The sequence below is a fragment of the Fringilla coelebs genome, assembly GCF_963513975.1.
Source record: "Fringilla coelebs genome assembly, chromosome: 5".
Classification (NCBI taxonomy): domain Eukaryota; kingdom Metazoa; phylum Chordata; class Aves; order Passeriformes; family Fringillidae; genus Fringilla; species Fringilla coelebs.
Window position 1 is genome coordinate 37,319,797 of NC_140033.1, and position 144,179 is coordinate 37,463,975.

The following is a 144,179-nucleotide window of genomic DNA, read 5'->3' on the forward strand; positions in this document are numbered from 1 at the left end:
TTTTTCTCTTATTTTATCATTCAGCCCACTTCAACCTAAATTCCTGAGGATGCAGTACTTCCATAAAACCATTGTTGAATATTTATTGCCTCATTCTCAATGGTATCTTTTTAAAGTAGTGGAACTGCTATTAATTTTATTTTATTGGTTTATCGCTGGTTTTCATTTTGGCAGGGAGTTTCTGCCACAGCAACTGCCTGTGTTTCAAAAATTCATTCTTTGGATACATTCTGTACCTTCTCCAAAGGCAGCTAGAATAATCAGCCCAATGCAAAAGATATAACGAGAGGTCTAGGAGAGGACAAAGGATAATGAAAATGAAAACAGAAAAGGAAAAATGCAATCCAGTCTTCAGTTTAAGTCTGTTCATTTTCCTTTAAAAACATGGAGCATAATTCAGTGTCAGCTGTTGTACAGGGCTGCATCACAGCAGTCCTGGGTTTCCCCAAAAAATGAGCACAGGCAGATGTGTCAGCAGAACAAACTGGTGTGGCATGCTACTGAACGTGCCAAGAACAAGCTCTGGGGGAAAACTCACAGGAGACTAACAGACTCAGGTAAATGAAAAATTATTTTAGTGCACCTATTAGATCTACCTGGTCTAAGTAATGAGAACACAAAGTAATAGCCCCTTTGACTGTAATGAACAAAGAAAGGAGAGAAGGTCCTTTGACATAAAAGAGAGCAGCAAAGTCATCCATGAGTATGATATGGTATCAAGATCAGATATTTAAAACACAGTGAGTGGGAAACAGAAGCACGTCATCTTAAAGGGAAAAAAAAAAAGTGGGAATAAAAAGTCAAATTAGATAACCCCACTCATTTTCTGCACTTTCTTCAATGCAGAATTTGTCAGCAGTGGAATTGTATCAGCAAAGATAATCACCTAGGAAATAATATGATTGCTTTATGTCACTCAAGGGCTATACATAATTCATGCTAATAACATTATTTTGGCAGAAAAGAAATATACCATAAAATGCAAAACCACCAAAAATGGAGAGCAAGGGTGCTATGCTTAGCAGCAGCTTATGTTTAGTGCTTACCCCTCTGTGTTCAATTCTAAGTAATGATTCTGCAAAAAACTTACTTGAAACCAACAGAAAGTTGGTTTCAGTTTCAGTTGGTGACAGAAAGAATCTCTCCAGAAAGAGATATTGGATTCATAGGCTGATGTGCTTACTGTTTTGAAAGCACAAGATTAATTTAGACATTTAGGATACAACAAATACAATTTATTCAGTTTTTTTTTTTAAAGAGATGTCTAGCATCTTGCAAATTGTCCCTGTTTTATCTATGTGCTTATGTCATCAGTATTATATTTCAATAATTCTATGGGGAAATCTCCCTGAATATAATTTAATACAGGGATTTGGGGCCCAATTATACAATGGGAAACTACACGCAGAAAAGGCTCCCTTTAAATGAAAGGGTGACAATTTCACCACTTGAAGGGCATTTCCAGCTTCCAGTAGTCAAATGGAAAGTTTGTTCCCATAAGGAAAGTGAAGGGGAAATAATACAAATATATTATTTTGCTGATGTTTTATATCAAACATTGCCATTAGGCCTTTTTTAAGACTAGCAACCTCCTGGACTGTTTCCAAGTGAGCAAGAGGCTATGTAGCAAAAGAGAAGACTTCCTTAGGCAGAGTCATCCTGTTCCATAAAAGCACCTATCATTTGCAGACCAGCAGACAATATTATGGCTTCTTGTCCCATCAAAAGAAGCCTGCCCCCAACAGATACATTCAGGAGGAGTAGAGAAGAAGGTGACTTTCCCTTTTAGGACCCCTGTCCCATGCTGTGTATGCTACAGGCTACAGGGAGGACCCAGACTTTGGAATGATAGTTCAGCTGAGATTTTTCCAACATTTTCCCCCCTATTTTAGGAGGATTGCTTCATGATATCTAAAACTGCCTGGCATGACATACAGTGCTATTTGGCAAACAGTAAGGGATAGTACAAACACAGCATCTGACTTTCTTCTCTTCACAATGTAAATCAAGATGACCACCACTGGAATTCAGAAACACACTGATATAAACTGGTGTAAGAACATTGCCAGGCTCTCCATGGTGATGCTCAGGAACAAACTGCCCAATGCAGCAGCCACTGTAACTGATCCTCTGCACTGGCTGGGCAGAGAAGAACCTGACCTCGCTTGGCAGTGAGGGAAATCACAGGCAGTGAGGGAAATCACATTCCCCACTGCTGCCTTGTACTGCAGCACTGGCTGACATGTGGCAGCACATTACACGGCCACACGGCTGCTGTCCCCAGCCATCCCGGTGACAGATGCTGCCACCGCTGAGTAAGGACACTTGATCCCCTCATGAGTCCTCTCCTGAACTGCCATGGCTTTCAGCCCAGGATGCTGAAATCTCACATTAGCCTAGAAGACAGGGCTGAAGCCTGCAGCGGTTCAGGATTGGACCCACAGCGAGATCTGATGGGTCTGCCTTCCAGGACAGTCACCCCTCTCAAGAGGGTGGGCAGCCAGTTGGGACCAAAACAAGGTTTAGTCAGGCAGGTTTCATTCATATCCACACAGATACCGTAACAGAAGCAGTGCCTGCAGTTACAGGAGGCACTGTATTGAAGAATTTCTGCCTGATTTCTGTTTTCAGTCATGCATATTTAATATTCTCTTAATGCACTTACTTTGAGAGCACTTTCAGCCGGATTATATTTTTAAAGACAAATTCTGTGGAGCTGTCATGCAAACTCACAGGCTTTCAGTCACCCAAACTGGTCCAAACTGTGAGAAGTGGATGTTCTCCATGTAGGAGTGAATGCAGAGAGGAATCATAGACTTGGATAAACCCATGCAGAATGACACGTTTTATATATTCATTTTGGTATACACATTTAGATAGGTGGGTGTCATTTCCAATACATAAAGCACAAGGCTCAAACAGTAACAGGGTTAGAAAGTGAAGCATAGATAGAGAATAATAAAGATAATTACTCATAGCCCCTCTGCAAATATTCTCAGAGAACAGGACCGTGACATGGCTTCTCCAGATATTTTAGCCCTTGATAGTGAAGCTGCTTTTTTGGGTCACTATGCAAGGGACAATTATGCAAGAGAAAATTTCAGAAACACCTCAGTATGGTAGCAAATCCATCTGATGATTTATTAATTAGAATAGGATTAATCAAAACTATGTATGAAAGTGAAGGACGTGCATAACTTTTTAAACATACACATTTTTGTAGTGTTCAGGTAAGGTACTTTTGACTTACTACCTATTTTTGTACTAAGACATTCCAATATTTTTACTTTAAGTTTTGACCTGCCATGAGAATAAACATTTGGCTTTAATTGCAATATTTCGTTGCAAAGTTAAACATTGTTTATGCACATTTTTTGTAGTTTTAAGTGTTGATAACATAATACAAAGCTACTACTAAGGAATGCGTGTTAAGAGTCTTTAATTTCACTGTCACATTTCACAGTCTAGTAGAATACAGAAGCTAAAAAAGCTACACAGTCATGCCTAGTACTGAATCATATGTACAGATGTGTATTCCATAAATATGTTTTGTCTCTGCCAAAGGGTTTTCTTCCTGATAACTTGTTAAAGAAGATAAAATTCATGTCATAGAATAGAGACTCATGAGACTTTTTGCTACTTACTTCCCAGTTTGGCTGTTTTTTGGCTTACCGGAAAATTAAAAGGTCTCCAGACCTTATGCCCCTTTTCACAGTGATTAACATAAAGCAAAACAAAGGCAAGAAAATCTATGTGTCTGTAATACTGGTGAACTGTTTTCCTTTTGTGAGAATATGACCTAAAATAATTTTCTAGTGTGTGTGGTGTTTAACCAATATTGCAGACTTGTCCCTGTTGCATGCCTAGTTAAGTAGAGCTGGATAAAAACCTCTTGGGTCAATAGGAAGAGCACTTCACACATCAGCTATGGAGCATTCAATGCAATCTCATGGAAGAGCATTTCCTGCCATTGATCAACAACAATTCCTGGCATTTACAAGCCATCTTTAATCAGCGAGATAAAATTGCTCTGCAACGGTAATAAATTCCCAGAGTACCCCCCTGAATGATATGACAAAGTTCTTGATTTAGAAGTGAGCAAAGTAAATCACAGAGAAGTGAAATACTTGCTTAAGGTCAGATAGTAATTTTTTTTGGCAGAGTTCAGAAAAACATCTAACCTTACAGCCTTTTAGATTCATGGGAAATAGGAGTAAACTTTGTTACTGTAGCAGATAAGTGGGTTTGTATCTGCCATTTGCTTACTCTGCACAGACCATAACCTCTCTGTAATGACAATGCAAAACAATGAAGAATCACATTTCCATGTAATTATGTTATATTGTATGTAGATTAGGAAAGGACGGGGAATGCTTGAAGTGTGGAAAACTTTTCAAACTTCTGAATCACTGCTAGCTTTTGAACAAGGAGCTCCAATGCAGAGGCACAGTAGCACAATCCCATATTCTAGTTCTGCTGTTACTTGGCAGTAAAAAGGACACTCATTCTGAAGAAAGATATAATAGGCTGCACATGAACTATACTCACAGATCAGGCCCCAGTTCAAACAGCAAAAATTCTCTGTACAGAAATATCTGGGAACAGAATTGGTTTGCAAATGTATAGATCTATGAAGAACAGGCTATAAATACCTAGACAAGATGTCAGAGTATTTGTTTACAATCCAGTTCAGAGCTACGGGACAAAGCATAACTTCTTCAGAGTTCTAAGGAAAAATAATCTGAATAGTAAAAATACTATAAAGATTTTTAGTTATTTTATCACCCTTGCTTTTATTATAAATAGGAGTGATGAACTGTCATGATTAATAGGATTTCTATTTTTGGAGGTTGTAGGGGGTTGAAAACCCTCTTCCTCATGCAAATCAAATTGCAAATTATATCTAAGCCCTAGTACATTTAATAATATAGACAGTTAAAAAAAGATCCTCTCCTGTATACTCAGTGTCTTGTTCTGCTCTTTTAGCACTTCAGCCCTTATGGTTTCAAATATGTGCTTTGAGACCTGCTTCACACCCCCGCTTTCTAAATCTAATGTCATTCTTCTTCACAATTTTGAATTTAAATACATTTAAAAAAAAGACATTTATGGTTTAACATTTTAATAATGCTGCAGTCAGATTTTATTAGTGCTTCTCTGTTACATTTTGCATGAGATAGGAAAGAGTAATGAAGAGAATATCATTGTAGGGTTTGAGGCTTATGAGCTTAACATATTATACTACAACAAAATGTATTATCCAAAGGTCCCTTTCTCACAAAGGCAAATGAGAGCACCATAGATATAGCAATATAGAGCAGTAGTCAAACCAGCAATAGCATTTTGTAATTGCAAAGCCATTTTTGATTAAAACCTAATTTATTTAAAAAAAAATAAATAAAGTGTTTTAGGATTCCTGATCTTGGCTGTATGCACATTACTCAGCATGTGAGACTAGAAATGACCAGCTATACAGAGCTATTTTGCAACTTGTCCCCAAAACCACAGCCATATGGCCGGGATGTGAGGAACCACCGGCCCAGTAGGGCACAAATGGCTGGAAGCAATTCCTTCCTCAGGGAGTCCTCAGGACTGCTGGGGGGTTTCAAACATTCCTGCAGCTGTGAGCAAAAACCTAATTAAAACCTTCTTGCTTTCTTCCCATGCTCTCTCTGCTACTCCAGCAGGCATGAAGGTAACTCCCAACAAAAAATGGACAGACACTGCTTAGTATGGAACCAAATCTCCATTAAAGGCAGAAGGTGAAGGGCTCTCTTTTCGCTCATGTTCCAACTTGTGATGAACCCCACTCCTTATTAGGGGCACCTCCGCAAACCTGCGCTATGATGAATATCGATTCCACGAGAACTGGTACCAGTATCACCGCAGACACAGGGGTGCACGCACACACCCGCAGGTACCATACATGACACACGTTATGTGTGTGTGTATATGTATACCATACACAACACATTCTGTGTGTGTGTATCTGTACACCCCACAGGACACGTGTTGTCCGTGTATATATGTACACCCAACAGGACAAATGCTGTTCGTGTGTATCTGTACACCCCACACGACACATGCCGTCCGTGTATATATGTACACCCCACATGACACACACTGTCTGTGTGTATATATGTACACCCCACATGACACATGCTGTGTGTATATGTACACCCCACACGACACACGCTGTGTGTATCTGTACACCCTACAGGACACACGCTGTCTGTGTGTATATATGTACACCCCACACGACACACGCTGTGTGTATCTGTACACCCCACAGGACACACGCTGTCTGTGTACATATGTACACCCCACATGACACACGCTGTGTGTATCTGTACACCCTACAGGACACACGCTGTCTGTGTGTATATATGTACACCCCACATGACACACGCTGTGTGTATCTGTACACCCCACAGGATACACGCTGTCTGTGTGTATATATGTACACCCCACAGGACACACGCTGTGTACATATGTACACCCCACATGACACACGCTGTCTGTGTACATATGTACACCCCACATGACACACGCTCTCCGTGTATATATGTATAGCCCACACGACACATGCTGTGTGTATCTGTACACCCCACAGGATACACGCTGTCCGTGTGTACATATGTACACCCCACATGACACACGCTGTGTGTATCCGTACACCCCACATGACACACGCTGTCCGTGTGTATCTGTACACCCCACACGACACACGCTGTCCGTGTATATATCTGTACATTTGCACACCCATACCTACCCGTACCCTCAACCCGCCGCGCTCCGCTCCGTCCCTCCCGCCCGGGCCGCCGGAGGAAGCGGCGGCGCGCGGGGGCGCGGCGGGCACGCGCACTACCCGGCATGCAGCGGGCGCGGGGCTCGCAGGAAGATGGCGGCGCCGCTGGAGGAGTACGAGAAGGAGGCGGGCTGCGTCCCCATCCTGCACCCGGAGGTGCGAGCGGCCCGCCCGGAGGGAGCGGGGCGCGGGAGCGGGGCTCGGGGCGCGGCCGGGACGGCGTCCCGCCGTGGGGCGGGGGGGAGCGGGGCTTGGCGGGCGGGCGGGGTGCACGGAGGGCGGGAGGTGCGGCGCCGCCGCCCCCCGCCGCCGGCCTGGGTGTGCGCGGCGGCGGCGGGCCGGGGTGGGCAGGGCCGGGCCGTGCCGGGCCGGGGAGGCGGTGCGGGTGGCGGGGAGCGGTGCAAGGTCCGCCGCCGGTCCTCCGTGCGCCCGGAGTCCCGCCCGCCCCCGAGCCGGGGGGCGAAGCAGCGGCGGGGGCAGAGGCGCCCCGGGTGGTGCCGCCGCACCGGCCCCTGAGCGGCCGCGCTCGGAGCCCGGCCCGGCCCGGCCCGGCTGCCCGGGGGAAGCGGCTCGGAGGAATAAGTGTTTCCCCTTGGGTTTGATGGCCCTGGACTGCGGCTCACCCGCAGGTCGGGGCTGGCCCCATCCAGCCCAGCGCTCCCTGTGTGGCGTGGGCTTATCTAGAGAGCAAGCGGTCTGTTTTTTTCCAGTGTGTTGACGGTGGGAGGAATGTTTACAGGTAACATGCAGAGGTCGTTTCATGCCATTTTCTTTTACCTTCTTTTGTGCCGCCCACCTTTGTCAGCAGCATGTGTGTATTCTTGAGGACTAGTATGATTGTTTTGAAAGGTATTTTAAATAGTTTAGAAAAGCTTTTACATTTGGACTTGTCACCTGATACATTAAGGACTGTAAGAATTGATTTTTCAGCCTACAAAACAGATAAGTGCACATGTCAGGCTCCAGTTTTTGCTAAACAGATGGTATCTTTTCCTTAAACCGTATCTTAAATGACTGTTAGTTTATTTGATGACTGAAGGGGCTATATAGGCCTTTGTATGTGATCGTGTACCTTACCTGGTCTGCCTCTCTAAACTATGCTCATGACTTTAGACTAGACCACTCTGTTCTGAAAGGTGATTAGCTATCAATAAACCCCAAGTGCATGTCTCCATTTTTTTGTTCGTTGGGGGTTTTTTTGTGGTTTTGGTTTGTTTGTTTTTTGGGGATTTTATTTTAAGGGATGTGTGTAGACTGTTGCTACACGTTTTTGCCGCCTAACTGGAGTCAGATTAACTGCAGTACCCTCGGTAGCAGTGTCTGATGATTTTCAGAAGTGACACAACTTTTCAGTAGTGATCCAGACTGTAGGATGTTGATGTTCTTTGAAAGAAAGTGTTCTTAACTTGTGGAAACTTTAAATAGGCAGTCTAAGATTGGAAAGTGGAATAAAAAGCATGTACAGCTTGTCAGAAATTCATTGTGTTTTAAAGATTGAAGACTAGTGTTTGTTAACTTGGAGTACTTACTGTATAGCAAACGAAAATATCTCAATTTAAATTTGTAGTCTAGCTGGTTAATCTGGTAGAATTTTATATTGTTCCTTTGATGCATAAAGTTGAATGTCTGCACAAAAGATGAGAATGGAAGTTAATATGTGTTATGTGCTGTAACATCAACTGGAATCTTTTAATACACAGTAAACATCACTAGTTTGGAGGGAGTTTTATTCGATTTTTCCAGAAATGCTGAGTGTCTGACTAGATCTTACTCACAAGATAGTGTCTACATGGATTTCAGTGAGTGTTTCTGTATTCCCTGAAGTCTTTGTACAGATAAACTTTAAAAGAGAAGGATGTTTTTCATGTTGGTGATGAGACATCAGTGTCTGGCTGTTAACAGACACTCCAGAAACGCTCTTTTACAAACTTACTGATTGTGTGCCATAGCAGAGCTGGGCTGTCACAGACCTGCCCACTGAATAACAGAGTGCATGTGTTCAGTCGGTTTTGAAGGTCAGGGGCCCTGATACATGGTGATTTCCACTTTTTAAGAAAATAGCACCATGTCCTTATGTAAGTAGTGACGTTAGAGCATATAATCAGTTTCAACATTTGTGTACATTTAAAACTGATGCTTTTTATAGGACTGTCAAAATCTTAACTTTTTTTTCTTTTTTTTGCTTCATGGTGCTGTTGTTTATTTTTGGTATCTTTTTCAGGTATTTTTGTGTGCCTTTTCTAACGAGACTTTTGCTTCTTACTTCTTTTTGTATTGACTAATTTGGATTACTTTCAAATTGTTTGAAGTTTTTGCAGGTTTTTTGTTTGTTTGATTTTTTTTTTTTTTAAGGGATGTGTTTGTTTTTATCTGGGCTCTAAGGCTTTGCATTTTGCCATGAAATGCCATGAATACAATATCAGTGTTGTAGGAAAGAGCTTTGAAGGAATAGTGAAAATTACTTAAATACTATCATGCTGGGAGATCTGTTTATTTATTTATTTGTGAAAGATTCAGTAATTTCGGTAAGAAGAGGTAGAAATAAATGGAAATGTGAGTGCTTTAGGCAATTTATGGTGGGAGTGCTTTTGAGGGCTTTGTGTGGTACCGTGCTGAGCTCTTGGGCCTCCCTTGCTCCCTCCCTCATGAACGCAAGCTGGACTCAAGTAATAGACTCTTCTTTCCAATGATATTTATTCTGCCTTATAACAAGTTCAGTGTAGTGTGAGAGGGTCGATCCCATTTTTCTAGCTGTAAGATTGCCAGTGGAACAACAAAGCTTCTGAAGATAATTTTTGTGGTGAAGTACAACAAATAATATTAATTGCACATGTGATACTTGTAGGAGGATCCTATAGTATGTGATAAATGCTTGGAGAACTTCTGGCTAACTGATCCATCTTGGTAATAGTGTTAGGATTATTCCTGAATGTCATTGTTCCTAAAAGTCTTGCAGGAGTTAGTCTACTAGACTCAGATTTTTTTCTTTAATGATTTGGATGCAATATCAAAATTGTCAATAATAAAATTTGCAGACAAACAAGATGGATGGGTGCGAAGCAGGGAGGATAGAACTGTAGAAAACCATCTAGAATTCATGTGAAATTATGCTAAAATATTAGCAAGGCACACTTTAGAGCAGCTATATTCAAAGTAGTGCCCTGAAGATAAGAAGCATATGCATGGGATTGTATCCCAAAAGTTATTGACTGATAGGATACAAATATGAACAAGCAGTTCAGCAGAAGTTCTCAGTATAATGCTTTGTTTAAAAATGTATAAGAACAAGGAAATTATTTTTGGCTGAACATGTGGCAATGGTCATGATGAAGTTTTGTCTTTAAAAAATATTAAATAGTGAAGAGTATGGGAAAGAATTAAAAATTATTTTAATAATGCCTTATGGTAGGTAAAAGGCCTGCAAAAGCCCTGTTCACATTATCTGAAAAAGTGAGTGGTATCTTTTTTTCCCATATGTGAATATTTTCCTACTGAAATCAAGTGCTTTATTCAGTTTATGCTTAACAAGATCCAGTGACTGGAAAGTGAAGTTGAATGGGATCAAATTGAAAAGCACAAGTGGTAAACGTGGAGGGCGAGTAATCATTGTAGTGAAGGAAGGAGGGCAGTAGTGGATTATCCAGCTCTTGATGCTTTCAGCTGGAGTTCAAGGATCTCTCTATAGACCAAATGCAAGTTTTTTAATTCCACAAATGGATAACTGAGTGGTGTGTCAAATATGTGAATATAGAGGAGTGTAGACTGTGTTGGAGTGACTGTAATTCATATACATGAATTCTTAGGAATTCTCAGCAGGGTGGGGAATGCATGGTCAACCAAAGGGAGCCCCATGGGGGTAGGTCTCGGATAGACATGGTGGTGGTTGACCCACAGTGTGATATGGTAGCTTCATTAAGAGGAAAGCAGAGCACCCTGCAATGGCAGGCTAACACTGGACTAAATAGTCCCTCCCTCCTGGTTTGTTTCCTTCCTCCAGTGTTTAGGTTTCTGGTGACAGAATAGCAAGTTCTGCTTCCTTTTATACAGTGTAGCCCTGCTATGGGAATGCTGTTCATGCTGATTGGGTTTGTTGTCCTCTGATTAAATTATTTTAATAGGCCAACAGACATGACTTCAAATTCCTTGGCTCTTCTAAATAAGAGTGAATTCCTGACTCTTCTGTGGTAGGTGATGATAGGTTTGGATGTTTTATTCTGAAATTCAAGGGGTGGGGAGGGAGAAGAATCTTAGAAAATGGATTTTGCTTGTAACGCTCCTTTGCATTTGAAAAATATTCCAGATATGTGTCTAGTATGGCCCTAACTGCCAAAGATATTGCAGCTGTTGAGAGCTGCATCTCTTCCTAAATGGTAAGAGCTATTACTGGGAAGGAAGATCTGGTTTGCTACTTGAGTGTAGTGTATTTACTACTATCAGGTGGTGTGGGATATATTTGAGAAAGATAGAAGTTATTGTTTATTACAGATTCCTCTTGGCATTAAAAAAATCTTGTCCAAGAACAATCTTCCTGCAAAGTTGAAAAGCAATGTTAACAGTTATAGCCTCTGTTTGACAGGAATTTTTCCAGATGGAAGCCATCATTCTTATTTTGTTTCTCTCCTTGTGGCTCAATTTGTAACTACCAAGGAAGTTAGAAGCATATATACTTACATTCCTTCTTGGTGATTTGAAGAAAAGAAGTAAACCTACTGTGAGCTTTGCTCTAATTTTTTCTCTTCAAAATTTCTGTGAAAGGCCTGACTTTACCATCCAGCTCTATTCTCTATGGAGTTCTGTAGATATTGTTGGGGTTGTCCTGCAGTGCAGATTGTTTTTAATTGTCCTGTACAGATCCAGAACTTACTGTGTTGTTTAGTCAGGATCACTCCAGAGACTAGTCTTGCATTTGTGAGCTCATTCAATGATCAGGTATCACTTAATATACTGCTTAGAAAGGACAACAGAACTGTGAAGTCTCAGACAAATTAGCATGCTTGATATTGAAGGTTGAGCCTTACTTGGTGAATCTTGGTTAGCTTCAGAGGCTGAGTATGGAGGGGACTGCAGATCTAATCCAACCTTATATCACAGGCTGAAGGTTTTTTTAACTAATTATTTTTATTGCCAGAGTGCTAATTATAAAGTAAAAAAGAAAATAAAATCCTATGTTAATAGGTCATATTGCGTAACTGGGAAAGTTGCCCTCAAATTTAATTAGTCTGTTTAAGACTTAAACATGTTTCTAGCCTGAATTTAATTTATTTCTGTTCATTACATCTTGCAAGATACCTGTCCAAATATAGGTCTGTCTGTATCTATTTAATATGCTGATGATTATCAGATCCCTACACTACTCTTATGGTCTGCAGTCCTCCTGACCCTTTTGAGTCTCTTGTGTTCATTTGTTCTTTCAGTGTTTTGATGGCTTTGCTATCAGTGCAGTAACTATTGCAGGAACTTGAGAGCAGTGCAGTATTCTGGCTGTGGCAGTAAGCACCCTCTGGATGACCCATCCCTGGAAGTCTTCAAGGCCAGACTGGATGGGGCTCTGAGCTCTTGTGACAGGTGTCCTTGCCCTCTGTCCTTGCAGAGGGGTTGACCTAGATAGGCTTAAAGGTCCCTTCCAACTAAGGCCATCCTATGATTCCTGCTCATCATTCCCCATAGATAGATTTGTACTGGTCTTGTTGGGAGCTGAGTCACACTGGAAACTTGTACTCTGATAATGACCATCCCTTCAAGGTAGTTTCTAGGATAGCTCCTTATTTTAGATAGGACTTGGCTTTTGTCAGTATTTTAAAAACCCTAATTTTGTCCTGTCCCAACATTCCCTAAGTTGTATCAAAAAGAGAGTATTAGTTGTTCCCCTTTTTCTCTCTCCACACACTCCCCACCATCCCCTCCCAGTAAATTCCCAGTAAGAGTTATCTCTAACTGTTGTTTACTTCTGGGTTGCAGTGATGAAATAGGATGGGTCAAGGTACAGCCTCTGAAGGATGCTTAATGTTTTCATATTGACACTTCTCTGGGGGCTTAAAAATGGGAGCTACTGAAAAAAACAACACGAGGTTTTTTTGGAGCATATTCCTTAACTAGGAGAGTAGGTAAAAGTTACAAAATAAATCCTAAGAATAAAGCTTGCTCACCTGTAGCTTTTAATACATGTAAGACAGACCACATTAACTTTCATTGTATTCTAATTTCTTAATCAAAATATCAAACACTACTAACCCACACACTTTGGACATTAACTGTGTTTGACCATTGCTACTAATTTATCCAAAGAAAGTGACAGGTTTGATTTCCTGTGAAGCCGTGGTACTAGTCTTTGTAGTCTGCTGTATTAGTATTTCCTTTTTTTTTTCAGTTTTATATCAAAACCTAGAAAAGGCAGCAATAACTTAAAATGGTAACTGTTTATAACCCATGTCATTTTGTATCCAGACTGCAGGAGTTTCTTCTGCCATATTGAATAACAGTATTCACATCTTTTGGCCTATATGGTTGACCCAAACAACCTGTAATTTACAGAAGTTTAATACTTGTTGTTCTATAGAAAGCATTTCATTGGGGCAATTTAAATTTTCTTTTTGTTCTGCACTTACCAAACATTTTCATATTTTGTGGGTTTGTGTTTTTATTGACAGTTCTATCATTCTTACTTTGTAATCTTGACACTTTTGTTAATTTCTTTTATTGCTAGGATGGTGCTTGCCCTTCTAGGGATAGGGAGGTATTGTATCCTTTTGCTAGCATTTTTGTTTTTTCATATTTTTCTTATTGGTCATCATCATTGCCAATGCTTCACTTGCAATTCTTATAAGATTTTTTTTACAGTTGTTTTGTTACAGTGGCCTTTGTAAATGGTGCAGTTTTTCACCACTCTGGTCTTTTTCTCAGTGGTAAAATTGTGGCTTCTTGGGCATCCGGTAAAACACTTAAACTAGTTTTCAACTAGCTATTTTTTTTTTCTGATTTGGGCACTAAATGATTTGAAATTTAAAAATTTGTTTTGAGACAGGCCCTCTTAATGCATAAGAGATAAATGTCTGGTTTGATCCAAATTTGTGTTGATTCAATTTGCTTTTACTCATTAAGCACAGGCCTTATTTCTCTCAGATTTCACAGAAGACTAATCTTTTAACAGTACTTTTTTCACTGTGTTTGCCTGTTTGCTTAGAAAAGTAATAAGACTATGAATGTGGAAGAAAATTTACAGAATTAAGGAGGAAAATGTTTGTTTGCTGTTTGCTTGAAAACTGAAACATGTGGCCATTGGTACTGACATGTTTAGGTAGGAGCAGCCTCAGTAAGTGATATTTCAGCATGCACACTGTCCTCTGTGGCTTTTCAAAGACAGTATGAGATAAAGATTTGACATTCATGGTATCCTTGTAGTTGAGATACACACTGGGGTATATTACAAATGAGACTGTGGAGCGAAGTAGAGAACTTCTTCTGAAGTCAAAGGAAGTCTGGCTGAATTGAAGCCTTGGGCTTGCCACATCCAGTATGCGGTGTATCATTAGACTACAATTGTGCAATTTGGAGATCTAGCAATTTCTTCCTACACTTGCAGGATGCCCTGAGATATGTAGAAGTGTTTCCTTGATTCTCTCTGTAAGGGAGGAGGTGCCAAAAGTGGAGGGTAGTGGGAATGCTGTGGTCAGAGCTTGGAAAGCTGCTCAAGATCAGAAGATGACTCAAGAAGGAGGGAGCGCAGTAGCAAGAGAGGGAGGACATCAGAGCGTACTCTGAGAACACTTGCATTGCTGGCTCTGAAGGATGTGATTTTTATGATTGAGTTTAAGCTGGTCTCAAGCCATTGTGGAACCCAAACACAGCTCCTCACCCTTCTTGCGGTGAGCTCTTGGCCAGTAGGTAACTTGGGGTGGTACTTGCTTGGTGAGTCTGTGACCTGATCTGTCACCTTTGCTGTGCTGTTGTGAGAATGGGTAAGAGGTAATGGAGAAGGTGCAGCCACGGCCAGGAGTGTGATCACCTGCCTCATTGCAGATCACTTTTAGCTTGTCTTCATCTGATTGTGATTCAGGTGCTTCCAGCTGCACTCATATGCCAGTGGTGCTTCTTGGGTCCCAGGATGAGCCACTTCAGGGAAGTAAATCAGTAGAAAATGCATCCAGTAAAAAAACTGCTGTGAATAACTTTCTGCCAGTTCACTAAGCCTACTCATGGAAGGGTCAAGTGCAGTAAAACACTGACAGAAGGTAGATGGTGAGCTGGCAGTCCTGGTTTGGAAAGTGAGGAGTTGGAGAGAACAAGACCCTTCTGCAGTGTTAGACCATGGATTCACTGAGCTGTCTCATTTGCTGCAGAAGATTGTCTGTTAGCATGACTAGAAACACCTTTCATGCACTTCTTAGTTGTGGTGGGTTAACCAGCCTCTATTTATTATAAGTGGGAATGGGAGTTTGTTCCACTGGCTGTTTGATGAGAAGCTCCATGGGCTGCTAAAAAGTTGAGATGGGAATGGTGAACTGAAATTTTTTATAAGGGTTGAGCACAACTTGTGCTAACTTTTTTCTCTGTGTCTGCCCTGGAGAAAAGGGCATCTGTAACTAGGCTGACTGCTCGTTCTGTTGTGTGCACTTGCTGGTGATCTAATTCTTGATGGGAAAAAACATTTACCTTTGAAAAAGATTTTTAAGAATATCTTTTTCTGTTAATTTGAAAAAGAGGGCTGTTTTTTCTCCAAGTAACTGAGTATCCGTGTTGGGCTAGACACATACTTGGGTGCATTTTTGAAGTTTAGCACTTTAAAAGAGTGAAATATGTAAATGGTTTTACACTAATTTCATGACTGACTCTTAATGCTTGGTCTTTCAGAGATTTTTTTTTTGTGTATTGTGAGACCTAGACCTGTGTAAAACACTTGGAAAAAGCATGCTTTCATTTTTGCCAAAGTCCTGAGATTTTTGGCTAAGAACATAATGCAACACTGCTTGAAAAGAGAGCCAAAAAGATAAATGTACATGTTAATGTAAGTTGCTGACTAAACAAAAGCTTTTTAGTGAGCTTTACACCATAGCATTTTAAGTTTTTCAACCATTACAAATGCTAATAAATGTATCTCATTTAAATAGTGCTTGCTTTGTGTGCAAATACAAAGCCTCTTGAAAAGGTTACTCATGAAGCTATGGCTTCCTAAAGTATAACACTGTTGAATTTAGCAACATCTTCAAGGAAAATATTGGAAAACAGTTGATTGGTTATGGGTTCTTGTTTTGAAGAAACAAAACGTATTATTATAGCTGTGCTTTAAATCACATGGGCTCTGACCTCTGCATAGAGTGGTTGGATTAAGGGCTCTAGTTGAGCATCTCTAACTCATTATGTAAAAAATTAGATCTATGTTGGAGAGTATGCAGGATTATGGTCTCTCTGTGATGCCTGACTTGCATGTGGGTGGAAGTCTGTAGCAGTAAAAGGACTGCTTTATGGTGTTTGAGGTGAGGCTTTTCTCAATCTATTTCACCACTTTTTAAAGAAAGCATTGTCTACTTAAACTATATAGTGATTAAAAAAAGATTGAGTATTAGGCAAAGATTTATTTCCATTGTTTATGTATTCTAAAATTAGCTTCTCAAAGGCTTTTCATAAATGCATCTCTTCTTTTAGTCAAGAAATTGTGCAATTAGACCAAAATTATAGGAAGTAAGCTGAACAGACTTCACAAAATGCAGTAAACTGTAAAAAGTAATGGAAAAAAGGAACAGAAATACCATTGAATGGAAGCTTATTTTATCATGTCATACTCATTTTGTGTAATTCAGTGCTGTAATAGGGGCAGGGAGAATCCTTGTTAAAGATTAAGAATGGTTAAGGAACAAAGTAAGGCAAGTCTGCTGGTATATATTTGCAAGCCAAGCACTGAACTATTTTTTAAAATACATAATTTGATCAGTTAATAAAACAAGTGGTATTTTTTTTCCCATGGAGAACATAGTCTGGTTTAGGTGGAAATTTTCTAGTATGTGTTAAACTGAGGGTGTATATGTATCATCCCCATCCATGCTATCTAACAGCTCATAGCTGCTCAACATTCTGGCTCCTCAAAGTTATGAACCTACATAGCCCTAGAGAATACTTAACTTTCTGGGCTAGGTGTTTGTGTGAATATGAGAAGAATCAGGCTGTTCTCACTCGATGACAAACTGTTGCAGCAATAAATGTTCGGAGAAACTGGTTTCTAGAGAAGAAAAAGCTACTCTTCTTATGCCTGTGATGGTGATTCTTTGTGGTTCTCTCTAATACTAACAAATTTTAGCCTCTGTTTGTGGAACTTTGTGAGTTGCAGAGTTAGCTGAAGGGGTAGGGGAAGAAAGAGGATCTTTAGAAGAGGATCTTTCATTAAAAATACTAAAATACCAGCAGTATCTCTCTTTTGATCAATTTGCTTGTTTATTTTGGGAGCTTTTTTCTATTACTGTTCATGAGTGACTAGTCTTTGTGTATATAAATGAATGTGGGTGTTTAAAATATGCAAATAACTATATATAAATTTGTCTGCATAGATTCTTGCAGCTTTTTAAAAGCACGAGGAAAACTGGGAGAGAAAACTATAAACCACTATACTGTAGTAAATGAAGTACAGGGAAACTGAACACACAGATATGGGGGAAGGAATTCTTCAATACTAACCTCCAGTAGTCCCTGCTGGAGTCTGTAACACACATGCATGAGGATTATTATTTAGCTTCCCTGAAACAGTTGCAGTCACATCCAATTTGATTATGATTCTCTGACTATAGCCAGATATGAAAATAGTGTAGTCATCAATTAAAGAAGAAATTATTTTGTTTCTATTAAGAAACAGATGCAATAGTATGCAACATTTAATGGAAGGTAGTACTTCTATTTCTAGTTTATATTTTGAAACCTGTTAGTATTTTCTCTTTAAGTTTCAATGATCTTGATCACCATTCAGAATTTGAGTGTCTGATTTTGATCATGGTATCTCTTCCTTGCAGCAACATTGCATAATGTTAAAGGAAAAGCAGTCCTAGCCATCTGTTAGTGCCTCCCAGAGCCATGTGCGGCAGCTGTAAGCAGCAGTTCTTTCCTCCCTTCCTTATGTCCAAGCAGGCATATTGACCTATTCATATCCTCCTGCTATGTATAATTGTGAATTATGAAATTGCCATCTCAGAATAATTCAGTCTGGGTCATCTTATTCTTTCATGCATTACTACTTATTTTTTTCTGTAAATACTATTCTCAAAATCCTTCATAAGCTTGTTTCATTTAGACTTTTTTATTGGAAACTATTAAGAACTTGAGTATTGAGGGGAAATGAGTGTAACTTTACTTATGCATTTGGTTATGAGGAGGACTGATTGGGAATGCTGATATTAGCAGAGCTTCCAAGAATAAACACTTTCCCCCTTCCTCTCCCTAGTGCTTCATACTTTTTCCTTTGGAGTGATATTTCATATTTTGCATTATCTTCTCTTTCCCCATCTTACTGGTCCTGTTTTCCAGAGGAGATTTGCTTTTTTCTGTTGTTTCTTTTTTTACCAAAACATGTCTTCATTGTTGTTTTAAAAGCATTATTCTCTTTTGAGGTTTTTTTTCTACATTGTGTTACTAGTGCATCTGTGCAAGCAGTCTGCACATTTTGTGACTAATGAATAATGACAAAATTGTCACAGATGCACATGAGTGATTAGGGCCTTGTCAAAGGATAGTCACTCAAGTGGGAAGCTCATCTAGAAGAAGTGATCCTTGGTAGGAATGGGGCAACCAAATATCATTCTTACAGATGAGCAAAATTTGTCTTTCTTGCAACCTTCCATACCAGCCAACTCTAGCAATTTCTAAGCAGAATCATTTTTTCAACCGGTCAGCCCAACTTTTTGGTTATTTAAAAACTGAAGTGAGTTGTCCGTGATTACTTAGTCAAATTAACAATTAGCAGGTGCAGAAATGTTCCTGCTACCTTCTGTTGGCTTGCTTTCCCTCTGTCAGTGGCTCTGTGTTCTCGCAGGACAAACAGATTCAGCTTGCTGTCCTACTAAAAGATTGAGGTTTTTTTCTGTTTTGTGTTGATCCCCCCTGCCCCTTTCCTGCCATGAGAGGAGTGGGCGTGGTGTGACCACAGCTCCAGGTACCAAAGTTGGCTTTAGTTAGGCAGCAGGAACATGGAAGCAAGAGCAAAGAGTGGGCAGAGGAATGACCTTTCTCTTTTAGCAAAGGTAACAATTTTGGCTCGAGTCCTGCTTGAAAATGGCTCCTTGAAACAGATGGAACAACCAGAAATCTAGTGTTTGCAACTTGCCTGTTTTAAATCAGTGACATCAGGTCTCTGCTCTCCTACCTTCTTACTGGTTTTCATGACTCAGCTGGGAAGAACCATTGTCACAAAAGATCAGAATAGCAAAAAACAAGTGCACTTGGGTTTCAATTAGGTTTCCATCTTTTAACTGGCTGTTGATGTTTTTTTAACAGTGGATCACCATTGAAAAATTAAATTTCCTTGGAATAAATATTTTCATCAAACAAGGGAAAATATTTTAACACTTATGAAATGTTGTTGAAGCCATTTGTTAATGCAGTTTATACTCTAGGCTCAAAATGTTATGTTGCTACTTTATTATCAATCATATGTTTTAAAAAGTCAGAGTAGTTTCAAGAATTTAAAGTACATTCCTAAAATTTGTGTGCGGGTGTATGAATTTAGGGGAGGTTGATTCTTTTAAGTGGGAACTTAAAAGCCTGTACTCATCAGTTTTCAGTTTTTTATGCTTATTTCTGTTCCTCTTATAGTGGGAGGCATGTAATCTCGATCATTGTAGAATTTAAAAGTTGAGCTTTCTCTTCTGTCCAGCAAATTGGAGGAAGCAATCTCTATTTTGTGTGTAACTATTTTTTTGTTAACTTTGAAATGAGATACTGTGTAAATGCCTTAGGTGTAATTTCTTTCTAGTTTGGGTGCCAATGCAAAATGAATCACGCTGGGGTAATTCCCCTCTGTGTAGTACCACTGCAGTTGGTCTTGCTGGGGCTGAGCAGGCTGTGTGAGCCTGGGCACAGGGAGCTTTGTTCAGGCAGCCTGCTGTCCAGTTAGAGAAGTGCCTGAGTGTGTATCTGCTGAAACTATTGTCTGTGGTAGTGCATATTAAGAGATTGTGTGTAATATTGACTGGTTTTGAAATGACAGTCTTTTAAACCACTATGCTAAACATTTAGAAATGGGGAATGTGCCCCCTTGAGCAGATAGCTGGTTTACATTCACTCGCTGCAGGTCTTCTAAAGGTTTCCTACTTCAGGCTGTCAGTTGTTTTCCTGTTATTGGTAACTTGCCCAGTTAGTGACGTGAGCCTAGGTTGCATTCTCTTAGTCTTTGGTTTTTTCTTTAGAAATCATTCTTTCTAGAATAATTAGGAAAAACTACTCTTCTGCATTTATATTCAGGTATCCTAGTGCTGCACAGAAATTTCAGAACCCTGAAACAATTGTTTTCAGTTCCTACCTGCTACCTTGCTTCTTTCATTTTTGCCTTGTTAACCAAGCGTGGTGTGTGACAGCATTATTTGCACTGCCTTGGTCCAAATCACCTATCACCAGGTGAATCAAGGATTACTGTAATTCACAAAATCTAGGTTTTCTTTTCTCCTGATTCCTGATAGTTTTTTGACTTAGGAACCTAGAGGTTACTGTGCAGGTTACAGGCATAAAACTAGGCACTCATAGTGCCAGGTAAGAGTTACCCCCATAGAATGGCACTTGAAGTAGCCAGCATGCTACTGTGAGCCAGCCTGTGACTGTCAGGTTGCATAGATAATAATGAGTAATAAATTTCAAGTCTAAGATTGGGAATCTGTGTCCAGGCCGCAGAGAATTGACTATATTGGCGGAGTATTCACATTTTATGTGCTTTTCTGGGATTTACTTTTAAAAATTTACTTCCAAAGTGGTCAGTGTTTGCATAGTCTTATCTAAAATCATCCTTTTTTCCACAGTTTACACTATGATATAGAAAAATTATTTTGGAGGAAATGATGTTCATAAAACTTTGGGGATTTTAGGAATTGTTTCAACTATTCCTAAATGTAAAATATGAACTCAGCTCTCTCAGTGAATTATCTTGTCTCTGGCTTATCTAATAGCTGGGAGAAAAAAAAGGTTTGGTTAAGCTGTTGCCTTTTTCAGATACAAAGCAAAGCTATGTTTCTGAATTGTAAGAGGATTGGTTGTAAAGTAAGATTTGGATGACAGCAGATGCCCTGTTACATTTTTAGGTTGTCTCTCCTGTAGAGATGGCAACAAAGCAACCTTCCTGCTGAGCTGGCAATGTTTATTTGGTTCATATAGGTAATTTTTCACACTAGGAAAGAAAGATGAAATGCTGCAGAATAATATTGTGGTTAAAAAAAAATCATCTGCTGATCACTTAGGTACTGTGTGATATGGAAAAATTTGTTTCTTCGAAGGAAAGTCATACATAAGAATAAGTCTATTTTGAAAATGAAGACTTGCTGCACTAGTCATCAGTGTTAATTGTGTTCTGGTTTTAAAATTCCAAATGCTTCAAATTCTTGAAAGATTTTTTTTAGTGTATAAAATTTCATAATTTTTAAACTATAAATTACTGTATTAATTTAATGCAACAAAATTTACTCAATGCATTAGAAATTCTTACTTGGATTTGTTTTCCTCCTGTCTGGAATAGGCATAGTGTATGTAATGAATACAGACATGCTCAACTGAAGTTACTCAGTTTTTACATAAATATTGAGAGTTTTCATATTCGCAACTAGACTCATTTCTTGGTAGTTTACTCTGAAGTTATAACTGATATCCAAAGTTTTTAGACTTCTGCCTAAGTGGTACTTCTGCATGTAGAAATCTAGAAATACTTAAAATGTGGGTTTCAGACTTAATTTTTTTCTAGCCTTGTTAAACGAAATAATGTATGTAATAATTTTAGAGTAGAAATAGTTATTTTAAAATAGCAGCCAAGGTGACTAACATCTGAGGGTTAGAGGGCAGTTCACTTAAACTCCCATCCATTCAATGGAGAGCTGGGTAATTCCCCAGGAAGCAAGAAAACACTTTGGTTCACTAGCCACAACTGGGCACAGTGTGAAGTTATTTCTCATTGTGCCCAACATCTTCTTTTGCAGAAATTACTGCCCAGCTGAGAGAACATGAGACGTAGGAAGGCCTGTTCCTACTGGCAATTGGAACTCTCCCTAGCTGTAATACATCTCTTAGTCAGTTGAGCTAACCGGGCAACATACAGCTTTAGGGAGAGGTAGTAGTGGAGATTTGTGACCATGAATCCTTGTTAAGGTTAGGTGCACTACATGATCATTTTATATTGTATTATATTTTATTGTATTGTATATATTATCATGTATTATATTTTTTTTAAAAAAATTAAAATCTGTGTAGAATAATAATGAACAAGTTGATTGCTCATTTCAGTGACTAAGTGGAAGTTGGAACTGTTTTAATTAAAACACCTTTCATAAGGTGTTTAAAAGTTTTTTCAGGTATAGATAAAAGATAAAAATTCTTCTAATGGAAGTATATGTTGGGGAAAACTGAAAGTAAACAATACATTTTAATGAAATCAACTGAAATGCATTTTTAGAACTTGTAGAGGAGTTGCTCCTTTTCCTTTTTTGCTTTTTCACCCATGTTGCAGTTTTCATGCTTTTTTATGTAGCTATGCTGAATTGCATGGCTGATGCACAGAAGTGATAGGCTATAGCATCTGCAACACATAAAATTGTCCAGAAGATGTATAAAATTAATTGTTCAATTTCAGCTTGCTGAGCTTTCGTTTGTCTGAAAAAAAAACCTGTGTGTTTCTGTCCTAGTGATATGTTAATAGTGTTTGAATATAGATTCCACCAAGTGAAGCACTGAGCCTGGAAGTGTTGCCCTTTATCAACAGAATGAAGTCAGAAAGCTGTATCTGCCGAAGAACGTGCCATTTACTTTTGAGACCCACTGCTTAAACATCCACAGAAAACTTCTGCTGTTTGAAATGCAACATTTATTTGTAATAACAGAGTGAGACTTTGTCAGTTTGTGGCAAATAGCTTTTCTACGTATGTTATGTTGCCTTTCTAAAAGCAAAGTAAAGCAAACCAAAAAATAAAAACCCAAACCCCATACTACTTAAAGAAATTTGTTCATAGTTTTTGTTTGCCTTCTGTAAAAACACAAGTAGGAAAAAAGTGTAGGATTTCGCAGAACTCTGTGATTGCAAGTTGTGTTTTTTGTAAAGTTTTTGAAAAGTATACTGGGGGATATGGTGGCCTGCTTTCCAAAATGTAGAAATGTACCACTCTTATATTTAGGTGGCTTTGTAATACATTGTGTGCTGCTTTTAGTTTTGCTCATATATTTTTTTTTCTCCAAACTTGTGGATTTGGGTGTTCTAAAAGCAAGTTTGTCTTTTTTAGGAAATAAAACCTCAAAGCCATTACAACCATGGATACAGTGAATCTCTTGGAAGGAAAAGCCACATTGATGATTACAGCACTTGGGACATTGTCAAAGCCACACAGTAAGTTTATTTTTGACTGTTAGATTTGTCTGTCTGTATCAGAAACAGTAAAACAGGTTGTTTTATTTGTGTAAAGTAGAAGATAAACTGTATTTTTTAGTCCAATAGTGGAAGATTTCAGAAGTAAGCTCTACAAAATTACTGTTATGACCAATTTGGGGATCATTGTATAAAAAATATGGGAGGAATTGTGTAGGGGGATACAGTGTGGGTAAATGAAGGTGGTACAGAAGGTAATCTTATCCCCCAATGAGTTGCAGCTGGACCAATTACTAAAGATTAGAAGCAGGCCTGATCTTAACAGGCCACACCTATAACCAATAAGAACAAATGGTATAAAAGAGTGGATTGGGGGGGATCTGGAAGAAGAGGAGTCAAATGACTGCTGCAAGGACCAGGGACAGGCAGTGCATAGAGGAGCTGCATTGCCAGAAACTTCGAGGAGCTATGAAGCCCTGGCAGTTTGAAATCCTTGCACTATAATGATGTTTAGTACTGAAGGAGGACTGTAGGAGTAAACTGAGTGCATATTTAATTATTCTTTTTATGCAGACATATTATACAAATTTGTTTGTTCCACAGTCCATTAGCAGACACTAATTTACAAGACTTTCCAGAAAGTTGTTACAACACTGTTTTTAGTTTGCTGCTGTTTGCCATTCAGATGCCATCACCACCATCACTCTTCTTCAATGAGCTGAGATAGTTCTGTAAGATTTTTATTATTATGTTGTATGCTTAAATCATTATGTATCTTGCAGAGCCATTTGCCTTTTTCTACTTAAGAGAAGATTTTTCTTCCATTTTTTTTTTTCTTCAAAAACCCTGTCTGAACTGGAAGCAGCTTTGCAGCTCCTCATGTGACACAGGCCCAGTTTAGGCATAGGAAGTATGTACTTTCCTTCACTTTTTGTTTTGAGCTGTAAGGAGTTTAGGTTCCTGAAACAGATGTCTGACTCTGCTATTGTTGCTCTAAATACTTAATAGTAGCACTGCAACCTATAATACTCACATTAGGGTATTTTTAGAAGTTAAAGTATTGGCACAATATCAAACTAGCTGCTTCTTATAAAAGTATGGAAGCGTGTTTGACAGCAGAAGTGGTTTTACAAGTTACCTACTTTTATTCTTGTACACTCATTGCATGTTTGAAAACCTAAAATATCTTCGTCCCTCTTAACCCTCAGATTCAGGCTGATGTGTGTTTTCAGCTGAGTTGTTACACTTCTTTTCTGCTCTCTTCACACAGAAACCAGCAGCTCTGAGTTGACATCTCACCACAAGGACTGCAGTTTCATATTGTAGTCCTAATGGTTATTATTGCAGGGAAGGGGGATTGCCAACATGATCAGGTTGTGGTATCCAGGCAGCACTTCCCTGGCTAGAATTCACAGAATCACAGAATAAACTAGGTTGGAAAAGATCTTTGAAATCAAGTCCAACCTGTGACCCAACATTACATTATCAGCTAAACCATGGCACTGAGTGCTTCATCAAGTGTTTTTTAAATGCTTCCAGGTGACTCAACCACCTCCCTGTGCAGCCCATTCCAATGCTGAAGCACTCTTTCTGTGAAGAATTTATTTCCTATGTGTAGCCTAAACTTCCCCTGGTGCAGCTTGAGGCTGTGTCCTCAGGCACACCTTTATTTAAGCATTTACTAGGTTTTGAGGGCCACGTTATAGAAGATGTCTGTCATAAAAGGAAATACCTCTGAAATTTTCAGGTAGAAAAATAAGCCCACCAAGTATCATAAGATTTAGAGTAAAATAAATAATGCTGCTGCTATATTAATTCAGTGTTCTTTACACTTTTCCTACTAAAATGATGTAGCTATTTGCATTTGTAGAAGCATAGCCTATCACATCCATGTAGGAAAACAGGTGATCTTATTGTTTACCCTTTGGCCTCAATTACTAATATTCACTGAGATTAAAATATCTGTTGATTTTTCCTTACTTTTTAGTTCAGTGGTAATGTAAGAAAGATGCCACAACATTTTTTTTTAAAGGGGCCACTCATCAGTCTCCTAGAACTCTTCCTCCAAGCAGGTCTGTAAGTTCAAGCAAGATGTAGCAAAATATAATAAGAATTATTTCAGTCTCTCGGCTTGGATGGGTTTTTTTCTCCAAGTCCAATTTCTCCTGGAAAAAATAATTAGTTATGTTATTGTTCCAACATACATGAAAATTGAGAGCATTGTTCCTTAAATCTTAAAGATGATGGTGAGAAAATGGGATGAAAACATGTAAAACTCATCTCTATTTCATATATGCTCTTTGAGTTTAGAATTCTATTTTGACATGTTTTTATTGACACTACACAGAAATAAAACAATGCCAGTAAAATACTGTGCTCAATTTTGTTTCTCAGCAAGGAAAAATAACAGCTTGCAAACTCCTCACATTCTTCCATAAGTATTTGTATGTTTCTTCATATTTTACTGAACTGATTAATTTTTTTATCATCTTAATCTGCAGATTGGATGCAAATTAACACGCTCATATGGTAAGAGTTACTGATCGCATTAAGATTTCATACAGGAAGCAGTGGTTAGGCTCATTGAAAAGAGTCTGTTGGCATTTGTATTTTTTATCCATTATGCTCCTCGTAAGTTCTCACAAAGACCTGGGGCCCTAGGCATATTTTGTATCAAAAAGAGTCAGTCTCTGGTTTTCATTTTGCAGAAACTTTTGCTGGAGTAAAAATTGTAGTGTTTGGCTTTAGTACCTATTCATGCAAAGAATGCTTTTCACGGACTTTGTTGTAAACATGTCCAAGAGCATCTAGATACCTTTAAAAGTTCATGTTGCAGATGTTAGAATGTGTGTGTAATTTTTTGCCATTTTATATTTGGTTATAGCAAAATTGTTTGATTCATAGAAAATCTCCACTGCTTCTGAAAGCAGAAGCAGGCCACTCATCTCTATTTGAAAAACTATTTTCAGAAGAATAGTAAAAAAATCATCCATGCTTGCCTTTGGTTTTGTTCCACTGTTATATTCAGAGTTCTCACGGGACCTCCAGGGAGGGAATAGAATCTTGGTTAAAAAACCCAAGCGTTTTAAAAGTGAAATTTAATGGTGATACGTTGGGTACATTTATTTCTATGGTCTGGCAGCAGTAGCCATCTGTCATCCAAGGCAGCAGTCATAACTTTTAATATGATGTCTTGGGAAGTGTCCTATGTTAACTTGACAAAGTTGCTGCCTTTGTTTTGTTTTAAATCTTGTAAGCTGAGAAACTGAGAAGTAGCTCAGGTGCTCATGTAGAGAAGCATGTGGTGAGCTGTCACTAGGAGAACAAAATCTGAGAGACATTAATCCTTGCATTGTGTTCTTCTGTTCTCTTGAGAGCGAATAGACACTTTCGGCTTGTAGCGAGTTTGATCAAATTCCAGCTTTGTTGAAAGAAGTTAAATGACCATTATGAACATGGATATTAAACATTAATGGTATTAATAAGTGCTTTTGTGACATCTGGAAGATTGATTCCTTGAGCTCAAGTATTATAATTTCATTATCTCAAGATGAACTTTTCTGTTAAGTTTTATTCAATGAGATCATTCAAAATGAAGTTGTGTGCATTGTGAAATAGTGCAGCATAAAATATAAATTATGTTGAATCTTGTCAAGGAAAAAAATTGTCAGATACATGCTTTTTTCATTACTATTTCTCATCAGTCATAGGGTAACTGATTTAAAAAAAGGTATATATGGAATAATTAAAATTGGTAAGGGTTGGCTAAAGGAACAGTTACTCCTGGCTCTCTTCAGCTAGTTATAGGAGAGAGTGGACAGACTGTGACACAGGTGCACATCCATTATTCCTGGTTGTTTGTGCCCATGGGGTTGGTTATATTGCCGAAAGTGAAATGTACCTGACTTTGATGTGGAAGGGTGGGACTTTTTTAACCACATTAGTAATATGGCTGCAACTGTCTAGACAATTTAGGGCTTTGGAACAGTATTTAAGAGCTGAATTTCTTTTGTCTTTCAACACTATTGTTAATGCTCTGTTAAGTAGCTCTTGAGTTAAACCTTTTCTGTTGAAAACATAACTGTTTTACTGTTAACACAAAAACCTTGAGAATGTGTTAAAGGCTTTGTTAGTATTTACCACCATTATTCATGGGAATGAGATTTCCAAAGAAGAAAAAAGATCTGTTTTTCTGTTAATTGCGTTTCCAGTTCAAACAGCTTTGATTTGAGTTACAATGATGGCAAGATGAGGGAGTGAGCTCCTGGTTTACCTGCTCTTTGTTGGCATGGTGATGTGCTCACTGTTGAGATTCCTTGCTATTATTGTAGCCAAATCTAATGTTAGTCGTGTTGCAAAGCTGGCGGTGTCTATTTTCAAGAGTCTATGTATTTGTAGACAAAAGAATAGAAAATGGATTACGTATTTTAAATGCAAAAGGCAGTAGGGTACTGTTTTTCAGGGTATTAAGGTCAGAATATCTTTAACCTGTGATGACAAATACAATGTTACAGGTTAGTTACTGAAACGGCTTAGAGACTGTGGTAGCAAAAGGAGCTTGCACAATGGTATTTTTGTCCTGGTCTAATACCGTTTCTTTCAGAACAAGCCAAACTCAATAGTATGCTTTAATTATGCTCCATATTGATGTTTACAGCATCACCCTCTAGAATTCATTCAGATACTGAACATTTGTTAGATTAATATATCAGTCTCCTGTGAGGATTTCAATCTTACTCTCCATTACCCTTGAAGGGCATAGAGCCCTTGATAGCGACATTGCCAGCATGATTATGCTGAGTGTCTGAAATAGGTGACTTTGTCATTTTCTGACCTAACAGTGCATCATGAACCTTTGGAGAAGGCAAGGTGAAGTCAGCTGCAGCAAATTGATGGAACAAGACTGTAGATTGTATGTGAGAGAAGAATGCTGCACTTCTGGGACAGATCTGAAGAATCCATAACTGCAGCAGATTCAGTGCTTTGTTTAATTGTAGAGAGCCTGCTCTTCCCAGGAAGAGGAGCGAATTGTAAATTCCTAACGTTTTTTCCAGGCAGATTTTGTCTGTCAAGATCTTGAAGTCCTCTTTGACAATAAATTGAAGAGTCATACCTTGTGTACTGCATCTTTAGTAAACAGTTATGATTGTGTTCAAAATACTAAATGTAAATTGCTAGAAACAGACAAATTGAGGGTGACTTAAATTAAAAAATTTCTGTATACCTTATTCTCAGTGTCACTTTTGGAAAGAGCTTTTTTATTATCCTGTAAAGGCTGTTCTGGTGTATTGCAGAATTTCATGTTCTGTTTTGTGGTGGAATAGTGCCATGTACTGTGACTTGTAGATGCCTCCTAGTCGGAAGAATGGGAAGTCTGTACTGCTGACCCCAAAAGAGTGAATCCATTCCTACTATTCCTTCTTGTATCTGAGGCCATACCCGCAGTCTTTGCCCAGGGCCTCACCACAGTGTACAGGTGAATTCTAGAAGGAGGTACTTGTAAACATCAGTGGAGCATAATTGGAGCATTCTGTAGGAACTGGCAGCAGCATTCTGCATCAACAGGCTGCAGGGTCACTTGTGACAGCTTTCCTTGATTTTCATACATCTTAAGCCAAGTCCTTCAGAAGGTAGCATCACATTTTCTGTAAGACTGGAGTTTTGCTTTTAATTAAAAGCAAATTTAATTAAATATTTAATTAAATAGCCTGACAAATAACCAGTCCAACCTCCTCCCCACAAGTGTCTGGGTTCGGGCTGTTATTTGTCTCTGCCCAGACAAGGGTGAGATGGGCTCGCTTTTCGGGCTCCAAAAACAAGGCTGGACTCTCAGGTTCGGTCTTCAAGGTTGTTTATTATTTCTTATCTACAAAAATTTTCTTTCTGCCCAGCCGGGGTCTGACCAGCAAGGCAGCCAAAGGCACTCTGACCGCCCACAGGGCGGCCACCTCTTTTTATAACAAAGTTTACGTAAACTATATTTATCTTTTGTCTCCAATACTTATAATTTTTATTACTAAGTGCACCCAAAGAATAATCACCCCTTTCCCTAAGACTGTCGGGGGCTTCTTTGTTATTCCTATCTTGGCAGCATGGCCTAACAAAAACTTGGGTAGCAATCAAAGGTTACTTTGAAAGAGGTTCATGTTGTGTTGTCAATTTGATAGGACACTCATCTTTAAAGCGTATGTGCAATTTGCTATAGCTGGTCAATAGTGATGTAGTGGTTTAACTGCTGTGCAGCTGAGCCCTGCACAGCTGCTTTCTTGCTTCCCTCTGCTGGGATGGAGAAATTGACCAAAAGGGTAAAGATAAACAAAGTTTAATATATAAAGTAAAAGCTGCACTCAGAAGCAAAGCAAAGAAAGGAATTAATTTGTTGCTTCCCATGGGCAGGTGAGTGTACAGCCATATCCATCTAATGGTTACTTTGGTGGGTGGGCACCTTCACTCCAAATATCCCTCCTTTGTCCCTCAGCTTTTATTGCTGAGCACACTGCCACGCAGTATTGGATATCTCTTCGGTCAGTTGGCATTAGCTGTCTCTGTCGTGTCCCCATCCAACTTCTTGTGCACGCCCAACCTGCTCACTGGTGGGGCAGCATGAGGAACAGCAAAGGTCTTGACCCTGTGTCAGCACTGCTCCGCAGTAGCTTAAATATTGGTGTGTTAGTCAACACTGCTTTGATCACAAATACAAAACCTAGCCTCATAGGAACCACTCTGAAGAAGAGTAACTTAATCCCACCCAAAACAAATACATGTAAGGAAAAGCCTAAGCCATTTGCATGAAAACTTTACATGATTGCCTCTTGCATTTTATAGGAAGTTAAAATTATTGTATCCTTGTGTGCTTTGTATCTTTCCAATAACTTAGAATATTTTATTTGAAAATTCTGCTTGTTTTCTACTGCTTATTTAAGCAGGATGAGAGTCAGCTAAACTCAGCCTTAGGCTCTATACATTTTTTTAAGCTGGTGACTGTTAAAACTGATAGCAGGGCTTAGGTGAGTTATTTCTTACAAAATGGTTTCAGTTTGTAGTTTAAGTGAAGGCAGCAGGCATTCCAGCAGGAGAGAGTGTCATAAGAGCTGACTGGAGTAGAACAGCATGTCAACAAATGGTTGCATTGCCATTCTGTATGAATCACTTTCCAGGCTGCCTTCATTGTAAAATGGCAGTGTGATACTGTACTGTAGGAAGATCAGAATTTTGTCTGGTTTTGGAAGTCCTTCTTTCCCCCATCTCTCCTCCTTTCACTTGACTCCTTATTCTTGCCTGACCTGCCTTTTTTAGTCCTAACCTATTTCAGTGGCCCTTCCAGCTGATATGAGAAGTCAGGAATGGTATGTATGTGGTAAGCCGTTTGTAGAGGCACTCATCAGGCCACACTATTGATCTAAACTAGGGTTTGGTAGATGGTGTGCTTCAAGGCTGGATTGACTTAGAACCTTACCAGTTTTCCTAGCAGTTATGTTTGTCTGAGTTACGTGTATCTTGTCTAGCTGGTTGTGTATTTTTAAGTCATCATAACCCAAATATCTTCTTTCCACCTGCCTCAGTGTATTACAAAAAAACCTTTCTTGTCAAAATTTTTCATGGCTGCTGCTTTTTTACTTAGTCTGAAGGACCCCATTTTATCAGTGTGTTGCTAGTTGGTATATACTGCATGCAATATGTTTGAAAAGATAAGTATGACAAAAATTTCTAGCGTTTTTCATAGTTTCTCATGCAGATTTCATAAGAAATTGAAAGCAACACAAAATAAGTGGGCTGTTATGTCTAGTACTTTTTTAATAGTGTCCAACTAATTTCTATCCTTCAAATTATAGGCTTAGAAAGTGTTCCTGCGTTTTGTTGGTTTGAGTCATTTGATCATTCATTATGGGAGCACCATCCAGATTGAGGTTCCATTCAAATATATGAAAGCAAAAGTAAGAATGACAACTGCCCTAGGAAGAAGTTCTCTGCAAGAGTTATGCAAGCTGATCAAGTGGAACAGAAGAGCCTTTTCTAAGGCCATTTCTTCTGCAGAAAGTAGAACATAGAAGCAGCATATGAGAAACTTAAGTCCCAATGTTGAGAGGCTGTTAAAATTCTGTTTTAGCAGAAGTCAGATATCACAAGGCATTGACCTTGATTTCAAAGGCATTCTCACATTCTCTTCATTGAGACTTGAGCAATCGCTGTGGATGTACAGATTTTTGAAATGTAATCTTTACTTGCTTTTCTGCATTACATTTTTAACACTGAAAATAGGTGGTAAAACAGTGTAAACATCACAGCAAAAATTATTTAATGTTGGAGTTACTCCTATATTGAATGCTCAAGTGATGTTTATGCTTCCTGATTTGTTTCAACTTTCAAATATGTGCAGAATTTTTTTCAAAAGGCAGTACATCACATTTAATAGTTCTCTTTAATAGAAGAATAAATTTCGCATTAATGTACAGAATTTCAAAGTGCCCTAAAAAATAAAATTATGCTAACTTGTATCAGAAAGATGGCTATTTGTTGTCTTGAGAAGAAAAATGGGAAGTACTTGAGCTGTTTGTGTTTGTAATTGGCTTGATGATCTTCTGAATTTTAGGAAGATACTGTCAAATCAGCTCACTAAGTTTTGTTTGCTCTTCAAGAGCTGGAAAGGAAGGAGAACCAAGTGGGAGAAGCAAATGTAGTGGAGTCCCCATGAAGTGAACAGTTATTTAAGTTTAGTATACTACTGGTAGATATTTTGCCTTGCTCTACAGTACAGTTTTCTGTAGACAGAAGTTTTGTGTAATACCTTGATTTGATTAAAGTTTTTTTTGCCAGTGGAAGCTTCTTGTTGCAAGACGTTTGTAATCATTTAGAAAAAGAAAGTGAAGTTTCTTCTTCGTTTCTCTTCTGTTGAAGATTTTGTATTGTGACTGAAAGTATGGTGTTTGCTGAGTGCATTTTAATCTAAGGTCAGCATTTTGACAAGTCTTATTTTATTTTCAAGGTATGGAATATATGAACGATGCAGAGAGTTGGTGGAAGCTGGTTATGATGTTCGACAACCAGACAAAGAAAACGTAACACTTCTCCACTGGGCTGCAATCAACAACAGGATAGATCTGGTGAAGTATGTATTATACTTTAAGTTACACTTTGAGTTTAAAATTAATTATGTCCTTAAAAATGTTGATTTCTGTTTTTAAGACAATTGAATGACTTTAAATTTAATGTGTCTAATTTGTCCTTTTTTCCTTGACAGTATGTCAAAGCTCTTGTCCATTAATGCATCTCTACCACTGTTGACATATAGCATTGCATTTTCTTCCCACTGTTTACTAGCATACATGTAACTGCTGGTGTGTCTATCTACAGTTCCCTTCTCTTGATGCAGTTCTTGCACTTCAGATTCCTCTGTCTTTAGAGGATCTTGATTTATTTTTTTGTATCACTCACCTTATTTTATGCTCTCCCACTCTCTTTTTGCAAGGCACTAGTTTATTTTATTTCCTCAGAATTAAACTATTTAGTGGTTTTTCTATTTGTTCAAGCCTATTACATCTTTCCCCAAGTCTTCTCAGTTTCCCCATTATGTGCAGTGGATAATTTCATTAAATATGTTGGCTATTAAGCTTGGTACTGCAGAGATAAAGTTGTTTACTCCTGTGATACTAGATCTCAGTGTCTTGTTTAGTGAGTGTTGACTATGTAAGTTCTTTCCAATGAAGTAGCATAGCAGCTTGCCTTTCAGGAGTGCAGGCTTAGAATTAGACATCTCTTATTTTTAGTATTTCTTCATCCCATCAATTTTGAGACTTGAGATTCAGTGTACGTAACAGTGAAACTCATTGATAAGGAAAGCTATAGAACATTTTCATATTTCCATAAAATCAGGGATGAGTGTCTAGAACACCATTCTGTTTTCATACTTACACTGATCTATTGGTAGCTCTTCAACTTGGCTTTCTAAAAATGCAAAAAATGGCCTTATATCTCTATAGTTAGTTACTTCCTACAGTAGTTCCGCATCCCCTGTGTCGAGCTTTCTTCAGACAAGGATTTCTCTTCTACTTTTCCTTCTAATAACAGTGACTGCATGCACTTTTGATTCCTCAGTCACTGAATGCAAGCTGAGGGAGTTTTCAAATGCCTGCCAAAGACTTAGTGATCCTAATGTGGAGATCAGTGGAAGTATTTTCTTCTTAAGGCGACCTCTTATGAGATCTGCTTGCTTTGAGTGTAAGTAGTTTGCTTAAATAGAACTTGCATGCCTGGCATCTTCTATTGGAAGCTTAGATGACTCACTGAGAGTGGGATTGCCCAGTTCTTTCTTTCTTTGGGGACCTTCTCACCTAGCACAAATTTCCTTCTGCAAGATCTGCTTAGACAAATAGACTAAGTTCTCAGTCTGGTTTTGCAGAAAAATCTTACCATTTTTGTATACTGAAACCGAAATGCAGTGATAAATCTCAACCGAGTCTCAAAACACCCTTACAGAAACATAAAATGTTATTTCGATGCACCATCTGGCAGGAGATTGTCGCCTTGTCTTTTCCCAGTTGTCAAACTGCAAGTTCTTCCTTCTAAATAAAACCTACTAACCAGTAAGCAGTTCTGCTGTCAGTAGAATCTGAACGTATTCTGCATTTCTGCAAGGCCCAGTGTTTGAATGAAGACAATCTGTTTAGTGTTCACCTCCCCATGAGTGGCTGTCACATCAGAGAGATGAATCCAAGCTTTGACTGTGAATTTCTCTGTGCTGCCTTTTCATCTAGACAAGATTTCCTTTGGAGCTCCTTCCCAAGGGAGAATTAATAGCTCTTCAGGTAGTAGCTGATACTTTACTGTAATGAAATTTCTTTGTTTCTTTACCATATAATGTGCTTTGTGTTTTCACCTAGGTAGGATGAAGACTTTTACAAAATCTCTGATTTTTCTCATGGAGAAATAAAAAAAACCCTAACTTCCACAGAAAGATGTTGAAGTTTTGTTCTTTTAGTGTTGGAGGCCAGTGGAATGGACTGTCCTGCATCAATCAGAGCAGATCTTTTTTGTCTCTCACACTGTTTTTTTTTCACTTTGGCAAATCTGTTTAAGTACTTCATTGTGTCTGATGGCTCTAAAACAACTGTATAAAAGCTTTTTCTTTAGATGTGTTTAGTCTGACATGCATTTTCCAGTTTCTGTTCCTAAAGGTTCCTAAAAGGGCTATTTTTGAAATTTCATTCTCTGAATCAATAAGCACTCTAGAAAATGAAGGTAGTTACTTAAGAGTAATGTTTTTCAAGTTGTTCTGTTTGTTGCCCTTCTTCTTGCCATGTCTTGAAACACTTAGCAGAGTGTGAGATGGCAGAAATTCAATGATGAGGATTTGAAGGACAGCTCATGTGGGTGGGAGAGCAGTGTTCATATATACCTGACAGGTATTTTCAAAAGCAAAAAGTCTATAGGCACAGGCACTTGCAATGTGCAAACACCAATCTATAGCTAGGTATAGACAAAGGTTAGACAGTGGTGAATGAAAAACTAGAAGCCTTCTGGGAAGGCCTGTATTTGGAAACAGTATTATCTTTATAAAGCATGTGTTTCCTTTTGAGAAGGAAAAGTAATATTGCTAGTTTAGTGTTCCAGATAAAACAGCAATGACAACAGTTCACAGAAATATTGCAAATGACTATGAATGTGAATTGTTGCAGTTAAAAATAGGTAACTTCTTTTGTTCTTACAGATAGCTCATCTTTTTATAAATGTTATGAGGGGAAAATAATGTCTATCCCATCATTTAAAAATTCTTTTTAAAAACTCAGATGATTTTTGTCCTTTGATTAGTAATAATTGAAAAGTATGTAAAAATCTCAGTCCTTCACTAAATGTGTAACTTAAGTGTAATCTCTGGGATCTATGACTTCAGCAGGGTTATTCCAGTGATGATATAAGCTACAAGTCTAATGGCATGTAATTTTACTGTTTAGCCAAAATTCTCTAAAAATTACAGTCTTCTAGCACCATAAACTTTTACCAGTAATTCAGAATTCTATTTAATGTAACAGCCCCATAATATTTAAGAATAGTTTATTAAATACTTCCGTGGTAGCAGAGTTTGTACTACTGTACATACTGCAAGTTGTATATAGCAATTGTTTTGTTATACTTTAGAATAAAATTAAGAAATAGCATAATGTTTAAAACACTGTAGGAGGCATCTCTAGTTTCCCAACCCATGTCAGAAATGCAAGAAAATTGAAAGTATATGCACAAACTCTAAAAAGGAAGGTTATATGAAGGCAAGAAAAGGCTCTGGTCCTCTGATCTCTAGCTGCCTATTTTGCCTAACATCAGACATGCTCACCTGTGTCCTTTCAATTTAACCAAAACAATCAGTAATGTTTACTATTTCTGTTATTCCAGGTACTATATATCAAAAGGTGCTATTGTTGATCAGCTAGGAGGAGATTTAAATTCTACCCCACTACACTGGGCAACAAGGTATGAAAAAATCTTCTGAAATTTTCTTCTCTATTTTTTTGCTTAACATGGAGTACTGATGGTTTTATGGAATTGTTGTGTTTTATGGAAATACTTTGTACTAGAATTAATTCAGTCTTTGATAACTGGGCTCACTGTGAATGTGGTATGTTTGAACTGAAAGAGCTCTCAGCATATGGTTTTTTCTGATATAGAGGAAGATGATTGCTACAGTAGGAAAACAAATGAAGTATAGGCAATTTACCTTACTCTTACTTCTGAGATCTTATTTTTGTCAAGTCTTCTGAAGTTCAGTGGCACTTGTGCAGATGGGTCGTAGGATGGTTTGGTGTGACATTGTCCTAGCAGTGTTCTATTGCATATGTGGATTTTTTAAAAGATGTACTTAAAATCAGGGTTCTTATGTAGAACATGGTCATGATAAATGGCTGGAAAAATTAAAGACAGCCTTCAAGCAGTACCTACTCCTTCAGACAACCACCTAGAAATAGGTGGGAAAGAAACAGTGTCCATATTAATATTTTTAACTGTAGATGGCAAAAGGAGACTTGGAAAATTAGTTTTTAGAAGATTTAATATATCAAAATAATGTGTTTGCTAAAGGTGAGGACTTGCTTGTTAGCCTCTATTAAAGATTTTAGCTTCTATATTTCTTTTTGTTACAGAACGCAGTCTGTGATTCTGTGTTAATAGCACAAAATCTTGACTAAATTTCCTGGTGTTCATTCATACCTGTAATCAGTTCTGTGAAGCATTGTCCAAAGTGGCTTCTCCAAAATTGAGAAGGTCTTTTGCTCATGTCAGAACGGTGTACTTAGGCACTGTGACACTTTTAGAGACTAAGTGTTGAAAAGACACTTGGGCACTCTGTCTAAAAGAAGGATATGCCTATGCTCATTAAGCTAAAAAGATGCATAAGCTTTTAAGATAGTGTGGAGGAAACGTAGACCTTCAGTTTTCCTTTTTTCCCCTACTTTTGTTTTGCTACAGTTTTTAATTTCCACAAAAAGTGAGATTATCTAGCCAGTTTGACATCTCTTAAAATAGCATGTTTCATATGTGGTTTGTAACAAGTCATAGTAGACTAGATTTCTCAATCATAATTTGATTTTTTGGTTGACTGTCTTTTTTTGCTGTGCAGTACAGTTAAGCAAATTGCATGTGATGAGTGCACTATATGCATATAATTTCTCATATGAATGAGTTTGCTTACTCACTTGGAGAATCAGATCATGACAGTTGCTGTTTTTAAAGTATGACTTAAAGTGTGGGAATTCTGATAGTGTAATTAACTGCTAAACATACTTGTTGTATTTCATTATTCAAATTTTATAAGTTTTCCTGCATATAGTTATTCAGTTGTTTGTTTTTTGTGTTTTGTTGCATTTAGACAGGGTCACTTATCCATGGTTGTACAGCTGATGAAATATGGGGCAGATCCGTCGCTAATTGATGGAGAAGGATGTAGCTGTATTCATTTGGCTGCCCAGTTTGGACATACTTCGATTGTTGCTTACCTGATAGCAAAGGGACAGGTAAATTTTAAGTAATACCATATTTAAATAGATTCAACTAAATTTTAGAGTAGGAATGCAGTTGAAACTCATACCTCTCATTAAGGAGATGCAAAATATTTGCTTGAATAAATATAAAAATAATTCCATGTCCTTTTTTGTAGACTACAGTGTTGATGTGCCACCTATTAAACTAATTTCCTGCAACAGTGATCTGAGTACTTTGGCTTTAATTCACACCTCCCTAATGTATATGGAAATTCTGATTCTTTATTTCTAATGATTTTAATCTATAAATGTAGCTTTGACAATGGTAGCAAGTGTAGAATTCTTCAATGAGAATGAAACAACCTCAAACCTTCTTGCTAGCCCCTTATATTACTGCTAGATCTGTGAAGCGTGTATATAATGTGTATTCATTACTGTTCCTGTTATGTCTCATCTGTCCTTCTGTCTGCTCAAAAACTTGTGTTTTTGCTATGCACCCTGCACTGTAATTTAGATTTACTCACCCATAGGCATGTGCCTGAAGCACAGATTTGATTTACTGTGTAAACCATATAGAAAAGTCAAAGCCCTCCTCTTGTATGACAGTCCTACTAATGCTGTTCACACTTCTGTATTCTGCTTATTCTTTCAAATACCAAATGAGATATGATCCAGTGAGTCATGTAGAATATGAAATCAGTGAGTTTGGTCTGTGTAAAACAAATACTGAATTTGCTGCAGAAAATTACTTACACCTGTACATGTGAAAAACCCCAAGCTATAACTCCAGGCAGTATTCAGTTTGTATCTGTTTGGTAAAACAGTACTTAGTGTATGATAAAGAGTAAGCTAGGCAAAAGAAGAGTCTGATCCTATTCTGTATAAATGCTGTTTTGTAAGAAAGAATGATTGTAGAGGAGGGTGTTTTTAGAGGAGCAAGTTTTGTAATTTCTTCTCAAATTATGCATAGCTGTATGTGGGTTTTATGTTAACAGAAAAATCTTGTTGGCATTATATGAGTGTCAACTTGTTTAAAGCATCGTATTAATAAAGTACTAATAGCCTTTAAAGTATTCTGTTATGATTATGAAGTCTCCCTGTGTTTGTCTTCATGTTTGTATACAGATTTGTCCTGTCTATTTGAATATATATATCTTAAAAGCATATCTTCATATCTTCATAACATATCTTCAGTTGAAAAGAAGCTGTATGTCTTTACATGAGTACATACTTAAAGACACAAAAAGTGCCTTAAAATTTAAAACTGTTAGTTTGAAAATAGCTCTTATAAATAGTTTTTAAAACACCGATTTTTATTAAATCTCTCAAATATTTTCAAGTGTGATTTTGGTATTCTTTCCATGATGTAAATTTGAATTAATTTTAACAGTAATTTTTCACAGTGCTTCATAAAGTTCCACTTGAAAAATTATGTATTGATTTGTATGTTTAAAATCTAGTAATATCAATAGCATTATAATAACAATCCCTAAAATGATTGTTCTCTAGCTATATTACATACAACTACAGAACCTTTAGTTTATATAGAAGCCATAGGAGATACATGCTTCTATTTTAAAATTTTCCTTCAATTAGTACTGAGGTCATTAATTTCTTCTCTTTATTTCTTCCCCCACCTCCTGGTGGTGCTGAGATTTGGATTTGGAAACTTGAACTGCTTTCGCTTCTGCGGGCTTACCCTATATACTGCTACTTATTTTCCTTTTGTCTTTACAGAGACAAAAGAGTAGGCTAGCCCTGGTTCTGGACCTAATTCTAGCACCTGTGTGGCAAATGACAGCTAAATAAATGTCAAAATGAGGGTCGGTGTAGGCTGTTGTGCTGTGTTAGTTCAGATCCTGATGCCTTTGGGGATGAGTGGGGTCAAAGAGAAGCCAACTTTCATGATGGAATAGAGGACTGACAGGTGGATTAAGAAATTGTTCCTAATTGCTACCATGTCCATTTTTGAGACAGAGCTGGAACCCAACTTCAGTATTGCTGTTTCACTTTCTTCTTGGCTGTAGCAGCCAATGGTAAAATTTGCAATCTGAGGCTTGAGTGAAGGGGAAGAGCTCTTGGTCAGATGCATTCTGGCTTTGATTGGAAGTGAGCCCATTTCCATGCCAGAAAGTACTACTCATCCAAGAGGCAGCAGTGGCTGATAGATATTGCTTTTTGTTTGGTCATGCCTCTTACTGAAATCTGAAAGACTGATATCTGGCTGTCTCAGAATTTGAACATGTTGTTTGTATCAGTAGGTTGCCTGGGTCAAAATCATGCCTGGTACAAGTACATGATATAAATATAATGAGAAATCAAGTAACAGAACCTGTAGCACAGTTCAAGTTTAGGTAAGATCTTTATTAAAAAAATGTGAGAAAGAAAAACTGAAAAAGAGCTTGAAGGTACTTAATAATGTGCAATGTACAATTTGACTGCTTGATATTGTGCTTAGGCTGCTTAAAATGCCAGAGGTGTATTAGGATCTTGCATACACAAGCATTCACCTGGATTAAGATACAGAATGGTTGAATAATGTGTTCTCATCCTGTGCATGTGTGAGGTAACTTAATCATAGATAATGAGTGACTATAAAGTTGCTTGTAGGGTAAAATTATGTAAGAAATACTCTACTTCTAAAATTTTAGTTTAACTATTTCATACTTATAGTTCAACTATCACTTTCATAGTTTAATTACCACTTACTCATCAAGTACTGTTTTTTTTATTTTCAGAGTTACAGTTTTTTATGTTAACTAATGTCTCAAGCTATGTAGGGTCACCTGTGCTATGGCTTAGAAGTAGGTGGCATCTACGTTGAGAGATGCCAGTGTGGTACCAGCAGCTGTGGTTACTTTGGTGCTGTGGTCCATGGGCAGTGCTCCTAAGCATTGTCATCTCGCTTGCCACCCAGTCTCCTTCTCTCCACCAAGCTCAGGCCAGCATTAAGACGCTGAACCAAGTATTTTATTTCCTAGACCAACTCAGAGCACATTACTTAGAGAATTGTAAGTCCAGTTGTGTTCTTCCTTATGATTCAAGCCTGACTGTGTTTGATGGACTAGGGTATTCAGAAGAGGGATTTTGTTTGAAGGAATGGGGTAGGTTTGCTTCTATGTTGTCTTCTTTGTTGGTCTGTGCTCCGTTTTACGGGACTCTTACAAAATCTCTGCTTTAATGGGAATCTTACAAAATCTCTGCTTCTGGTCTGTAACTAGCACATCTTTTCTAAATTAAGAAATATTGTCAGACTTACATCAGCCTTACTGAGAAATCTTCTTTACTATATGTTTTTAAAGCCTTTTTTCCTTTCTCTGGGCAACAGTTCATGTGAAAGAGATCTTTTCCGTATGGAGAATAGGATTCTGAGCAAGGATGTGATGAGTCTTTTCTGTGAAGGTCTGTGTTTTGTGAAATAAGCAGTAATGGTTCTAAAGAGAATCAAACTCCTGGTTCCTTTCTGTGTGATTTAAAGTAGTTCTAAGTGGGATCTCTTGATGTTTTCTATGCTTATTTTATCACAGTACTGGTTTGACCATTGCTTGTTAAATCTCCTGGTGAGCCTAATGCTGCTCTGATCTCTAGCTGCTCTTCAGAATCCTTCCTTGTCAACTCTTGCTTTCAGAAAGTGGTATTAAGCAGCAGAAGAGTTGCTGCAACCCCTATTCATGCAGAAAGCTCTTTCTCTCCAGTATTTTTGCCTCACTAAAAGCTTTTTGTGCAATGTTGTATTAGTGCCCTGGGATTAAGTCTGGTTATCTATGAATGTGAAATGTTTTTTCTCCTTCAGAAGCAGAGTTGTTGTACTTTAGAAACAAGAGGAAATCTTGTTGTGGTCCACAGAATTCACCCTTGAACCACATGCAGAGGGCAGCAGTATGTGCAACTTTTGATCATTGCTTCACTTCTTGTTTGAATCTTTGGTTCTTGCAGTGCTTGTGCCATGTCCTAACAGCACAGGCACGCCCCTTCCTGAGCACTGATCTGTCACTGAGTTAAACAAGAAAGTAATGCTAAAGTGCCTGTTGGACACCACAGCATGGAAGAACAGTCTCTTAATATGAACCAGCTGCTGAAGGTTTTTTTTTTTTTTTTTGCTTCAGCCCTCTCTTTGGCAAAAAGCAGGAGCAGAGCTTCCTTTCTAAAATGTCTCACTCACTCTGTGGTTACAGTAGTGATCTGGAGAAATAACAAGGAATTTTTGCTGAGAGGTTTGTTAGAGCACATGTCTGCTATCCACAGGTATATCATCTTTGTTACATCTGTACAGCAGTGTGCAAGTGAGTCTTAGCTGCTTTGCCTCTCATTAAAGTTCCTTTGAAAAGGGATCTGCTTCAGCCAGCGTAGTAGCTTAATATGAGTAGTACCTGTAGCCTGCCTAGGTAACTTAAGTGTAGGGAATGTTCTGGAGTTGATGGGTTTGGGTTTTTTCTTTTAGCTGAGTGTCATCTAGCATGCAAAGTGTAGCTTGGATTTGTCAGGCGAAATCATTGAAGGACTTGTTCCACTACGTCTACACACATTCATACTGTCACAAAGAGGCACTTTTCGATATGAAATCTAAAGATGAAAGTGATTGTTCATGTTGCAGTAATTTGTACAATCCTCCAAGTATATTGTTCACACAGTGTGAGCTGTGAATCAGTCATGCTTCTCAAGGATGAATGAACTTGAGATTGGGCTGTGGTTCTAACTTCATGATTTCAACCACAGGGGGCTAAAGGCAATGCCAGCAGTTGCATAGTCCTAGTAGGCTCAAAAGGATCTAACCTATACAAGTACTGTGGGCAAACAGAGTTGGATCCTGATCTCAAACCATGTAACTCTTCTGAACAAACAGTACAAGCAAGTAAATCAAGTAACTGCTCTTCTTCTCCCCCATCAACTGGTTTTTAATTAACTTTTTTAAATTTAGCAACAGAGTAAAAACTCAGAAATATAAAGTGATCTGCAGACTAGAGGTGCTTTAAAAGCAATTGTTTGGAGAAGCTATGTTGGATTTTCTGGGGAACAGCTGCCTGGGTCAGGCAGCAGTGTGAGTAGGGATCCCAGGGTGCTGGGCATTTTGTGGACTGCTGGAGCAGAGGAGGTTCTGGGGATGGCAGAAAGCAACATCAGTCACTTTCTGGGTTTTTGTCAGGAATTTCTCTAGCAGAAGACTTCATTGAAATGCTTTCCAATCTAATTTTCCTAGTAAGAACTGAGAGAAGTGGTATAGGAAATGTTGTCATAGCTGTTGCCCCTAAGGAAAACTCTTCATGTCCTGCATTACATTAACTTGCAGTGATTTTGTTAGTGCTGGTCTGTGAAATCTGCCCAAATGTGCTTGAGAGTCTAATCTGCCTCAAAATATTTAGGAATTACCAATTTCTCTAGGCAGAAGGGGAAAGAAATTATAGATCAGTTTTATTTTTGAGGAAGTTGTTCTTATTAATTCCTTTTTTTCAATCTTAAAATTCTCTGGCATCCATTAACTGGATATCCAGATACATAAATACCATTGGAACTCGGTGAGCTAAGGGAAATTGCTTTGCAAGTGGAAAAATAGGTTCAGCTAGCATTTAATAGGATGTAGGATTCAGACAGTGGTATTTATAGTAATTTATCAAGTATCTTTTCAAATATTGGTGCATTATTTTAATTTTCTTCTGCTTTTTAATGCAATAATACACCACCTGTATATATCTTCAATCTTGAAGATCAATAGTAAGTTAAAAATTACTGGTCTTATGCAACGTGTTTCATAGTTTCCAAAATAGAATGGAACAGTTATTTTTTGGCAATGGTGGCATCAATGTTTGTTTTCATTTTTAAACTACTATTTGAGTGCTAAAAGCTTGCCAGTTTTTCTTCCAATTCAGATGATTAGTCTTAGAACACTGCTTCTCATTGCAAACATTGCATCTGCTGGATCTTGAGTATGCTTACTTACCTCACCAACTTTTTTTTCTTTTCTTTTTTTTAGGATGTAGATATGATGGATCAAAATGGAATGACACCTTTAATGTGGGCAGCTTACAGAACACATAGGTAATACATGCAGTTTTGACTTTATCTTAGTGTTAACCAAGTGAAATATAGTAATGACTGGTTTGGGAAGTTTTTTGGAAGTATTTTTTCTGTTCTTTCCACAGTTGCCATTTTATCTTTCTTCATTTGTGTTTATTGTGAATTCATCCCACTTGGTAGCTCAGCCCCACACAACCACTTCTTCACTCCTGCCAAGTAGGATGAGAAGGAGAATCAGGAGGGTAAAAAGGAGAAAACTGATGTGTTGCAATAAAGACAGTTGAATAGATAAAGCACAATAAGGAATTCATTTGTTACTTCCCATCAGTGAGCAGAAGTTCAGCCATTTCCAGGTCAGCAGGGTTCTGTCACCTGTAACAGTTACTTGGCAAGGCAGATGCTGTAACTCTGAAATGTCCTCTGCTTCCTACTTCTCTTCCCCAGCTTTTATTGCTGAGCACACTGCCATGCAGTATTGGATAGCTCTTTGGTCAGCTGGGGTCAGCTTCCCTGCTGTGTCCCCATCCAATTTCTTGTGCACCCCCAGCCTGCTCACTGGCAAGGCAGCATGAGGAACAGCAAAGGCCTTGACCCTGTGTCAGCACTGCTCAGCAGTAGCTAAAATGTCCCTGTGCTGTCAGTACTGCTTTGCTCACAAATCCAAAACACAGCACCGTAGGAGCTGCTGTGGAGAAGATTTACTTGATTTCAGCCAAACCCAGTACAATGACTTTTTCAGGAGAGAGGGTACTATGAAGAAGTGCTCACTAATCCTACCTGTGGCAATGGCTAGAAAAAATTGATAAAAAATAACTTGTCTCCAAAGAACAAATGTTTGAATTAGATTCTTGTTTGGGAGGGCCTATCTCTGTCTATTGTTGGGAGGAACTCAATCTAGCTCCTACCAATACTTGCCATTGCCAACATTCACATCCTATTTTAGTTTCATCTTCTGGATTGTGAAGTGGAAACATAAGATGTTTTGAGCTTTCATTGATTGAGTATATAATTGTGTGCATATTTTTACAAATCTGTTAGTAGTGTTGGATCCTGGTAAACAGAAAGCTAGAGTTGTAGAACAAATGTTTCTTGATATCCCAGAATAAGTCTTTGGGAGATCTTTTAAAGTCAACATAATAGTGTTTGGTTTTGGTGGGAAGAGATTTTGAGTCAAAATTGACAGCAAAAAATGTCACTTTGCTATTACATTGTGTATCTGATCAATGATCTTAATAGAAATTGAATGCATCAACAATAAGTTGGGACGTATTTAAGTTCATCTGTAGCTCTAACAAGAATTTTCTTTTCTAGTGTGGATCCAACACGATTACTACTTACATTTAACGTGTCGGTTAATCTGGGAGACAAGTACCACAAAAACACAGCATTGCACTGGGCTGTGCTAGCAGGAAATACTACAGTCATTAGTCTTCTGTTAGAAGCTGGAGCTAATGTTGATGCTCAAAATATTAAGGTAAACATTTGGTCTGGTTTAATTGTAAGTGGTTTGAGGCAGAAATAACAGAGACTATGATAAATCTCAAGAATAGGTTATTATTGTGGGTATAGTGGGATCATGAAGATGGAGTAAAAGCAATGTCACTAATGTGTCATTTGGCAATTTTTTTCCTAAGAGTGGTGCATAACCACTAGATTTGCACCATAAAAGATACTTAAGTAAATTATTTAACAATGATTATGTGTAAATATATGGGAGTGGGGTGTGCGGTTAGACTGCATGTGTGAAGGCTGGTGTGTTTGGATGTAAAATTGGAAACCTGACTGAATATCTTCCAGTGAAATTCTAGGGTGACTGTTGGAGTGAGATGTGAGACATCTCAGTTCTGTCCAGGGAGCTGACAAATGCTCTGGTCGGTCTCCCAGTGCCAGTAAGCAAATTGGAGGCCTGAAAATGCCAGTAGGAGTCAAATAAGTAAATGGGCTCTTTTTATGCATGTGAACGTAGCTTGCCTGATTACCAGAATTTCTTAACTGTGAATCTAGATTCTGTACTAACAGCGTCCATCTCCAACATATGTTAGACCAGCAAAACAGCTCTTAGAATTTCTGCCATAACTTGGAGCTTCTCCAGCCTTGGAAAGTGTTCCTTTGGAATGTGGTTTTGTCCATTACTTCCAGATACTCTGTATATCAAATTAGATGCATTTTGCTACCCAAGCTGTTTCATCTGTGGTGTCAGAGAAGAAATCACTTTTAGAAAAAGAATTCTCTACTTAGTTTCTCTTAAAATATTTGTATTTTCCACTTAATGAGTGTTACAGGCACAGTGGTTATTCTTGAAAATACAGCTGTAACTTAATTTAATTTATTTGTCCTTTCACCATTTTTCCTACTGATTAAGATGGCCGGGGCCTATTTTGCTTGGCCGTAAGTGATAGAAATATATATATTTTAAAAAAGTACACATCAATTATCTTGGAGAGCATGGAATAGCCTTTCTAAGGGAGCAGCCAAATTTTGCTGGCAGCTTTTTGGATCCTACATCTGCTTCAGCATATCAGAAATGTTCATAATCATGAATGAAAACTCATTACAAGGAATCACCTATATACATGTTTAAAACAGATAATTTAGCCTCTTGCATGGGCTGAGGTGAAGATACATTGTTTATTCCTGGTCTGTAAGGTCAGTTGTGTGAAGGAGTTATGATTCTACTCACACTTCTTGTGTTAAAAAGCTATTTTCCTATGCTGCCTATGGTAAAAAATTAAGGTATTTTTGTGGGAAAAAAATCAGTATGTCAACCTTACTTGTCTTGACAGACTGATAAGTGTGGCAGGAGTTCTTAAGTTGTCACTGTACCTACATTTCTGGACTCTTATGAAATCTGTAACAAAAATTTCTGTGCTTGCCTATATGAAAAAGTATATGCTAGCCTGAAGTAGTTCATGGTCTTGCCTTCTTTATTGACAGACAGCAGCAGTCAGTAGAAAAATGGGGTTTTGAACCTGCTGGATCATGACATCTTTCCAGTCATGCCAGAAGATAAGTGTCTGGTTTCACTGACCACTGCCTATCTTCTGCAGTGAAGTCTAGGTTTCTTGCATGGATCCCCAGGTTTTTAGGATCTTCAGAGGATTAAAATTATTTGAGCAATGGCAGTTTTGCCGTCCAGCCAGTGACTTTGTATGAGATGCTGATTTAGGTGGTAGTAAATATATATGAAATAGAAACATTTGGTTGATTCTTAAAGGGCAATTGAAACTCAGTTTGGTGCTCCTCCTTTGACTGTTCAGCAAAAGTTTTCTTTGAGCCAAACACTAATCAAGTGTTTGGCTCATGCTTCCTCAGAAATAAAAGGAATTGTGAAAGGCTGCTTTTTGATGCAGTCAGTTCCAGATTCCTGCAGCACTGTGTAGTGAATTACTTTTCTCAGATAGCCCATGGAATTGATGAAGAATGGTGGTAAGACAGCTGATATTACAGAAATGCATTGGCTGAAAGCTGTTCATCTTCTTCAAATGATGACGTGACTGAAATATTAGATGTGAGCTTTGGCTTTATTGTTATCAGCTCTAGTCAGTCTGTGTTAGAAAAGCACATACTGCTGGCTGCCTAGGCTTGGAACAAATTTGGATCAGTCATCTCAGTAAGGTGTTCTTCACTTTGCATGACAGTTTGTGAAGTGTTTGAGCAATAGCACTCCTATCCTAGAGCAAAGCTTGATACAAGCAGTGAGTTAGTCCTGTTTTGTTATTGACCCTCTTTTTATTATGCTGTTCAAGAAATTAATATTTACCGTTTGGTAGTAAGATACTTCTTTCATTTTTGAGAACCAGATTAATATTAGAGTTGGAAGCTGTATTTCAGTAATCAAAGAGTGTTTTTTTTGTTTGGTTGATTTTTTTCTTAAGGAAATTTTCTTGCCAGACCAGTAGACAGGTTGGGCAGACAAGAATAGGATTTCCCAGGGAGCCAGGTTGTCACTGGGGACTTGGGGAAAACTAGTAAATTTTATTTAAGTATGAGCAGAAACTCCTTTTTTAAGTAGAGAGATATAGACACCTAAAAAAATTCTTACGGTCCAAGAAAGATTTTCTTTTTTTTAAATCTATAAGTGAATCATTTATTGAACTTTAAATGTAGTTTCTTGATTATGCAGTGTATCTTAGGCTTGTCCATGGAAGTCTGCATGTACAGTTCCCTATCGTACTGACTCTTCAGATTATTTTTTTAATCTAAATACTCTAAATATGTATTGCTGAAGCCTTATTGCTTGCTGACAATTTTGTGTTACTAGATTAAGCTCCCCGATACTTTTTTTTTTTTTAAATTTTTAAGGAAGTCAGCCATCAACTACTCCTCTAAAGACAAGGAGAATATTAAAATGGCCAGATGTTGAGAGACATAGTCAAAGACTTCTTTAAAGCTCCCTCAATTTTTTTATCTAGGCAGTTCCTAGGTGTCTCATGGCCCTCTAGTGGAAGGGATGCTCAGCTGGACCCCAAGACAACTTCAGGATTTACTTGGGAGATCAACTCCCAGAGGGGATTGCTTGTCCACAGGTAATCTTTACAGTCTGGATATATAAGGTGATACTAAAATAGCAGCATCTCTGGAGTTTCCTAGATATTAGCAATTCAAGGTGCTATTAAACCTGTGATGAAACAGGCACCAATAGTTTGATTTCAGGCATTTCTGTTGAGAATTGAGTTAATTTAATCTGTTTTTTTAAACATCTGGCTAAATAACTTTGAAGCCAAGTCAGAAGGTTATTCTTTTTTAACTGATTTTTCTAGTTAACCTTCTCACACAGAAGGTTAAAAGGTCCTGTTAAGTAGCAAAAATCTTCACTTCATAATTTGTATTCTATGCTATTTACTTTCTTAAAGATTTGGAGCAAGATTTCAAAAGCAGTGATGACAGTTAAGTGCTCAGTTCCCATTGTCTTTCTATGGGACATAGGTAGCTAACTGCAGTTTTTAATCTTTGAAATCACTTCTGTCTATAGTAATTATTGCCCTTTCTGGGTAGTTTCAGTTTCTAGTACCTGTCTCACTTTTTTTTTAGGAGGGGGCCGAGCGATGGAGGATTCAGCCATTTTTCAAGCCTCCATGAATGATTTGTTTAGGAGGGGAGTTAACTCCAGTAGAAGAGAGGAAGAGTCAAATGCAAAACTGAAGCTGGAGGTACCTGCAATTGGTTGTCTCTTGCCTCCTCTATAATTTTAGACCAAGTCAATAACTTTTTCATTTATCTCTCTTCCTAAGTGTTTAAAAAGTAATAAAATCAAATCAGTTTGGTAGGTACCTTTGGTCCCTGGTATCTTTCACTCTGTGTTTCTCTTTTGCTTCATCTCTTAGTCCTTTCTGAAATTGCAGAAATAGAAACATGAGCCATTGCTGGCTTAGCACCCAATATACATGAAACACAAGCGCAGAGTAAAAGCTGAAAATTTTGAAATTAAGTTGGACATGAGCATTCAGTTTTTTATTTCATGTTTTCTTTCTAGGACTTCTGTAACTGAAGTGAACCTCAGAACATTAGGCTGGTGAAAAAAAAAAAAATCATAGAAGCATTCCATAATACTAGTAACTTCAGTCTGCCAAAAGGCAGAGAATTAACGAAGAAGTCCGGCTTTAGACTTGGGAGAGTTTCCATGATCCAGTGGGTCACGAGTTTTTATTCTTTGCTTGATTTCTGCTGCCTGTCAATAGCTGAGGGGGAAGCACAGTTCTTCATTTACAGACTAGTAGACTGTGTGTAGAATAGTGGAACATAGATTGGTTCTCTGCTAAAGGCAACAATTATTACTGTCAGGACATACATCTCGTCAGAATCATACATTTAATATGCTACTTGTGCACACTTGTATAGTTATGGGAGAGTGAAAAAGCAAAAGGAATGAATGATGTTTGGTGTCAAGTAAGCTGCAGTGCAAAAAGTATGCCAGAATGCAGCTAAACTGTTTTAAAATGTGTTAGTTTTAACAGCCAATCTTCTGTTTCAAAAGTGCTCCAAATGCATTTTATTTTAAATTGGATGTTTCCCACATTTATACTCTTGACAGGGAGAATCACCTCTTGATCTTGCAAAACAAAGGAAGAACGTTTGGATGATCAATCATCTACAAGAAGCAAGACAGGCAAAGGGGTATGATAGTCCATCCTTTCTGAGAAAACTAAAAGCAGATAAGGTAAGTAGTAGCATAACACTTGTGTAAATCATTCTTATGGCTGCTCTTGGTTTGGGGACTTGTGTGTTTGTTTAAAAGAAGTTCAAGATTGTGGTTTCCCCACATTTCAGCTTTAAGGAATGTCTTCTTATTATGACTAAAGTGATTGCAAAAGGAACAAAGTGCGTTTTTTAGGGCAGGAGGAAATAAAACCCTAAGCTTCTATACACTTACTTTTAGTTTTTGTGCTAGCTAAAAGAAAGTGTTAGGAAAGTATTATGTGGTCATGTATTGTTTGGGTTCCAAACCTGACTCTCAGGTAGCTGAGGAAAGAAGCATTTTAGGTATCCTGAACTCTGATCTCCTCTCTAGTTATGTATTGTTTACTGTTATTGTGTTGAATGAAAGAAGCAGTCAGTCTTAGCACTATAAAGTAATACATGAATCTCTAATGTGGAGAACTTTTGCTTCTCAGAGTACTGTTTAATACTGCAGATAGGAAGAGGCCATAAATGAGGGTGTAAGGGTTAACATACTGCTCTATCATGAAGAACTGTCGTCCTACTTATTGTTTGATAATTTAAAAAGAGTTAATGTTTTCTTCTTAGTATCCATCAACACTCTGGCAGTGTGTTTTGCTGGATATTAAGTGTTGCTACCTACCACTGATTTAATTTTTTTTAATAAAGATACATTGCATCAAGATGCTCAAAGTACTGCTGGCAGTCTGGGCTTTAACCCTGTGGTACTGTAACAATGCTGTGATTATTGACCTGAAGTGGTTTGTGCATTTCATTGTCACTGTACTTTAATTATTTGTAAAGAGTTCAGTGCTCTCATCAGGAGTTGTATCCACGCAGTGCAAGACAGAAGAGGTCCTATTTTTATTAATAGATGCTTCAGTATGGCTTAAAAACTGCAGTTACATGAGTAATAAAAATTTACTGACGTTGTCATATGCTATGTGTCAGTTCATACACTTATGGATTTGTTGAAAAGAGCTACTATTGCCTTGATTCTGGATTAGCAGCAAAGTCTCTAGAGGACAGTTCTAAAACAAAGTTATTGATTTGTAATACAATTTTAGGAAGGTTTATTTTCCTTGCAAATTCATTGGAGGTGTGTAAAGACAAGAAATGAGAAAAATTTCTGAAGATTTGTCCCCCACTGTCAAGCTTACTGAAAATTTAAGTTTTCATGACTGTCCTCTTTATTATACAATCTGTTCCTGAAAGCAGAGTTACTTACTGGTGTTTGTTTCTATATAGGAATTCCGTCAGAAGGTGATGCTGGGAACTCCTTTCCTAGTTATTTGGCTGGTTGGGTTTATAGCAGACCTCGACATTGATTCTTGGCTCATTAAAGGGCTGATGTATGGTGGCGTTTGGGCTATGGTACAGTTTCTTTCAAAGTAAGTGTTTCACTGGGACACTGTCTGTTTAGTGTGCACGTGAGAAGTATTTTGCTGGCATCTTTCTTGGATAGATAATCTTAAATTTCCATTTGTTGGAATTGGTCTTTATTTCTGCAAAAGATCTTGTGCAACTATAGCTCCTGTAATGCTCCATTGTCTTGTGAAACTTGGAATTACCCTGGGTGAATACTGCTGAGCTAACAGAAGCTAACAGCAGAACAGAAATTCAGTCATTATCCAGAGGAGGGTGCTGAATGTCTGTCTACAACGAGTTATCAGCATGAATATTGCAGAAAGCAGGCTATGGAAAAGTTTCTATCCAGTAATGAAATTTTTATAAAGTAATGTGCAAGTGTAGTATTAAAACTGTTTTCTCTCAGTAATTTAAATGCACAAAGGCATCTAAAAAGATTTATAGAGAGAAATTAAGTCAGAATCAGATTTAGAAGCTTTTGTTGTTGTAGAAATAAGTGACTAAAGAAAAAGGCCACTTTCTAGTTGTTTTTTGTACATCTTGTTACCCGATCATAAAGACTTTTAGTTGTATTTATGATTACTTTAAATGTCTGTAAATGTACCTATAAATACAAACACACACACACACACACGTGTGTGTGTAGTTATACTCCAATGGATTTTCAAGAGCTGTAGACTACATCATCTCTCCTTTTCTTTTCATTATCACGTGCTGCCAAGATAGGAGTACTTGTATCCCCATGCATAGGAGCCTTCTGCTTTTCTGGGGTTGGATGTCATGTTTCTTTAGAACCATTTGCTTCTCTTTTCTTTCTGTACAAAGAGGAAAATATATCTGCTCCTTACACCAAGTTCAGATTTTAGTGTACTTAGTAGACTGGGAGGGAAGTGGAAGGTTATTCAGCATTAGCAAGATCTTGGAGATGATCCGTTTGGTCTTTTTGTCATCTCTGAGGCTTTGCAATTTGCTGGCCTCTTCCCACAAAAAAACCGTATTTCTCATTTGTCAAATTCTCAACTGGGCCTCTTACAGAAAGGAAGGACAAGATTTCTTCCAATCTCTCAAGATCTGTGTTTTGTCAAGTTTTATATTTTAGGCCTAACTGACATGAGCTCAAGATTAACATTTTTATTTTCTCTTATCTTTTGCTTAATATTTAGTATAAATAATTTTTAAAATGTTTTACACAAAACTCAGGTTTGAATTAAACTTGTGCTGTTATTCTAATAGTGTTTTCTTTCCCTATAGAATTATTTTAGTTAATCTGCTTAGCTGTGTTTTTCTCCCTACTTTCACGCACACAAAAATGCACAAAAGTCACTGAAAGAAAGAAAGAAAGAAAGATTAGTGCAGAGTAACTACTGTGTGTCCAAATGTATATTCACTTATTATTCATGGAATGAGCTCATGTTCCTTTCAGGGTTTTCTCCAAAGACCTAAGGAACTTCCACTAGAGAAGAGAGAGTTACTCTAAGGGAGTAAAGAAGTGAAATGGAAACTACTCGCTGCACACATTTGTCTGTGGCAACCCTGAGGGAATCACCAGCACAAAAAGCAAAATGCATCAATATCAGGATGCTTAGGCAGATGATGCAGTAATTCTATTTCAGGGAGGTTAGTTGTTTAGAGTGTTGTTTTCCATAGGTTTTGTAGCAATTTCTTCTTGAATATGGAGTAGCCTCGTTATTCACCTAGTTTGTCTCATTGTATGCAACTTTATTCAGAAGAGTCTTTAAAATGCAAAAGTGTAAGAAAGTGAAAATTGTTCTGATGGCTTAATTTTATTTTAATTAATGTAGCAGTATTTTATCTTAGAACTTGGCAAATATAGTGATATATAGATAATTAGTCTGGACTTTTTTTCAACTTTATATTGGCAACTGTAGCAGAAGCAAAATATTGAATTATCTGAAGTAGTTCAAGTATATAGGCTGATAACACCGAAGTCTCTTAAGCTTTTTTTCTTAATGACATAATTTTAATGTGCAGCTTTCGTTGTATGGGTTTCCAAAATGTCTTTGGCACTGGAATCTCAAAACTTAATATAGTTTGCAACCACTGTCCATGTTGCTAAGAATCTCACAGGTTCCTGACTTCTTGCACTGTGTACTTTTAGCATCAGAATTTACTCATTCTGCCTGTCTTGGCAGGTTGAAAAAAAGAATTTCTCGTGAACTTTGAACAGAAAAGTGAGGAGAATGTATGTATGGCATATTTTGCAAAATCCCATCTAATACATATTTTAAGAGGAAGCGTTTCCCTGAAGCAGTAGTTCAGGATGTACATTTTTTAATTCAAAATTTACTGTGTGACATTGTTCCTGCATTACAGGTCATTCTTTGATCACTCCATGCACAGTGCACTGCCTCTTGGAATATATTTGGCAACAAAATTCTGGATGTACGTGACGTGGTTCTTCTGGTTTTGGAATGATATCCTTTTTTGTGTACAGTATTATTTTTTTCATGTTCATAATATGAGGAATTACACAGCTATATCCTACATATAGCACTAAGTACACTAATAATAATTTATAAAAGGGAATACATTGCTCTCTATATTAATGTTAATTATTTTATCGCTTTAAAAATGTGCATGCTATTTGGTAAGTAAAAGATTTTCCTCAAAACTTACTTACAGTACTCTGCTGAATTTCCTTTACCAACTTCCTCTGTGAAGGAAATGTTAGCAATTCTAAAATATTCTCTGGCTGTAAGGGGACACAATGTAATTGACTACATTTTTTAGACATTATTCTGAAAACAGTAGGCTGGTTCATGGTCTGTATCAATTCCTGTGGAATTGGTTTCACAGTTAGAGCTGCCTAAAGATTTTGGGAATTCCATTCTGTGCAAACTTTAGATGCATTTGATAACTATATTTTCAGTTATTTTGAAAATATGTGTATTAACAATACTAGATTATAGAGATTCAGCATATTGCCATATTTTTGTGGTTTTGATTGTCTGTCTTGATATGAATTTCCCTTACTCATGGAGGTAGAAATTGAGTCAGAGTTCGGTGGGGAATGTTAGTTTTCCATGGTAAGGAAATAGATTCAAACTTTTAAACAGCTTTCTTGGGTACTGTAATTTCAGTAACAAAGAAAATAAAGTAGAGATTCGATGTTTAATATAGTTCTTATGGTTGTAATTGTGAGGTTTTTATCCTGAAGCTCATATTTCATTCATATATCTATCAACTTTCTTAGATTTTTATTTCTGTTATTCATTTTGATTAAATAGCTTGAAGTTTGGCTTTTTTTTTTTTTGTGCATAGAATAATCCTAATTGTTCACTAGAAATATAGGCAATTACCCTAATAAAACCTGACTTCAGAATGTCAATAAAATACTGTCCTACTTCTGTCCCAAGCTGGTGTCTCACAGCCTTTGCAACAATCTTTTTGTACAGAGACGTAGTGGTCTAAGACCATCAGTTACTAATTACTTTCATTAGAGTTGACACAGTTCTCTGACAAGCAGTTTTAGAGACCAAGTGCTTGAGGCCATCTTCCTTTAATTGGTGATTTTTAATTGGAAGTCTTTGTAATAAGATTCCAAATTCATTCTTCTTCTGGAAAATAGACCTGTAGTTTTATTGCAAAAAAGAAATTGCATGCCTCCTCTATTTTTATAACATGAGGCATAGCATTAGGGTTGGATAAAGAATTCCTGTATTTTTACAGCTTTGTATGATTGCTTACAGCAGACTAGAGTGCTGCTTTACACTTTGTAGTATTCAAAACCTGTCCTAGTAGTTTTCACAATTTCTGACTGTCTTTTGCCTAGGGAAGAGAATTTATAACCTTAAACAACTATCAGGAATTGCCTTACTGGAACTTTATATTATAAATAACATAAAAATATTAATTGCTGCAAGTGCAACTTTAATATTTAGGTATTTAAAGATCATCAACTCTTGTGTGTTTAATCCTAACGGGACAGAAAAGGTCAGTTGTTGCAATGTATCATAAAGAAAAATAAAGCCAAGGATTTGCAGTGCATTTTCTTGAATTTCAATGTGGTCACATGAAAAATAGATCTCTAAATTGTAAGGTTTAATCATGTGTCTTTCAAAGAGCCAGTATTAAAAATGTACTGAACTTTTTGTAAATGTTTCAATTCTATTGGATTTTTCTCAGCAGCTTCTGAGTCTGGTGTATTTGATAAAGCAGAAATCTTATCTTGCAGGGAATGAGGAATATGATCTGTGTATTTTTGAGTCTATATATGAGTTTATGGTCCTGTGCCTCCCTGCCACTGTTTTGCTGCATCCCTGTAACTATATTTTGCTTGTAACAAAGGATACTTACGTCTTGCCCCATTAGTGTACTCTAGTTTTCTAGTGTTTGCAGATAGGAGTGAAAATGCCCTCAAAAATCCTACACATTAAGTCACTACGTTTTAATTTAGTTTTATTTTTAAAAGAAAAAACTTATTTAAAATTACACTTTTAATAATGTGATACTAGAATTTTGCATTTTGTTCTTTTTCATTAGTATTTATAGGTATAACGTTCTCTTGTGTCCTGTAAATGTCCTGCCAAGATTATGCCTCAGTTGTTCATGCGGTCTTTTCAGTTCCAGCTGAACAAATACTGCTCGTTATGTCAAAAGGTTCTTACACTGCTCTGTTTTTCTAAAATGTCAGAGTTTACTGTAACCCAAATATTCACAGTATTTTTTTTCTTCTGTCTGTATTTGGTGCAAATGGGAGTGTGCAGTTTTAATTAAGCAAGCTTTTATGGCTATAGCATCCTTTCTGCAATGCTGAGATTTTGGGATTATATAAGGTAATTTGTGTTTTTTAAAATAATTTATCATTGACTAATACTGTATTGATTATCTTATTTCAAATATACTTCACCGGTTGCTGGGGTCTAGGCTAAAGGAAGTAAACATTGCACACATTTTCAATTAGTGATCATTTTAAAACTGGGTGAAAGAGAATTCATGATGATTTTCATTCTTTTGCAAAGCTGATACAATTTTATAGGATTTAAAAAACTGTAATAACAAGCTAATTGGTACAATTGAGCAGTTAAAAAAATTTTTATTACCAAAATTAGTTTCAGGAGAAGAGCAAAAAGTCTTCATGCCGAAAAAAAAAGAAGTCAGCAGCCATTTTTCTGCAGGAACCAAAGACCCCCCCAAAAATCCAAACTCTGGGCCCAGCTGTCCAGAGCTTCTGTTCCCATGTCTAAATACTTTTTTCTAAAGTTAAAAAAAAGAGTTAAAAAAAAACCAGTGTGGAGGAGATAGGCTAACTGAATTAAGCTAAGGAATTCTTTTATGTCAGATAGAAATGGTGATAGAGGGGCTTTTGTAGAGCTTCAGTTAATTACAAACTGATTTTTTCTAATAAATGTCTAGTCAAATGAGGCTTCTCATGTAGCTGGCTGCTGTTACCTGCCTGGACTCTCAGATCCAGATGTACAGCTGTTATGAATTGGGAATTTGGAGCATCTTTCTTATAAGGAAAGGCTGAAGGAGTTGGGCCTGTTGAGACTCAAACAGAGATGACTGAGAGGGAACTTCATCAATGTCTATAAAAATCTGCAGAGAGTGTGTCAGAGGATGTTTCCAGGCTCTTCCTAATTGTGCTAAGCAGTAGGACAAGGGGCAACGGGCAGAAACTGATGCACAAGAAGTTCCACCTGATTATGAAAAGGAGCTTCTTTACTGTAAAGGTGATGAGCATGCACAGGAACAGATTGCCCAGGGAGGTTCTGGACTCTCTCCTCAGTGTTCCAGAGCAGTCTGGACACAATCCTGTGCTGTGTGCTCTGGTATGACTCTGCTTGAGCAGGAAGGCTGGACCAGATGACCCACTGTGGTCTCTTCCAACCTGGAAGAGACCCATTCTGACCCATTCTGTGATGCTGTGATTCTGTGAATTGGCAGGTTTATTAGCATATATTTGATCTCTGACACCTTACACTGGCTGCAGATTTTTCTGTGCAGGAGAAAAGGATTTTTGGTTAGTGAGAGGGCACATCTGGGTCTATAAGATGCATTTTGGCTTGATCTCAGACTTATATGATACCTGATAGCAGGAAGCTGAATGTATTTGGGGCCTTTTAAATAGACTACAGTTCACAATGAAAAATAAACTTATCCCATGTTTACCTGACTTAAGGGTTGTGTGGTGCTTGTTTGGTTTTAATTTTCTTTTTAATGAGATCACCTTTTTCATTCCAGAATAATTTTCAGCGTCTTGTTCTAATAATTAAAAAATATTGATCAGGACTGAAAGTAGGAAGTGTTTTATGGGTGTTTCTGCTTTGTCTCTCAATGAAAACTGGGGAAACTGAATAAAAGAGGAGCAAATTGGTGGTAAGGCAGGAGATGTGACTGCCTGGTATATTATGCATTTTGCAGCCTTTAATAATATAGTAATGTACTTCTTCATTGTGTAGCTGTAAATGAGGATGTTAACACAAAATGAGACACTCTCCCTAGAGAACCAGTTCCCTACTCTACTCTGAAGCTATTGCAAACCTACAAGAATTTCTTACATGTGAAGAGTTTTGAGAGATGTCTGTGATCCAAGTTGCTAAGATCTCTTTCAAAGTAGATTTCAGAAGGGAGTTCAGTATGATTTTAGATACCTCTAGTGTGGGCATCTGTACTGAAGTTTAAATACTTTTCATAGCCAGGGACAAAAAATAGCCCCTTGTAAGGCTCTGCTTCTCTTACATAATTTAATATCTTGATACCGAAGGTAGATTATACATGGCTTTTTTTACTTCCTGATGTCTGTGAAGGCATTTTGAGTGATTTAAAGTGGGTGAGATGAATCCTACACCTGAAGTTGTTTACCTACATCACATGCTGGAAATACCCTGGAGAAGAAAACTCTTAAATTCTCATGTAGTCTCAAAGCTGCAGCAGAGAAGTCCCTTATCTGCCATAATTTACATTGTCAGCATTGTACTTGTCTGACCCCACATGATAAAAGGACAGGGAAAACAGGTTCTGTGGGGTGTCTCTTATGTTCTCTCTGTATTTGAGGGAACAAAATGGGGAAGGAGTCCGTTGAGACAATGGACTGCTGCTAAGTTACAGGTTATCCAAATTTAAGTTAGCAGAAAAATAATCCCAAAGCATTAACATTATAAAAACCCTCTTAGTCTTTTCTCATATCTTCTTTAAAAGTCTAGACATGACGTATGGTATTTAGAAATGGGTCATAAAATTGGTTCCAGTTGTACCTTCATTGTTTGTAATGGTTGTCTGATTAGGGTACATTTAATGGAAAACCAGTTTTCACTGTTATTAAAAACCCAGCAATTATTTTAGTATTCTAAAAAAAAAGTAACCTCTCTCTAGCTAAGAAGTTCAGTTGCACCAGCTTATTCTTGGCAGCAGATAGCTTTAGAAAAAAATAGGAAGTTGGATTGTGTAAATTTTGAAGTCAGAGCTTTTTATCTGTAATATATAAAATAGAACTGTGAGTGTTTTGGTTATATTATAGCTGGTGTTTTTTCTCTCGTTACAAACTTGCAGGAAACATCTTGTTACTGGAAAGATTAATTGCCTTTAGTAAGCTGATACTAACATTCTACTATATAAGATACATTATTAAAATTTTAATTTAGCTTGCCAATATTTTTTATTAGAAATTCACAGCCAACTCCTTGCCCCAACAGGAGGAAAATAAAAATTATTTGTGATACACTTCACATGAACAATGAGACTTCCTTAACATTTCAGCAGTCAAAAAGAGGCCTACCTGAATTTGTTTGCATTTCTGGGTCCTTTTGCATCGCAAGCTATTTAGATCTGAATGTATCTAAGTTTCTCAAAATACAGCATAATTTGGGCATGTAGGGTTTTCTGCCTGAGTACTAGGTGTCCTTTTTGTTTGGATAATGCTGTAGAGGCTTCTGCCACCACAGATTTGTCAAGTAGGGCATCTTCTGGCAGTTGTAAGTGGCAGTGACAGCAGGTGTCTTCAGTCAGTTTTGTCAGGTCTTTTGTAGGTTTATGAGAATAAATAAGTTTCCTTTTGTGGAAGAGAAACATCTGAAGTATTTGGTTTTTCAACATCACTGCTAAAAATGTTTTAATTCTCTGAAGAAATGTCAAGTGCTGTAAGACTAGCATGTTACATGGCAAGACATTGAATGCAGGAAATGTATTTTAAAACAAATGGCTATTTTCTGTCTTTATGGTAAGTGATTTTATAAACACTTCTGGAGAATAATAAATCCTGTGGTTTTTTAAGTATTAGACATATTAGTATGTTAAAAATAACTTTCAATGATGCAAAATATGTGTATTGCCTTATTACAGGACCAGGTTTCAGACACTACCTTTCTTGGAGATAAGTGGTGTTGGGTCATGATTGCTGTGCAACAGTGGCCATTGCAGCAAAATTCCTTCTATGGCCAGAAACAGCCTGTCTGTGATATCATAGGAATGTCAGCCCAGTGAAGACATAGGCAGTCAAATGTCTGTTTTATAAATAGAGCTCCAAAATGTTTATTCTGAAAACAGGAAATAGTTATTGAGAAGATAAATTTCATGGGATTTAATTTAATTAGAAGGAAAAACAGTTACAAAAACTGAACTATCATTATTCATCCTTTAGAATGATAAATGCTTTAGAAATACCTTATGGAAGAGACCATTCTTAAAAGTAAGTTTTGAAGGTCAAGCAATGGCAAATGCTGAGTACCAAGCTAGTTCTTACAGCAGTGCTGAATTTTGTTAATTCTGAAGACAGTGACTCAAGGGTATTAGTAAAATGTAAATTTTGTTTCAGAATTATTAGTGAGAACGTTCAAGAGGAAATTCAGTTTTACACTTGAGATTCCTTGACTGTAAACACATCTCAATTTTTTCTTTATACATCTTCCGTTCCTTGCTAATAGTGTTGCACTTTTCTACAATTTTGGAAAATCCTGGAAATCTGATCCGGGAATCATCAAAGCCACGGAAGAACAAAAGAAAAAGGTAAAGCCAAGAGACACGAACTTGTTCTTCAACAGCCTTCCACCAGCTGATCAGAGTATTTCGTTTACCATTCAGTACATTGCATTTCAGTAAGTTGTATAAAAAAAGGTTTAAAATGTTGAAAAGTCTTCCAGATTTATTTTTTAACATGTGGAATGCATTTCAAGTTTTGACTGGTGCAAAATTACATATTAGTCATTTTGAGTAGCAAAATAAAATTGTAACTTGAATTTCCAATATTAAAAGTTTGAAAAGCATTTAAGTGAAAAAGGAAATGTGTTAGTTACTTTTATGAAAACTTTCCAGACTTCTAAGCATCTCTAATTTTCTGTACCTTTGTATCTAAAAGTATTAGACTGACAAACATTTTGAAGCTAAAACAGCCAAAACCCCAGACAGTTTGGGGTGGGCTTTTATTTTGGCGTAAATGTCAGAGAAAATATGGGTGATCTAAATCTAAGACATTGTATCATGATTAGCATCTCATATTTTTATTTTAAATTAGGTGCATTGTTCTCAGCAGCCAAAATGAGCATTGAATATGCCAAAATTATACAGGCAGCAAAACCGTTTTGTTTTGTTTAAGTTTCCTAGAAGCTGACATTCCACCTAAAATGAACTTTGAGCTTCTACTTCATGGTTATTTGTGAAAAGACCTGTATGGATAAAGATCAGACCACTTGGAGTTATGTTCTTATGTAGGAATGAAAATATAATAGCCATTAAAAGGATGGTGTTGACGAAATAATTTTTGTGTTCTGCAATAAGCTATAGCTGAGTTCTTAGTCAATATGCAGATTTGGATTTACTCTGAAAATTCCATTTCTGTTATTGCCAGTTTGCCAAAGTAAATTCTCTTCCTTCAACTGGACTAGATTGAGTAGTCAACTATGACACTTTGGATTGGATTCAGCAAATTGCACAACTATGCAGTTTATTTAATCTGCTTGCTTAAGTAGGCAAGTGTGGTTCCAAAAGCCTCGTTAAACTGCGCAGGATTTGCAAAATGCAACTTCTTGAGGCAGATGCATATGGCTGTGAATGTTTTGGATTTCTTCCATTGCCTTTAACCACACGGTAAAATGTTCTGTTACCAGGGGTATGAACCACTGTAGGACATGTGTGTTGCCTTCATGCAGTGTAGCACTTCCTAACATTTTCATAATTTGTCTTCAAGTATTTAATGCTGAGTTAGCCTTTAGCTTTGAAATAACTAAGTAAGAAAATTCATTTCAGATGAACATGTTAATTATGTTTAGAAATGTGTAGTAAGCAGCAATTTCAGATGTTTTTTGTTTTAATATGTTATGTCCTTCATTCTGTGTTACAAAATAACCCAAATCTGTCTTAAAGCAAGTGAAGGGATAAATAAATAAGATATTTCTATAGTTCAGAAGCATAGAAGGTAGACAATGGTTTACAAAGAACAATGATGTGGATTTAGCTGAGGTGATCCTGGGTCTGCACAAAACTGATATTTAAAAGCTCTTCATCTGCTCTTGTTCTGTTCTCCTGAGGTTTGGGATTTTGCTTGTGGACAATACTGAACTCCAGTGTTGTGTCAGACCATGCACATTCGTTTTTGCATCCTTTTGTTAGTCTGTAGTGTAGTGTTATACTCCCACTGAAATCAGAGGGACTCATATTGAAATTGTCCAGGATGTCAGAAGTCACACCAACAGCACTGAAATCACAGTAGGTGACTAGGAATAAGTATAAACTAGAATTAATTTAGAAGTAAATATGCATATTGGTTTAATAAAGTAGATTGAAAATCCGTTTCATCTGAATTGAATTTGTTCCTGTGTGTAGAAAGTACCTGAAATAAAGGGTTCACAGCCGCAGGTCTGAAAATACTTGTCACCATTTGTTTATATGCTAAATTCTAATTTTTATTTTTCCTGCAGACAATAGTAGAACTTGCAGAGACAGGAAGTCTGGACCTCAGTATATTCTGCAGTACCTGCTTGGTAGTATATTTTTTGATCAATTTCGCTGTTTATTTTTTTTCCTTTAATGCTAAGCCAGAATTAGTGTTCTTGTAATGAACACTTATTTGACCTTATTGCAGTTTCAAAGGCAGAATTTATTTGTACTCTTTAATCTAAGCAATGTTTTCAATACATAATATGTACACCAAAAAAATGCAGCAGTGAGAGGAAAAAGATTATTGCTTTGGAAATAACTTGCCAGTGTCAAAATTCAAGAATCCAGTATGTCTGCCAGGTTGGTTGGTTATACACCTAGCAAATTATAAAAATCACATGTGACGTTCCACTAGCTCCATAACTTACAGTAAAACTATGTTGTGCTTCTAGTAAAATATTTTTTCAAAAATCAAGTGTGTTTATCTGGCAATAGTCAGGAGTGGGGGGAAGAAGTCTTAATTTTCGTAAAGCAAATATAACATGCTTTTTCTTTGAAAGTTAACTAGCAGATACAAAATGCTCAAGCATATCAGTGTTAACACTGCAAAACTCTGATGTATGTGGAACATGAATGATGTTTGCATCACCAAATTTGAAGCTGGAAAATTACATACAGATGTGACACCTTAAAAATTATGTGTGTATATATACATATATATTTCAGACCACTTCTTTCAAGACATAGCTTTTCAAGAAAAAAATTTGGGAGTTATTTAGCATTTTAAGTTCCATCAAATTCTGCTTGTTGAGTCATATTTCTGTCTTTAGAAAATAACCTGAAAAGTTTATGTTAGAGCTTGGTTGTGAATGATACACAATCCTGGAACTCTAGCACATTCTTTATTTTCATTGTTAAAAGCTGAAATGAAGCTGGTTGCTATACAAAGCTCAATAGCTGGAGGTGATAGAAGAACTGTGTATGAGAAAAATAATTCTTTCTATAAGAAAAAAAAAGTGAAAATTATTTCAGTGCTGTTGTAAGGATGTTTGTGTTAAAAAGTGTGTAGATTAAACTAAATAGCTAGGATTGCCTTTAGAATTAGCTTTAGGTTTGAAGTTCTCTGAGGAATTAACAATAGCACAATCAATTTACATTTAATTGAAAGTTTGTGTTCTGTTTAAAATGCATCAGGGTAACTTGCTTTTCTAAACAAATGTTTGTTATCCATTGCAGATACGGAAGCCAGTGAGGTCCAAACACTGCGGTGTTTGCAATCGATGTATAGCAAAGTTTGATCACCACTGCCCGTGGGTGGGGAACTGCGTAGGTGAGGAATTTGCTAAAATGCTCTGCAGGTCTTGCCTGCTCTCATTTCACAGTGGAAGAGACTTGGCTTCTTAAGAAAAGCTTTTCAATGTTGAGCTTAATTCCTTTTCTACATGTGATTCTCTGCATTATTCTCATTTGTATTGTCTATTATATATCCGTCCTCAAAATTGTTCTGCGTCTTATTCAGTTTGCTACATATATATTTTAATTGACATGAAGTTTAGTAATGAAAAGATTAAAGGCTTAACTGCTGAAAACGCATGTTCCAATTCCACAACTGATTATTATCCATTACATAAGATGAAAATTTTCATTTTCACCAATAATATTCAGTAACTTATTGGTAAAATATGCATCTTTAAAATTGGTATGATTATACAAGTTAGATCCAGAATGACTTCCTATTGAGGTATTCTCCTCTTTTCGACCATTCAGGTTGCCTTTTGTTCTCCCCAGTGATTATGAAATGAATGGATATAGAACAGAAATAAAGTCTCTAAATGCTGCTATTTCCAGTCATATATTTTGAGAAACTTATTTGAAAACCATTATTATGCAGGGAGCACTGAAGACCTCTCAGCTAGGAAATGAGTGCAGCTTGCTTCACGTGTTTAATTTTTTAGGACACAAGCAGAGGTAACTTTAATCTTGGGGAATAGTTAAGACCTGGGTTCACTGACAGTTGACAGTTTCATAAACGCTTCATTGTAGTCCTTTCAAATAGATATAATAATGAATAATCAGAGTAGTTTGGTCTGAAAATCAAGAGTAAAATCCTGGCATTTAAATTTTAACAGAACATCTCTGAAGTCTTTTTGAGATCAACTTTTATCACCCCCTTCTGTTTTATGTTTCCTAGAGATGTAACTATATGAGATAGTTTTGGTTTATATTTTAGATGTTTTACAATGAAAACTAAGAAATTTTTAATTCAGACAGGCAGGGGAGCATGGGTTCAGGTTTTACAAGAGTACCAAGGAGTATGTGTCAATGGGACAGCAAGATCCAATATTTTAATCTGTAACTAGTAAGAAAACAAAAAACAAATGGGGGAGGAAAGCCCTTAGTTTGTGTGTGTTGAGAGAGTATGAGTGATGGGATATGGGTAGGTGGAGGAAATGGTTTTTAAGTCACAATGATGATGGAAAAGTAGAATCTGTCTTTTAGTGGTGGTGTACAGAGTGGGGTAACTGGAGGTAAAAGTAAACCTTAGGGCCCTTGAAAGCATGGTGGGAAAAAGCATCAAAAATCACAGTATAGGAGCTGGAGCGGAACCGGAGGGAGTGATGGTCTGAACAGCCTTATATGGCTTCTCTCTCTCAGACTGGTACATGGTCACTCTAAGCATGGGATTGCAAAACAGAATCCATTCTTAAAACAGCATTTGTGGTATGTTTGCCAAAAAGGGAAACATGAATCATGCCTTTCTGGAAAGGTGGCGTTTGAATGTGTGTGGAATGTGTTAAAAGGATAAGAATGTTGCTAAAGATAGGACTGAGAAATCTTGTAAGAGTGTTTACAGACACTCTAAAATAAATCCTTTGGGGGTAAAACTTGGCACATAAAGAGACCTAGAATAGTTTTACCATTTTTAAGAGGTTTACAAAAAATGGAGACTATTTGAAAAAATAAATGAATTGGCAACTAGGGCAAATTGTTTTCTTCAGAATTTTCAGTAAAATACAGCAAGCAAGTCTCTGGAAGTGATTATATTTATCTTCTAAATGGAGTATCGAAATAGCATTATGTTTTTCTACAGTTTTTTTATATTTTATTTTAACTGCAGAGGATGACTCTACTCCTGCCAGTTCAGAAGGCAGCTGTAGAGCACAATACTGTGTTTTGCTAATCTTATTCAAAGTACAGTTTCCCCAGTTTCTTTTTTCCCTTTTTTTTTCTTTTTAAACTGCGATAAAGATTGTACTATTTCATTTATAGTTTTAAATGCTACGCCCATGTTTTTACCTCACACATATGGATTTCCTGTTAGGCAGAATTTGGTTTAGTATCATTAAAGATATTGCTGAAAGAAGCATCCCTTCAGAAGCCTCTTAGATGGGCTCCTAGGCCACTGTTTAACTTCTTTATAGAATGTTCTTTATAGAATGTATTCTTTATAGAATGTCTTTTATGAAACTTAACAGTTCTGAAATTTAGAATGCAAATGAAAGTGATACTTTAGGGACATTTCCAACACTTTCTCATATGCCCTTAGGTGATCAAAGGCAATATTATGACATAATTTTGTGTTTTCAGGAACCTTGTTTGATTTTCAAGGAAGTGTCTTATGTTTAGTCTAGCTTGTGTTATATGTATGTTTTTCCTCATTTCTTATTTATGCAGTCCTTCAGCTCACTTGCTAAAAGCACTTGATTATTTTCTGCCTCCAGAGGATGCTCTTGTTTTAGCAGGGAAAACATTTGACATAATAAAGAAGTAAATGCTGTGCTGGTAAATGATGACAGCCAAATCTTTTGTAGCCCATTATCATCTCTGTGGGTTTAGTTTCCAGCCTGGAGCTGTTGGAAGGTTGCAACACTGGACATATTTTACAAACAGAAGGAAGGCTGAGTACTTCAGAATTACGATGTACTCTCACAAGAGGCTTATTTTTAGCTCTACTACTGTTAAAAATAGATCAGTCTTTTAGTAACTGAGTTTTCTTGCATTAGAATTCTGTCTAAAGCAGAATTGTTTTTCCCATTCATTGTTATATCTGGGTTCTTAGGCCTTGTCTGTTCAGTTACAGGTATTTGTTTTGCAAGTTTTACTCGATATTTTTTTTTTAGCAAGCTTCATCAGGCATCCATACATAAGATGTAATTTAGCTTATTATCAAGGAAGGTTCTATATTTTTCCATATTTCTATTACTTTTAAGAAGCGAACTCTGTAGTTTGATGATTTTTCAGTGGTTTTAAAAAAATACTTATTAATGTGTAATTCCTGGCTGTTAAGGGCTCTGCAACAGCTGTCACCAACTTTGCTCTAAATATTGTCTATCAATAATTGTATTAGCTCATGAAAGAGGTTACAAATGAATTAGTGAATTGCAGTTGTGACATGACAGAAAATTAAAGAAAAGTTGCTTTGTTGCCTGAGAAATAACAGAAAAATCATAAGTAAACCAGCTCATCTCACTGTCTTGAAGTTATAGGGGCTTAATATTGTAGCATAATGTTTCTATATACTATAATAAGTAGTACTTCTAAGCAAGCAATTAAGCTTTCTGGTGTAATGTTGTAATGCTGCTGAAAGTGTAGTAATTTGGTCGCTGTTGTGCAACTTTAGGAGCAGGGAACCATCGCTATTTTATGGGATACCTGTTCTTCCTGCTTTTTATGATCTGCTGGATGATCTATGGATGTATCTCTTGTGAGTAAATGTGATTTTTTGGCTTTTTTTAAAAAATTGTTTCTATATACTTCATCTCTTCATATGGATTTTTATAGATCTTTGCCTTATCAGAGTTTTGGGTATTTTTATCCTGGAATTGAACTGCACATTAATATTTTGTTATATTGGGTATTATAATTTAGAAGATGTTTTTCTTGTTCTAGATCTTTTTTTTCTTCGTCACAAACAAGTATGTGCATGTGTCACGTATTCAAGGAGTTGGGAAAGGAAGAGAGAGCAAGTAAAGCTCAGAATTCTGGCACTTGTCATTTTCTTATTTTATTTAACACATTCTAATGTGGGCATTATATGTTGCTGTAAAACAAACATACCTTAAATCTTCATATATTTTTTGACTTTTTTTCCTCTAGACTGGGGTTTCCACTGTGAGACAAGTTACACAAAGGATGGATTTTGGACCTACGTTACACAGATTGCCACCTGTTCTCCGTGGATGTTTTGGATGTTTCTAAACAGTGTGTTTCACTTCATGTGGGTGGCTGTGTTACTCATGTGTCAGATGTATCAGGTATGGAAGGGCACTTCGCTCATAATGCTGTGTTTTGGGAGTGACATAAGAATATCAAATAGTTCTGTCCTTTAAATTTTCATATTCATTGTGCTGGACCAAGTGTTTAATCTCTCAGCCTTGCTGGAGGAGGCAAACGTCTGCTGTCTCTCAGTGTTAGTCATCATTCAGCTCTAATTCACATGGCCCTTTTTTTTTGTGCAAGAGGTTAAAATACCTACCTCCTGCTTTCCATTCCCTGAACAACAAAAAGGTAAAACAGACCAGAAAAAGGCAATAAAGACTAATAAAAGGTAAGAGCCATGGGACCTTATAATAATGCTGTATGTTATTAACAGAAAGGGAGTGGTAGCTTGAAAGAGGATGCAATAATTTCTTACACTGCTTCAGTGTGAGTTGAGGCCATATTATTATACTCTAGTCTGACTAAACCCAAGTTTTCTTTATCCTTTCTATGGAAAGAAAAGTCATACTGAAAGCCTTGAAGTATGACTTGTCATTAATGAACCATGAGACTAAATCTTTCCAGAAGTTTTCCTGGAAATAGAAATGATCCTCTAAGGCTTAGATGAAACTTTTCAGGAAGTTTAAGTTTTGTCCTCCATTTTTACAATACTTATTACTTACAACAGATATCAATTTCCAAGTCTTATGGTTTATGTTTGCTCCTGATAATTTCCCCAGTCAAAAACTCCTTTGTTTAAAAGTGAATTTAAAAACAAATTGAAAACAGTACATTTGGTCATTTGTCAGTCTGTCTCATGCAGTACTTGGTTGCATGTGTTTATGTGAGCTAAATTATTTATTCTTCCTGTCTTAAGATATCTTGCTTGGGTATCACAACAAATGAAAGGATGAATGCAAGAAGATATAAGCACTTTAAAGTTACAACCACGTCTATTGAAAGCCCATTCAAGTAAGTTTTGAAGCATATACAAATTTCTTATTTGTGTAGCCTTGTATACATTTGAATCATGTTGCTTGTTGAAACAGAACACACCTAAACACTTGCAGGCTATTTTCTCTACTTGGAGTGCTGAATCTTGTCCACTATTTTCACAGTCACACGTTCTATCCAGTTAAAGGAAGTGATTATGTTTTGTAGTGCAGGGTGGACAAATACAGAAAAGAATGCTTTCCAACAGTGGTTGTATTTCAGTGTAGAGTTGATGGGGAAATAAATGTCATCTTTATAAAGCAGAGGCTCGAACCAGAGGTAGTTGCTTACTGCAGCATGTCTATGTTGACCTGGACATTAATTTCCACACAGGGCACTTTCTCCTGAGTAATACTTACTGTGCTGGTGAAGTTGCTCTGTGCAGTAACTCCCCTTTCTCTCTACTGTGAGAAAAGAGGCTTCACTTCCTTCCTATTCATCAGGAAGAGCATGGCTAAGGCTATATGTGGGGAAGGGCACAGGATGTCCCAGGAACTGAAGTGGGTGTTGCATGGGTGAGAGCAAGCTGATGCATACAGTTTTTGGGCATCAGTATGCGAAGAGAAGGTTGGGATTCTGGTTTCTGTACTGATGAGGGTGCTAGATGAAAGATGGAGACTTGGGGAAGAGATAGCACTGAGATGGAATAGAGGGTGATGGAGCAGCTTGTGGAGCCAAAGCAGGACATAAATGAAGGCATGAAGCTGGTATATTGATGGGTTGAGAGCATGTTACAAAAGGAGCTGGAAAAAGGAAAAAAAGCACATCTCATCCTGCTACAGATGCTGTGTGTCCTGTGGGAGCTGCTGCTCTTTTTGGTGCCTTTTACACGGGGTAAAAGGAGATAGGAGATGGGAGTTGTGATCAGGAGCAGTCAGCATGGATTCACACAATCCTGTGCAATGAGCTCTAGGATGGGCCTGGTTGAACCAGGGACCCACTGTGGTCCCTTTCAACCTGCCCATTCCATGATTCTGCTCTGTAGCAGATGGATTTCTGTGCTAGGAATTTGTGTAGCCTTTTTTTAATATCTCTTTATAGAAAACTTGTAGGGAGAAGCAGAAAAGCATCTCTGTGTAGTTGCAGTGTTCCTACAGATTAGAGTTGTAACAAAACCAGATAATTTGCCTGGAAAACACAGGGTGATGCACTGGATAAGAAAAAAGTGCTGGTTTGATCCCAAATTGCTGTCACATTCACAAACCATTTTAACTGAAATAGCTGCTATTATAAAAACTACACCTGAAAATAACACCAGATGTCTGAAATAACTGACTTGGCATCACCTGTCACATGAAGCATTGGCATCAAATAGTTTAATCTCCTTTTTGCTTAGACCTGCTCTCTCATATTTCATTACGTGAGCTTCTCTTCCAGAAAACTATGATCTATTCAGCCCATGTCTAATTAAGTTTAAAATCCCCAGCATGTTGGGAGTTTTATGTAGATGTCTTTAATATTTGACAGTTAATTGATTCAGCCACAGAAAGTGTTTGAATAGTTTATTTAATTCAGAACATGCTTTCTTAATTTTGTGTTGTCAAGGGACCTGGTTGATTTTAGACCTGCAGCTGGTGAACCAGTATGTATGCAGAAACAGATACCAATAAATATGGAAATTATTCTAGGAAGACATTCTTTTCATGTCATTTTGTTTTGCATCCATCTGTACAATGCAACTGTCCTCTTAGAACAGGAGGTTCTGAGCTAGCAGGTTGTGCTACATGGTGATGGACTGCTAAAAACATGTTTTGGTGGATAGTGGAAGAAAGTTGGTGTCTTGATTATGCCCAAGGATCAAACATTCACCAGTCTGGTGACCACTTCTTATTTCAGAACTTACTCACCAACTTGCTTATCAAGTATGAGAAAAAATTCTGAACAGAGCTCCTTTTCTAAAGTTGGAAACTTTAAGGGTGAATAATCAAATTTGTAGGTTATGTACTTTGTTAGATGAGCTATGATATTGCTTGCTAATGTGTGTTTTTCTTTTGTTTTTAGCCATGGATGTATAAGGAACATTATAGACTTCTTTGAATTCAGATGCTGTGGTCTTTTTCGGCCTGTTATTGTGGACTGGACAAGGCAGTATACAATAGAATATGACCAAACTTCAGGATCAGGCTACCAGCTAGTGTAGCACCACCTTCATCCTGTGAGCATATCATCCTGAGTGGTGCCTGAAAAATTTTCCCTCTCTCTCTCTCTCTCTCGACTCTGCATCCCTTGAAGAGTAGCATGCTATGTGTAGGGCTGATGATGAATCATAAAGGTACCTTCTCTTCATCAGAATTTTATTAACAAAAGTAAAAATGGACAGAATAAACTGCCAAACCTGATAAGGAAGAGGAGGAAGGTCAAAAAGGGATTTTAACAGTTCTTAACGTGAGAATTATTCATGGCAACATATTCACAGTATTTGTTATCGGGTTTTTTATTTAAGGTCTTTCACAATGGAGCATGAGATTATTGAAGTATTGACATAAGTAGTTATATTGTGCTGAGCAGAAAAATTTGTATCCCAATATCAATAATTCCACTGAAATAAGAATCTAGAATATAAAACTAAATTTCATGATACAGAGTTCACTGATCGCTATGTTGTAGTTCCTGTAATGTGATTTTTTTAATACAGATTTACTGTAGTAAGATGTACATTGAAAAATGTGCTTTTCAGTACTGTTATAAACATCCTGTGGTGGGGATCCCCTGTAACGTGTTCAGTTATAGCAGTAGGGCACATCAGGTAATGTTGAGTAAAAATACGTTGCCCACATTTTTTGGTGATTGTTTTTGCCACCAGTTAGTGGTACAACTAAATACTTGTAACAACCCTGTTCTGAAATAATGTAGTCTGAAATAAACAGCTGCGCCAATAAGGAAAGCTTTTCTGTCAAAGTTAAAGCCCTGCCTAAATGCATGATACACCTGTAAAATTAGTTTACAGTATATAATGTTCAGGGAAAAAAGTGGGGAAAAAATAATTATCTTTGAAGTAATTGTAAAAGCAACTTACAAACTAGCAATGTTTTAGTATTAGGTTTGGTCCTCATACAGTACAGTGTAGTGTATTTGGAGACGCGTTGGAAGAGAAATTACATGGGGGATACCACAGAGGTAAAAGCAAAAGTCTCAGTTATAAAAGGACAAGATAGTTTTAAATTGAATGAAATTGGAGAAGACGAACCCAAAGTTGCCTGAAATGCTTATTTTGTTTGGATGTGAAATAATGGAACTCAAACTCTAACAAAAACAAAAAATTAAGAATCCCCGTAATGGCACGTGCGCACAGAAAATGCAGAGCAGTGTTCTGGGAAAGATGGTGTGCTGGCACGTGGAAATCGCCCTTAATTTCTGTTTTTAAGTTCTCATGCTACAGATGTGTTTGGAAGGTAAGGAATGATCTGAAATTGCATTCCAAAGGGGCTTTTCTTGAATGTGATGCACTGATTTTTGTTATGGTGTTTTCATATACTCATAGTGAATTGTTCACTGCTTCCTTAACTATTGTTTACAGAGAGACTGAGAATCAGTTTTGTTCTCTTCTAAGTGCTGTAGCAACCCAGTGGTTCAAGGAACCTGTGAGGGGAGTTTGGGGAGGGTCCTGAAAGCAGATGTCTGAGACCAGTGTAAAGAATGTGTATCTGTATATAAATAATTTATCAAATAGTTTTCTCTCTGTGAGTGTGTGTTTAGTGTATTTAAAGCTGCTCATTTTCATTTTATTCAACCAAAAAAGTATAGGAAGATATCTAATGAGCTTTTAGTGATGTTAAATATTGCTGTTAATAGGCATTATGCCCTGCAAATTCACTGCATGTTTGATGCTTGGCAAAATTAGCGTTTTCTGTAATACGCAGATTACAGGTAATAAAGCAATCTAGTGGTATTCCCGGCCCTTGCCTTAGTAGGAGGAGCAGTGAAACTGTAAATAGTTGATGTTCAGTATTTGCAAGTAAACATTTTTTCTGTAGTTGTTCATTGATCTCAAGACACACACTAAGTTTGCAAGTACCAGATATCAGGATTTACAGAAGTGCAGCATCAGAGTCCTTGAATGTTTAATACTGGAAAAATCAGTGTTGTCTTGGACACTTTTAACAGGAGAGGTTTGGGTATAGGGGTGAAGAAGCTTTGGCTACTGTTGTCAGACAAAATTTGTAATCCTAACAAAAACATGCTCTATTTCTGTGAAAACAATTGACTTCAGTTATTCATATTTTTTTTCTAATCAAAAAAAAGCATGAAAGCTTTACACTATAGTTTGTTTTAATCACCAATTATATTCTCCATATTTGTTCATTCATTTATTTTTTCACATTTTAGTTGGGGGTCGGTTGACTTGAGGAGCTTCAATACACTTTATAAAATATCACCCAGCCACCAGAAGAGCAATTCAGTGCATGATGCAAGCTTTGGTCATATTTGCCCAGTAGCATTAAATGCCATGAATTGTATCATGCGCCCCATATCAAAAATGTTTGCAAAAGAAGAGGTGATTCTTGGTAGCACATAGCAAGTTCTGCACTATTTACATGTCAGTTGCTCTCTGGTGACAGATTTGTTGAGACCTGCAGAATCTGAGCAATAGTAGGTAGTTGTGGAAATTAACATGCATATATGGATTTGGGATGTATGAAGTTTCCAGTGCTAAATGTAACTTGTCTTGGGTAACACTGAATTGTTGATGTGAAATCATAAAACAAGCAGGGGGGAGCCAACTATGCAGCATTTTTTCTGTCAAGTTATCAAACTTAAAATTCACTTCTTGAACCAAAACTGCATTGCTTCTGAAACTTAAGCTGATCCAGACCAACAGCAGATCAGACCAACTTAATCTGACATAGGTAGAATAAATAGGAATTTTGTCTTGGCCCTAAACATGTGCTGTTTCTTTGCAGGTTTTTGTATTCTTTGATGTCCACCAGATTTTTTTTTTTTCAATTAATGTGTAAAACAGCATCACTACATTTTAAGCTGTGGATTTTTTTGTATATTATTTATAACTGTGCCAAGTATTATTTTAATACTGTCGAGATCTTGATGTGTATTACATTGTGAACAAAAGAAAATCTGTAAAATGTTTAATAAACTAGCTCTCCTTACATAAATTAAATCTGTTAAATTTTGTAAGTTATTAATCAAATAAATATTGACTCTTAGATGCAGTGTTTGTATTGACTTGGGGTGTGATTTCATGCAGTGTAGTTTGTGTCCAGTTTCAGAAGCCTTTCTGGAAAAATGTACAGGTGTCTTACAGATGGCATGCACCCAAATCTGTACAGATGTGAAAGCCTGAGTTACTACACTGTGGTAAATAACACCTTTGCACTACCAATCCAAGTTAGCACTCACTAATTAAATATTCCTGTCTTTTGAGTGAAGCCTTTCTTAAGGGAGAGCTGCATCTAGGGAATGTTTCATGTGGCCTAATGTACTTACATAATGACATTTGAGGTATTCTAAGGGTCAGCCAAACATCTACATACAGCTAGGATGTGTCACCCAGATGTGTGCTTCTGTGGCACTTGCAGGAGACAGACTACCTTGGCTATTCTGAGCCATGCTAAAGGTTAGAGTTTGACTAGAAACAAGGTAACAATCCAAGTTCAAATCTAATCAGGATATTTATAACCAGCAGTGTGTATTAAAGTATAAGGCTAGGACTTAGGAGCACATCTAAAGGGAAGAAAGAGTGTTTCTGCTGAGTCTTGTTTTGACATCGACATTGAGAATTGGTGGTGGTGTTCTTCCCTTCCCCAAGCAGTGTTCCTGGTGAGGCTGTGTCTGGGCTGACCACCCTTTGGCTTGTCAGGAAAAGACCAGGGAAGACTTTCAGCCTGTGCTGAAGATCTCCATCCAAGATTTGCAGTGCTCCATCAGAGGAATTGCTGTGCTTGGGAGTCCTGATGATTTGAAAGCTGGTTCCTGGGTTTGAGTTTTTTTGGAAAGAAGCCAGCCCTCTGCACCCTCATTATACCTCTACTAGAGTTCAGTGCCTTACACCTCCCAGTAGCTGCCTTTTAGTAAAAGCAGACTTCCTTGCTATGAAAGCAATGTCGATGGTATGAGTAGCAGGACTGAGTTTTTCCTAGCCTGTGCTGTTGTTTACCATCTCACTCCCACCTGAAAAGTGCTGCTTCAGAGTTACTGTTGTCTTTTTCAGCTCTGATCTTTCCTGCTCTGTGAACTGGACAAGATCTTGGGTCACTGAGCTGGCTTGTTTTTCCTCCTATCACATGGTTCCTTTATAACCTGTACAAAATGCTCTTTGTGTATTATTTTTAGTAGTACATATTTTTCTAATTAGGCTTTTGGCTTAAACTGCTTCCCTGCCTCAGACCACAGTCATAGATGTTGCTTGAAACTGCTTTAGACCATGCTGACACACTTGCTTAATAATGTTTTGTTGCAGCAGTACCAGTTATATGTGTTTCCATAAATTCAGTGTTGTGAAAGGTTCTTTTATCCCAAAAAAGTATCAGCTTGCTTCTCAAACCAGACAAGAGTTTCAAAGTTCTTTTCTTTTTAAACTTAACTTCTTAATCTGCAGCTGTCTTGGTGGAATATCCCTGCACAGTAAGTGCATAACAGTACCTCAATACCAAAGCACACTCAGCCCCCCAGAATATTATGGTTTGGTTTTCATTTACTAGAGACTCTGTGCCAGAGACAGGCAGCCATTTAGTACACAGGTAACCCTTATCTATCACTTTCAGAGCTGTGTCACCATACAGAGCAGTAGATTAAGATTTACCACTTCTGTGCCGTGAGCAGCTCTTTGCCTTGCAGACGCGTATATTATGGTGTGATACTGGAGGAGAGTTATTCAGCTCTGAAGGCCATGACTGTATGTCCAGCTTTCAGCAGAGCTGTGCATCAAGTCTATAAAGCATCATTCTTCCACCCCTGAAGTACCCAGCAATAGTCCCCTCACCTTTATTGCTGACAAAGTAGGCAACACTTAGATGTAGGGTATATCAACAAGCAAAGCTTTATTGAATTGATACTCAGTATTAAAAGTGTTACAGTGTGATACACAAGGCGAGGAAAAAAGCAGTGTGTGTGTTTGTTTTTAAAATCATTGGCTGAAGGTACACTACAGTAACTAGTATCTGTTTCACAGTAGTTAGTAACATTTAGGAAACTCTCTTGTTCCTTCTGGCAGGATCTCAGCAGAGCTGGAAGGCATTTTAAGCCCCTTCACTGGGCATGAACAAGGGCACCTGCTCCCTGGCCATACCCAAATCCCTTGGGGCCAAAGTTCTTCGCATAGCAACCTGTGAGAAAAATGAACACGCAGTAGCTGAGTCTTCTGGCACATTAAGAACAGCACTGTCTGGGCTAAGCCTCTCAGTGGCTTCTCCTTAGTCACTAGAATATCCTCCTGGGAAGCAACACTTAGAAACATTTTGTTAAGCTGCATAATTAACAGGACTGTTTGGTCTGTGTAGCTCCCACCCTACTCTGTGAGAGCAATTCACAGGTCAGGTCTCTGGCTTGGTATCTATTAAGGCATTTGTTATCATCAAACCACTGTGTGGATCAAGTTTATATCCACAACCACTCAAGAAGGCAGAGCACGATGCTTGCTGGCTTCTTTCCTTACTCTAATCAGGCACAGGGCAAGGCTGCTGCTGCATTTCTCAGTCTGTGATGTTTTACTTGATGCAGATGTCAATTACATTAGCAACTTCAGTAATTTCTATATAATTTTTTACTCTATTCCTATGACTTACAGAGCACTTCCATGTGAACATGAGCCTGAAAGTTTCTTATATCAGCAAGATACTGACCATTTGTCCTTGTAAGGCATCTTGAACCATAAAAAAATGCTCTTGCTTCTTTTCTCACCTTTACAATAGATTTCTCCCTCTTTTTCAGTTAGGGTTGTAGATTCTAGGCTTTTTCCACACTTGGCACATCGGAAGCAGTTCTTGTGCCACGGCTAGAAAAAAAATAAAGAAGATAGTATTAATACACAGGATGCCCAAGGTGGTAAAAAACCACATTAACTGGAGATATCTGCATCACTATTGATTAGAGATTGGTGCAATGAAACCCAGCTGAAGTGCACCAGTAGCAGACAAGAGCATCTGCATTTCTGTGAGCAGCACAAAACCCCAGACTCCACCCAGCATCCTGCTCAGAGCAGCATTCTGAAAGGTTTGGGCTTGCTGTGATCAATTCAGAGCACATCTTGGCTCTCCATAGCAAGCAAGTCAGACAGCTGGCAGACTGACATGCAGTTTAACATGGTATTTTCAGAGACCATCCCCCTTCAGATGAAACATTCTTTAGATGAAAGATTTGGCTTCCCTCACAAGCTGCACACCTAAGGACTGTTTCCTCTTCTGGGTGAGAGGAGCTTCCTTCATTTGCTTCAAGTCTCTAGCATGACATGGTATTAAATCTTCACCTCTGAAATCTAAGGTGATCACTCATCACCCTGCATTTCAAATTTTTTTTTTAATTAAGTTGATTGATTTGACTATTTCTATTGCAAATTTTAACGTAACTGCCCTGCAGTTGGTTCCCTGCTGGGTCTGATATAACACACATTGCTCAATTTAAAGTCCATGTAGCAGGTACAAAACAGCACATGCAGTTCCTTACCTTCCCAGCTCCTATTACTTTCTCTGCTGCATAAACAGAATCACCACACCTAGAGCATTTCTCTGTCCCTCCAAACTTCTGAGCAAACTTGGAAGGGTTTGGATTTGTGGTGGGCCGGTGAGGAGAAGGCGTGCTGAAAGAAACAGGACATTTGTTTTCTCTACTCTTTTACGAAATAATTACGAAATAATCTCTTGTTCTACTTAGCAACATGAACAGACCAGCACCCAGCACACAGTACAGAACACAGTACTGCTGCAATATTGGAGAAGTTACCAGCAAGGCTATCCAATTGCACTTGGTAGGGAAAAAACCAAAGCCACAGCAACAAGAAGAGAAAGGCCGTGCTTTAAAGGATAAAACAAAGGTACTGTAAAGGCTAATTTCTTGAGAGCCTTCCTCTTTTCACTTAACTAGAAGGACTGAACTCCATCAGAACATGGATTTTTCAGACAGTAAGCTACAAATAATTCTGTTAAGTTCCTGTCCACTGATTATAATCAGGAACCTGAATGGATCACTGAACCTGGCTGCAGAGCATACATCATATAAACATTAAGCAATAATTTGGGAACTTGCATGAAGCAAGTTGTGAGACATACCTCAGCTTCTTTCCACATGCTCTGCTTTACAGCAGAAATTTAATCAAATTAGAAACGTTTACTATTTAATGTGACTTTTGGTTTTGGCTATAATTAAGCACAAATGGTCCTTCATTTGCCAGTTAAAAATTCATTCTGCTTGTAGTGCCAGATTCTCAGCTGTCCAAATCCATCCCTGCAAGAACCTGTTGAAGAGGAGAGCAATGTGAGACCCACAGTCACCTCTGTGAGCTCATGCCATGCCATCAGCAGCTCCATAATCCAATCCCCTATGCCTCATTCATAAGATGAGAGTGTCCTTGCTTGCACTAACTCCTCCTTCTACTGTTCCAACTTACACAGTCACCAGTGAGAGCTTCGTGCAATGCAGGTTCAATGCCCTGCATTCAACTAGACTGGGGTATTTTGCAGCGTTTCTATTCCAAACATAAACATAAACAAAATCCAGGCTGAAAGACTCCTCTGAAAATAGTACTGAAAGACAAGGGCCATGCACCCCACAATTGAGTTCACTCACCTCTCAGGCTTGATGCCTAGTCTCTCTCCCCTGTCCATGTTCAGCGTGCCTGCCCCTTGGCCATATCCATAACCTTTTGGGCCATACTTTTTCCCATAGCAAGATTTGCAGTAAACTTCAGCATCATGAATTGCTACAGTTGTGCTGTCCAAGTTTTTCCGGCAGACCACTGGAGGTAAAAAAAAAAAAAGTTTAACTGCCTTAAGGGACTATTTCCATCAACATACATAGTAAGCCAAAAATCAAGTGAGAAGTGATGTTATGGTTTTCCCTGTCCAAAATTCTTCCCATTAGGCAGTGAGACCACCAGAGATTAGAGGGAGCAAGTTGCTGTTTGAATTTGTGAATTATGCTTAGCCCCATAAAGGGCTCTATTCCCTCCCACCTCTTCATGACTGTGACATTTAAAGCCTGGAAACTTGCCGTGGTTTGATGAACGAGGCTGCTCAGAATCCCAGAGAGGGCAGTCAGCAGTTTCCCTTGACAGATGCCATACAGCATGAGGCAAAAGCGTATTCGTACAGAAGAGCCCCTGCCCTGCCCTTTTGGCCAGGGTGGGGCTGGGAAAAAACCCAAATCTTCAAGGTTTCCCACCTCCCTCACCCACTCCCCTCCATCCCCCCAACCTCAATACTGCTCCAGGCCAGAGCTGGGGCTGGTTCACAGCTGACACCAGAGGGGCTGTGCTTTTCTGGCATTCCTACATTGTCCTCCAGCACAATGCAAGCCCTCTACTCAAGGTTACAGTAGAAGGGAGAGCTATTTCCTCCTTAAACCTCCTTTTGTATGCCAACTGGCATGCTCCTTCCATCTGCAACACCATTATGCCCATGAAAAAGAATTTGGGGAGAAAAAAATAAATGCCCTCATTAATTTTTTTGTTTAAAAATTTTAATATCTGCAAAACACTGGGTGACTTCTGCTTATGGCAATCATTAGCTCCAAGGTTCTTTTTATAAGACACTAATATCCAATAAGTAAATCAATTAATGCATGTTTGTTAAGCCTATGGACTTTAACCTCAACAGAAGTATGCACTAAGGAAAACCATGTATTCAGACACACTAGAGCCATTGTTTGACTGCAAGTTCCAGGTTTCTTTTAATAGTAACTCCCATAAAAGGCTGAAAATGAGGCAGCCGAGGCATCTAATCTTTGTTTTTTGTGACCACTGTAGAGCTCAAGGAAAGGAATGTAGGTGTGCCGAGGCTCTCAATGCCAGCACAGCACACCAAGGTTAGGCAGCAGACTTAACGGCAAACTTATCTGAGAGGCCCAGCTGCAACTGCAGCCAATATAAGAAGGCTAAACCCTAGCTCTGCCCAAATGTATTAATCACCAACAAGTGGGGCAAAAGAGTACCTCGTGTTTGCATTAAGGTAAAAGTCTCTGATTCGGACAGAAAGGCTGTCTGCTTGCAAAGTAGGAGCCTCCGAATCACAGAGACCCTTTGTTCCCTTCATCTAAGCAGAGGTATTTTCAGCACAGAAAGGGATTTTCAATGCCTCACTGGGCTTGTTGGTTGAACTGGAAAATAATGCTTTGGACTCCTTTCATCTGAAATAAACCACAGGCCTCTGTGCCAAGAAAGTTCAGGCTTTTGGCTGGGCTAAAGCATCAACAACTCGGCTGTGCTCGTGCGCACCACTGTCCTGGTCTGCGCAGGACTCCAGGGCAGCAGTTTGATAACTGTTCCTTCAGCCCCTGCCAGCCCCAGGACCACGGGGAGAAGCCCAGCTGAGCTCACATCAGTGCAAACAAGGCTCTGCCAATGGCCTTCCTCCTCTGCATGAGCAACACTTAAGCCAGGTTTCCAGTCTCAGGATCCTTAGACTTCTGAGGGAAAGGCTGGCAAGAGTGCAAACGGATGTGCTCTGTTCTGAGACATACATCCCACTCCCAGTATGACAAAACCTCTCCAGGAGGTGAGCTCTCCCCTCAGGACTGCCAAGCCCAGGAAGAACAGGGGGAAGCAGGAATCACGATGGACAAAGTCGCCTCTGGCCACTGCCATTCCCAGTGTCTGGGACACCCTCTGAGGACCAGCCCCTTCTGCTGTGACCCCCACAGCTATGGCAGGGGAGATTTTGGAGGAGAATACTTACTGCAGAGGAAGCAGCACCGGTGGAAGCTCCTCCCATCGCACTGCACCTCCTCAGCGTGGTAGACGGTGCGGCCACAGGCACCGCATTTGTTGCCACCTCCCCAGTTCGGCATGGTGGTTCTGTGTGCCCAGCCAGGCAGGAGGGGAGAAGGGGAGACGTTTGTTAAATGCAGTGTCCTCCATCACCCTGGCCCCAGGACAGCTGGGCATACAGGCTCCTTTAAAACAGAGCTGTGAAGTATGTGTGGCATCAGAGCAAAACCCTGTAATTTCATTGACTGTTTAAAAACGTGACCTTCCACTGTGTGAGAAGTTTTTGGGACCAGTTCAACTTCCCAGCTTTTCAGATGCCAGACCAGACTTAAAGGCTTAGGCAAGCTCTCTACGGCTATTTGTAAAAGCAGACGAACTGGCAAGGGGAACAGAGACCGCTGCTGCTGAACAGCAAGAAAAACAGAGACACAGTCTTCACGAGCCATGTCCTCTGTCACTGCCCGGGGATTCTGAAAGTTACATAAATTGGATATGCACAAATTACAGTTTCATGCACAAGAGATTTACTGTACCTGGAACGAATGCCCTCCCAGATAGATATAATTTCAGTTTCTATGCTTCACTAATGCTGGGCCTTTTGTCTGATAGAAGCAAACCAATTGTGCCAACAATGGCATTTTGTTTTACTGCCGGGCCTGTCATTTGTGATGTGGAACAAGCCAAAGTTCACTTCACCGGAAAACCACTTATTAGGGTTGTAGGAACATTCTGAACTCCTTTGAGATCACACCTGCACTTCAAAGAAGTTTAAGGGGGATTATTTTCCAGGAACTCCACCCTATTACATGAACTGCACCTTCACCAGGCTGGTTTATCAACCAAACCCAACTGCTCAAGTAGCCACAGTGGATTTAAAAGGAAGCAAAACCCCCTCTCATGCATTACTTGCAATGAACACTCAGAAAACTCTGGGGACAGGCATCCCACCCACTGTGCCAACCTGTAGCCTTGGGAACAGTCTCCTACACTAAGCCAGAAGCGGTAGATGTCCCATCTCAAGCTGATCTGCTCCCTCCAGAACTCCCCTGCACTCTCTGTCACCAGCAGCTGCAGTTCCCCTCCGGCTCCTCCCATTCCCTGTCTGGGGTTAAAGCTCCAAAGCGGAGCCCTGCCCATCACCGTCGAGATTCCCGGGGCTTTCCTCCCGCCGCCACCACCGTGAGCTAACACAGCTGTGTCTGCTGAACTGCCCTTGGCTTGTGACTGCTGTTTAATGCTGGTGTGCTCTCCTGCAGCTCAGCACCACCACCTCCCACCAGCACAGGGGCCAACAGCAGCCAGACAGGGTTACTGCTTCCATGAGCTGAACCCAGCAGAGCTGCTCAGCACTCATCACCCCAGTGCTCCCTACTGATCCTCATTTCACACTGGGTTTTTGGATGAGGACCATGGTTTGCCCGCTGGAAGCCCAAAAGGCACCTCCTGCCACCCTACCCCAGCAGCAAGAGCATTCCCTCCCTGCAGAGCTCCCACAGCAGCACAGGTCAGCTACCAGGGAGGGAGGCTGGGAAGGAATTTCTTGGGACCTTCTGACTCTTCTCTGCCAAACTCACCTTCAGTTGCCCTGAGAAGCTCTGCTAGGCCTGACAAGGAGAAGATAGACACCACAGCATCCCCACACAAAGGCCACAGGCTGCTGCTTTCAGTTAACTCTGCACCCATCCCTCTGAGCCAGAAGCAGAGGACTACCAATCTCCAGTTGCCTCCCTCATCAACAGAGAGGAACTGGAAGTGCCCAGGGAGCCAGAGAGAAGCACTTTGCTTCAAGAGCTCCTTTCTCTAAGGGACTCTTCTCCCAGCGTGTGGGACAGGCCTCAGTGCAGAGCAAGCTGCCTCGCACCCCAGGCAAGGCAGAGCAGACTCCCAAATCACAACTGAGAGCAGCAGTTTTGGCTAAACCTGAATTACATGACCCCATCTTGCTAGGTAAAACAAGCCTCCCGCCCCAGCAGCACGAGCAGCAGCAGTTCAGCAGTTTGGGGGATGCAAGGTAGGACGTGTGGTTCCCAAGTAAGACATGCTGCTAGGTAGCTGCTACAAGACCTTTGTCCAAGACAGGCAGACAGCCATTCATGGCATGTGGGAAAATAAGATTAGTTTATTAACCTAAATTGGGGCATCTTAGGTACATTCCTAAGCAACAGCTTAGGAAACTCGCTCAGAGTGGCTGAGCAGTGCCATTTGCACACTGACACCAATTACTGGGATAGCCTTTGTTTAATACTTCCATGGGATTAGCATCATTACTGCCCCGTGGTTTAGCACTAATACACTGACCCAGCTCATAAAATTAGTTTTATGACATTTCCCACTTTGCTTTTGTCATTCTTGGCACAACTGTACAGTCTAAAAATCAAGATTCCATTTCTTTTATCCAAGTGCTTGGCTGTGCTACCGCACAGCAGCTGACATCAATCAGAGCAAAGAGCGTCCTTAGCTAAAGAGAACATAGGCTGCACAACGCTTTGGAAAAGGAATGCATGGACTGGGAAAAAAAAGAAAAGAAAAGGAGAAGAGATTCCTTTCCACTCTGTATGTTTTCCAAAATGTAAACGGTATTTGGTACAAGAACCACTTCTGTCTTTTCCTCTCATCACCACCGTGCTCATGTTCTATTGTGCATTTACATGAGCCTACATTATTTTAATCGTTTTGTTAGCAAACAATAATTCAGTTTTCATGCACACTAGAGCTGAGGACCTGAATCAGGTTTTCCCAGCTCTGCCCCAGATTTCACATGCAATATTGGGCAACACGGGTTGCACCTCCACCCCTTCTTCCCCGAGAGAGACAGAATACTAGACGACCCGACAGCCATTAGCTAACTCAAAACTTCTGATAAGGGCTTTGGGAATTCATTAAATGAAAAATAAAAATGAACTGAAGTCAGTACCCGTCAAGGGTCAAGGTAATCGTATTCTCTTCCAGAGAAGGTATTTCCATTTATCCTCCCCACGATGTTCCTATGACGCTTGCGTGGGAAGAACGGCAATATTTCCTCAGTCACTCAACAGCAGGAGCTCCCTCCTGGCAGCGGTGCTCAGGAGGCGCCTCTGGGGCGAGGGCTGGTGCCCTGCAGCAGCTGTGCCCCGGGACAAAGCCCCGGCCCGGCCCGCTGCCCTCCTCAGCAGCGCCCGGAGCCTCCGGCTGCCTGGGCTCCTTCCCGGGAGCAGGTTCAGACCTCCAGCCCCGCCTCAAGCCTGCCCGGCTCCCGCGGGACTCCCCGGCTAGTTCATGCAGGCCTCTGGGGAGCTCAAAAGCGGCAATTAAACATCCAGGTGATCTCACTGCCAACACCAATAATTCTGGCTGCCTGCTGCGGCTTGATGGCAGCTGCTTGTACCCAGCACGTCATCCACGGGACAAGCCACGGCAGCCGCCAGGTCCTTTCCGACCCGTTTGTTAACAGCGGCTCTGATTCAAGGGACCTAAGCCAGCCGCAAGACAGACACACAAGAATTCCAGGCTATCCGGTTATCCTAGACGGCTTTCTCGGCGGCCCCTCGGGGAAGCTCGGTGCGTGGCAGCTCCATCATTAGAGCAGCGGGAGCGGGTGAGGTGAGCATCGCCCGCCGCCGCCTCCCCGGCCCCGGCTCGCCACCCCCGAACCCTGCCCGGGCCGGGGTCCGGTCCGACCCGCCCTGTCCCGGCACTCACCTCACCTCGGCTCCGCTCGGCGCGTCTCAGCACGGCGCGGCCCCGCGGCGCCTTAAAGAGCCGGGGCGGAGCCAGGAGGGCCCGGCCCCGCTGCCCGCGCTGGGCCGGCCGGGGCAGGGACGCGAGGCTCGGCCCGGCCGGGGGGCAGCAGGAGATGGCCCGGCTGCGGCCTCGGGCCGCAGGACCCCAGCTCGCGGTTTTACCCAGTTTTAGGATTTTGCTTGACATACTTGCAGGCTCCGTGACCGTGTTTCCCCAGAGCCCAGGGAAAGGATGCAGGCGTCGGGAAAGAGATTTCCCAGGACGCGAGGAGCGGGCGAGGCAGGAACCCGTGCCCGGCTCGTGGGAGCCTCGGGGACTCGGCACCGCAGCTCCCGCTGAACCACTGCTCCAGTGGGAACTGATTAGGAGGGGCCTTAATATTTTCACAAAAGGCCGACAATTAGGGCTGTCTACAACATGCTGGAGAAAACTGCCTGAGGCTTCAGCTGCTTTTTGTAAGCGTCCCCATCTCCAGTTTCCCAGGGCTGTTGCACACTGGCTCTGTCGGTTTCGGGATTATGCACAGGGCTCCCTATGGCTAGCGGGAGGTTGGGTTTATCCCCTGCTCGTTATTAACCCAATACCGAATCACCTACTCGTTGCCCGCAGGAATGCCAGGTAGCACGGGAACGACCTTTTCACACACACCAGAGATGGAGCCCCAGGAATGAAGCCCAGCTTGGTGGAGGCAGCGCCCAGGAACCCTCCTGCACAGGCACTGTGCAGTGAGGTGGGCTGTGTGCTGGCTGGGGTGAAAGAGACACCGCCGAGCTGCTGGCACAGACACTGGGTGACATCCTGCTGGGCCCAAAGTGCCTGTACTGTGAGATGAGTGAAGATGACCTCCACACCAGGTCAGAGAGTGACAAGGGTTACCTCTTCCCTCCCCTTAAAATGTTCTTTCCATGTACTGCAGCCTGCGTGATGGCGGCTGCAACTTGCTGAGATTTTTTGCTTTCCGGTTTTTAATTTTCTTGTTTGTAAAGAATCTTGGATGACCAGACTGTGCAAGATTTATGTACATCTTGGAGTCCTGCTCCATAAGCAAAGCCAGTATCTGTTCCTGTGGAACAAGTTGGTGTTCATTGTGAGCAAGACCGAGAGTCTGACCTCAAGCATCATAGCAAAAACTTTATGCTAGGCTTTGAGGGAAGTGAGCAGTAGGAGAAGCAGAAGCGTTAGCAACTCTTGTTTCTTGATTTGGAGGTTGCATGAAGGGAGAGGATCTCTCAAAGTCGATGAGAGGCTATGAGTCAGAGCAGGCTGACTCCATTTGCTGCAAGAAATGCCTGTGCTCTCTTGTCCAACTTGTCCTGCTCCCAGCCCTGCTGGAACTGCGTATGATGATGCTAAGTTATTTACCATGTCTCCTCGGGTAGCCTCCAGAGCTAATAGATTTTGTCTTTTGATAACATTTCCTACAGACTATAAAAAATAAACAGCAGAGGTCCCAATGGGGAGAGAGAAGCTTTGCAGACCTAGCAAGGTCTGACCATACTCAAAGAAAGGAAATTCTCACTGTGACTAAGGGGCCATGCTGGTATGAAATAAAACACTTTTCAGTGGTGAGGTACTGCTGAGTGAGCTAGAAGAGTCTGACATCCAGTATTTAATTTTCTCATGTTTAGTATTTAGTCAGTTTAGTCAGAAACAGAGTAACCATGAGGGTCAGACATAAGTATATCAAGTCCATTACTATAGGAACAATATTAAGGATACATTACTGCAACACTTGGGAATAATACCTTGGAATGAAGAAAAACAAATGTAAGAATGAAAAATTTTGCCACATACTTTATTTTTATTGATGTGGACTATTTTTATCAATACATTTTATAAATATAAGTATGCATGTACCTATTTGTTGTCTATAAACACATACTTATTTTATTTATAAGCATACTTACTCTATCTCCTCTGCAAGTCTCTTTTTCTCTGTTTCTTTCCTGAGAGCATAGTTCAGAATTTATTTAAGATAAAGCCTGGATCCAGCCCTGCTGCATTCCTCCTGGCTGTCCTGCACTCCTTCAACCTGTCATCCTGAACGTGCCTGCCATTGCCCAAGCAGCCCCACTGCCCCCTCCACCTTCCTCAGCATCCTCCTGACCTGATCCTATCCTTCCCTGTGTTCCTGCCTAACACCTGCTGTAAGCTCTTTCTGACTCACCCAAAATTTCAGACAATGCCTCTACTCACTGATCTGGGGAGAAATTTCCACCTAACCACCATGGCAGGCCCCTGTAGGCAGCCTGGCTCCTGCAGTCTGCCAGCTTTTTGTCTGGCTTTTGCCATTTTGAGCTCAGCAGGTTATAATTAGGGCAGTTTATTTCTGAAAAGCAGTGTTCAAGTGTACTGACAGCTCCTGTTCCTTTCCCCTACTGATTCGGCAGCTCGGGGGGTTGGGGGGGGGTGTGTGTGTTTCTTCTCTGTTCTTCTGCTTCCTTAGCCACGGGAAAGCCCACAGGCTCCACACAAAACTAGTTCTCCCTTCGCATGCAAGATTCACCTGAAGCACATTCGCCACCTCAGAACAAATTTCTCAAGGTTTTAGCCACGCCATAATTTTATGCGAGGGCTGTTTTCCATGTTTTGAAAAGCTGAGTAAATAATCAGCTTGTTTGACCTAGTTACTTCTCAAAAGACTTGGCACTCATCAGTGTACTCAGGTCTTTTGCATCCGCTAAGTACCTTCCACTCACCTGGGATTACTTTATCCTTGTTTGATCTGGTAAGCATGGCCCCACTTCTGCTTAGGGCAGAGTCAATCTGCTCTGCTGGTAACCTTTGCTATCATTTTCTGAAAGTTTATTCTTGTTAGTCTAGATTTTACTTTGCAGGGGGTATATTCATATTGTGACACTTTTTTTTTTTGGTCACTACTAGCTTTATCCAAATACTGTTACTACGGACTGACTATCTTAAGTATGTTCTCATAAGAGCCTGATTTTGGCTATTTTGCCTATTAGGAAAGTTGTTTTGAAGCTAGCATAGAGTTTATTGTTTACCAGTCTGGGAGGTCAGACACTGTGCAGTGCTTCCCATGGTACCTTGGTTAATTTTTTCTCACTGGCCATCCCCCAAACTTGCCCCTAGTATAAGGGATTTTCAAGTGCAATATCAGCAAGTGAAAAATGAATTTGTGCCCAGCATTACCCAGATTTGTCCTAGCACAGAGGGAACTATGTGTTTAGCTAATTTCCTTGTCTAAGCATCCATATGTCTCAGCAGTGTTATACATTTATTCTGCTATAAATACAGTAATGATAAATTTGTGAAGTTTGCACAAATTAATGAAAATACAACAGATGATTCTAGTGTTTACCAGAGCTGTGACTTTTGGTTTTTAATTGTCTCTTCAAGTCCAACGTACAGATATGGAAAACATTCTCATTATGAGAAGATTCTGCTTTCTAAGTTTATTGATTTCTTTATTATTGGTCACGTTTTTATTTTATTTTGCTTTAGAGGCTCCAAGCAGAAATGGAGGCAGCTTCAGAGCTGCCCACTGTTACAAGTGAGTGCTGGTGGGATTTTAAGGAGATTGAGCAGTAGGATTTGACTCAGAGGCTCTCAGATTCCTCTCCAGTTCAGCTAAGTTTTTAGGACCCAGTGTTTTCCTGGTCCCCCAGGGAGAAGGATCATTCATTCTGAGAGTCTTGCATGCAACACTTCAGGTTGATGGAGACTTATCTAAATGAAACACATGGTTTGCATCTAATCCTAAATACATTACGCGAGGTAAAGCACAGTGTAGGCTGCCAGTGATGAAATTATCAGATCACAGCACTGTAAAAGCCCAGCAAAACATTGAAGTTGCTATCCTGAAGTTCTAAGGGTTTGAAGAGAGGTTTCTGAAAAGTCTGGGGAAACATGAGCTCTATTTTAGATGCCAGCTCAGCAGAATATGAATACTTGGACTGGTAGTGATGTCACCTCCCTGGCAGGAGGTGTAATCTAGGCTGAAAGTATTGATTTCTTTAATAAAGCCCAATTTTTTTTCACTGTATGCTCGCAAGGCCAGATTACCCCTCGTGTTGTGCTATGGAAAAACCTGCAGGCAAGAGCTTCAGTAATCTCAACCATGTACAAATTCTGTTGCTGACTGACAGGATATCATAAGCAGAGGACAGAATTTGAGGACCCACACAGCTTGTTCCAATAACACTGTTACTGATTTTGAGGAGGGCAGGGAAATGTATGTAATATTAGATATAAAGCAAAGAGGGGATAGCCAGGTGAAACTCTCTGACTCTGCTGTTTTCAGAAAGCTTCCCAGCTCCATCAGGCTGCTGAGGGAATTACCTGGATAGCAGATAGCAGTTTCTCCAAATACATAATGTCAAAAAGCTCTGGTGGAGCTAAAAAAAAGAGCCTGCATAATCTTTTTCTCCCCTGCATTATCCCCTTTCCCAGTAACTCTTAGGACTCCTTCTGCACCATGCCAGCACCTCTGCATGCAGCTTCTTGTCCTGATAAGAGGAGGAAGCGCAAAGGCCTGTTATGCCAGGGTGTTACATCACCTGTGAGCAGCCTTCCTCAGAGCCGCTGGCAGTCTTGTGCCAGAGCTCCTGCTAAGCATTGTGAGAAAGAAGAGGGCGGACAGTTTCCAGGTTGCATGGTGTTGCCATTACGTGAAGTTTCCAGTGTCCTTACATCAAAGGAAAAGCATTTCAGACTCCACAGAAACAGCTAGGGGGTGGTCAGCAGTAAACCCAGCAACGTGCTGATGCTTGCCGCAAACCATTGCTAAAAAAGCTGTCCCTGCCCCTGGCAGTGCAACATGCTAAGATGCAATGGTGCTTTACCTTTCCCAGGCTAGGAACAACAGATGTAGAGAAAGGAAGGGAAAAAATTGGCAGAAAAGCTATACCTTTGGAGGAGAATAAGCTGTTGAATGTGGTGGGGCTGGTAGTTTGTAGCATGTCTTCTTGCAGCCAGCAGTGCTTTAATTACTCTGACTCTCTGCAGAGGGGATTGGTGGGGTTTTGTTCTCATCTGAACAGAATATGAACATCAGACTCCTTTTTACTGACTGAATGCTAGTAACAAGCAGGTGTCATTTGGGAGTGTATGAGCCTGTTTTTCTCCAGTAGAAAAGGAAAGGGTAGGTGAACCTTGTCTCACATTGAGCCTTCTCGGGGGAGAAAGACAGGACTCTCCATAAATATGATTGTGCTTCATTACAGCCACTGAAAGGGAATAGGACTCTAACCCTAAGAGTGCCTAAGTGGCACTGGTCACCATCTTAGTGGTGCTTCTAAGACTGGGTGTGGCAGCAGCAGCAAGAGCCAGCCATAAGATACAGCTCCCCTCTGATCCCTTTGCCTGAAAACTGAGCAACCTGAAGCAGGCTCTGTCTAAAAAAAGCAAGGGTATTCTGGCTGCAGGCAGCTTGCCAAGAGAGACCTGTGCCTGAGAGCCATTGCCAGCCTGCACAGCTCTTGGTTTGGTGCCTGGCACCTGTGAGTCCGAGCCCCTGTGATGAACCAGCAGCAGCACTGCATTTGTGTGATGCCTTTCTCCAGTGGATACCAGCTACAGGTGAGGCTGCATTAGCTCCTGCCATGAAAGCAAGCTTCCATTAAGCTCTGGATGGGCCCATTTCTGTCTCTGATATATCCCTGGTGTGCAAGATCCGTGGCAGCAGCTGTGTGGCCATCTTGGTTTAAAAGATCTGCCAAGGAAGATGGAAAACTTCCTGGAATGGAAAGACACCCCCTCCTTCCAAATTATTGTGACTGTGTGACACAACAGTAACACCTCACATCTGCATTTTGAAGCTGAACCTCTCACTTCAGTGCCATCTGAGGAGGAAAGAATACTTTGTCGGTTCAATCAGCTAATCCAGTTATTAATTAATTTAGTTACCATCACTGGTTGGAGTATTTTAATTACTTCTATCACTAAATAATATTTGAACCAATAAAACCAGGTAATAATCATACCATAGAAATGCTGATTGTATGCAAAGGTTTCGGCGAGGAGAGGATGTCAGGGCCGAGTGCTTGGAGATGTGTTTGTGATTGTATTACCCTAAAAGCCACTGCGCTGCACAGCGAGCACCCGATGTGAGCTGCCCAGCAGAAACTGCTCATTTGGGATGCTATTTCCCCCACCAGCAGATATATCCATCACCCAGCACTGACACTGGAACTGCCCGTGTCCCTTGGCCCCAGTGCTCATTCCTACTCCCATTCCTGCCCATTCTTTACCCCTTTTACTGGCCACAGCATAAATCAGGGTGCTCAGCAATTCCCAGCTAAAACTGACAGTGCAAAAATCCTACCTAGCGGCAGTGCTGCGTGGTCAGGAACAAATCACTGCGAGGCACTCTGCTTCTCTGTGGTTCCTTGGGAGAGCAATTTACAGCCCCTTCCACACACAGCGAGTGAAAACAACTGTGCTTGGGAAGAGCACTTTGGCCAGCTCTTGCACATCACACAGTCTTGGCAGTGATCCCTGTTTTCTTGGCACAAGCACAGAAGCTCTAGGAGGCTGGGGGTGTCAGAACCTCGTCTGCACGGCGCCGATGGTCAGCTTTCAGTGCTTGGCTCGGTCGTTATTGTTAATGCTGCGTTCAAATTATGACAACCACTGTCATGTAATGCGTGGTCTGTGACAGCCACACACCGTCCTGCTGTGGAAGACCAGGGCCTGTAAAGTACAGACCTCTTTTGCTGAGAAATGTGGGCATAAAAAAGCAATGAAAGAGCTGAAAGGATTCCTATGGAAATTTTATCACTTGAAAAGAAGATCCAGCATCAACAACAGTGAAATTCCATGGTCAGGAAAAAGCCCAAACAATTTCCAATATTTTCCTTAATTGGATTACAAATGCCACCTTTGGAATACATTTTGAAATCAATTATTCTTTTCTCTTTGTTGTGCTGTCAGTTTGTTTTTTACACTTCATTAGGCAAGGCAATGAAACGAGGCTGTTGTGTTTCTTATTGATTCTGCTTTGTGTTTGAAGTCAGTTTATCTTCCTAGATGTTAGGCCACAGTAAACTGTTTTCTTTTCTAGCACAGATGAGATAGCTATCTGCACAAACTTTAAAAATAAGGGAATTGCCATTGCCTACCACAGAGTAATTTCTGGTCTTCCTTGAAGTCTATGTTCTTCCATACACTTAATTGAAAGACATCTTATATCATAAAAGAGATTGTAGGGAGGTTGGGAAGACAGCCTGCTTAACCCAGCCCCAAGAGGAGACGTACTAACAGAGATTGAAGGGGAGGTGGTTGAGATTTATTGTCTGAAGGGCAGGGATTTAAAAAGGTTTTTAAAAAGAAATGTTCTGGAGGTTGTTTTCTAGGCATACATGGGGACACTGTGGCAGGCAGAAGAGAAAGTGTCAAGCTCGGAGTGAGCATAGGAAGCAAAGAGAGTAAACAAGGTAAATAGGGGAAACAAGATGAATGGTACTAAGGGAAACTGGAACAGAGATAAGGAGGAAGATAATATGCAAGATCCTAGTGGAAAACATTCTGGAAGAGGACAAAGAACCAGCATTTAATGTTGTTTGAGACTGGAGGGACCTAGGGAGACAGTCATCAGCATGAGAGAGGTTTTAGTATTAGCTTAAAAAATATTTTAAAATTCAAAAGTTTATTAACTCCAAATTGGTTATGAGATGCAGGAATGCATGCATTTTCTGTATTCTTTGCAAGTTATGTTACTGCTTGTACAGTTAGATTTATCTTTGATTTTATTTTTTTGTCCTAAGATTTTTTTCCTGCAGCAGTCCAGATGTTGAAAAGCTTTAATAAACAACCTATTAATTGGAATTTAAGGATTTAAGGGTGATCTTTTCTTTACCACTGAAAGGCCTGTTCTCTTAACTGAAAGTAATTTGCACATTTCATCAGAGACTGAATTTTAAGTCAGAAATGTACATAGGCTTATCTGTCTATCTGGATACAGATGTGGACCTGTTGGAATGGGTCCAGAGAAAGCCAGAACAATGATCAGAGGTCTGGAGCACCTCTTGTATGAAGGCAGGCTGAGAGAGTTGTGGTTGTTCAGAGAAGGGAAGGGAAGAGAAGAGGAGACAAGACAAGGCCCTAGGAAGAGAAGAGAAGAGAAGAGAAGAGAAGAGAAGAGAAGAGAAGAGAAGAGAAGAGAAGAGAAGAGAAGAGAAGAGAAGAGAAGAGAAGAGAAGAGAAGAGAAGAGAAGAGAAGAGAAGAGAAGAGAAGAGAAGAGAAAAGACGAGACCCTCGGGACACCTTCTAGCACTTTCCAGTGCCTAAAGGGGGCTGACAAGAAAACTGGAGAGGGACTTTTTGCAAGGGCATGTTGTGACAGGGCAAGGGGAATGGCTTCAAACTGAAAGAGAGTAGGTTTAGTTTAGGTATTAGGAAGAGATTCTTTACTGGGAGGGTGATGAGGCACTGCAACAGGTTGCAAGAGAAGTTGTGGATGCTCCATTCCTGGAAGTGTTCAAGGTCATGTTGGCTGGGGGTTTTGTTGAGCAACCTGGTCCAGGAAAAGATGTCACTACTCATTGCAGGGGGTGTTGGACTAGATGGCCTTTAAAGGTCCATTCCTACTGAGACTAATCTATGGTTCTATGATGTGGATGCCTGTCGTTTTTTGATCCTAGGCTATACACATTATTATTTATTCTCTGTCATTTGCTCAGCACAAGTACACACCCACCAGTCCAATGTAAATCACCCAAACATTTCTGCTCTCAATTGAGAACCCGTAAGTTATCATGCTGTACCCTGCAGTTTAATACTATGCTTTGTGTGCACACAACAGCTTCAGTGACATGGTTCAGAGTGGGAGGAACAGCAGAAGGTTTTTGGCATTTCTGCCTCCCAGGGGCTGGTGTAGGCCATGCTGGAGCAGCTCTGGCTGCTGGCTGTTGCTGGGCTGCAAAACCCTCCTAAGAGTAGAGGATCCCCTCATCTAGCCAAGGCTGAGGGCAAATCAAGAACCCACTAATCACAGAATCATAGAATGGTTTGGATTGGAAAGGAACTTAAAAGTTCGCCTAGTTCCCACCCTCCCCACCCTCCCGCCATGGCAGCTAAAAGCAGCCCATGGATTTCAGTAAGTTTTGGATGGTTTTTCACTTCTTTTCCTTGGCCATCTTACCCCTGTTGAGCGAAGATTGTGATAACTGAGCAGGGGCAGTAAGTTTTAGAGAGCCATGTCCCTCTCACAGCTGGTTGCAACTGTAATTAAAGGTCACTAATTAAAGGTCAGCAGTCTAGTCTGAAGATTTAATGTTAGGCAATACTCTTATGGCTCTGGTCCTTGAGCAAGCAGCCTGCTGTCTGTCTCTCCTCCGCCAGACGTGGTCTCAGTTTTGTTCTTGCAGCGAGCCACAACTTCTCTTTGTCCAACAGCAAATCCTCAGCACAACTCAGGCCAGACCCTGCAGAAACAGCAGTGGAGCAAAAGTGCAACAAACACTGAAAAATTTCGGCAGGTATTGCAGCATTAAAAGCTTATAAATTTTCCATCCAAAATCTAACCATTGTGTTGGCTTTACAAAAGAAACAAAATAAATAAAATACATTCGTTTCCAGCCCATGATAATTTGGTGGGAATCAGGCCTTGTAAAGGCCCCTTTGGCATTGTATGCGTTCTTCCAAACCTGGCTTTTAATGTTCTAAGAGTAATTACATGGGCCTGAAATTCACAGCTAAAATTTGTTTTGATTTATTTACATGTAATTGTTGTCAGGCAACCAGATACTGTTTTCAATTAGGCATTATGTTCCCAGCAAGAGGGTTAACAGAAATCAAAAGTAATTAGCTCTCCTAAAAAGCAGCCATTTTATGCCAAACAGAAGAGGATTTTTATTTTTGCAGAGGGTGTAAGGTAAAATAGAACTGCTTTGCAGGTTAGCAGAATTTTTACTGTTTGGTGATACTTTCAATGGTCTAATCATCAGAGAAGGAAATGGGGCAATTCCATTGCCTGTGGTGAATTTGGAGTCTGGGGGCAAGACCAGTATGGAAATCAGCTGAGAGATGAGCATTCAACCATTGGATGAGACTGTCACTGATAATTTGGGGTAACCAATGCTGGTAGTTTCCATCAGCTGTTTTGCTCGAGCAGAGGGCTTCTCAAATTTAGAGCGCCCAGCAGAAGCCCCTTCATGTGCCTCCTCTCTCAGCCCACCTGGCCTACTCTTACCAGTTTGGTATTTCAGGAAAATATTTCCTAGGAGCTGGCATGCTTCAGGAGTACAGCTCTTCTTTGGAGAGATGGCAGGCAAGCTGGTTAGATACTAAATCATTTTTTGATCATGCAGATTTATTGTGGAGCACCTGGACACCTTGGAGGCTTGGAGGTGTTGGAGATTTCTATCAGTTTGTTTCCTTGCTTCCAGCCCATTGTTTCACAGCCCAGCTGGCATGGCTCTCAGCCAGACGCTTTTTGGCCTGTTTGCCCATGTTTTGTTCTTTGTGCTGGGATCTGATTGTATGTGCTCAAGCCTGTGCCAGCCCAGTGAGGCTTTCTTTCACCGCTGGGGATGGAGACCCTGCACTTGCCTGTGAATGTTGTGGGGGTCAGCACGTCACTGGGGCCTTGTTTGAAATGAGTTTGTATAAATGAAGGAACAATGGGTTGCCTGGTCCTGCCAGTGGAGGCCACTGACAGCTTGCCTGACGTCAGGACGCTGCTCTTGTTGCTTTGGACTTGTACAACCAGACAACGTCCTTCTTAAATGAGGGAAGCCGAAATTCTTGGAGTTGTTTATTTTAGCTACTGTAACTCCGTGAGATATTAATGTGTGTGAATGTCATCCTTGTGTTTTCTATGCTGATCACCGTAGTAATGTGTATGGAAGTAGTTTCTAGGGGCTGTTCACTAACTTACACAAGCATTTCCTGATACTCATTTTGCTTTCATTGCCTTTTTGCTTCTCCTGCTCTTGCTGTACAGAAAATGCAGGACATAACATGTTGCTTAATCCTTTATTTTCCCCTATGCCTGGCAGTCTTTTTTGCCACCTCCACTCCAAAGCCTTCACCTGACCTATTTTACTCCTCCTTGCCTTAGAGCAGCCCTCAAGCTGGTATGGAATGCACACACATGCACAGACGACGTGCACGTGTGTACGTACCTATATACAAACTTATTATTTTCACGTGGACTGGGAGGACAACATGGTTTACATCATCTCACATCTATTGCCCTGACCTTTTAAAATAACTCATGTGAAGTTTCAGTGCTATTTTGGTTTGTCTTAATAGCAAATCTGCAGTTGAATTTATATGGTATTTTATAGTTAGAGTCTTTTTTCCACAGTTCAACTGTACTTCGGGGAAGAAATGTTGGGAAAAATAAATATATATGAAATAAAATTATTGTGCAATATACCACTAATATATGAATATATCATGCAATACACTCTAATGTCAGAATTTCACTATGCTATAAATATTTCATGTATAGATGAGGAACAGACTTTTGATTTACTACTGGCTGTCTGAATTAGTCATATATGGTAAATTTCTCTAAAGGGGTCATATTTGACCGAAGGTGTCTGCTATTGTTGGCATTAAGTAATATGCTTTCTAGAACTGCTAGACTACTCATAGCACTAGACCAGTTTGTTATTTTGGGTGTAGATAAAGTCTTTGTTTAGCCTTCTGGCACTCAGTGCAGCTCTTAAAAATGGTTTTCTTTGTTTTGCTAAGGTTTTCTGTTCCTCTTAAATCTACTCTGGTCTATGGAGTTTTGTCAAAGGAGACAAGAGGCCCGAGTATTAGGTGTTCTCTTTGTTGGATGTCTTCCCAGAAGGCTCAGTTTCAGGTGGGTGGGAGGGGGACACGAGCAGATAATGTACAATACTGTGCTTGTGCATTGCAGCGTCAGCACTCCAGCATTTGTCTAAAACCAGCAGCTGTCACTGCTGCTGACATTCACTAGATGTCAGATACGATTTTCATACCGTACAATGGTACCTGGAGAAGCTGAATCATATTTTTTCCACATATAAGTGTTACCTCATTGTGTACAACTTGGAGTCAGATCTGGTAGAGGACTTGGGCAGTTAAAGTGGGGGGATTTTTACTTGATGGCAAAACTTCCTCAGTTCCTGATTTTAAGATGGCTGGACCTGCATGTTTACAGAGACCCAGAGCTGCCCCAGCCCTGGCACTGATGTTACCTCGGGGTGTGGAGGATGCCAGAGACCAGCTGGGATCCCAAGCAAAACGTCCCTGCCCCGCAGCCATTGCCTTAGTACACAGGCAGGATTGTTCTCGCAGAAATGCCATTGCCAGCTTCCCTGAAGGCAGCTTGTGGTGCTGCTCTGTGCGACAACCTTGCAATTAGAGCAGTTAACAAGAGTCTGGGAAGCCTGGACTTAGGTCCCTTTCCAGGCAGAAGGAATGCCAGCCGTCGCTTTGCCAGGCTCCCAGCTGACCTGTGGGAGTGGGATGTCACTTGTGGGTGCAGAAGGGGCCCATGCTGTTGGAATAAAGGCTTATCCACCCTGCTCTTCCTCATGCCTAGGCCTGCTTTAGTGCATCACTCAGGGACTGCGTCCTGTAAGAGCATCCACAGAGGTCTGAGCATCTGTGCTGCTCCCAGGTCTGGGGGCTTGATCCTAGCTGAGGCTTTCACCCTGTTACACAATAAAAACTGACTTTTGTGAAGCTCAGGAGGTCAGTGGGCTCCACTGATTTACAATCCAGAGCAATTTGCTAGATTCAGGCTCTGCACTTATGCTATTTTTATTGCAGAAATTGCCAACGATGCCTTTTGTTTGGTCAGTAAGTATGCTCTCTGATAAAATGCCCACTTAAGGACATAATTAAGTCCCCATCAGCTTGAATGAATCTTAAGTAGGCTCCCTGTAGTTGCATTGCAGAGCAGAGCTGTGACCCACAGGACCTGATTTCACTGTCCCTGCTCAGGCATTGTAGTCGGTGTGGGGTGGGTGTTGCCATGCTATGACTCAGGTCGTGGAGCTGAGTGAGGGTTTCAGGCTTTGATTCTGAGTCAAGACATGACCACCCCTTTGGATGTATAGCACAGAAATGGCACTGTGCTGTCTTTCTGTGCTCTCCTGCCACAGCATGTTTTCTAGGGAGTTCAACAGAGGTGGTAGACTTGAAGCATTTTTTTCATTTGCAGCTCGTAAAATATCTTTCACTCCTCAGCCTTTGAACTGAAGCACTTCCATATTTTCTCAAGGCACTCATTAAAATGCCAATCAAGGAAAATATCTCCAGGAATCCAGTTTTCCACGAGACAGCTCCTCATTCATTACGAGTTCCAACTTATGCTGCCAAAGGTCCAATTCAGCAAATATATACCCAAAAGTTTACCTTAAGTACCAAGGGAGCCTTGCTGGGTACAATTCTGTCTTGCATTAGCATGTGTTTGAGGAGCCTGAACGCAGAGACCTGAAATTGGAAATATTTATTTGACAGAGTTTATTTGGAAATGTCACTCCAGCAGCCTGTGGCTCTCACTCCAGCCCTCATGGAAGCAGCAGGTGGGTGTCACTGATGCCCTGTGCTGCAGGTGCTCTGATAACAAAAGCATATTTAAATGATTTTTAGAGGGATGAAAATATGTTTCAACACTTGGTTAATTTTTATCCAACATGTGCCCAGTCTGTACGTGTGTAGATGGCTAAATGTCACCGTGCAGTGTTGCTTAAAATGTAAGGCTGTACATTGTAGTCTTTTAGTGGTTACTTGAGGCTTAGGCATTTGAATCTTCTGAAACACAGCAGAAGAAGCTGATGTGAACAGTTCTGTGTCATGGGTGTATGCAGTACCCCAGCATCCCTGTTTTCCTGAGACCTGGGCTTCTGGCTCTACCCCCACCTTTTGGGGGGCCTGAGAGGAAGGACATGCCCCAGCATCCTTGTATGTAATCCCCTAATTCTGGAATCAGGGCTTTGAAATCTCAGAGATGTCCTTTGGTTTGTTTGTAGTCCATGTGAAGTGACAGGACAGGGAGTGTTGGATGCAAAGAAGGGAAGCCACCCAAAGACAGCAGCACTCAGCTGATGGGGCAGCACTGATGAGGGCTTGAGAGGTGCCAGTGTGCAGTTGCTGGCCACACCCTGAAATCCTCATGCTGCTCTTTGCTCCAGCAGGCTGTTAACATCAGGTGGTTTGTCTATAGGAGGTGAAGGATATACAGAGTAAGAGCATCAGTATTTGATATCTTACAGTGAGGGAGGGAACTGTAAAACTACAAGTAAAGAATATGATTTAAACAACAATTTGAAGGGCAAAAAGGGGGGTGAGGGGTTGGACAGGAAGGCAGGTCTCTTGGCTTACAGCTAGAATGGATTTTAACACAGAAGAGCATTGTGGGTACAAGAAGATTGAGCTGCTATTTGTTTCAGTGTTTTGGCCAACTCATTGCTTTGCTTGTTTTTGGCTGAGTGGCTGTAGTGGCTTGTTTCCATGGTCATTGTTGGCTCATCAGCTTTGCTCAGTTCTTTGGCATTTTCAATGGGACCAATTAAGGCCATTTCCTTGAACTTCATCATTAGAGACAGAGCTCAGTTTGTGCATTCTGGTTACTTGCCAGATCTGGTGCAGCTGTCCCATGTTTGGGGACTGATGTGCAGCTTCGTTTTGTGGAACTGGGATTTCTCCTGTCAGCGGAAGAAAAGTTTTCTACCTGACTTGAATTTCCCCTGGCCTAGAACGATACCCAAGGGGAAACTGGAACCCATGTTTCTTTTATTTTAAATTGAGCTGCACAAACATCTGCCATAAAGGGGGCTTTGAATTACTGGGAGCAGGGGCAAATGGGAGAACTCCATAGGGTATGGGAATATTTTGTAGTGCATGGGATTTGGGTCTTAATTTGAGTTTAGCCAAAAGAAAGATGTCATAATATTGATCTTTCCAAATTCTCTGCAGCGCGTATTAGAGTTGGCCGCGGAGCTTTTACTTCAGTTTGCATCAGGATTGTTGATACAAGTCATTAATACAAACATTTCTAAAAGGTTCATTTTTCTCCTTTTGCATGGCTTCTGGAGTTTTCAGTTTCATAATTTTTTTCCTGACTATTACTTACTAAAAATACACATTTAATGGGTTACCTTTTTGGCTGAATAGATATCTTATGGTGTGGTCAGTGATGTTTATTGAACGAAGCTACAGCCTGGGTCAAAAGTGGTGCAAAATTGCAACTGTGCATTCCTAATAACTTTAAACAGGAAAGCAATGCTGAAGAAATAAAGTCACCATCCTACAGTACCTGGCAATAGATGCATTCTCCTACTTGAAGATTTCTTGGCATCACATCTCACGTGAGGAAATGAAACATATTAGATTTTTTAGATGAGAAGAGAGGTATATGGACATTTTAATCACAGTTACCCCAGCCAGGAGCCAAGCCCCACACAGCTGCTCGTTTATCCCCCACTGGTGGGATCAGGGAGAGAACTGGAAGGGTAAAAGCCAGAAAACCCATGGGTTGAGATAAAGGCACTTTAGTAGGTAAAGCAGGAGCTGTGCACACAAACAAAGCACAACAAGGAATGAACTCATCACTTCCCATGGGCAGGCAGGTGTTCAGCCATCTCCAGGAGAGCCCCATCAGGACTTGGAATGACAAACACCACCACTCCAAATGTCACCCCCTTCCTCCTTCTTTCCCCCCTTGATGCGCTGAGCATGATGTCAGCTGGTCTGGAGCACCCCTTTGGCCAGTTTGGGTGACATGTTCTGGCTGTGTCTCCTCCCAGCCCCCCAGGCACCCTCACCAGTGTGGAGCATGAAAAGCAGCAAAGGCCTTGGCTCTGTGTGAGCCCTGCCCAGCAATAACACAAATATATTATATATTACCAACACTGTGTTCAGCACAAATCCAAAACACAGCCCCACACCAGCCACTGTGAAGAAAATTGGCTCTACCCCCGGCAAAACCAGCACACTGTTCAGGAAGTTAGGATCAAAGAGCAGAAATGATGCTTCATCTTTGCTTTTTTTTCTTAATGAATTAAACAAGTTATTTGTTCCTCTCCTGGGCTCTGGCAGCCTGAATTGCATGCATGGAACTGGTAATGGCTGTTTTGCAGAAATAGATTCCTTCTCTCTTTTTCCTTTTCCCATCTCACCTGTTTGTTTCAAATACATCTATATATATTCTCTAAGTCCTTGTAATGGGGTTTAATTGAAATATCCAGAAGTCATCTGTTTCCAGATAGTAGTATAGTTAGGAATGAAAATTCAGATTGGCCCAGGTTATGCTTTACAAGCAGTAAATGTACTTCTGCTACAGAAAGTCACTCCATTTGCACTGTTTTGAATGAATGAGCAATCAAAGTGATAAATGTCATGCTTTTATAGGCTTTTTTTTTCCCTCAGAAAGGGTTATTAAAAAAAACAATTCATACATTTATTTTCAATTCAGTACTCACCTGGATTCTGTTCTGAGATATGCAGAAGCTGCATCCTACTTGTGTCTCTGGTACCCATTTCAGCATGAGTCACCTCAGCACTGGGGCTTACACCACAGGAATAACTTGATTTCTGCCCAGGACCACACGTACATTCCCCATGTGCAGTGTACAAACACCCTGTGGTGAATAAACTCAGGTCCAAGGGGTCCCATCAAAGGCAATCAATTGACAGAACTGCTTTTGGATGAGGCAATGAACTTGGGCCTCCCTTTGCATCCATGAAACAATCTTCTGCTCTTGGAAAACTGAAGCTTATTTGGCAGTAGATTTCCGTGCTGAACAAATGAATGCAGGAAGTAAGGAGAACTAAGTACAACAGCAGATGTAGGTAAGGAGTTAGCAGCCCAGAAGGAGCAGTGAAAGTTTTAGGATGTGGAGGTTTTTCCCCACTGCAGTGCTATATTGTGAAAGGGAAGGTGATTAACCATAGCTGTGTCGCTATAATGTTATAAAATGGATGGGACTGTATCTTTCAAGGAGACTATCTAATGATCCAGTAGCGTGGATAACTAACTGCAGATTTCTCTGCATGACAAGACCAAGTTGTAATAACAGCTTGGGAATAATTCTGGTACATTTTTCCATTAACAAAAGTTTAATTTCTGGAACTTTGACAGGTTTTTAAAGTAACATAGACATTTCTTACCACTGAAACCCACATCTTTATTACAAAGCTAAACTGTTCTCTCTGAAACCGCATTATGCATGTTGTAACAGTACTCTCCCACAGATGATGAATACTTAGGACATATTTTTCCATGTGAATCATCCATTCACTTAAAAATAAATTCTCTTATTAAACAAAATACAACCATGTGACACGTTTTGTAGGTTTCTCTCTCCTTTTCATTAGCTTACCAATGTTTTTTTACTGCCTGAAACAATTTTCTGGTGATTTCATTATTTTTCCTCCTTACCCCTTCCTCCTCTTCTTTTCAATGTAACATAAAGCAGTTTCCAGCCTCACTTTGCTGCAAGCACAGCTCAGTAAAATCAGTGACCAAGAACTGGTCCTGCAGTGAGATGAGTGCAAATAGAACTGTAGTGTTCCTTGAAACCAATGTCACACAGCTGTATATGAAGTTGCCTGACTGCATTTCTTTGCTGGATAGAGCCCTTAAAGAGAGAGCCATCATTGCAGTTCCCAACCCTGATCCTTGAAGAAAACAGTCTCCACAAATTTGTTTAGTTCCCTTCAAAACTAGAAGGTTACAGGGGGGTACAAAAAGCATGTGTTGTTGTAATGCTGGTGCTCTGGGTGAGCATCCATCACCAGATGCTAAGCCTTGCCACAGGTGATATGGTTTTCATGGTTATTATCTGACTGTTTCATAGCCCCAGATAAAAGATAAACAACATCCTAAGTTCCAGGACTGATTAGTTTTGATAATTGTTCTGCTGCTTGCTTTGTGCAATTTACTTCTATAAATACACACTAGGGGAATCATTTGTCTAGTGTACCATGGCACAGTAATTTCCTATATAATTTCATCCAACTGCTGCAGGAACTCATTTGAGCAATTGTTAATTAATCATTAGCAGTCATTAACTTTGGGTAGCAATGATTGCTAATCAAGATTTTCATGCTGCATTTTTTATTTCTGAAGGTTCCTAATTAATCAAATTAATAACATTTTTTGTTATTTGAGAAAAAGAAACAGTATGTTTCTAGCAGAACTGTTAGTTGCCTCTTTGCCTTTAAAATCTTTGCATGCTTTCACTCTGGCTGCTTTTTTGCTGCATAAATTGCTGGAAAATATTTTGCAGTTTAAATTAACAATGCTCTCCCATTGTTCATGCTGTTGGCAATTATGCTGCTAGGAATAACCATGAAAATAGTGACACCACTCCAACTATTTCCCTTATGGTTAATTTTCTTTGTCTCATACCTCATGTCTTTGAAAAAAAAAAGAAAAAACCCTACATATTTATAGTACTTTTAATGCCAGCTTTTTCTCAGTGGTGTAGCTAATAATAATCTATTTTTCTATTAGTGTACCCTTGTGGCCCATCACTGCCATGGTTGTAGATGAGGTAGATGTTGCTACCTCAAGATTTTGTGCAGCTCCTCAATGGAGGAACTTTTAATTCCGATTTTCTCTTGCGCTGAAGTGACTTTGCAGAGTTCCCTTAGAAAGAATAGAGTGGCACAACCCATGGATGGCACAGGGATGGAAACTTAGCCTTAGGGAGAAAGGTTGGCCAGGTATCTCTGCTTTCCTTCCTCCAGCCCTTTGCCTGCTGCCCTGGTAGCAATGGTGGTGGGAAGAAAGGAGTAAAGGTGGAGCAGAGCTGCAGCTGGGCTGCGCCACATCTCCAGCAAGGACCTTCCCCCTCTGTAGCTTGGCCAGGCTGCACCAGACCCACAGAGAACTTAGGGCAACCACGTGGGACAAATTTGACTTAGAGAATCAAATATTTCCCCTTCCTGAGGCGGAGGAGAAGCAGCCCAGAAGCTGTCAGGTTAGCTGTGGAACCTTTGCAGGCACTGGGAGCACAAGGACAATGGGCTTCCTAAATGGGCGACAGGATCAGCTCCAGCACCCTGGCTTTAGGCAAGAAACTCCTATATATGTGCCTTCACTCTGATCAGAAATGTTAATAATTAACTCACAGGGCTGTTAGATACTGGAAAAGAGTAGAGCAGCATATTTGAGCAGCACCTAAATCCAGCTGAGCCTGCCTCTGTCCCTGCAGAGTGAGCTGCTGGATGGGCGTGACCCACCAGCCTTGGGATGGAGAGATTAGCCACTCCTGTCGCTGTGGTTACTGAGATAACCTGATCACACACTTCCCTCACTGGGAGCTGCAAGGACTGAGGCTGGCAAGTCCCTTGACAGTGAAATGCTATTGAATTGCACTAACACTTTATCACTGCTGCTTGCTGCACAAATACTTGCTATTACAGCCATTATGAAAACACATTTCCTCTAGAGCTACAGATGGCAAAGCTATGAAGAGTAAAAGGCTGAATTCAGGGTGATCTTTTTTCAAGGAATTCCAGAGGAATGAACAATAATTTGCCACTAATTGCAAAGAAGCTTTGATAAAAACTCTGAACAGATTCCCAACCAGCACATATTTTCCAGAGGCTGCCTGGCAATTTTCAGTAAAACCCAAGAACAATATCACTATTAACTTGTATGTTAAATGTCATCCAGATTTGTTCATATCATTCTCCTCTGCACTGCATCTTTTCTGGGCATGCTTTCATAATTTATGGTGTGTGGCCACATTTGGGCTCACTCAGTTTTACACCCATGGAAAAACACTAGATGAAGGTCAAACGAAGCCCACGGGGATGGCGATTATCTTTTCCATTTAAGTCGTATTTTAAAAGTACCAAAGTTACCTTCTAGCCTGTGGCTTCATTCATAGACAGATTGCATCTGCACAGACCTCTTCCCACACAAAGGTGCAGTCAGTATTTCCTTGAAAGGAACAAGGTCATGGGCAGTGATGGCATTTGATGGCACGGTGACCCCCACAGGGACGGCTGGTGGCACTGTGTGCAGTGTGTGCTAAGTCATGGGATGTGCTAATGAAGGAAAACCCCAAACCTCTGCCTGCTTGGCTGGTGCTGCTGATACTGTCTGATGGCTGTAAATATTCAGAAAATTGCCAGCTATTTGTGAGGCTGTGCTGAAGGCTTCCCAACTCTAGTAATGCTGTTTTGTTGTTGTGAGCGTTGTACAGGGTACAGGTTGGGTCAGCTTAGATTTGTTGCCATTTAAACTTCCAATAGCAGTAATCAATACCAGATGACTTAAGTTACCAGCCAAAGAGACCAGTGGATTGTTGAAACAATTTGTAATACCTCATGGGAAAGTTAATTGTTCAAATTATTCAGTGAATATTGCAAGTTCTCAGACAAATAGAACATTTGACTATTTTGTCATCATGAAAGATCTATGTCTGTGCAGAATATTATTTAACTTAATATTTCAACTGACTCATGTTTTATTTCTTCTGTGTAGCTGGCCTGGTTTTGTCCTATTGATAGAAGAAGTAAAAAAATGTATGAACGTGTTCTGATTCCCCAATTCCCTATTTAATAAAGCTTATTAAAAAATTAAAAACAAGCTTTAAGGCACATCCTGCTGTGTGGTTAGTTCTCTTAAGAAGATTAGCAGACAATTCTAGCTGTGCTTTGATCCCAGCTGGCAGTGGCTGAAAGGTTGGGATGCACAAGTCATTAAAAAATATAGTTGTTGATATTTTTAATTTGCCTAAATTAGGAGAAGTCCTGATATTGCCTGAACTGGGAGATATGCGTGATAGTCATTAGTTGAAATTCTTTGCTGGCATAAAACCACAGAAAGAAACACAACTGACGCTAAAGATCTAGAAAGACCTTTAGCACAAGACTTTTAATTTCAAAATAAAAATACCAGCTATTATAGTTTTGTGTTTAAATAAGGGTCAGTGCAGATGAGATTCTTTGTATGATACATTATATTTGCTAAGCATGTAGGTAAGGTTTATTGTCTGTGTCCTGCTTTCAGGTGTCCTCTCCCAACTCATGACTTTGGTGTGGCCATCACTCTTTTTGGCTATTTGTTGGTCTGAAGGTACAAAAATGAAATTTTGTATGGGTCTCTTACAATTTAAATGCACTCTGATTTAAAATGTAGGAAAATGGTAGATGCTGGTGTATTTTTTTCCTGAAAAATAACATTCAGCTTGTCATTTAATGAAGCCTCCTCAAGAACTTTTGTATGAAATGAAATGGTTTGTACCCCAGCAAAGCACTGACACTTTGCTGGGACATGTTGGTCTAATTTTTTTGTGGATGAGAATGTGACCAGGTACACCAGAAAGCTGTACCAAGAGAGGAGAGTGTGTTTCTCCTGGAGACAGCAATTTTCCCCTGCTTTAAGTTACAGAAGCTGGTTTGTGGGATGGAGCTGAAGAGCCAGGGTGTCTCTCAGGTTTCTGGAAGCTTTTGCCCAAAAGGATTTGACTGCACTTGAACATTCAATTAAATGATAGCTCAAGCTTCCTCAAATACCTGAAAATCTGGTGTGAATGTTTTCCACATACTTGATCAAAGGTGTGTATCTTACCCATGGGATCAGCAAAGATGAGGACTGAAGGCTTGAAAACCATTGCAAATGTTTGCTGCTGGTCTTTTTTTAACAGAAAATCCATTATAGCTGCAATTCTGGGCAGGCACAAAGTAAAGATGCGCAGGTAGGACTGTGAGACAAGCCCTGGTAGAGGGCTGAGGGTCAGAGCATGTGCATCAGCTTCCCCCATTCACATCTCAGCCTCTGAGGAGGTTCTGTACAAAAGACAATGGTTACTGACATATTTATTGAACTGGAATAGTCAAAATGCAATTTGTCAACTTCAGTCTAACAACAGGGAAAAACCAGCCAAACAATACACCACAATAACACCCACTATTAAACAAAAAAACTGGTTTTCATCAAGACAAATTACAAATCAGGACCTCAACTCTCCTATTGTCAGAAAGCACTAAGGTGACAAAATGCTTGTCCTGTCAAATATTTATGCAAAAGGACATAGATAGCTCTAGTATCTTCACTTTTGCTGATTTATGTCCTTTTGTGTAACAAGATATTTTTAAATTACACCCTTCTGATAACTTTATAGAACAGCTGTAATTTCTTTTCTCCCTTTTTTTGCTGTGCTTTGTAAAGTCACATTGTACTGCAACATTTAATGCATGGACAGAATTTGACAGTGCCTCATACCAAATGTACTTTTCAGGAACAGAAATAATAAATGCCCAGGAAATTGCTGGTTTTACTGTTATTGTCCATTAAATCCATGGAAAGGGAGAAAAATACACTGCAAAGTTGATAAAAGACCCACCAGCTCAATCTGGTTTTAAAACACAGAGGAAAGTTCAGTGATATTTTCTGCAAGCAGGAAATTCTAAAACTAAGAAAATTTTATTTAGAAACTACTGATATAAATGGTAAGCTTATCTATATTTTGCCCTCTATTCTGCCTACAAGTTTTCCATTATTTTTTCCTTGTATTAGGTGGTCCATTTGAGGCCAGGCAGATTTTGTAAGGCCAAAACCTCAGTTGTAATTAGATTTATGAATCAATATTGCTACAGTAAGGAGCCCTAAAAAAAGTGAAATAAGCTGATATTTCTGCTATAAGAAACAAACAATCTTCCACAAACTCAAAACCATTTTCTTAGTTGCTTAATTATAGTATTATATTCTCTTTCTGATTTACATGTTTTGGCCCTTCCAAATACCCTTTATCTTCCAATTAGTTTCCCCATTACATGTATAATTAAAGACAAATCAGATTATGGTGATTAGCATATATTATAAGTCATTTTACTAATTTCTGAGGGCATATTCCTACAAGGGATAACACAGAAATTAGAAGACTAATTAGGCCAAAATTACCTTTGCTAATGAATCTAAGCAGTAGTTAAATCCTCGAACAAAAGAGACATTTTTGCACTTTGGATGTTGAAGGTATGGTTTTTAGGAACTGACTTTAGGAATTAATCTGTGGAGTTTCAGTATCTAGAAAGGGTTCAGCTCCAAAACACCTGTACTAATTCTCTGAAAATTTGCTGCCATTGGGTCTGACTGTGGATGCTGGAGACTCTCATTAAATAGCTCTCTGTGAAGTACAGCTCTTTCCTCTGCTCTTGGGACTCACCAGGAAAAAGAAGAAGGGTTCAGGAGTGAATGCCAAATTTTATTTGTGACGTGAGGCTGTGATCAGGCAAGAGCAGCAACGCCCCACCAGCAGGGTAAAGGCAGGGTGTGTGTTCCTGTGCTTGCCCCTGTTTCCCAGGCAAAGGGATATTGACTGAGCAGTTGACACAGGGTCATAGTCAAAGTGTCAAAGACAGAAACCTGCAGTGGAGGAATTCCTTGTGCCTGTCTGTCCATGTCATGTGTGTACTGGTCCCACTCCCTTACTGAGCAAGAAAGTATCCTGAACTCAGAAACAGTTGTAACAGAGCAAAACCTGTCTAGGTGTTGAAACACAAGCCCAGAGCTCGGAAAACCCATTGTGATTTGAGGCTATGCAGTGGGCGCACACAGCCTTTGAAGGTTAGTTAATCCCAAACCTTCACATGCATTTGAGTTGTTGAATCTCCTTGAAATTAGGAACCAAAATACCTTTGAGGGCTCGCATCTCAGTATACCCATCATAGAGTGCTCTATCTGTATAGAGGAAAAAATTACTTTCTGCTTCAGATATGCTAAGCATGCTGAAGAGGGAGGAGTGGTTCAACAATAGAAATGAAAGGCAATAAAAGTCCTTTAAATACCAAATAAGAACTGCCAGAGCTGTTGCTGGGATAGGTATCTGTGCTCCTCCTGGAACAGAATGCTTTGTTTCCTCATTCTTAATTGGGATGTGTATTCATTCCTTTTTAACAGCTGTAGTTTCAGATGATAATTACCCACTGAAAATTTGGGCCTCTGAGCTGAAGCTTTTCAGACCAGGTTTCTACCCCAGATTAATTTTATTTAGATGTGTAGTTAACAAAGAGCAGCTATTCTTGTAGGCAGGGAAAATCTTCCGTCATCTGAAGGAAAAAGGAAAAAAGTGATAGATTGTTTTGAACAGCTTTGGTGTCAAAATGGGTGGGAGCAAGTAAAGACTGAAATAGTATAGGAAAATAGTCCTTGGAGAGGTGACAAGACTTTCAGAATTCCAGTGAAGCTAGCCAAGGTTTGGGTATGATAGTTTCCATATGTATATGTGGTTTGCGCAGCCATTTCCCCATTTTCTGCATGAAATGAAGCATTGCTGCACGTGGTGATCCTGTTCTTTGTACGTGCTGGGAAACCTCCCCAGCTGGGGAGATGGGCTGCACCTCCAGGGCTCTGCTACAGGTGAGGGTGTGGGAGGAGTGAACACGTGGAAGGGAACAAGCTTTAACTTGCAAAGGTGTCCATGGGAAGTGACGGGGTTTGATCTGTCCAAGAGCTGGACAGCTTTTTCCTTAAAAAAATAAAGAATAGGAAAAGACCTGCTACTGAGCATGTGTGTGTGTAGGCAGAGCTGACTCCCAGCTATGTGCCTCCAGCTATTAAGATTGAGGCAGCAAGCATTATCAAAGAAAGTGAACTATCCATTTCAAGAGGAATAATATAGACTCAGAAACTGAAAGGAGAAGAAAAGTAGGTAAAAAGGGTAAAAGGCTTTTTGGAGGAATTGAGTCACACGAGGGGCTTGTAACTGTTTTTCAAATCTATCTCAAGGGCAGTTTTCAATGTGACGCTGGCAAAATAACCTTGACTTTGAAATTAGCTTACCTTTCTGCACATTAACATATATTTCTTGTTACCAACTTGGATTTTGAGGAAATGAAGATGATTAAACAAAGAGGAAATCACCTTTCCTCCCTATTCACCTAACTCAGCTTAAGCCAGACACCTCCCAAGCCTCAGATTCCTTTGTTTCTGCCAGCCCTCACGCCCAGCCCCTTCCATGTCCTGTGGTAAGGTGATGGGCACTGCTGGATGGTGGATCTGTGCATAAGGGTTTCTCTCAACTGCTACTTCCTTCTCACTTTTTTTGATCTGTTCACCAGCTGTGGGAGTGTCCCTGTCCTGGCATGGGTCCTCTGAGGTACTGCCCCAAGCACAGAGCAGCTTCTCCCAAAACTGCATCACCAGAGTGCTGCCAAGGAAGGGAGAGCAAAGTGTCAAATGCGAGCAGTAGGTGCAGAAGAAATGCAAAGGAGGTCAGAGCTGAATGCATGAGTTACTGGGTAATGGTTTGGAAAGAGGAGGTAACATCCCCGGTGCACAGCAAGCAGTGTGTCTGACAGAGGGGCACACACTCCTGCCAGACAGCAGGCCAGGAGGGGCTTGGGCTGGAAGTCCAGCTCCAGGAGTTTGCAGGAAAACATCCAAGCCCAGGATGAGGTTGACGGGGTTAGGTTATATTACGCCCTTCCTTTAAGCATTTCCTTTTGGCTAGGTCAGGTTTCTGCCTCTTAACCTCCAATGCTGGCACAGTCAAGGACTGTAAATCCCTCTCTGGAAGGCAGCCAGCTGAAAAGCTGGTCACTACTGGAGCAGCTTGTTGTGGTTTTAGGTCTGTTTGCCTGTTCAGAAGACATTACTGCCACCTCTGCTCCATGTACAGTGGTCCCCACTTGTCTGTCCCGTTTCTTTGTTGTGCCCCGTTTTTGTGGAAGAAAGCTGAATCCTAGGCAGAATTAGGTGAGTGGTGTTATGCCCACTATCACTGGGCAGGGACTAAGAGACTGTATAAAAAGAAAAAGCCGAGAAAATCCTGGGGGTGTAAAGCAAAATTCCCTTAGGGAATTTATTGTCTTACATCCTGAGTGATGAATGGATGAGTTCCCTTCCATTTTCCTTGGACATCACTGCCACTCAGCACCTGTGCTTCCTCTTCTCCACAGTTTTCCTTCCTGTGGACTTGTACAACAGTTTGTCCTGGCACCTGTGAGCTTGGTGGCAGCCCTTTGGCAATGACATAAAGCAGCCACAAACCGCAGCTTAGGCTGAGCTCTCTGGCACTGGGAAAGCCTGGACACCAAAAATTACTGTCTTCCCTTGGAGGAGACCTGCCTTGAGGCCAGCATGAGCAGAGTAGCTGGAGATCTTCTTAAGATGTGTAGTTCCCAATCTTTTTCACCCCTGCCTGACTCTGCTGGGGGTTGCTGTTGTTTGATTGAGCTGTTTGTCCTTGTCCTCTGAAGTGGGCACCCCTCAGAGGGGTGTCCTGGAGCTTCAGAGAGCTGGACTTGTTCACACTGACTGTCTATAACCATCACTGCAGCACATATTTAATCTCTTCAGAGCATTTGCTTAGCCTCAGGAAGGTTTTCTGTTAGGGCAAGCCCTGGGAGATAGCCTGATTAGGCTTGAGTGAGTGCAATTTTACTGCCTTGGGAAGAAACAGTTTCTGCAACCTAACATGCAACAATTTATAAGGCTTTTCTTCCCCGTGGCACTTGGACAGTATGTCAAGTGCAAAGAATTCCAGCCAAATATAGAATTCAAAACACAGAAAACCTTAATTAATTTTCTGGAAGAATTTATCATGGGGGAATCAGTGGGAGGTGAGAAGCAGAGCTTTTAGCTGTGTTTCATTTTCCTTAGCTGTATGTGACAGTAGCTGTCTCTCATCATGGCTCTTTCTCATAAGCATGCTCAGATGCAGCTGGAAGCTGGTTAGACTGTGACAGATGGTGCCAGACCTCTATTGTTTGGCTGGAGGTGAGTATTTTGGAACGGTTTTGCTTTGAGAACAACTCTCCTCCAAACTTTCCATTCTCTCTGAGGTCCAGGAAAGGTTTCCAGTGAGGCAGGAATCCTCGTAGTGATGTAATGAGTGTAAATCCTCCATTGCTCCGAGATCCTTTCTGTGGGCTGAAAGATGGAAAAGCTCAGAAGCATTTCCATGCCTGGTTAAGCATTACTGCTGAGCCATTGCTAGAACGTTGTGCTCCAGGACAAAGCTTTCACCAAAGAGCAGACAGGCACTGTCGGTTGTGCACAATTGCAGCTGGCTGGGAGCTCCAGCTAGGCTTACCCTAGAAATGTTGGCTGCAGCAGGAATGTTGGCTGGGGTAGAGGCATGTGTTTTAATACAGAGCATCAGTGCCAGCAGCAGCCGTAGTGTAGATGCAGCCATGCTAACAGAAGCGCTCTTGCCAGCGCAGTGCATACAAAGTGTAAGAGCCACAGGCTCCCTTTCCAGAGCTTGGCATCCCCTTGAGGAATTGAACTAGTGCCTCCTGTGCAAGCTGCGGAGCTGAGGCCTTGGAGGAGGAGTTACTGTCTCTGAACAGGGCATAACACACCTGCCGGGGATGGTGGCTACTGCTGCTGTCCTGAGCACAGCCCCAGAACCAGTGGCTCCCACTGATGGAGCAGGTTGAACCTTCAAACAGGGACAAGCTTTGGGTGCAGAAGGAGCTGGTTCTTCCTGTGTGCTGGGGATTGCATAGATGTGCCTGTACTGACAACTGGTCTGCTGAGAGCTCAAATCAGGACTAATCCTCATTATTGGTAAGTCCTTATGAAAATTCTGCTAAGAAGGGTAGATCTTGGTAAACAGCCGTTCCACTTGGCAAGAGTCACAGCCAGCTGGCTGAAGCAGGCTAAGATAGCTGGTGTTTCTTCAAATGCAAGGCCCTTCAAAAAGCACCCCCATCAATATGTTTCCAGAGCCAGCATATTGCAAAAGCCGAAGGGATCTTGGGTAGGAGAGATTTTGTTTGTTGCTGGGGAGCCTGACATCCTGTAAGAACAGCTTACCTTGTTAGAGGCCAGCGGGTGCCAGTGGGAGGGAATTTGTGTTTGCTAGACAAATGCAAATTCCAGTGAGGAGATTAAACTTGTAAGAGCCTTATGGAAAATAAACATCCTGGTTAGGGAGGGAGGCTGGAGAAACACCGCTAAGCATAACCAGTGAGTGCTTTGCCTCAGCAAAGAGTATTAATGGATAACTTGATATCCCAAGTGCTAAAGAAAACCTCAAAAGCCCATTTGAAAGGAGTTAAAGAAACTCTGTGTGTGTATAAGATAAGGATAGAGGCCAACAAACACAGCACTGTTGAAGGTGCTGGGAGTGATTTAAGAGACAGGAAGAAGATCCAAAAAACTGTTAAGGCTGTAGGAGACCCTACTTGCAAAGGTAATGGGATTCTGATTTTCCCAGTCTGAGGCGCAGGATACAAGCAGGAAAAAAAAATTTATTCTCAGTGAAAATGTAACTGAGTAGAAAGGAGCAGAGCCAAAGCCCTTACATCCTCACCCCTATTATACTCTGTTTTCTGTCTAAAGCACGTACTTTTGGGAAGGAGTAGGATGATAGGGCAGAGGGTAAATCCTGCCATACCTTTCTTTGAGAACTCTTCTCTCAGACAGGGAAGGGAAGGGAAGGGAAGGGAAGGGAAGGGAAGGGAAGGGAAGGGAAGGGAAGGGAAGGGAAGGGAAGGGAAGGGAAGGGAAGGGAAGGGAAGGGAAGGGAAGGGAAGGGAAGGGAAGGGAAGGGAAGGGAAGGGAAGGGAAGGGAAGGGAAGGGAAGGGAAGGGAAGGGAAGGGAAGGGAAGGGAAGGGAAGGGAAGGGAAGGGAAGGGAAGGGAAGGGAAGGGAAGGGAAGGGAAGGGAAGGGAAGGGAAGGGAAGGAAAAGAAAAGAAAAGAAAAGAAAAGAAAAGAAAAGAAAAGAAAAGAAAAGAAAAGAAAAGAAAAGAAAAGAAAAGAAAAGAAAAGAAAAGAAAAGAAAAGAAAAGAAAAGAAAAGAAAAGAAAAGAAAAGAAAAGAAAAGAAAAGAAAAAAGAAAAGAAAAGAAAAGAAAAGAAAAGAAAAGAAAAGAAAAGAAAAGAAAAGAAAAGAAAAGAAAAGAAAAGAAAAGAAAGCAGCAAGTATTTTGGCCAGGCAACTTCACTTTTGTTCCTGAGAAGATTATGGGATATGTCTTCTTGGAATCCATTTACAGACATGAGATGGGCAAGAAGGTACTCAGAAATAGTCAATATGGATTGCCTTCTACAACAGTGTGACTGTGTGGAGAAGGAGAGAGCCATGTAGGCAATGCACCATGACTTTATTAATGATCTTGGTGCCATCCATCACTCACAGCATTCTCATTTGGAAGCTGAAGAAATATGGGCTAGAGAAACAAAATGCTTGGTGGTCTGAAGAGCAGCAGAACCTTTGGACTCAAAGGGTGGCTCACATCTGATTGGTTGCCACTTACGAGAGGAGTACTGAAGATGTTGCTTAACGTTTTCATCAGCAGCCTGAATGATTTCACAGAATGAGCCATCAGTGAATTTATACAGGATATTTATTAAAATTAACATTTGACAAGATGAGTGGCAGAGCTTCAATCTAAAACACCTTTGCTAAACATAAGGACCAGGCCAATCTAAACAGCTCAAATAGTTTAACAAGGAGAAATGCAGAGTTTTGCACCTGTTACAGAACCCCATGTGTCAGCACAGGCTGGGAAGTGACTGACTAGTGGCAGTCCTGCTCGAAAATTCCTGGGTATTTATGGGAGATGGATGCTGACAGTGCACTCTCATTACAGATAAGTCAATCACTATCTTGCCTCAAAATAAGACAAAACCTAATGCAGCTTTCCATCAGAGAGAGTCTTCACAAGACTGGGGTGGATGGCATTTAAAGATATATTCTAACCCACATATCCATGATCCTATAGCTTCAATATCAACAGCAGCTTAGTCTTTAAACGTCTTTTTCCCCCAGCAAACATGCGTGAAAGACTCCACTCTGTAGGTGTACCTCTAGTGTGGAATTTAGACAGTACTTCAATTCTCCACATAGAGTCATCTCTCTCCCCAGGAAAAAAACACTTACCATGAAATCATAAGGTGGACAGAAGAATATGAATGTGTTGTGTGAAAGCTGGGAGTTGGGCCAGTTACACGCCTTCCCTAGATATTTCTAGTTGTCTTAAAACTATTTGCTTTATAGCTTAGCTAATTGATGTTGGTTGTTATGAGTCTTGATAGCTGGGAGGGACTGGGTATAGTTCCTTCTAGTTTTCATTACTGGCCTGTATAATTACAGTTAATAAAAGCAACGATTTCTTAAAATGCACTTAGTGTATTCCAGGTGTCCTCAGACAAGAGAACAGCATGTCTTGTTAAACACTCAGCCTTTACAGCAGCAGCATAAACTCTGATGTTCTCCTCTGAATCATGGGAGAGGATAATGGAGCACATCCCTTGCTGAGAACAGGGTTTGGAAATTATTTTCTCCATCTTGCTCTGGTTACCCAAAACCCATTTTGGTATACTCATTTATACGCCCACTCTCTTTCTAAATTGAAAATGGAATGCTTTGTGCTTTTGGGGATTAGTGACTTGAGCAGAGCCACTGAGATGAGATCAAAGCTCATGGGAAAATGATGAGTTGGACTTTATCCAAATAAAAACAGAAAAGAAACCTTCTCAGAGTCCTGTTGTTGCAGTGGCATGAACACCTCTGGCCCAAATTCATCCCATCCCATCATAGGCAGTTAATGAGGCATTTAAATTAAGAGCCTAAATGCTTTAAGTTCTCTTATTCCTGTAGTCAAGGGACCTGGAATGCTGTTTATTCCTCTTACAACCTGAGTTACTCTTTCAGACTGTCTCTCACTGGATGCTCAGGAAGCCTTGGGTGACTGAGAGAGACACTCCAAAACTTTCATTTTGCTATGAAACTCAGGATCTAGATATTTTTCTATGGAAAGATTGCAGGTTGTGGTTAATTCTGTTGGTTGTATAATTTGGTGCTATGAGCCAGCCCAGGGCTGACACACTGCTGAGTTATTCTATCCCATGCAGAGGGTGCTACAGAGGAAACAAAGGAGTCACTAACCTCAGTGCTGCGGACAGATGGGCAAGAAATTAGCTAAGGGTAAGATCATAACTTGAAAAGTAGTTCTACAGCTGAGCCTGCACAGCAACCTAGCACTGTCAACATGCTGCAGCTGTCCCCCCTCCATTTTCTTCCCTCTCTTTCCTTCTTGGAGGCATCAGACAGGCTGTGAGAGCAGTATGGATTGTTGCATCGGCCTGCATGTATTGAGAGAACAGACTTGCAAGATTTCCATGACCTTCTTTGTACATGCAATGACTCTGACTGTTGCTAGCTGTTTGAGACTCTGAGCCATAAATGGGTAGAGAAAGACCTGCCATAGAGATCTAGTAGCACTTATCTTCTTGCCTCTCCATCTCTTTTTTTTGTCTTCTTTCGGTCTCTGGATGAGACTGGACATGCAAGTGTTCAGGAGACTTCCCAGCCTGACCATTCACATGGCTCTCTGCCCATCACACTCCTAACAGATTTCCACTGTTGGGACTGAAGCCCCTTCACAGGGAGCAGCTCCAGGGAGCCCATGGGTGCCCTGCTTGACTCCCTGCAAACTCCATTTACACTCAGACCAGGTTTCCTGACTGGTTGAACCCCAGGCTTTCCCCAGCAGCATCTCAGATGTCTCATTCCATAAAACCATTTGTTCACAGTGCAGTAACACAGAAACACCCCAAGCTCTCTCTGGAGAGAGATCTCCCAACCAAGGAACCCCATGGCTTTTATTCCCTCACAGTCTACTTGTGCACAAGTCTTGCTCATCTCCTGAGACCTCCTCTCCTGTTCTCTCCCTCAGTGTCCATCCCCCTGGCTGATGCCTCTGGTCTTTGTGCACTCTGTTATCCAAAGGGTTGGCAATTCACGGCCTCTTGTCCTGGGCTCCCACCCAGAGCTCCACCTGCAGCTCAGTCTGCATCTCCCCCAGCAGCGAGCTTCCTGCCCCAGATGTGTTCCTCAGCACAAGTGTGAGCTGGGGGGCTGTTCCCTGACCTGTGCCCCCTCCAGCTGGGCTCTTTCAGAAGGCTGTGACATGGCTGGGGTACCATCCCTCTGTACAGCACTTTGCACACTTAGTGTGTTGAGGATAGTGACATTTAGCTTTCCTTAGGGTTGGATTGCCTCCTGCTTATGGTTTCTTTACCAGCAGCCTGTGTGGACTTCTCTCGGACCTGAGCTGATGCAATCATGTTTTTTCTCAGCACCATCTCCAAACAGTTCTGCAAGATGGCACTGTATTTCTTCTCCCATTCCAAGGAATGCAGTGATGTCTCCCCTTCCATTTATCACACTCACCAAGAATTTTTCTGGACATGCTAGTTGTGTCATACTTTAAGAAAAATATTTATTGCCAGCGTATGGACAGAAACAGGAAGGGGCACCACAGAGACAAGCTTTTGCAATGACATTAGAGAAGATTTTTTAAAAACTGTACTGAAGAGTCCAGTAAATCAAGCTAATTCCAGGCGGCAGTTGATATTTTCTAGCTTTCTTCAGGTTCTATCAGAAACTGTCCATCCTTCTCTACTGTTCCCCTATCCTAGACCAGGGCAGGACTGTGCCATGACTCCTGAAGTGCTAAAGGAGGTTGTCTGCATGCTGGAAATCCTCTTTCCTGCTGTCAGCCTAGAAAAAACATCCCAAGCCTAAGGAGTTGATTCTATGGAATAATGGTGTTGGTACCCATAACAGATGCTGGCTTTCCTGTTCAGATGTCCAAATACACATTTAGCTTTTGTTTCATGCAGATACCCACTTGTTTGAAGTTGCAAGCACATGCTGAGCGTCAGTTTCCTTCTTTCCTTGTTTCAAAGTGTGCACTCCATGTCTGTATAAAAGTATCTCTAAGTGTAGGAAATCCTTCTTCCTTTCATTGTGCATCTATTGGCCGTGTGATCCATTTGTGTAAACAAAAAGGGAAATTTTGAAAAAGTGGAAGGAAAATCACAAACACTCAATTGAATTAACACATATTTTGCCTTTCAATAGATTGTATTTATCTCACTTTCCAGTGTTCCACTCCTGAAACTTTCCACACATTTCTGAGGGACCCAAATTTTCCCGTAGAGACTCAAGGTATTGGATTAATCAGGAATGACTCAGGTGGCTGTGTAAGCCTGGCTGCAGACAGAGTGGGCTCCACCTCACTGGGAATCATCTGGAGGATGTCTATTATATAAAGAAACAGAAATTCTTAGTTCATCTAGGCAGAAATGAGTAGTGCAGAGATATGAAGCTGTTGTACTCCTCAGAAGGGCTCTTGTGCAGGGCCATGGGGAGAGCCAGCCAGGCTGGCAGCCGTGGGCAGCTGCCAGCTGCAGCATCCAACATTCCAGCTGCACAACACCAGGAACCTGGGGCAGCTGCCCAGCCTCCAGGCCAGAGCATGCCTGGCCAGCACAGGGGACAGCCACAGTGGCCACTGATGTGCAGCCAAGTGTTTCCATAGGACTTTGAAGTGCGTTTTTCTTTTTCATAAATAGCTTGCTGCCTTGCTTTCCCAAAGAAGCACAGAACATGTTTTACTTCCCACGTGCCCATGGGCAGGAGGAAACACCTGTGGAGGTGAGCAAGCGTGGTGAAGGGCTTTTGCTCTGTGCTGGTTTGTGGGAATTTATTGCAAGCCACTAGAAGGTTTTATATAGAATTAGTAGTGTGCTAATGTCCTAGCCTTCAGGAATATTTCAGGACTGGGATTTTCCATTTGTTTTACTTTTTGCTTGCTGTTCTTGAGATGCCAAGGAAAATGACTTGGAGGGGGCCAAAGCTGCCCTGGCACTGTCTGAGTGATGCCCAGATGCCAGAAGCCTGCCTGGAGCCCAGGGCTGTGTCTGGGCAGGCTGAGGAGCGTGCCCAAGCTGATCAGGTGCAGGCCACTTCCAGGGCACCTGGCAGCACCTGGAAAGCAGCATCTTGGCACTCCACTCCGTATGATGCACTACCACAGGTGGTGGTGTGGCACAAGTGTCAGGAGGGTCCCTCAGAGTTCCCTGGGCTGCTCCAGTCACCAAGGTGACTCGGCAGAGCTTGGGCAAATGAACAGCTGAGAGAAAGAGGCCACAGAGATGAAACACAAAGCTACTCTTGGAATCCTGGCTGCCCAAGCTGATTCTGGAGAATGTTTTGGAGACTCGTGGGGCTTTAAGCTGTGGTAATTCAATATTTAAAAACAAATAGGTTTTCCTGCCCTACTTATCCACTACGCGATGACGTTGATCCAACGTGTTCACGGTGCCAAAGGACTATTCAAAGTGACAGAGGCTCTGAATCCTGCCTGTCAACACTTAACATGTGTCTTCTTGGAAATCAGTGCTACAGGCCTAATCTGGCAGGCAGGGCTTCGGGAGAGCCCAGATTTGTCTGTAAAAGAATGGCAGGAGGGGACTCTGTGGTATTTCTAATCCCAGTTGCTATGAACTATATCAGGCTCTGTAATGCTGGAGTTGTTCAGATAGGTGCCTTGGCAATTGTTCTTTTCTCCTGGTATTTTCCCATTATTTTTTCTTGAAATGCATATATAAGAAATAATATTCTATTTTATGGAATCGGTCAGAAACTGGGAAAAGAATTAGAGCAGGGGCTGATCCTGTTTTGAAGGAACTTCTCCCCATTGCTCTCTCTTCTCCAGGGCTGGTAGCTCTCTTCATTTCCAGCTTGTAATGTCTGAGATGAAGCGCTATTAAATGTAATTAAATACGTTTAGGAGGCACAATCTACTGCCTTGGTGGTATCTACAAGAACAGGTGCTTAAAAGCTGCATGGAAAAAGAGAAGTCCATTTTTCCAAGTGTAGCAAACCTACCGCTCAGTAATGGTTTCTGTCCAACTGACTCTCCATGCCCTACTGTTAAAACCCAGGAATCTGGTAAAGTATTTATTTCCAAAAAACCATTTTTTTCCCCCTACTGTCTGAAAATTGCCTCTTAGTTTAAAATGATGGTTTTAAAACACGCCAGAAATTTATTTTCCTACTTTGGGTATTCATTCTGCTTTAAAAATATATAAAAAGCAGATGGGACTCATTTTCTCTTACTTGGTCCAAATATTTCAACAAGTGGGTTATTTTTCTTACCAGCCTTTGGGCTCCCTGCTGTTCTTAACAGGATTATTTGGATAAATAAACTGATCCCACTTTGACCCTTTACTAACCATTCACCTGAGGCAGAACATGCAGAAATTAAGGAAAGAAAGGATGTCTGTTCTGGTGAGAAGTGAGTTAATATTGCTTTACTATGAAAAGACATAAAATTATTCTTGTCTGAAACAAAAAATCATGCATTTTTGGCATAAATATCCTGGTTTATTTCTGATGTAGTTGAAAAACACCAAAATGTTAAAGGTTGGAACAGTTTGGGAAGGAAAAAGAAGGGAGGGTTACTCTACCTACCTTATGGTTTACAGATGTTTCAGGTAGGCAGATAGACATTGCCTCTGTTTCAGAGTTACCCCTGTAGGATTTTGTCAGTGTTCAAACTCATTTTTCCCTTTTGTCTACCTTAGCTACAATTGGAGGAAAGCAGGATACAGTCCAGCATACAGCAAAAGCAAGACAAAAACAAACAGTGAGACAAAACCAGTTTCCGCTTCAGACGGGAAAGGAAAATTTTCAAAAAGTGAAATGATGAATAAAATAGGTCATACATCCTCCTTGTCCTTCAGGTCTGAGTGAATTAACAATACAAAAATGCCTATATCAGTGATCAGACACTGATACCTATATCAGTGATATGATGACCTCAGATGACAATACTGAGGTGGAGAGCCTGAACAAGGGAAGTTAAGAGCTGAGCAGTGCTGTAAGTATGCAGGTCACAAAGAGGTGCAGGTTAAATTCACATATATCATCCTTCAACTGCTTCCCAAGCTCTGATCACCAGGGAGCTGAAGCTGCAGTAAAGTGTTCCAGTGGGCTGTACCCACCTTTAGGATTAAATGTTTTTGTGCTGTGAATGACATCTATGACTGAGGTGCTCTGACATGCCACACTGTGTAATGTTTCTGGCTTTATCCTCATTGTCTGGTCTTTTTGTGCAGGGATTACAGGAGCAATGGAAGTGATGCTATGATAGAATGGAAGTAGGAGTGGGACTGAAGCATCACTTGTGTCTGGTGACCAAAGGTATAAATGACATTGATATGTTGTCCCCGTGTGCAAAGAAGGATGCACTGCCAACAGATGCAGCAGTGGAAGAGGGTGTTACCTGCTCCTTTTTGTTTCTTCTGGGCTGCCAAAACTCCTGTTTGCTCAGATCTGCTGGTAGGGCTGTGCATGAAACTGCCTCCCTCCATTCAGTCCCCGTAAGCTGAGGTAACCAACAGCTCTGAGTGGAATTGTTTGGACTAAGAAGGAGTTGAGAAGATGCTCCTGAGGAGCAGGGCAGAGGGTGAGGAGTGGTTCTCAGCCAGCTAAGAGCACTTGTCTCTTTGGCTGCCAGCATTGCACTTGTCCTTGGTGCCAGGCCCTGTGAATCTGGCACAGTAATTTATCATCCTGTAAACAAGGAGCTGGTTCCAACTGGGAATTCCAGGAGCAGGCATATAATTATAATGTTTTTACCCACTCCTTCAGCTAGAACTGCATTAGGACAGTTAACTATGGCAACTGAAAAACTAGACAGATCTGTAAAAGAAATTTTACTCTTATTTTCTATATAAAGTACTAATTAAAAGTAATTCAAGTTGTGGAAGAGTGTGTAGGTGATTGTGCTCTACTATAATTTCTCTTTATATTCCATATTGTGGGAACAAACCAAGGAGACAGAGCAGCATATTTGACAAGAGGTAGAGGAGATGACCCTACACAGGGTCATTTTGTTTCTGTATGGGAGGTATGGCACAGCTGCAGTAGTGTTCTGCTCTGGATGAGAAGGGTGTGCAATGTCATTTCAATGAAATATTCAAGACCCTGTTCCCAGTGTTAATGTGGTCCAATGAACACTGTGTACTAGTCTCCATTAACGTTGACTGTGTAGTGACACTGGATAAATCATTGCATCTCTTTGTGCATAAGCTCATCTACAAAATGTCTTCCTCACAGAGATGTAGTGAAGATTCATTAGCTAATGCTTACAAAGGGCTTTGAGGACATAAATAAATACTGTTATTACTTTAACAATGCTGGAGTTTTGAGATCAAGAGGGCATTATACCCTCTGCAGCCCACTGCCAGCTGGGGGCTGCAGTCACTGTCCATAAGTAAATGCACCTGTCACACTGGTGTTTGCACACAGCTGTTATCTTCTGCTGAATGTCATTATAAATCTACATGGTCACTGGCTATCCACTGTCTATGAGTGCCCAGTCTTTTATAGCAATTAAGGAACAAATTATAACAATTTTTGCAAAAATTGTACACTAGAGGTGAAAACCTTTTGTATGTGCTGGTGTGATTTGGCACTCCAAGCAAATACAGGGTGGTTTCAATCATTCCTTCATTCATCTAATCCATAGCACTTCATTTCCCAGGCAAACAGCAGAATCATATCTGAAACTGGGGATGCCATTAAAATGAAACAAGTTTGAAATTCATAAATTTATTTCATGCCAAATCCCTGGGACACAATGGCATTGTTGTGTCTTTTCTGAACTTTCAGATGAATTTACTAAACTGATATATTTACACTTCTTATGCTGTAGTTTAATATGCAACAGGAGATCTCTCTAGCACAGTGAAACAATAGAAATCTTGATCAGAACTATTGAAAAAATATGCATTTTCATAAAATCTGACTAAAAATAGTATAAGTTGCTGAATATTAGACTTCCACCAATTAAAGTTAAATTAGACTTTGTCCCAAATTGGATGTTAACATCTACTTGGGGTTTTTTCTGCCAAAAGGAACAGCACTGCCATGGAAACACAGAGGGCCTAAAAACTATTAGAGTCATTGAACATTGTTTCCATGTTGATAAGCATGCAGTTATTATCATGCCTTCATTTCTCTATGTTCTTCCGTTCCTTTGTATTAAGGCTAAATGGGTTCATATCCACCACGAAGGGAGACACACATGGAAAAACAGCTGTGTGTCTGGAATGACACGAAATGGACCTTGAAAAAGTGGATGGGGCTACTTTCCTTTGCCAGGAAGGTTTAATAGGAAAGGAAGAAGACCTTGAAAACCATGAGCAATATTTACTCATGACAAAACAAACAGAGAAGCCACAGGTTTTTTGGCTTTGCTGCCATCTAGCAGAAGATGGACAGCCTGACATCCATCCACCCACTGGGACAGAGGAGAATATCAGATTGCTGAGGTAGCTGGGGGATAATGTGGATGATGGTTCAGGTCTGAGCTGGCCATTCTGGCTAGTTGACTCTTAAAAGGTGGCTTGTTTCTGGAAGAGCAGATTTAGAAGCAGAACTAGCTGAGACTCACTCCTGTTGCTGGAGGAGTGAAACAGGCTGGTCTCCCCTGTTGGCTCTGCTGGATTGAAGGAGATGTGCACCCAAAAGAGCAAGACTTAGGAAAATTCTGGTATGCCCTCTAAAGACAAACCTTCTGAGCAAGGTAAGAGCCCTTTTCATTTCTGGGGAAAGGAAAGCACTCTTTGTGTGTACAGACCGCTTTCAAAAATCATCAGTTAATAATATGAGTCAGCTTGATCAAGGTTTGGTCAAGGCTTGTGCTAAAAAACCCTTTAGCTTGTAACACATTTCAAGCAAGCCATTAGCTGATTCTGAGTTTATACTGCTTTATCATCTGAACGGGCTTGAACAAAGCTTAGTTACGTAATGATCATATTAGGCTCCTAAATGAGTTTCCTTTCCTTTCCTTTCCTGTAATTATTAATCCTTCAGCTTCTCTCTTTCTTGCAATCTCATTTTCTCCTGCAGTGTATGGTCCTTTTGCAGGGACAGATAGCTATGTCTTGCTGACAGTCATTTATGGTCTCTGTTCATTAGTTCACAGGCAAAGGAAGCAAAGCAGACTACACTCTGATTTTCCCTTTGTGCAATGGAAACTGAACATTTATTATGGTTTTGTTGCTGAGGAGAAGTTCAATTGCTAATGTAACACAGGCTAAAAATTTGCAGAAAGAAATGTTTTGTGTTCTGGAACAACTGAACTCACATGTGTTTTCCTGGGAGGGAATAAATTGGCTAAACCTGGGTTGAGGTGTTCTTGGGAGGCTGAGAAACGTTATAATAATGCTGTGCTTAGGCTCAGACTAAGGAGTAACCTCAGGTCGCTCAGACTAAGGAGTAACCTCAGGTCACTCAGCCTGGAGGTTAAGCTTTAAAGAAACTGAGACAAGTGAAGATGGAGGACTACACAGACAAATCATCCAGGTTAAGTTTGCCCTGTCGCTGTGTTCTTTAGGTGGTTGAAAGTAAATAAATTTCCTGCCAGATCTGATTGGACTGAATTTTTTAAAGATGAAGTGAGAAGTTTTATTGCCATTCTTCTTCTACTGGACATCACAATATGGCAAAGGCCATTTGCCTTTGAGGAGCATATCAGAAACTGTAGGGCCCACACTCAGCTGAGTTTCTTTGATGCTGCTTTTTCCTAGGGCTTATGAATACAACAGTAAGTTACATTCTAGGTCTCTAAATTACATTAGATTTCATATGAATACGAGTATGTGTTTAGTAGTTTAAGAAGTGCCTTGGGGAGGGATGTTGGCCACCCTTCCATGCAGGAGGGGCACGGGGCATGCCTCACCTTGCTCAGGGGAGCTGTCAGCTGGGCAGTGCCCTTCAGCCAAGTATGTGGAAGCTCTCAGGGGCACAGCCTGCTTCACACATTCGGCACCTCCAGAGACACAACCCTTCTCCAAGGGCTGTGCATCAGGGCATCACCTGCCAGGCCCTGGGGCTAGTGTGGGACAGCTATTACCCCATGAACATCTGCTTCAGGGTGCTGGGCAATGGGCTCAGGGGGAGAGAGCTGGGGAGTGAGGGTGTCCAAGGGGCCATCATGGCCCATCAGGATTCCTGGGCTACCTGGAGGAAAAGCCTGTGTGCTGTGGGACCCTGTCCTGCCCTATGCGTTACAGGCACTGGGTTCTCCTCCTCTTAACTTTGCAGCAGAGACATTTTAAAGTGATTTTGCTCCACAAGCCTTCTTCAACTATTGCTTTTCCCCAGGCCCTGTAGGTCAGGAGGGAGTGGTGTCTCTGCTCAGATACGCCCTGGTACCCAGCCCTGGGGAGCTCACCCCACTCGTGGTGTCTGAGTGCAGTGGCACGAACTGCATGTGCTCCTCGTGGGGCTCAGCCTGGCACAGCCCCATGGTTAGCCTCTGCTCCTGATTGAGAGGGAAAACATTCATCTATGCTTAGGTAAAATAAAGGACCTTAACCGAGAGAAAATGAGAGGGTAACTTTAGCTTTAAAACAAAATAGTTTTCAAAGCATATTGTCAGTGTCACCAAATAATTGTTTTAAATCCATTTAACTCAAATAGACTACTTTGTCAAAATGAGAGAGTCTCCTGCTTCAGAAATGTACATTTTTAAATCTAAAGTCATCTAAACAACACTGTTGTGGCAGTACAATTATTATTTAAAGCCAGGTTAAAGTAAATTTATTTTTGCATCAACACAGGTGCCTTTACAATAATTTCAGTCTTTCTGAAGTCGACCCCAATGTATGGGGTGGACTTCATATTCCTTCATATTCCTTCATGAGCTGGGAACTCCTAAAAACTCTAGAGAACATTCCTTTTTCATTTTCACCAGGTCCAGACTGTGGAATGTGGGTTATTTTTGAAAGAGGGTTGTGTGTGCTATCCAAACCAACCTCTAAAAACAAAGGATGTGTAAAGTGCCAAGCAGATTCAAAGAAAGTGGAGTTATGTGCATGTTCCTTAAATTATCCTGACTGATGGCTCCACTCAATCACTCATGGCCCTGTAAGTGCTTTCTGTGATGATTTACATGCAGTTGGTCTCGTGATGGGAATGGAGCACGGGTGTTTTAGTTCTCCTTAACTGTAGGATGTTGTTGGTGATGCTCTGAGCATACTTTAACTGGAGTTCAATTTTCAGGGAAGGAATTATGTTTTCAGATGTGCATATGGGTTCAGTACAGGATCCCAGAATGCTTTTTATGCAAGCAATAAATGCAGCTAACTAGAGGAGGCAGAGGGTTCTGTCTTACTCTTCAAAAAGGATGTAATGTATTGCCTGGAAAAGGACAGTTTGTCCAACCAATATGAGTTAGCTAAAATAAATTTACAAAAATCTGGTATTAGATGATGGATTTATGGCCTACTGATAAGTGACTAAAAGGAAAGAGCAAAGCTGCCTAAACCACCACCATCTCTGTTATGAGTGTGCATTTATGCCTCCTAACATGCATTGATGGTATTCATTCACTCTTCAGAGTGTTTTATTCATTCCTTTTAATAAATTGACTGGTTTTCCCAGAGGAGAAGAAGGTGGATCTTTTTCTAACATCCCCTCTATAATGTTTTCACTTCCTCACTCAAACCAACAGCTCTTTGTGTGCAGATGATTGAATGCACAGTCTAGCTTCCAGCAGAGCCTTACATGCTCGGGTGATATCAGTTAGCCATGGAACAGTCATGGAATGATGCTCCAGTTTGTTTTGAAGCATGATGTTACCCACAAGGAAACTGCTCTCTCTTGTGAAGGCTGATAACTTTGTGGAAAAAATGCCAAGGGCTTTCAAGGAAAAGGCTTTCTGAAAATTCTCAAAAGCTGAAGTCTTTTAAAAAATATTTTTCAGAAAATTAAAAAAAAATTGCAGAAAATGTAAGGAAGGATATCTCTCTCTCCAAGATGGAAACCATGAGCAGAAATAGAAATTATTGTGCTCCTCTGCTGTTGAGACATTTCCAGTCTCAGAGAATTTATGGCTGCTTGGGAAAGTCCTACCTGGGTAGAAGAGCAATAAACATAAGGAAAACTAAAAGAGATGCCAAGATAGTATCATCTGTGTTATTTAAACTGTATAGAAACTGGAAAAACCCCACTCTGTTTATATCAAGCATAGATTTAATTTCTTGCTTACTAAGGAAAGCTGAAATTGCTCACTGCTTTTTGCAAAATGATCACTTTGTAATGCTGGGGAAAAGAGTAGGGAGCTCTGCATGATAGAGATGGGGTCCCTGGAGGCAGCAGCATCATTTGATCCTTGGCACAGCCAGTGCCTGACATCATCTGAGACCAAAGACTGTCAGGTTAGTAGCTATTATCTTTACATAAAGAGGCAGCAGTAGTGCACCTAACTGTTGTTTGAAATTCCCATCCAACAGAATAAATGCCCAGTGCACAGGTTATGCTTTGCACATACCCTGAGGAAATGTGTGTACCTGGCTACAAAGAGGGAAAATGAGGGCAGGTGCTGGCAAGTTGGCTGGACCCAGAGGCCTGTTTTATTCTTGCAGTTGAGCTATTGTCAGCAATGCTGCATTTCTAGGAGCAGCCTGTGCATTCATTCCAGCTGGAGACATTGCTAGTGCTTGTCAGAGCCCCAGACTACAGCACTGTCTTGCTCAAGCTTCTTCTAAACCCCTTCTATGCAGGACTGTATCTCACATATACACACTAAAAAATAACCCCAAGAAACCCTCAAACAACATTTTGGTTAAAGAATATTTGGGTTATGAGCATATTCGGGTCATGAGTGCAGCATTACAGATTTCATTTTTGAAGGCTGTCATCCATTTGAGGTCACTTGATGAGAGCTTTAGTGGTGCAAAACTGACTGGCTGTAGTTTTGCTGGTGCTGGGGACTTGGGTTGGTTAAAGTGGAATTAAGAAAGCTTCTTATTCAACCTCTCAGCTGGTATTTGCTCAGAAATCAGCAAGTTGTTCATGTGGACAAAGCTCAGCAGAACTTGAACATATCAGCACTTGTGTAGTGAAGGATGCTCCCACTTGCTTGTCCTCTGAGACCCCCCTTATTGAGATGCATCTGTGTCTAGGACTTTCTGGAAATTGTAAGCTTCTTAGGGCCAAAAGAAACCTTTGTAATTCTCTGTCTGGAGAAGGTGATTGGAAGAGGAACAGCTGGAAGTGCTCTAAGAACTGTGACAAAAGGGTGTTGAATAGATGATGAGGAACACTGCTAGCTGGACTGTTAGGAGCTCTTGGAGACTATTCCACTTCCATCTCCCCATTCTTACCTTTCTGAAAAAATATCAAACAGTACTTTTATAGGCTAGTAGACTTTATCTGTCTGTGTTAGCTAGAATACCTGCATAGCACTTTTCCCAGCTCTTCAAATACATCATGCTTGGTATGTGATTTTCCTGGCCACAGCAGACTGTGGTTTGGGCATGGCAGTGAAGGACTCAGCCATTTGTTGCTAAGTAGAAACGTTGCTTGGTTTCATATAAATTGAAATATTTTCAATGTGCACAGCTCCCATTCCAGATGTGCATTTCAATGGCATAAAATCAGACGCTATGAACGTTTTGGCACACTTTGCTCCAGGGACAAAGTGTTGATAGGACAGAATTTAATAGAGATAAATGCAGTGAGATAACAATCTTACATGATATGACCTTGCTGCAGGCATTAAAAAATGCATTGCAATGAGACACCTTGGCCTAACTAGCATGCTGCCAAGATATTTTCTTAGCCATTAATTTTGTCTGCATCTCCAGCTACATCCATTGTCCTGTACTCAGAGAAATCAGTCCCCCAAGCCTCACAAAATGGAAAGACTTAGGGAGCAGACATCAAAGCAACCTCCTTTGATAGTTTTGTTGTTTGTGCAAAAACCACTCTCCTTGTAGTATGCCATAATATGAATTCTGTATGTGTTTCCAGTGATATTTAATCCAGGTTCCAAGCAGGATTTTTTAAATCTATGTTATGGCATGACTGATGTGCCATAGGAGTGATTTATTCATCCCTAAAATCCCCTGGAACTGGGTCACTATGCAACAGGATATTCATTGAAAAAATCTACTCTCAAACAACAAAACAAAACTGCCCAGTTGAATTACACACTGGTAAAAATAGGAGGTGATTGTGGTAAGGCTGAATGCTGAATCCACTAAACTGAGAGTTTAAATAATACCTTCAGTGTTTTATATATAAATATATATGGATATTTTATTCATGGTATAACTTTTACTGTCTTGAGAGAAAGCACAAAAAAATTTGACTCCTCTAACAGAAACCACAAATGTGATTTATGGATTCAAATTGATCTGTGAGTTTCTGCTGACAGAATGATTGACTTACTGAATGAGTAAAAGTTTTATTCTGCAATTCCAGTAGAATCAATGACTTGATAAAATAGGAAACGAGCAGAAAAGAAAAGAAAAAGGATTTTTTGCACTTTATTTATGGAAGTTCAACTGTAATGCAACAAGGGCTCAATTAAAATATAGCAGCAAAGTTCCTAAGAACAGACTGACACAGATTCATTTGATTCCTTAAAAAGTAATGATGTGGCATACAAGTGTTCTGGAGACAGTATGGTGTGGAACAGTCCTCTGATATCAGGACTAGATAAAATCTCTATTGCTTTTCTCAAAAACTGCTGCAGTGAGGTAAATTCCCTCTCCCCACTTCCAGGAGCTTCTCTGTATTTCCTTTATATTAGAACTGCTGGTTTATAAATGGGACAAGAAAGGCAGGACTGTCCCTGTAGAAGAGAAACAGTGACATTCCCTTATATTCTCAAAGGATGTGAATGCACATCCCTGACTCCTCCACTCCCATAAAAGTGAGCAGTACAAGAGAAAATCACCCCCTGAAGCAAGATGGGTGGCTGAGGAGGTGCCTGAACAATTGGGCCACTTTCCAAGCAGCACATCTATGGATTTACCTCAAGTTGCAACATCTTCCCTGTTTTCCAGAACTTAATTTGGATGTGCATCTGGTTTGCAGCGCAGAGAGTGATGGGACCCATCAGAATCTGTCAGAATGCAGTGATACAGCAGGAATCTGTGGGAGAAGACATTCATCTGAGGAGCTATCTTTTGGAAATCTTTTGTGGGGTGTTTGGCTTGAAGGGTTTCACCCTTGGTTAATGCACACAGGCAGAGGCAGTGCTGTCTCCAGCTGCTGTGCTGTGCTGGATGTGCACCAGAGCTGTGCCAGCTAATGCAATCCCAGAGAAGGCCAGGTGAATAGTTTCAGGGGATGAGAAAACTGGCATGAGAAAATATCCCAGTGCAATACTCAGTGACTGATTGCTTGGATTTGCTGACGTCGTTCACTCTGCAGAATTGTTTCTGAACCTGTGATCATCTCACAGTTGTTTCACATTTTCCTAGGTTGAAATGGAAATTACCTAGCTTCTATTCTGGTTCAGCTGTAGGTCAGTCCTGGCTGCTGTTACTACAAAGGTTTTTGAATTTATTTTCTTATTCTTCTCTTCCATAGAATTGGTTTCAGTTCAGCATCTTGTCCTCAAAAGTGTTTTCAATGGTTTTTTTGCCCCTCTCACATACAATTTCAAGCTGCTGTAAACAAATTGTATGGCTGGTGAGCAGAGAGGAAACAACTTGAAAGGATAAGAAGGACATAGAAAAATTAATTCCCTTCAGAAAATAGCTTGAGTATCACCAGCTGTGGTTAGGCAGGTATTTGCACTTCAAGTGTGGCAATTAGATGCTGCAGTGCTGGGCTGCTGGAGGGATATGCAAACTTTTAATGATATGGCTTTTTGATAAGCTGCTAAGAACAAAAATCCATCAGTTGTAGCAAATGCTCTGACTCTGTTTGCTCGAGGAAAGCTTTAGCCAACATAGTAGGGCAAAATTCCCCTGTGCCCCCAGGGTGGGTCACTGCTCAGTGAGTGGTGGCTGCTGCCCTCATCCCACAAGTGGCTGTGTTCACCTGGCTCTGGTGAGCACGATAGAGTGACCACAGATAGACATTTGATCCGTCTCTTCATGCTGCTAGTCATTGATCCAAATGTCCTCTGTTTGAAGTACTGCTGAAGGGGAAAGTTTTTTTACTCCCATCTGGTTATGATTAATCTCAGCCAGGCTCCCTTGGGCCAAGGAGGAGCCCAAGACAAGAACAGTCTCTCTCCCTCTTAATTACACTGGTTTAACAGAGAAACAGTAGTAATTAGAGCCCAGAGATGCCAGTAGGTATATGTGAACATGGTGTCAGTTTACAAGGTGATATGTTACAGCTGATTCAAGCCTTTACACAATCTCTTTCTCATTACAGAGGTGTAATTAATCACTTTGTCTCATTAGCACACTATTGGATTAAACAGAGTCATTTTAACCTTCCTCCCTATCTTGGAATCTACTCTCACACAACACAAGCCAATTTCCTTTGGAAAATATGATCAAGCTTTTTCATCTGTGTGGACGTGGCTCTGCAGAATTAATTTTAGCCTTTTGATTATTCACCTGAATTGAATGACATGTTAAACTCATTGTCTTGGAGACATCCCTGGTCCTGACATGTCACTGGCTAAGTCGAGGAGCTTGGCTGGCTGAGTCTGAGGTGGGCTCCTTTGCTGGTAAGGGCTGTGGTGAAGAGAGCTGAAGGTGCCCCTCCACTCCCTTGGAAAGCAGCTGCTTTTCAGCTTATGGCTGGTCTCACCCAGGCTGGGTGGCAGCTGGGGAGCAGCTGTGCCTGGGCTCAGCCTCTGGCTCAGCCTCAGAGCAGCCTGGTCGCTGAGCTGGGGGATTGTTGGGCTGCATCTGGCCATGGCTGCTGTCTCTGGGCCCAAACCAGACCCTCGAGGGCATCCCAGCTCCTGGCTGCTGAGGCTGCTGCCCCCCAGCCTTGCTGCCACCCTTGGCTCCCCAGGGAGCAGCTAGACAATGCTGTGCCCTGCCACAAGTTTTTCCTGAAGGAGAAGGATCAGTGTCATGCCTCAGACCTTGTTGGTGCCTCATAGCCCTGCATGGGGAGATATTTCAGAGAGGGATTTTTGCTACTTTGCGTCTCTTTTTTCTTTTAATATTGGCCGAGCAGAATCCCTCCTTGAAAATGAAACAGAGCAAAAAAGTATGACTCAATTTTGCATAGAATTACAAAAATAACATTTTTTCTATGCAAAATCATACTCCAGACCAAAGTTTTCTGAGCTTCAACAGACTGAAAAGGTTTATGAACCTTTGAGATTCATTTTGCCCTCTTTAATTAAGCTCGTGTCTTGAGAAAGCCAAGGGGAGGTTTGCAAACGCCTTTAAAAAATGACAAATGGCAAAGACTGCTAGGAAAAAGCTGGTGGTCTGGCACTTTCTTCCTGTCTGCTGTTTTTTCCCAGAGATAACAATTTGCTAGGGTTGTGCAGGACTTTGCAGCTTGCCTTAACTTGAAGAGATGTCCGGAGAGACTCTTAACCGGGCAGGAGGGAGGCTGGCGCCTAAGTGAATCCTTTTATCCCCTACAGAGGCTCCTGGAGCTCAGCCCTAGCTACCCTGGCAGGGCATTGCATAGTTATCTGATTATACCAAAATATATTCCCTGAAACATCTTGTCCTCTTTAATTGTGCGTGCTGGGAAGAGCGTTTGCTTTCTCAGCCTCTTAAAATACTCTTTTTTCTAATGCATTTGAAATGTTTTTGTAAATGTCTTATATACATGAGGGCTTCAAACTAAGAATTCTACCACAATGATAGAGTGGAATCTTACATTAAAAATCAGTGATCAGACAGCAAGGGAAGGTCATGCCAAGATCATCACGTTTGTACTGCAGGAGCACAAGGGGAGGTTTTGATGCTGTCCCAAGCTAGCAGGCTCTGACATGTCCAAATAATGGGAAGACCCAAGCAAGACTGGGCAAAAAAATCCCCAAATTACTTTAAAAATTATTTTCAAATCAGTGAGTATATTGACCTGCTCAATAGGGCTGCTCCCTGCACTCTTTCCATTTTCTTCCACATCCACAAGCTAGATCCTCAACTCTTGTGAGTCCAGCTGATATTCCTGGTTGCTGTTTCTCTGGACTTAGAGAAGTCAAAGGCTGCTTTGCTCAGTGATGTGCAGTAGATAATGGGTAGAATTAAGTACTCCAGAACCAGGAGACTGAACCTCTTCCCCTTCAGGCCAAGGTAGACCAAGAGTGAGTCCAATGAAATAACTGGCATTGTGTTACTATAAAGGCAGAGAAGAACACGAGTGTTTAAGTGTTTGCCACTTAGGCCTAGAGTGTCTGTAGAGACATTTTTAACCATCATCTTCCAAACATCCTAGTTTCAGTACAATAAGGATGAAAACCCTAATGGAGGTGAGCTGCCAAGTGGGGGATTTTGTTATTCCTTGGACCAAGCCTCAGAGCAGCGCTCCAGTCAACTCCTCCCTAATATCTCCTACTTTATGTTCATTTAATTACTGGTGCCTTTCAGGGGCAGAGCAAATCATTACCAGTTAATCAAGACTTTGAAGTGCTGTAGGGTGTTTAAGTTGCATGCTGGTTGGTTATCAGTGAGATGCAGAGACTAAGGAGAGGCAAAGTTTTCTTTAGGATTGAAGAATTGGCTGCCCAAATAGAGATGTTTCCTTCTGAACAATTTATTGTGGGATCTTTATAACTTTTTCTTATTTTCTAGGCTTAAATAGTTTCCCTTTTCTACCCAAAATATCAAACCTGGTCCAACTTGGCCCATTTCAGCTGCTGTTACAGGCACTTACCAAGATACAGTATTTTACATATATTGATGGTTTGTTTGGTCTCACTACATCGCCTTTGCAATCACACCACGCTGGGGGAACAGAGTGTAAACTGCTGGTTCATAGCTGTCAGTTTTGAAACAAGAAAGCAGCTGTTGGAAAAAACCAAGTTTATTCTCCCCTCCCACCCAGATTTGGTATATCTATGAAATTACACTGTTGTCGCATCCAAGGTGTGAAATTCCCAGCCAGAGGCAGGGGAAAGGCATAAAAGCCTGGCATCTGGCATTTGGGGCCATAATGAGAATTTATTTATTTGGAAAATGCAGTAAAATGGAGGTGCTCCAGCTGAGGCGGCAGGTTTTGTCTCCTAGGAGGTCTGGTGATAGCAGACTTGGAGGTCCCAGCATTTTGTGAACAAGTAATGCAGCCTTTTGCCACCCACAAACAAAGTTACCATGGCCTGCAAGGGGAATGGGGGAAGGCTTTGTGCTCTCAGAACTTAAGCCAGTGTTGACTGACGCGATTAGAATTCATTTCATTGCTCTAGGAATCCTTGGAGAAAGTGCTTGAAAAAATATCCTAAATTTTTATCGCGTTTCTGGTGCAAAAAACCAATCTGGAATGAAGCTGGACACTAATGCTTCCTGCACGCATGGATCTTCTCAGATGATTACAGCCAGCATGGCTTAAATTTGCCTCAATTGTGTGTGCAGCCCTTCTTTTCACTCCTTTACATCCCAAGCTATTAAATTTCAAATTTTTAAGCAGGTTACGGAGCCTTGCTCGGGAGCCTGGTCTGGAAGGAGAAAGCATTGCCATGACCCCAGCACTTCTAAGGAAAGCCTCTTTGTTGACCAAGACAGCTGGAGAAGACCTGCTTCCCTGGCCATGGTGGGAGCAGGCTTTCCTTCACTGCATGGTGGAGGATTCCCTTTTGCTTGCCTCTGGCTATGTTTGCTGGCAGCGTTCAACACCAAGGTGTCTCTCCCAGCTGGCTCTGGGCTGCCCAGCCCAGGCTGGGAAGCCGTAAGACATTTATCCACAATAGTACTGCTTGTTAATTTCCCTTTCTCATAGCAAGAACTGAATCAGATGGAGTCTGGTGTATTTCTCTAACTATTTTTTACTTTAAAAAAGGGAGTTCCAAGTGTACCAGTGAAGACAAGAACTGTTGGAGGATATAGCCCCCCCTGCACCTCCTCAAGGAAATGATGGCCATGGTGCCATCAGTGCAGCTAGAGCAGGGTTAGGGCTTGTCAGTGATTCTCATAATGAATTTATTTCATCTTATTAAACTTCTAATTTTTCTGTATCAATTGGAAAGGTATTATAGTTGGAGAAGCAGGTCAGAAAATGTCCAAAAACAACACCGAGCGAGCTGCTGAGTTTTCCTTTTAGAAATGATTTTTGAGCATCTCAACCCTTTGCAACTCACAGTCATTTTAAAGCTGTTGTTGGTGACATGGGACATGAACTCAAACCTCTTTAATCCTGGGAAGGGTAAGGTGGTAATACTGGGCTTGCTGAAATCAATAGTGAACCTGCTGTTGATTTTAATGGGAGCAAACTCGGTATTGGTTGAGCTGTGTCTTATGTGTATGGTTAGGGAAGGGCCAGGAAAAAGGGAAAGGGAAGCCACAGGTCTGTGGCTGTGTTGTCCACTTGCTCTTCCCAAGCAGCTGGTGGTTCTAAGGACGCAAAGCAAGCACCAGCTCCCCCGGGTGTCTGTGGCTGCAGTCGGGCAGGCATTGCTGCCCTCCTGTGGAGAGCAGGACCGAGGGACGGCTGCAGGGACACAGGGCTCCAGCCTGGGGCTGGGCAGGCCTCTCGCCAGGGCTGGGGGGCCCTCCCGCGGTGGCCAGCTGAGGATCACCTTGCACGGCTTTGGGCCAAGGTCACCCAGCCCTGCCCTGGGCTGTTCCAGCACTCTAAGAGCCAATTGACATGGCGCTGGTCCTTGTGCCTGCCGCAGCTGGGTGGGAATTGTGGCCATGCTGCATGCAATAGCTGGGTGCTGGAGCCACTGGGGCAAGCTGTTATCCTCTGCTAGTCCTTCAGCGCTCACAGCCAACAAAGACTCCTCACCTGGACATGTGGTGCAGGAATGTCTCTTTTCAAGGGTGTACTTAAAAGTCTTCCATAGTGAAATCAGAGCCTTAGTTTTAAGTTCATTTTTTATTCTGTAAAAGTTTAATATTTTGCTAACAGAGAGTATAAAAAAATATTCAACTCAACAGTGTGATTGGAGTAAAGCTATATGCTGACAGGTAAACAGATAGCTAGAGAGCAGGAAAAGCAGGACATCTAATCACTGAAGAACAGTTATAAACAGCAATAAAATTAATGTCTATATTAAACTAGCAGTGCAAAAAAAACCAAACTGAAAGCAGCTTTACATTAAAAATACAGCTTTTTAAATACAGAAATAGCACCAATTTACAGAAGACAATCAGAAATGTAAACGTGGCAGATAGATTCAAGTATAAGTTATATGCTCATCCTCCTCAACAACTGACTTGGGACAGAAAGGTTTCATAAACCCTGCAGAACTTCCTGGGTATGCACTTTGTCTCAGTGCAAATACAAATTCTGCTTTTCCAAAGCTGCTTTGCTGATGAATTGTCCATAGTTTATTTAAATTCTTAGCTTTCAGTGAAAGCTAAGAATTCCCTCTTGACAGCCAACTGCTCCCCCTCACCAGTCCAGTTCAGCAGCTAAGGTACAGAACGTAGCTGCTCGACTGCTTCATTGGTCTCACTCTGTTTTAGTGAGAATGTTGCATTGACAAAATCAAGACAGCATATCAACATCCTTTTTCTCTCAGGCTCAAAACCTGCTTTCCCAGCCATGACTCACTGAGAAGAGGGAGTCAATCCTCATTTCCAGACCTGCTGTATTTCCAGAAACTCAAAACTGTAAGCAGAAATTGGAAATGGAAAATCCATTTTCACTCCCTGCATTTTCAAGTATAGTTAAGTTAGTTATGGCACACAGTAACATCACCAACAGAAAGGCAATTTGGTGATAATGCTTCAACTGGAGCAAAGAGCCAACATTAGTTCTAATCCTCCTCCCTGCTCCCAGCTGCCATTTCACTAAAAGGCTGCATCGTACTAGAGGGAGAGAGAAGAGACAAGGTTTGGAGAATCAGCACCCATCGTTTTCCCTGGAACCCCAGCAGCTTGCTCCTGCCCCAGCAGCAGCACATGCATACCAGCAGAAGTACAGGGGCAGCACTGTGCTAGATACACAATGCTCTTTTCAAAGCAAAATTCATCTAAGTGGGTGTATAAGAAGAAATAATTCAGAAGAAAAAACTGTAAACTTTCATAACTGTAGTGTCATTAAAATATAAAAAAAAAATAGCAGTCTGAAGATGTCTCTTTACAACCCCTGAAATTTCCTATAATTCTTCTACAGATTTTGTTTGTACCAGGGCTAAGCAAGCCCTCTCAAAACCTGTTATTGGTCTATTCTAAGAGAAGGCCACATTACTCAAACACTCAGCTTCACTAAAATTCTTTCTTAAATTTCATTTTCATTATAAAAATAACATGCCCCCATCAAATCCCCAGCCTCAAAGTCCTAACCTCCCTTGACCAATAAAATAGCACATCCAAGTGTGCATCTACCCTTGGAAAATCAATGCCAGTACCAAAGAAAGAGCTGATCATGCTGGCCATTTGCTAAAAGTCCAGGCTAATGTGATGTCAACAGCAACACTTTCTGTCTTTTGAACAGGAGACTGCACAAATTTAATTGCAGTTTGCTACATTTGTGAAAACATACCCAAACATAAGAGCATTAGCTCTTAAAATCATATCCTATATTGATAATAGCACCATCTATTATTTGAGAACTCTGAATGTGAACTGTTAAGACTTTTCTTCCTCATTATCTTCTCCTAGGGTATACTGATAATTTTTTATTAATTTTTTATATTACTTTAAAACTCAAGGCTCCTGCTCTTTTCAACTTCTTTTTCTGGTTTAGATAGATAGATAAGATGTCCCTTGTCTTCCCAACATGCTCAAAAGCACGATTAACTAGTCACAAAATTCCTGCAAGTGAAGAGTTAGGCACTTAAGTACATATCCCTTAAGTACACTTAAGTAAACAGCTAAGTAGGCACTTAGTAGACTCAGGTTAGACTGAATCTAATCATGAGTGAGGTTAATGACTTATCAGTGCTCCTTGGTCATAAAGTCTAGACTGGATATTTAAACAGGAGATGAAATCTTAGCACAGTCCTCTCAGTGGTTTGTCTCTCTCAAATCACTGTCAAATCTGATAAAGGATTCAGGTTTTGCATTCTTTACATCTAACTTGCAAATTTTCCTCAAAGTAAAATTAAAAGAAACCAAAAAACCAACCAACCCAAGGACTAATACAGTTCATTAACACAACTATAAAAATGTTAACATTCACAGTTATTTTGGTCTTAATATTTTTCACATGTATACATTCAATCATACTGTGTTATTATTAGGTTTTTCTAACCACAAGTGCTGGGCAAATTGTACAACAACCAACTGACATTCAAGTAATCCTACCCTGAGAAAATCTGTTATTCTGAAACTGCTAAAATCCTTTTTTGCACTAATCCCACTCCAACATACAAAATAAAAAGCAAGAGGCTGCACTGCAGAGGCAGGCTTTGATAGTTTGGAACCAAGGAAGCAGTTGCTTTCACAACTGCAAGAGTTGATCATTTTCACCACAGATTTACTCAGGGTAAGTAGAGTACATGCAAATGAAATGCTTACCCCAGATAAGTGCTAGACATCTCACTTAAAACCATGAATAAAGAACCCCTGGGGACTCCAAAAGAATTTGTTTGCGTCTCCTCACAGAAATAGAGTTTTCCAAATTAAAATCACAATTACAATTTGATGCCCACAAGGCTGTGTGAAGCACAGAATCTGGATTCCAATCAGTACTGAAGGAACAATTCAGTAAAAGGATTTCTGTACCAAGGGCGACTTTGAAGAAGATGGCTAACAGAACCAGTGGGTGCATGGATAGTGGGGAAGCATGCCAAAAGGGGTGACATTTTAACATGCTCCTCTTGCCAGGTAAGAGCTTGTTCTCTTGCAATTGATACAGGGTCCGAGGACAATCTGCCCACCTCTTGCAAAGAGCGGAATTAGTCAGGGCTGGTACTAGAGATTTCCAGTCTCCTCTGCACAGAGCTGGCATTTCTGGTCTGGTTGCCTTCATTTTTCTTCCATGCCACAGGGTCTCCAAGACTTCCAGGAGTTTTGAAAAATGCCTCATGATGTGCAGGACGAATACTCTTGGGAGTGAGAGGAGCTGACGAAGGCTATTTGTGAAAAAGACAAAACCCCAAAGTGATTCAGCAGAGTTCTCTCAAAGTCTACACACAAGCAGACAGAGGACTTCTGGAAGACATTAATCCCTCTACCCTTTTCCATTACATAGTGAAGAGAGGTCAGAACAGGGTTAAGGAGATAATCCAGGATACTGCTATCTGAAAGTGTTGCAACCAGCTGATTCCAGAATTGTGACACAACCCTCCTGTCCTCCTAATGTTTTTCTGTAGCCATTGCATAACACATAATGACACTGTCACATAGGGGAAAAAACCTTAGATTGCTGGGGGATTTCAGAATTTCTGTAAGTTATAAAACCACTTCCCTGCTCAGGACTAAACGTGCTATGCTGGGCTATGACTTCAACAGTGTCCCACACCGTGTGCCACCCCTAAGATGGGCACACACAAGCTAAGTGGAAGACAGCAGCGTGCCAAATAGGCACTGACACAGAGGCACCAGCCTGCGGCACACGCCGCCATCAGGCACCTGGCACAGCTCTTTTCTCACCACTCCTGCCCACCTTTCCCCCTTACCTGCTGCAGCTTCAGAAGGGTCACCGGGTGTCCCATACACACGGGGGAGTCCAGCTTTACAGCACTGCAGGATCTTGTGAGCACAGGACTCAGGTGCAGAGCGGGGTGAGCCGGCTGCTGTGGATCCACGGAAGGGGCGGGTGAGACCTTGGGGGTGACAACGGCCGTGGTGCTTATGAACACAGGCGTGGTTGAGGCCAGGCTGGACACACTGAAATTCGTGGAGGCAGCAGCTGAGAAGGAGCCATCGGGAACTGAGGAAAGAGGACTGGTGAACGAGGGAGAACAGACGAGAGGGAAGGAAGCCAAGGCTGCTGATGGCACCATGACACAGGGTACACTTAGAGAAGGCAACTGGTTCGCAGCCAGGCTGATGGCACCAGGGGCTTGGTTTGCAGAGAACAGAAAATTAAAACTGCTTAATCCTAAATCAAAGAGAGAAAAAAACAAAGCATTAATAATCTTGAAAAAGGGAATTAAACTACTGTAATTCATCTACAATAGGAAAAGTGGGTGACAGTAGAGAAATTCTGCCTAGGAAGTAAACTATGACAAAAACTATGAAAAATAAGGAAGAAAAGTGTCACAATCCCCTAACTCTTCTGTCCAGCTCCCTTTCCTTATTTGCGTCCATTTTCCCCCCTAATTTTCTATTCACTGTACCTGCATCCATTTACTTTGGTCGTATGAAGTACCAACCACACCCCTTGCTGTTTTCTGCTTCTAACTTTGATTGCAAGCAACACCCTGGCTAAACAAACTCTTTTTTTCCACTAACTGGAATCATCCTCTGCTATATGAAAACATAGACATTACTTTTAATGAGGAAAAAAAAAGCCAGACAAACCAAACCAAACAAATGGGAGACACCCACAGAGGCATTAATTTTGCTGAGAACAGCTGAACTACCATGTTGAAGCCAGAAGCTGCTCTGGCTCCCAGCTTGTCTGACCTTCCAAAACACCAGAATCAGCATTTTTTAACTGAGCATCTCCAACCTAAGTGAAATGCTATAGACCCCACTCCGTGTCACAAGCGAATCAAAGACTAAAGCAGTAGTCATGGAAATCTGCCATGCATGCTGTTCCTACAAAGCAGTCATCCACTGCACACAAACACAGGCACAAAACGTGGTGGACATGAAATCCCATTGCAGTATTTTCAGCTGCTTCCTCTAGATCCACACAGTGTCATACAACCAGGGCTGGCTACAGTCCCAGTGCCTTGGGTTTCAGGGGTTATACTGATCATGCATGTTACAAGACAGTACAAACTTTGAAGGTGATGAAATTCATACACTCAGGGGATGCTGCAGTTCTGTATTGGCCAGCTTTCTGCCGAATCTAGACTTCCAGCTCCTTTGAGTTTTGAATGCTGGATAACTCTTTTTTGTATATAATTCAGAATTTATAATTCGTAACTGTCTTTTGCACATAATTCAGGCATACAAACTCCACATTGTTCAATGCCATTAATGTTTGGGAACGTCAGAAAAGCGTCTCTTTTCAGAAGAGCAATAGTTCACATTGAGTCAAGAGATTTCAGAGTTACTAAACTACTACAGAGAACTGCTGTCAGAGCTTTTTATGCCAAATATTCACCTATTTGTAGGACTCAGTATTTGCTCAGTGAACAGATACAGAGGCTTGTGTGCCTCTAGATCTCATGGCTGTCCTTACCAGCAGTAGGCTGAACATAAAGATACTGTGGTTGGAAAGGTTGATTGGCATTTTCTTTAGAGATGTGCTCATTTTCTGGAGGGGGTTCATCAGGGTCCTTTTTCTGAGATTGTTTTTCTTGCTCCTGACAATCTAAAGGCTTAGTAGACTCCTTGTTTGCCACCTCTGGAGCAGCAGGACTTGCAAGGTCAGGATGATTTGTTTCTAGATGTAGCCCAGCTGAACAGCCACTTCCTGGGGAAGATTCTGCCTTGGGTGACTCAGAAGGCTTCTTAGCAAAAACAAAAAAAAAAAAAACAAAAACAAAACAAAAAACAAAACAAAACAAAAAAAGGAAATGAAGAGTCCAAACTGAAATAAAACCGTGCAATACCTCTCATGAACCTTCCTCATGCATCTGTGCAAAGGAGCAGCACAAACCTGATTTGCAAATCGCCAAGTTAAAACTTTTGTTTGGGCATTTGAAGAGTCATATTATTGATGCCTACACCCCGTGTCATTTGCTGCAGTTCAAATTCAGTACCTGGATACACTACTTAAGAAATACCTGACCTCTGGGATCACTTTTTTATTGATAAGGAAAATCACTTGATTCAAGTGGTTTTTATTCCATATTCAAATGGCTTATATGACATGGTGTTGAGCTTGATCCCTGCTTTCAGTATTTAAGAGAACTGAGATAACTGCACATCATCACCATCATCGTTACCTTTCTCTCACAAGCCTGCTGTGGACAACACTGGGCCTCAGAGAGAGGTACTCAGGCTAGAGAGTAGGGGGAAAACAGATCACATTTGCTATAGCTCAGTAGAGTAAGCAATGCTGCTGCTGTCTGGGAAAGCCCAAGCTAACAGGGGAAGATGAGAAGTAATAATTACATTGATTTCTTCCCGTCTGACCAATTGTTTTCCTGCAGAAAACGATCAGGACGCTAATTCCAAAGAACAGCTGAGCATCATATTGCTATGCAAAGCAACCCAAGTCCATTTTCCCCTGGTGGTGTGAAAACATCTCCCAGTTAATGCTTATACTTCCTGACACAGCCCACTTGCAAGTTTATCAACATGTGGAAGGCAGCATTTTTATCGCTCATGCACTGAATTTTCCCTTCTGAAAGCACTGTCTTAGGCAAAAATCTTTCCTTCCTATGAGAAAGCCTAAGTGATAATGAAACTCAATTTACCTTGGGTACTACAAGTGAGAGGGGCAGATCACTCTGCTCCAATGTCTGCTTTTTGGCAGCTGGCTCTTCATCATCTACAGGTGCAGAGGGCGATGAGCACTTGTGGGAGCTGCGCTTTTGGCAGGCAGTGGGAGGTACAGGAGCCTGAGCTTCTGCACTCCTGTTTCCCAGGTCTCCTGCAGCGGGCAGGGGCTCGCTCAAGTTATTTTCCTGAAGACCACCACACAACATAAAAAGGGATGAAGATGGGAAGCACAGGAAGGGTTGGTTGGGGACCAGGGTACGTTTTCCATTTTCTGTTTTGGAGGCTGATGGAGTGGAAGGGTGTGAAGCCTGGCTGCTGATACCATTTGGTAGTGAGAAGCTTGGCACATCTGCCTGAACCACAGGGAAAACTGCCTGAGGCAAAGGGTTAACACAAAAATCAGAGTCCCCAGGAACCGGAAGAAGAGAGAAAGGTAAGCTTATGTTGGAGTTCTTTGCTGAACTTCGTATTGTTTCGGTGTCACAAGCTTTATTCCTGAAAAACAAAAAAAAAATCCCAAATAGTAATGAAAAGAGGAAAAACATTTATTCCAAAATTAAACCCTATTTTATCCTTACAAGCAAAGAGATACATATTTGGACATAAATGTGGAAAAATTCAACCCCCAAACAACAATTTTTACACCATTTACAAGAAGGGTCACTTCTTATCATTTCCAGTAACACAGAAGCAAAGTTTGCAGGTTTCTGATGGACCAACAATAATGCTTTTGGCTGCACTTGACTAGTCAATCATTCACAAATGAATTTGGATTGGAATAGGTGTAGAGAAGACAGATGACAGACAGAGATGCCCTTCCACAGAATCAATTTTCTCAACCTACCCAGACAATAGGTCAAAGGCTGCAGGAATGACCTATATAAACACATATGACAGAAAGAACTACTGAAGCAAAAAACCAACACTGGTACAAGTACAGATGGGTGTAAAATGACCATAGGAAAAACAAGCCATGCTGACATCCAGCAATATTAAAATTGTAATAACGAGACTTTATGGCAACTTTTTTATCTCAGTCTCATCAATGGAATCTATCCTTAAACTAAACATGACAAGCACAAAGCTGCAACTGGACAACAGCTAAGACCAACCTACCCAGTATCTTCCTCTATTTTCTGCCTGCAGACAGCTGCTAGATTTATCATTTTGGAACAATTTTCATCTGAATTCACAATACAGGCTGAAAGAACAAAGAGGAATTCAATTAATCACAGACAGGTTTACCAAGCATATTTTGATACTGGCCATATAAAATAATTGCTATAATTTTTCAGCCCTGACACATTTTTATAACACCCACTAATCACCAGAACGTGCAAGACACTCAGAACTCTCAGTCCCACTGGAGACATGTTCAACATCATTATTTCCTATAAGAGGGAACTGTGAAAAGCCCTGTAATTACTTATCTTTTAGATTGTTACAGTAGATTGTTACAGTAAATTTCACTATATTAGGAACCATAAAATAAAGCAGGCATTTTGTGGCTGAAGAATTTTTCTTAATCAAGTTATCACAGAAGAAATTGTAATATAGTTGCTGTTAGTACAGAACAGAAATAATGACCTGCAGAAAATAAACTGCAGATTCAATTGCAATTATGGCCCAAATTCACCTCATGTAACTTTAGGCATTTGACTGGAGGTTCTAAACCAGAAGTTTCATTATCATGGGCACAGTAGAAATATAGGTACCGCCCAAGAATAATTCACATATTTAATTATGCTGATTGACCCAATCAAGTGCCTTAAATTGGTGCATGCCCACATTTGGGCAGGTCCAGTGGGATAGAAAAGAACATGCTTCATTAGTAGTTACCTTGCCTCTCTTGACGTGGGCTGTTAGGCTCAGAACTGACCTTCCTTCTGGTTGCTTCACAAGGCTGTGCACTGTTAAATGAAGCGTGACGTGTAAACCTTTGCTTTCCAGTAGCACTGGTCTGGTACTGGGCACAGGCTCCTCTCTGTGTCTCTGGCAGAGGATCTGATGTTGGGCTATGCCCTCGCAGCTCATCTGTAGGGACATAATATTGTACAACAGTCCTTCAGGCAACACAGCTCACCATTTAGGCTTCTGCCATATAACCAAAATTGGTGTTATGGGAAGAGGCAACCTCTATATTATCTCAAACCTCACAAACTGAAACAAACCTAGAACTCAGTAAGTATCAGTAGACAAGGTAAGGGCTTCCTTCCTATCCAATCCCTAGCAGCTACAGCAGCAGCTACATTCCAGTGTGCTAGCCAGGAGGAGAAAGTGTATTAAGAAAGTATTTGCATTATCCTTCATTTTACTTGTTCCTGGCACTGTCCTGATGGAAATATCAAAGCCAAGGGGCTTCCCTTTGCTTGGCTTCTAGCCAAGGAACATAATCTTACAGAGATGCGCTATCCCATCACCTTGTTCTTAGCAGAAAAAGCTTTTGTAGAAGGTGCCATATGCAAGAAACAGCCCTGCTCTACCTTGTTATGTCCCTTTACAAAGAAAATAATTCACTGTACAATCATTAAGGAATTACCAAAATTTTGCAACCCAGAACAGATGTGGACCTAGATTTGAAGATATCAGTGCTATCTGCTATTGCTCTACATTTCACACAGTTATGCACACAGTTATCTAAGTCAGTGTAAAAATACCTACAAGACACAGTATCCTTCAACACCCCTCCACAGACCCAGACCTTGGGTGCCAAGTCTAACAAGGACAAAGGTTGAGCTGGCAGCAATTAATAATCGCAGGGTATGCACTGAATGCTGAGCCATTCTTTACACACAGAATGCAACCTTTTACCACTTAAAAAGAAAATAAATGCAAGCTACACAAGTTACCAGTTTTTTCAGGGAATTCCACAGGCCCAATCCACTTAAAAGCTGGTTTGCGTCCTCGCTCCTCTGTGACGTGGACTTTCTTGATCAAGCCTAGGCTGGTGAGAACGTTGGCAATATCATACAGTCTTCGTACCTTTGCTAACAAGAGAGGGCAGGAGTAGATAAGAGAGTCAGGTCTACAATGCATATAGGACATATTCATGTGCTAATTTCATTCCAGACTATCACCACAGCTTTCATAGATGAGGTGGGCAAAATCAAATTGGGATGCACTTAGCCCTGCCCATGAAGTCTGCCATGCCAGCTCCCACCCGATTGTCAGTGCTACTTCATAGTTTAGCTGCTCATGTTTAAACTTGTCTACCTCATTTTGATGGATATAGGTTAGGGAGTGATTACAGCAACTTGGCCAGAAAAGGCAGCTACCTCCATGTGGGTAAAGAGTAGCTGGTGGAAAGCGGCACAAGAGTGCACAGCTGATCACAAGAAGACACATATTTATAATTTCTGAAAATGTAACATGCTCAGAAAAATCCCTGTGACTCTAGTAAATAACATCTTTGGGCTGACTATGATACCTATATAATTTCCAGCTATTTCTTCTTATACTTTCAAGACCGAAGTGCAAATATGTTATTTTAAAAGTACTTTAAAGACTTAAAAGTCTTTATCTCAGAAGATTTATTTACTAATGCTAAGTTCTTCCATGTTATCCAAGGGATTGAAGTACTAATCCTCACTAACTGAAAGCAAACCCTGCCATCCAGCTGAAAAGATTTCTTGGGTAAAAAGGAGATGGAACATAGCTCTCCACAGAGAAAATTAATTCCATTAAATTAAACAACATGCCTCAGTTCTGAAACATCATTCAG

General features: G+C 40.5%; 3 protein-coding genes across 3 annotated transcripts in view; 1 reads left to right on the plus strand and 2 right to left on the minus strand.

Moving 5' to 3' along the window:
- Nucleotides 1–6,887: 6,887 nt before the first annotated feature.
- On the plus strand, nt 6,888–72,948 carry ZDHHC17 (zDHHC palmitoyltransferase 17). The gene is made up of 17 exons (XM_084206840.1): nt 6,888–6,964; nt 23,248–23,351; nt 32,314–32,436; nt 35,715–35,792; nt 37,183–37,327; nt 43,263–43,327; nt 44,618–44,780; nt 49,338–49,463; nt 50,711–50,853; nt 53,165–53,265; nt 59,670–59,794; nt 61,702–61,764; nt 62,897–62,990; nt 66,282–66,365; nt 66,758–66,915; nt 67,737–67,831; nt 69,854–72,948. Exons 1-17 carry the CDS (start codon nt 6,902–6,904, stop codon nt 69,990–69,992), a joined length of 1,869 nt encoding a protein of 622 aa, XP_084062966.1. The 5' UTR covers nt 6,888–6,901; the 3' UTR covers nt 69,993–72,948.
- A 1,919-nt stretch (nt 72,949–74,867) lies between these two features.
- Nucleotides 74,868–83,410, minus strand: CSRP2 (cysteine and glycine rich protein 2). Its single transcript, XM_084206081.1, has 6 exons — nt 83,403–83,410; nt 79,693–79,811; nt 77,588–77,756; nt 76,469–76,601; nt 75,707–75,800; nt 74,868–75,132 (listed from the first exon to the last, which is right to left on the minus strand). Exons 2-6 carry the CDS (start codon nt 79,802–79,804, stop codon nt 75,056–75,058), a joined length of 585 nt encoding a protein of 194 aa, XP_084062207.1. The 5' UTR covers nt 79,805–79,811; nt 83,403–83,410; the 3' UTR covers nt 74,868–75,055.
- Nucleotides 83,411–136,848: 53,438 nt separating this feature from the next.
- Nucleotides 136,849–144,179, minus strand: part of E2F7 (E2F transcription factor 7) — a gene marked incomplete at both ends in the record, with an annotated part of 16,028 nt that continues 8,697 nt past the window's right edge. The window contains 7 exons of the mRNA XM_084205723.1: nt 136,849–137,025; nt 137,572–137,996; nt 139,251–139,521; nt 140,434–140,953; nt 141,575–141,659; nt 142,298–142,492; nt 143,308–143,445. Coding sequence (XP_084061849.1) covers nt 136,849–137,025; nt 137,572–137,996; nt 139,251–139,521; nt 140,434–140,953; nt 141,575–141,659; nt 142,298–142,492; nt 143,308–143,445 — 1,811 coding nt within the window. The remainder of the gene's footprint in view (nt 137,026–137,571; nt 137,997–139,250; nt 139,522–140,433; nt 140,954–141,574; nt 141,660–142,297; nt 142,493–143,307; nt 143,446–144,179) is intronic.

What these genes read in the sequence shown, in the direction of transcription:
- ZDHHC17 (XM_084206840.1), top strand. Translation starts at nt 6,902, where the DNA reads ATGGCGGCGCCGCTGGAGGAGTACGAGAAGGAGGCGGGCTGCGTCCCC. An exon ending in GACATTGTCAAAGCCACACA is followed by an intron (nt 23,352 to 32,313) that starts GTAAGTTTATTT and finishes TTTATTTTCAAG; the next exon opens with GTATGGAATATATGAACGAT. An exon ending in ATGGTACAGTTTCTTTCAAA is followed by an intron (nt 50,854 to 53,164) that starts GTAAGTGTTTCA and finishes CCTGCATTACAG; the next exon opens with GTCATTCTTTGATCACTCCA.
- CSRP2 (XM_084206081.1), bottom strand. Translation starts at nt 79,804, where the DNA reads ATGCCGAACTGGGGAGGTGGCAACAAATGCGGTGCCTGTGGCCGCACC. An exon ending in CTAGGCATCAAGCCTGAGAG is followed by an intron (nt 76,602 to 77,587) that starts GTGAGTGAACTC and finishes TGTTTCTTTCAG; the next exon opens with CACGCCTTCTCCTCACCGGC. An exon ending in AAGTAATAGGAGCTGGGAAG is followed by an intron (nt 75,801 to 76,468) that starts GTAAGGAACTGC and finishes TTTTTTTTCTAG; the next exon opens with CCGTGGCACAAGAACTGCTT.